This window comes from Globicephala melas, chromosome 7, assembly GCF_963455315.2.
Source record: "Globicephala melas chromosome 7, mGloMel1.2, whole genome shotgun sequence".
Classification (NCBI taxonomy): domain Eukaryota; kingdom Metazoa; phylum Chordata; class Mammalia; order Artiodactyla; family Delphinidae; genus Globicephala; species Globicephala melas.
Window position 1 is genome coordinate 18403199 of NC_083320.1, and position 120991 is coordinate 18524189.

The 120991-nt window shown below is 51.6% G+C and overlaps 11 protein-coding genes across 37 annotated transcripts; 6 read left to right on the forward strand and 5 right to left on the reverse strand.

Annotated features, from left to right (window-relative positions):
- The first annotated feature begins 608 nt into the window (after positions 1-608).
- On the forward strand, positions 609-5997 carry RESP18 (regulated endocrine specific protein 18). Its single transcript, XM_060301809.2, has 6 exons — positions 609-866; positions 2537-2641; positions 3684-3816; positions 4047-4086; positions 4207-4296; positions 5859-5997. Exons 1-6 carry the CDS (start codon positions 761-763, stop codon positions 5907-5909), a joined length of 525 nt encoding a protein of 174 aa, XP_060157792.1. The 5' UTR covers positions 609-760; the 3' UTR covers positions 5910-5997.
- Positions 5998-6760: 763 nt separating this feature from the next.
- PTPRN (protein tyrosine phosphatase receptor type N) lies at positions 6761-34151 on the forward strand. 7 transcript variants are annotated; one of them, XM_060301807.1, is made up of 25 exons: positions 6761-6897; positions 14160-14275; positions 16134-16184; positions 16431-16544; positions 19649-19745; positions 19961-20131; positions 21448-21709; positions 21794-22148; positions 22580-22711; positions 23543-23577; positions 24266-24540; positions 24734-24820; positions 25150-25229; positions 25399-25463; positions 26126-26344; positions 26772-26972; positions 27073-27220; positions 27382-27455; positions 27663-27740; positions 27853-27972; positions 29048-29214; positions 32251-32304; positions 32937-33001; positions 33221-33294; positions 33506-34151. In XM_060301807.1, the coding sequence occupies exons 4-25, from the start codon at positions 16535-16537 to the stop codon at positions 33575-33577; spliced, it is 2841 nt and encodes a 946-aa protein (XP_060157790.1). In that variant the 5' UTR covers positions 6761-6897; positions 14160-14275; positions 16134-16184; positions 16431-16534; the 3' UTR covers positions 33578-34151. The 7 variants fall into 7 exon arrangements, with proteins under 7 accessions (XP_060157790.1, XP_060157787.1, XP_060157786.1 ...); XM_060301803.1 differs by lacking the exons at positions 6761-6897; positions 14160-14275 and adding an exon at positions 14426-14687; XM_060301806.1 differs by lacking the exons at positions 6761-6897; positions 14160-14275 and adding an exon at positions 14551-14687 and having other exon boundaries at positions 16067-16184.
- A 1703-nt stretch (positions 34152-35854) lies between these two features.
- Positions 35855-43140, reverse strand: DNAJB2 (DnaJ heat shock protein family (Hsp40) member B2). 4 transcript variants are annotated; one of them, XR_004036154.2, is made up of 10 exons: positions 42953-43140; positions 42553-42653; positions 41798-41907; positions 40687-40740; positions 40366-40488; positions 39527-39598; positions 39193-39295; positions 38933-39003; positions 36977-38087; positions 35855-36767 (listed from the first exon to the last, which is right to left on the reverse strand). XR_004036154.2 is itself a non-coding variant. In XM_030841829.2 (10 exons), the coding sequence occupies exons 2-10, from the start codon at positions 42615-42617 to the stop codon at positions 36757-36759; spliced, it is 837 nt and encodes a 278-aa protein (XP_030697689.1). In that variant the 5' UTR covers positions 42618-42653; positions 42953-43134; the 3' UTR covers positions 35855-36756. The 4 variants fall into 4 exon arrangements, 1 of the variants encoding a protein (XP_030697689.1); XR_004036132.2 differs by having other exon boundaries at positions 39527-39619; positions 42953-43139; XR_009564547.1 differs by having other exon boundaries at positions 39527-39619; positions 43023-43130.
- Positions 43141-48560: 5420 nt separating this feature from the next.
- On the reverse strand, positions 48561-64686 carry LOC115852878 (tubulin alpha-1D chain-like). The gene is made up of 6 exons (XM_060302639.1): positions 64671-64686; positions 64126-64191; positions 63929-63996; positions 50791-51013; positions 50311-50459; positions 48561-49568 (listed from the first exon to the last, which is right to left on the reverse strand). The coding sequence occupies exons 1-6, from the start codon at positions 64684-64686 to the stop codon at positions 48561-48563; spliced, it is 1530 nt and encodes a 509-aa protein (XP_060158622.1).
- LOC115845647 (tubulin alpha-4A chain) lies at positions 64563-69281 on the forward strand. The gene is made up of 4 exons (XM_030843788.3): positions 64563-64687; positions 66469-66691; positions 67003-67151; positions 67621-69281. Exons 1-4 carry the CDS (start codon positions 64685-64687, stop codon positions 68590-68592), a joined length of 1347 nt encoding a protein of 448 aa, XP_030699648.1. The 5' UTR covers positions 64563-64684; the 3' UTR covers positions 68593-69281.
- An 836-nt stretch (positions 69282-70117) lies between these two features.
- STK16 (serine/threonine kinase 16) lies at positions 70118-74092 on the reverse strand. 3 transcript variants are annotated; one of them, XM_070045894.1, is made up of 8 exons: positions 73787-74092; positions 73234-73423; positions 72206-72425; positions 71822-71955; positions 71485-71605; positions 71264-71359; positions 70736-70857; positions 70118-70620 (listed from the first exon to the last, which is right to left on the reverse strand). In XM_070045894.1, the coding sequence occupies exons 2-8, from the start codon at positions 73317-73319 to the stop codon at positions 70482-70484; spliced, it is 918 nt and encodes a 305-aa protein (XP_069901995.1). In that variant the 5' UTR covers positions 73320-73423; positions 73787-74092; the 3' UTR covers positions 70118-70481. The 3 variants fall into 3 exon arrangements, with proteins under 3 accessions (XP_069901995.1, XP_060157794.1, XP_030699903.1); XM_060301811.2 differs by lacking the exon at positions 73787-74092 and adding an exon at positions 73718-73777; XM_030844043.3 differs by lacking the exon at positions 71264-71359 and having other exon boundaries at positions 70119-70620; positions 73787-74089.
- Positions 73673-90518, forward strand: GLB1L (galactosidase beta 1 like). 3 transcript variants are annotated; one of them, XM_030843331.2, is made up of 18 exons: positions 73673-74081; positions 75438-75576; positions 75753-75919; positions 76175-76325; positions 76814-76874; positions 80650-80744; positions 80843-81017; positions 81106-81164; positions 81268-81389; positions 81499-81539; positions 81737-81855; positions 82175-82249; positions 82369-82458; positions 82584-82697; positions 82986-83117; positions 83810-84025; positions 84190-85502; positions 85603-90518. In XM_030843331.2, exons 2-17 carry the CDS (start codon positions 75508-75510, stop codon positions 84451-84453), a joined length of 1950 nt encoding a protein of 649 aa, XP_030699191.2. In that variant the 5' UTR covers positions 73673-74081; positions 75438-75507; the 3' UTR covers positions 84454-85502; positions 85603-90518. The 3 variants fall into 3 exon arrangements, with proteins under 3 accessions (XP_030699191.2, XP_060157793.1, XP_030699115.2); XM_060301810.2 differs by having other exon boundaries at positions 73674-74081; positions 75411-75576; XM_030843255.3 differs by having other exon boundaries at positions 73674-74081; positions 75450-75576.
- Positions 81872-91317, reverse strand: ANKZF1 (ankyrin repeat and zinc finger peptidyl tRNA hydrolase 1). Its single transcript, XM_030844673.2, is given in 16 exon segments — positions 81872-84890; positions 85118-85203; positions 85333-85476; positions 85608-85658; positions 85660-85757; positions 85863-85994; positions 85997-86293; positions 86972-87118; positions 87311-87400; positions 87403-87538; positions 88150-88297; positions 88391-88503; positions 89105-89298; positions 89422-89524; positions 89747-89859; positions 90767-91317. Coding segments are annotated over 16 exon segments (2124 nt in total). The 5' UTR covers positions 90915-91317; the 3' UTR covers positions 81872-84766.
- A 194-nt stretch (positions 91318-91511) lies between these two features.
- On the forward strand, positions 91512-101083 carry ATG9A (autophagy related 9A). 8 transcript variants are annotated; one of them, XM_060301812.1, is made up of 16 exons: positions 91512-91677; positions 92662-92719; positions 93137-93268; positions 93390-93433; positions 94281-94345; positions 95131-95292; positions 95484-95625; positions 95859-96607; positions 96688-96841; positions 96947-97126; positions 97534-97782; positions 97984-98162; positions 98264-98381; positions 99163-99385; positions 99583-99728; positions 100686-101083. In XM_060301812.1, the coding sequence occupies exons 3-16, from the start codon at positions 93166-93168 to the stop codon at positions 100746-100748; spliced, it is 2577 nt and encodes an 858-aa protein (XP_060157795.1). In that variant the 5' UTR covers positions 91512-91677; positions 92662-92719; positions 93137-93165; the 3' UTR covers positions 100749-101083. The 8 variants fall into 8 exon arrangements, with proteins under 8 accessions (XP_060157795.1, XP_060157797.1, XP_060157800.1 ...); XM_060301814.1 differs by having other exon boundaries at positions 92665-92719; XM_030842308.2 differs by having other exon boundaries at positions 91513-91677; positions 100015-101083.
- Positions 101084-101430: 347 nt separating this feature from the next.
- On the forward strand, positions 101431-108768 carry ABCB6 (ATP binding cassette subfamily B member 6 (LAN blood group)). The gene is made up of 19 exons (XM_030841991.3): positions 101431-102316; positions 102640-102777; positions 103033-103219; positions 103415-103516; positions 103684-103867; positions 104475-104596; positions 105120-105229; positions 105412-105477; positions 105650-105775; positions 105947-106023; positions 106112-106175; positions 106287-106372; positions 106585-106642; positions 106857-106961; positions 107391-107565; positions 107709-107821; positions 108062-108156; positions 108228-108296; positions 108486-108768. Exons 1-19 carry the CDS (start codon positions 101768-101770, stop codon positions 108592-108594), a joined length of 2535 nt encoding a protein of 844 aa, XP_030697851.1. The 5' UTR covers positions 101431-101767; the 3' UTR covers positions 108595-108768.
- A 113-nt stretch (positions 108769-108881) lies between these two features.
- ZFAND2B (zinc finger AN1-type containing 2B) lies at positions 108882-111816 on the reverse strand. Of its 7 annotated transcripts, none has more exons than XM_030844506.2 (10): positions 111738-111816; positions 111541-111613; positions 111173-111267; positions 110813-110944; positions 110533-110684; positions 110186-110281; positions 110050-110110; positions 109896-109963; positions 109492-109564; positions 108882-109174 (listed from the first exon to the last, which is right to left on the reverse strand). In XM_030844506.2, exons 2-10 carry the CDS (start codon positions 111593-111595, stop codon positions 109136-109138), a joined length of 771 nt encoding a protein of 256 aa, XP_030700366.1. In that variant the 5' UTR covers positions 111596-111613; positions 111738-111816; the 3' UTR covers positions 108882-109135. The 7 variants fall into 7 exon arrangements, with proteins under 7 accessions (XP_030700366.1, XP_030700293.1, XP_030700216.1 ...); XM_030844433.2 differs by having other exon boundaries at positions 108882-109278; positions 111738-111815; XM_030844356.2 differs by having other exon boundaries at positions 108882-109278; positions 111541-111616; positions 111738-111811.
- Positions 111817-120991: the final 9175 nt, after the last annotated feature.

The following is a 120991-nucleotide window of genomic DNA, read 5'->3' on the forward strand; positions in this document are numbered from 1 at the left end:
AGGCCTTGGTAGGGCTTCCCTGGTGGTGCAGTGGTTAAGAGTCTGCCTGTCGATGAAGGGGACACGGGAGGACACGGTCCGGGAGGATTCCACATGCCGCGGAGCGGCTGGACCCGTGAGCCATGGCCGCTGAGCCTGCGCGTCCGGAGCCTGTGCTCCGCAACGGGAGAGGCCACACAGTGAGAGGCCCGCGTACCGCCAAAAAAAAAAAAAAAAGAATACAGTGATTTGAACCTGGGCGATGGCAGTGGATGTGGAGGAGTCATGGACGTGCATCTACTCAGCAGGTCAAACCCGTGACTGCTGAAGGTTTTAAGGCGGGTAAGGGTGAAGTAAGCAGCAGGATAATAAAAACAGACTAGATTCATTGAGTGCCAACTATCCAGTCGCTGTTCATATTTAATCCTCGCAACAAACCTATGAGGCAGGTACAATTCGCACCCACATTTTACATGCAATCCGTTTTTCCAGCCTTGGGATTGGGAGTAGAGGCGGTAGTCCTCGGGACCTGGTTTATGTAAAAAAGGAGTGGGCTCCTGGGAGTAAGGTGGGGTGGCCTGTGGGGAGGTAGGGAAGTAAGGGTTGGGTAGGCGTCCGCAGGGGGCAGGGCCCGCCGGCCATTGGTCCCGCTGCCAAGGGAGCTTTGTGCAGATCCAGTCTCGCCAGCGGGTGGGAAGCGACAGCCCCGCTCAGTCCCTCCAGCAGCTGTCTCTACCTCATCTGCGATTTGGTGGGGAGCCAGCGCACCAAGCCCGGGAGGATGCGGCGCCCGCTGTGGCCTGGGGGCCTCCGGGGGCTCTGGCGGCTCCTCTGCTTCCTGCTGCTGAAGAGCCGCCCAGGGAGCGGCCGCGACGTTAGTGATCACGGTCAGGACCTGGGGAGTGCGGGCAGGGCCAGAGAGCGATTCTGAGAGAAGTGGGTCCGCGGGCCTCAAGGTTAGGAACTTAGGAGGAAAGGAATCTGTTTGGGGGGTGAGAAGAGAAAAATGCGCAGAAAGAGGCGCAGGCCTGGCGTGGGGCTCGGTGTATGGGGTGCGGACTTAAGAGAAGCGGACTCGGGAAGATTGGGGATTCGGGAGAAGGACTGAAACACACGGGGCCAGCGGGAAGTAGAACCGGCCTGGGCGGCCGCAAGAGAACCAAAACGCGCTGAGGGGCCAGGGAAGAGATGCCCATGGCTGAGGGATAGTCAGGGGACCAGGATCTCTGCACAGTAGGAGCAGGGGCCGCGGGTATCGGGCTCCGGAGAGAAGGCTGGGCCGAGGGATGACCCAAGGCTTCTTTATAAGCCCCTAGAGCCTGGTGTTTGCGATCCAATTTCCGGTAAGAACGGGAAGGCTAGGATGGGGTAAAAAAGGATGGAGGGGGAAAGGATCCATCCTCTTCCTTCCCCTTCACTCTGCGCCAACCGGGTAGACCATCGCTGACACGTGTGAGCAGCCAGAGACCGACTGCGCAGACTCGAGGATTCCAGCGCCCTGCGCTTGGGGCAGACGGCGCAGACTCCTAGCCTGATGCCAACTCTCCTCGCCCGATTCTTGGGTTTAGAGGCCAATGCAGAGGACTCGCGAAAAACTGTAGGAGGAGACCTGGGGGCGGGGGGCGGGACGCGTGGGGTGGGAGAGGACCGGCAAGACTTGTGGGGACGACTCGCTCTCTTTACTGCCCAGAGCCGCCTCCATGCCAGGCTTTGGCCACCGCTCAGCACCACGGACAGCGCCAGGTGCCCTGTGGGTCTGGCTGAGGGTGTCTGGGTCACCACTTTTCTATCAGTGCTGGAAGCGCTGCCTCAGAGAAGCTCTCTCCTTCCAGAAGCTATCTTCCTTCTCAATATTAGGTTCTGCTCCTTCCTAAAGCCAGGAAAATGATATTAGGATCCATTTGACTGGGGAAGAGAATTCCCTTTTCATGATGACTCATGGTAGTTCCACTATAGGAAAACAAACAAACAAACAAACAAACAAAAATCCCAGACTCCAACCCTACCCCATTTACCTGGAATGAGGCAAGTGTGTATAGCATTAGGAATTATCTCCATCCCCGTCCTTCCCTTTTGCACAGTCGGGCAAACTGTGGCTTTCAGGACAAGGATCCAGACACTCAAACCCTATACATACCAATATTTTCTTCCTCGAAGGATTCCAGGCGTCCTCTCCAATCCCCTCCAGGCTTCAAAGCCTTCCCTGAATGCAGTTCACCTGCTCCCCATGCCCTACCTGTTCACCTGATTATCCATTCTATGTGTGTAGCTTTCTGAGTCTCTTCTTACCTCACCCTCCACAGGCTGCCTGTGGAGCTTGGCTCTTACCTGGAAGTTGGTACCAAAGGTGAATGAGGTGCAGGGGCTGAGGAACAGGGCAGGTGGTGACGGGGGAAGGAAAAATGAAAAGGAGGACTTGAAAGGAGGTGGGGGTCTGGTGAGGGGGACAGAGACCACTGAACCCAGGGGTGATAGTGGAAGGAAGCTGCTTTCCTTCAGCTGGGATTTGGAAGGCTTCTGGTCAAGCTCCTTTCTCACACCACTATTTTGCCCTTAGATGGTCAGGGCCAAGTGGGAGTGGGGCACGTCTGGACCCTCCAAGGATTTACCACCCCAGTCTTCCAGCAGTTGCAAGTTGTACTCCAGCAGATTATGCCCCAAGGTGAGTAAGAGCTGGAGAAGAGAGGCTGAGGCTTGGTCAGATACAGGGGTATAGTGAGGGGCTTTTTGACCTGAGAACAGGCTTTCAGCCCCAAATGTCTCTACTTGACACTTTCCTGTCATGCTTACCTCATGGAGAGTTGGGAGAGACCAAAATGGGGATGGAGGTAGAAGGGCAGGCTGTTTGCCCTTGAACACCCTGGAAGGGCCCAGCAGAGGCTTCTAGAAGAAGCCCCTGGAAGAGGTCAGCATCTAACTCCTTGGGACTAGCCCCAACTCCAGGCACGATCTGAGTTTTTCCAGAGCCAGGAATCCTTAAGTTCTCAGCCAGGAGAATACACACACACACACACACACACCCCTAAGCCTCTGAATAGGAAGCAGAGCAAATTGTATGACAAATAGAAGAGAGGAAGGAAAGCGAGTGGGGACTCCCATGAAGACAGATGGCTGACCCTTCCTTAGAGCAGAGTTTCATGAATGGGAGAAGAGTCAGATAGGAAATCTGGCTTGAGTTCATGTTACTACTACCACTACTGATGTCTAATATGTGTAAAATGCCTTAGAGTAGTGGTTCTCAAAGTGTATCCCCAGACCAGTAGCATCAGCATCACCAGGAGACTTGCTGGAAATGCTAATTCATGACCTTCACCCCAGACCTCCTGAATCAGAAGCTCTAGGAGGGAGGAACAGCCATCTGTGTTTTAGCAAGCCTTGCAGGAGATTCTGATGTACTCTAAAGTTTGGGAATCACTGCCTTAGAGTTTTCTCAGCACTCTGTACATCCCTAATCTCATTTAATTTTCACAATAGCATCAAATGAGTCAGCAAAAAGAGTACAGTCCTAATCCTAACTGAATGTTTATTATATGCCAGGCACTGTACTAAGCAAATTTTATATGCCATCTCATTTCATTCTCTCCACAAACTGTGATCCTTTGGCTACTTGAGGGAGAAGGGGAGTGTTGACCTCACTCTGGTCTCTGGAGTGGGCCAGTCAGAGCATCCCAGGTATTAATTCACCACCTCCTTTCAACCTGCAGGTTTGTTCTGGAAGGATGACATGACCCAGGATGTGATGACACAGAAGATGGGGCACATTGGCAAACTCCACCCCCAGGATCCATGTGTGAGGATGGGGCAAGAAGCCTTTCCCACCAAAACCACCGGGGTGAGGTGTGTGAAGCCTATGGTCAGTCCATGATGTCTGGTGCACAGAGAGAACAGGGAGGGAACGGGTATTAAAACTGCAGGTAAGAGCCGCCAGGAGCACTCTGAGAATGACTCAGAAGTCCTGTCTGGGATCTGCAGGAAACAGTTCCATGAACCACTAGTGACACCTGCAAAGGGAGACGAGGGAGGTGCTAGCAAGCCTAGGTCCCATTTCTCATCCCCATCTCTTGTAGGAGCAAGCAAGGGGAGAAACTTCGACTCCTATTCCCCAAGGTGAGACTCGTGTCTTCTCAAGACTTTTAAAAGCCCTGACTTTGGGTCCCATCTCTTTCCCTCTGGGGCCCTGTCACCCTTTTCTGCCTCCTTCTTGACTCCTGGCTTCCCTCCTCACAGGCCCCAGTGGTCAAGGTGAACAGGGATCAGTGCTTTACCTCCAAAGTGGTTTCGAAGGCCCTGAAACGAGAGGTGACCAACCCTGTCAAGGTGAGGGGCTCACTTTTTCTAGGGAAGTTGGAATCACCAAGGACATGTTTAAATGAGGGAGGCAGGTGTGAAGGAGGGAAATGGGTATTGGTGTGTGAACACAGAAGCTGCATTTTCCTGTCTCTCTCAGACTACTTGTGGGCATCCGTATGAAAGGTTGGGGGGCGTGATGCAGGTGCTGGGAGTCTCTAAGGGTGAAATGATCTATAGGATCATTCACAGGCACTGAATTTCCAAAGGCATAGAAAACTGCAGAGTTTTCAATGTTAAGTAAAAAGTTCTCCTTTTCTCCATGTACTCCCTTGTATATAGCAAGTGATAGCAAAGCTCCTTTGGATGAATGGGAGACGTAGCCCAGAGGCCCTCACATGCACCTCTTCCCCGCCTTGCTCTACTCTGTGGCCTGGGCAAGTCAACTGGGCAAGGCTCGGAGTTATCTACCTAGGATGCTTGAACTCTTCGGAATCCAGATTGAAAACACCCATTTAGCACTCCCATCTATCTACAGATGAGACATTGGGGCCCAGGCTGGTCAAGCAACTTACTCAAGGCTGCATAGCAAGTTCATGGCAGAGCTAAGACTGGACCCAGGTCTCCTGATTCCCAGCCCTTTCCCCATACACAGTCCCTGCCCTTCCTCTCAGGGACTGCGGTGTGGGTTGTGCTGCCCCAAACATCAGACTCCTCCATATTGACAAAAGTCCTTTTCTGAACTAAGACCTAAATTACAAGAAGGCGGCAGCCAGTGGAAGATATGAAGGAAGGGCCTCCCAGGAAGAGAGCACCGCAATGACAAATGCCCTGACAGAAGGATACCATAGCAAGACTGAGGGAAAGTCAGTGGTAGAAGATTAGGTTGGAGATGTAGGCTCGGGGTCGACCACACAGGGGCTCACAGGTCATGGTGAAAGTTTGGATTTTATTCCAAGGGTAGTGGCAAGTTAACTAGGAAATTTTAAGGATGGGGATGTAATAATGTGATATGATTTTAAAAGCTCACTCTAACGGTATCAGGGATGGATTGTGAGAAAAGCGACAGTGAAAACAGAGAGTCCTGTGAAGAGCCGATCATCCTGGTCCAGGGGAGACTGAAGTGGCTTGGACTGGGGTGGTGGCAGCGGAGCCGGCACCTCCAGCTAGCCATGTGCTCCATCCAGGGGCAGCCTGCACCTCTGGGGGCTTCTAGCCTCTCACGCTCTCCTAGGAAACCAGTTCCTACTCCCATAAGATGGCAGCTGAGCTTCCTAAGCTTAGGTTGGTCGCTGGGTCCACACACTCAGAGCTAAGTGACAGACCCACCTGTGAGAGACCGGCTGCTGCCATGCCTTCATGAAAGCAAACAAGGTGCTGCCGTTCTTCTCCAGCCTGAGCCCAAGGGAAAATCAGCAGATGAGAACTCTATGAATTCTGTGTGGGAGCAAAGGGGACAGGCACTCAGTCGATGGGTTGAGTCACTGTGAGCTGACTCAAATCAGGGTGTTATTGAAGCATTTGCGGGAGAGTAGGTGAGGGAAGGGCCACCTCTCCACATACCGGTTCCAATCCTTTATTTCTGGTTTTAGGGCTTCTTTGAGTTGCCCCCCACTGTGGGCCACAACCTTGTCGCTGATTGAGACCTAATGCAAAGCTGCTTTGCCCCATTGCCCTCTGGAGGGGAAGTTCCAGGATGACCGAAATCTGGATCATTAAAGTGACTTTGATGCAAACTCTCTGTGACTTGCCCTGAGGCAGGATGGATCGGGTTTGGACCTGGCCACAGCCTTCAAAGTGAGAGAGGTGGGACCAGAACAAGGGTTGCGGTGAGGAGAGCACAGCCCCTCACTGCTGCCGGAGGCTGCTTCTGTCTTGTTTTCTTTCCAGTGACCATTCCTGAAGTGAGGAAAGCGAGGATGGGACCACAGCTGGAATGGCAGCCTTCTTTACACACATCCAGTTATGCTGTGTGGTCTAGTTGCCCATCCTTCCATGTCAGACAGGCCTGGACCCTGCTGTTTTACGAGGGTCTCCCACCTCCACTATTACAGCCCCTGCCAGGGCTCTCTCACTCTGTGCGCTCAAGAATCAACATAGAAGTGCTGTAGTCAAAGTGTACACACATTAAATGTTTTGCTGACTCTTGCCAGTTTGCTCCTGGTAGCGTAAAACCTTACAAGGGAGGGAGTAATCTGATCACTCGTGCTCAGCTCAGCCAGATACCAGAATGTCCTATTTGCAAAGCTTTCTACTTCCCACGGTACTCTCATACTCACACTCTCATACATCAGAGGTGTAAGCATGTGGGCAGATATCAAAATTTAGTTTCTCTAAAGAACTGGGACTTGGCCACACATCTCATCCATTTAAGCAACCCAGGGAAATTAAGTGACTAGTTCTTGATGACCCCGATTCTTGGTCATGCTGCTGTTTTTGCCCTCTCCCCCTCTATTCGTTGTGTTCAGGAATGGACCCAAACCCAACACTAGACCAGTCATATTCATTTGTACCTAGTTCTCATTAAATTGGGCAACCCCTGCTACTCACCCACATTTCCCCCTCATTCATTCCCTCTTTCTTTCCAAGACAGAAAATAGAGAGAAGATGATGAGCATTTTTAAAAGGAAGGTAAGTTTAGTTCTTATCATAGAGGGGCAGGGTATATGATTTGGATCGTATTATTTGATAGAAAATGGGAAGCCATTGAAGGTCTGTTGAGCGAGGGAGTGACACAATGAAAGCTGAGCTTAGGAAGAACAATCTCACATTCCTGTAGAAGGATGCGTTAGGGAGTAGGAGAAAAGTGGCAACATTCTAGAAAGACTGTCGAAATAGTGCAGTGTGCCACACGAGGACCTGAACTTGAGTGAAAGAGGACATATAAGAGGGGTATCTTGAAGGATGAATTAATAGGCCTTGGCAAGTGTTAGGGGTTGAATCCTGTCCCCCCCAAAATTCATAAGTCGAAGTCCTAATCTCCTGGACCTCAGAACATGACCTTATTTGGAAATAGGAGTGTTAACAGATATAATTAGTCAATTTAAGATGAGGTCATTCGGGTGGGCCCTAATCCAGTATGACTAGTATCCTTATAAAAAGGGGAAATTTGGAGACAGACATGCATAGAGGGGAGATGACGTGAAGAGATACAGGGAGAAGACGGCCACCAACAAGCCAAAGAGAGAGGCCTGGAACAGCTCCTTCTAGCCCAAGAAGGAACAAACGCTTATAACACACTGATTTTAGACTTCTAGCCTCCAGAACCGTGAGACAACACATTTCTATTGTTTAAGTTCCCCAGTTTGTGGTACTTTGTTACAGCAGCCCTAGGGAACTAATACAGGTGAGTTTTGTTAGAGATGCTTTGCCTTAGTGAATCATGATGCTGCGCATGGAGCAGGGACATCTGGAGCGTTGGTTGGGGAAGGAAAACGGATGTACTCTTTTTTTTTTTTTTTTTTTGGCTGCATTGGTACTTCGTTGCTGTGTGCGGGCTTTCTCTAGTTGCGGTGACCGGGGGCTACTCTTCATTGTGGTGTGCAGGCTTCTCATTGCAGTGGCTTCTCTTGTTGTGGAGCATGGGCTCTAGGCATGCAGGCTTCTGTAGTTGTGGCATGTGGGCTCAGTGGTTGTGGCTCGTGGGCTCTAGAGCACAGGCTCAGTAGTTGTGGCACACGGGCTTAGTTGCTCCGTTACATGTGGGATCTTCCCGGACCATGGATCGAACCCGTGTCCCCTGAATTGGCAGGTGGATTCTTAACCACTGTGCCACCAGGGAAGTCCCTGGATGTACTCTTAAAGGTTAAAGTCAAAAGCCTATTCAAGGACAACACAACAGCAATTCTCTCCTACATCATTTCTTTTCCCCTGCATGCCTGATTATTTTCATCAATATATTAAGTATGCTGCAATATCTCCTAGATCTAATTTTTTTTCCCTCAACTTCTGTTTCTGGTAATTGTGCACTACGTAATTCATACTATCTCTGACTGCTGAAGACAGCTTGTCTTAGTCTGATTCCTCCCAAAATCAAAGCCTGAAGTAAGGGCTTGCATGGGGGTCATGTAGATTGGGATTAAATTTCAAGATGAGGAGTGAGAGAATGGGAAGGGTGAAACAGAGGGCTTGGAAAGCTATTGAAGGGTGCATTAAGGAGTTATATGCAACTGAGGTAAGTTCTTGTGGGGACTCTCTTAGGCATCATGTACAATGCACCTCAGAACTGTCCTCTGAGACAGAGAAAAGGAAAGTATTTATCCTATGGGCCCATCCCCCACTGGATAAAGGGTTGCACTACAAGATGTTAATTTCCTCATATATCCAGGTTTTTCATGCATGAGAATGTCTGAGCAGAGTCCCAAGGATATCTAATGCTGTGGTAGCAGAGAGGACCCAGGCCAAAAACAAAAGATCTGCAGTGCAGGTAAGGCAGGTGGTATCAGATTACACCTGCATCTAGCTGGTGGCTGTAGTAATGGCTAGAATTAAAAGGTTAACCCAAGAGGATGCAAAATGGGACAATAAATGGTGTCTAATATACCTTAAAAGCTGGATGGAAAAGTATCCAAAATCTTCTTAAAAGCATCAAGGAGGGCTTCCCTGGTGGCGCAGTGGTTGAGAGTCCGCCTGCCGATGCAGGGGACACGGGTTCGTGCCCCGGTCCGGGAAGATCCCACATGCCGCGGAGCGGCTGGGCCCTTGAGCCATGGCCGCTGAGCCTGCGCGTCCGGAGCCTGTGCTCCACAACGGGAGAGGCCACAACAGTGAGAGGCCCGCGTACCGCAAAAAAAAAAAAAGCGTCAAAGAGCTAGCGAAAGAGTGAGGAGTAACTGACTCAGGTCAAGATCCAGGAAAGGAGCAGAATCCAGAGGTGGTAAACCCAATGCTCACAGTTGCTTTGGACTGGGGAAATTCTCCATTTTAAGAAGCAGACAAAAAGCTGATTTAGACAGCCTATGCAGCTAGAGTAGTAGATGTCAGGTCCAGGCCTGTGAAAGGAAGAATTAGAGTAAACTGCTTTCTGTTTTGGTCTGGGACCAAGAAGCTAACTCTAGAAATAAGGGGAAAATGGAAGTCAATCTACCCTTGCTCAGATCGCAGCATGTCCTTGTAATTGTATTAAGGTTATATCAGATTGCTAGTGCTTTTAGGCACCTGCAGAAGTAAATGAAAATCCTCTAAGACCTTAAATTATTTCTACAAAAAATTTCTCAAATACTATAGTCTGCACAATAGATAACAGAAACAGACCCATAGTGATCCAATGATTGCAAAGTAAAACAACTGTGCTTTACTATGTTCAAGCATATCAAAGCCAAAGTGTAACTTTTGACAAGGATCTAGAAACCACAGAAAGTAATATGGAAGATTTTTTAAAAGAATCAAACAAGTCAAAATACATGAGGCAAAAACTGATAGAACTGAAAGGAAAAACAGAAAAATTCACTTGTATAATTGGAGACTTCAACACTCCTCTGTCAGAAATTGATAAATCAAGCAAGCAGAAGTTCAGTAAAGATACAGATGACCTGAGCAGAACAATCATTCTATTTGATCTAATTGACATTTAGAATATACCACCCAACAACAGCACAGTGCACATTCTTCTCAAGCTCACATGGAACATTCATCAAGATAGACCACCATAAAACACACCTTAACAAATTTAAAAGACTAGAAATCATACAGAATACATTCTTAGACCACAATGGAATTAAACTAGAAATCAATAACAAAAAGATAGCTGGAAAATCTCCACATATCTAGAAAACAACACCTTTCTAAACAATCCATGGGCCAAAGAAGAAATCTCAAGAGAAATTTTAAAGTATTTTGAAATAAACAAAAATAAAATATAATTTATCACAATTTGTGGCATGAAGTGAAAACAGTGCTTAGAAGGAAATTTATACAATGAATGCATGCATTAGAAAATAAGAATGATCTAAAATCAATAAACTAAGTTCACACTTTAGGAAACTAGAGAAAGAAGAGCAATTTAAGTTTGAACCAAGCAGAAGAAAACAAATAATTAAAATTAGAGAGAAATCAATAAAATTGAAAACAGGAAAATAATACAGAAATCAATAAAACTCAAAACTGGTTCTTTGAAAAGAAAAAGAATCAAACAGAAATTCTAAAACTTAAAAATGTAAGAACCAAAATTTTAAACTAATTGAATAGGTTTAATAACAGATTAGAGACAGCTGAAAGAGAACTGGTGTACCAGAAGATATGTCACAAGAAACTTAGCCCTTCCCTCCAAAAAATACAAAGAGGCAAATGGTGGAAAATGCAGAAAAAAGGGTAAGAAATCAAGAGGATTCAGTGAGGAGGTCCACTATTCATTTTAATTGAAATCCCAGAAAGAGAAGAGAGAGAATAGGACATAAGCAATATTTTAAAAGATTGTGGCTGAAAATTTTCCAAAACTGTTGAAAGATATCGATCCACTGATTTAAGATTACCAACAAATCTTAAGCAAAATATTATAAAAGTGAGACAGAAAATATGACAAAACTGCAGGAAAACAAAGACAAAGGAAAAATTCTTAAAAGCAGCTGTGAATGTGGTGGAGGAAGGGATTATTTTCAAAGGAGCACCATTTAGTCTAATAATTAAGTCCAAGACAGCAACAACAGAAGCCAGAAGAAAGAGAAATGACTTCTTAAATGTACTGAAGGAAAATAACTGTCATCCTAGAATTCTATAACTAGCAAAATTATCCTTCAAACAGAAGGAGTTCCACTTCTGTCTGGGTTGTAGGAAACTCAAAAGATAAACACTCTCATTCTAACAACCAGAAAATAGCTGGTTTAACTACAGAATCATGTTTTCTTGAGCACATCAGAGGAAATGGTTGGGGGACACAATGAGTCTTCTAGGGTGCTGGAAATGTTCAATTCCTTGACCTGGGTTACATGGGTGTTCATTTTGTGATAATTTATTGAGCTGTTCATTTTTGTCCTATGCATTTTTCTGTTTTTTATATTTCAAAATTTACAAGTTTTTTAAAAAGGAAATAAATGGGGTGAAGTGAGAAAGATGGCAGGGGGAATTGTGGAGGTGAGGAGAAGACTTTCCTGAGTATATCTTATTATATAAGTTTGATTTTTAAACAGCGTAAATATTTTACATATTCTAAAATAAAAGTATATAAAAATAAAAGCAAATTCTAATATTGAAAATGAACAATCTAACCAAATTATATATCAGATTAGTAAAAATGACTACACAAACAAAAGAATTATTTCAAATGACTTTAGAACACCATATTTTGATGGTATATCCCTAGGGATTATAAGGACAAAATAAACTACCCAAAGTCTTAAGTGTATTCACTGTTTTATTAGTAGAGTAATATATATATTATCATTTGTAAATTATTGTATGCCTATGGTAGGATTAAACCGATAAATGATTATGTTAATGTTATGGGAAACCAAATTTTTCAGTATAATAAAGAGATACAAGTATAAAATTAAGAGTTCAGTAAAAATCACAGCTAAATTTTAATTGGAAATATCAGTGTGTGTGTGTATTTGTGACGGTATCTTAATATCCTAGCTCTGTGCACTGAAAGGACCTAGAAGCAACATCAATCACCTCAGTAGCCATTATCACCCCTAGAACCCAGACTGTGGTCTCTAAAGTCAGTTCTTACTAAAAGCTACCAAGTCTCTTTGGAGGAATGACTGCTTCCATGTCTACGGCAAGGAATAAAAAAAATTAACCTGGTACATGTTGGAATGATAGAAAGCAAGGGAGCTTTCAGTGATTAATGGGACGTTTCAAAAGGAAAAAAGAATGAGTTTAAAGGAGCTTTCACTTAATTACTTTAGGACAATTTGAATATTACTGTGATTGACTGATACATATTGAATATATAAAAATCCATACTTCCATAGTAATGCTCAAAGATAAAAAGTCATAACAAATATTTTTTAAAACTTAGGGACTTCCCTGATGGCGCAGTTGTTAAGAATCCACCTGCCAGTGAAGGGGACATGGGTTCGAGCCCTGGTCTGGGAAGATCCCACATGCCGCGGAGCAACTAAGCCCGTGTGCCACAACTACTGAGCCTGCACTCTAGAGCCCACAAGCCACAACTACTGAAGCCCGCTGCCTAGAGTCCACACTCCACAACAAGAGAAGCCACCTCAGTGAGAAGTCCGCGCACCACAACAAAGAGTAGCCCCCCCCCCCCGCTCGCCGCAACTAGAGAAAGCCCGCGCACAGCAACGAAGACCCAGTGCAGCCAAAATAAATAAATAAATAAATGTATTTAAAAAAACACAAAACTTACTTGCCACTCTTGGCGGTAACTATTACACCAACTCATTACTCTGCAAATTAATAGTTAAAGAGAAGAAACTAAGAATGTATGCTACCTTTCCAGTTGGAATTGTATATCAGGATATAACTAAGTGCAGTTGATGAGAGAATGCTCTTCTTTATGAAATAATACCAGCTAACAAATGTTAAAGGAGTGACAGAACTAGAAAATCACATTTTAGTCAAAGATTATCAATGAATGGCAACACCACTAGGTGAAAAGTTGCTGGGGAACTACTTCATGACAGAGATCTCGCTGTCTCTACCTTAAACCAGTGATCAATTATAGCATCACTAACAGTGGGACAACCAGACATTATACACTTCCTGAAATGATGCAATTGGAGTCATACAGCATCACCTGTAAATTTTTTGTTTTTAAAATATTTTTACCTGATCCAGTCAAGACTTAAGTTCTATTTTTCAGGAAATACAGGGGATATGCAGGATATATACAGGGAAAATACAGGGAAACATATCACGAGGAAACAGTCACAAATCCTGAAGGTAGGGAGTTGTAAAGAAAACCTGACCTGGTATCTTCCACAAGAAAATGTCAAAAAATGGGGGGGGGGACGCACTGTTTATGTTAATTTAAAGAGAATTAAGAAACATAACCAAATGCAATGGTGGTCTTTGATTGACTGCTACTTTGAACAAAACAGCTGAAAAAAGGCATTTTTTGGAAACAATTTGAGACATTTGAATATGAACTGAGCATTAAATGATATTCGGGAATTATCGTAAATTTCATTAGGTGTCATAATGGCATTTAGGTTATATGGGAAAATACCTTTATTTCTTGGAAATGCACACTGAAACTTTTGGAAGGGAACTATAATGTCTATTGTTTACTTTTAAGTACTAAAAAGAAGCAAAGATGGCAAAATAATCAATAACTGTTCAGCCTAGGTGATGAGTGTATGAGTACCATGCACCACCATCTTTTTTAATTTTTTTATTTTGGAAAATTTTTATGAACAGCAAGAGAGTAAAGTGATCAATGTTGACCTTTAGAAAGCTCACTCCCAAGCTTATTGGGTGACAAGAATGGAAGCAAAAGACTCGTTAGATGATTACTGCAGTAGTCATCATGAAAGAGAGAGGTCATATGGACTCCATCATATAGAGAGAAGTGGGCTGATGGGAGACATTTTGCAGGCAGAAACCATAGGATTTTGATAGGCTCGAGGTGGAAGAGGGCGAAAGAAAGGCGAGCCAAGGCTAATAACAAAAGCCAATATATATCCAGTGCTTAGTATGTGCCAGTGCAGTGGTTGTTCTAAGTGAGCCATGTGAGTTTAATTCCTGTAAATCTTCACAACCACCTTGTGAGGGAGGCACTGTTGGCACCTCCATTTTACAGATCGAGAAAGTTGGGCACAGAGAGGTCAAGCAACTTGCCCAAAGTTATACCCCTAAGTAGGTGGCATTGCTAGAAGTGGAATCCGAGCACACACGCAAAACCATTCCTGCTCTTAAGGATAACATCTGTACCATTAATTGAGATGCGAAAGAGCACATATTGTATTCACCTGTATGCTCCTCTTCTTAAGGTTTATATGACCCGGCTCACGTATCTTTCTTGGCCCCCACACAACTGGAACCCTTCTCGCCAACCCTGCGACTGGGTGATAGAGGTGGTGGTCCTTGGGGAGAAGCATACGTCAAGGTGAGGCCAAGTGCGAATTCTAGAGAAGCGCCTACTATTTGGGGTAGGAGGGACGGGGTGGGTAGGACCCCCAGTAACACAGTGCTTTTACGCCACGAATGACGCAAATCAACGCAAGAGCCGGGGGTGGAAATGTCGTCACCATCCGCCTGGGGTTGGCGGAGTTGCCGCAAGAGGGGCGTGTAGACCCCGCCTCGGTGGGTGGGGAGTGGCAGGCCCCGCCTCGGCCCCTTTGGCAGGCTCCGGCCGGAGTCGCTGCGGCTCTCACAGCCGAGCGGGAGCGCGGAGCCCGGAAGGATGCGGCGCCCGCGGCGGCCTGGGGGTCCCGGGGGATCTGGGGGTCTCCGGGTGCTCCTCTGCCTGATGCTGCTGGGCAGCCGTCCGGGAGGCTGCAACGCCATTAGCGCCCACGGTCAGGAGGAAATGGGGGGATTGGGGGAGGATGGTGCCGGGAGCAAAACTCGGTGGGGGGCGTGGGGGAAGTGTCACGCAGGTCGCGAGCTCAGGTAGAATGTGTGTGTGGAGTGGGGTAGGGGGAGGCACTGTGAGATGAGGAAGATGAGAGGGCGTCTGCGAGGAAAGGGGCGTAGGCCTGGAGGTGGGGCTGGGAGCTCGGGGGCGGGACCTAAGAGAAGCGGGCTCAGGGGAAGATTGCGGTTTGGGGAGAAGGAATGGGGGTGCATATGGACAGAGGGACCTAGAGACGGGATACAGGACCACAGGAGAAGCAAGTCCCTCCGAGGCGCCAAAAAGTGGCGACAGGAGCTGAGGGATGGAGGAGGGGAGGGAAGAAGAGGGAGCCCTGATCTGCCGGGAGAAGTCGGGGCCGAGAGCTCTGGGGTCCCAGCTTTCCGTACAGTATCAGGCCGAGGGAGGGGCCAGCGTTTCTCTTCAAGCCCAGAGAGGCCGATGGCTGTAATCTGATCTCCGATAAGAGAGGGACAGCTGGGGGAGGGGGCCGAAGAAGGTGAAGAGGGAAGGGTCGTCTCACGTCCCCCTCCCCACGGCCAGGCCTGGTGCTGACTCACGTCTGTGCGGACAGAGACAGTCAGCGCTGACTCACGGGTAGGGGGAGGGTGGGGGCGGGGCGCACGTGGGGGAAGGGGGCAAGCTCGCCGTCTGGCGTTCTTCTTCCCCGCCGGGCTTGGAGGCCAATGCAAGATACTTCCTGTGGCGCCGCGGGTGAGGAGGGTGGAAGATGAAGGCTGGAATGGCGGAGAGGTCACGTCCCTTGGAGACTCCTCACCCTGTTACCCTTCCCTCCCCCATCACTGCTTCCAGGCAAGCCCTCAGCGGCGCCAGGCTCAGAGCTTCAGCACCACGAACCGCCCCAGCAGTACAGGGGCCGCGGACTGCAGGGACAGCGTGGGGAGCATTGCCTTAGAGACACCCCGCCGCTACCCCTTTCCCACACGAAGGGGAAGTGTGCTGGGGTTCCCATCTCTTTTGAGCCCCAGGCCATCATAAGATGCTTGTGGAGATTGGGAAAGGAAAGTCCCCTTTTCCTCAGAATTTGGACAAAAACTACCCCATAGTAATTCTATGAGGGTAGAAGTATCAATATGATTATCCACCATCACGATTCCCATGCACCTGGAGGGCTTCTTCTCCCCATTACTCACTTAAGCTAACAGAGGCTTTTAGGGAAAGAATCCAGACTTGCAGATCTTTAAAATCCAAAGCCAGATCCTGTGCTTTCTTCTCAAGAGGAGGACTCTTCCTCCTCTCCTCCCAGCTTAAAGCCTTCCTTAGAATGAAAGAGTGGATCCCATCTGCTTCCCCCTTTTCTAGCCTGTTCATCCATCTGACCATTCTATGTGTGTGGGTGTCTGAGCCTCTGCTCACCTGTCCTCTACAGGCTGTCTGTTTGACCGCAGACTCTGCTCTCACCTCGAAGTCTGTATTCAGGGTGAGTGAGGCCCAAACATAGGATTTACAAAACAGGGTTGGTGGGGGTGATATATAATAAGAAAGAAGTGGGGTGGGCTGGAAGGGAGAGGGGGAACTGGGCTTGGAGAGAAGCGGGACTGGACTGGAGGAGCAGAGCTCTCTGAAGCCAAGAGAGGAGATTGAGGGAGTGCTGTCTATTTGCAGCCTGGACTTTGGAAGGCCTGTTGTCCAAGCCCCCCCACTGACACCACTTTTGTGCTCTTAGATGGCTTGTTTGGACAATGCCAGGTGGGAGTGGGGCAAGCCCGGCCCCTTTTGCAAGTCACCTCCCCAGTTCTTCAACGCTTACAAGGTGTCCTCCGACAGCTCATGTCCCAAGGTGAGGTCTAGATGCGCTGGAGGAGGGAGACTGTAACTTGGTTAGATAAGGGTGGGGAAGGGAGGGGCCACCTGACTCCAGGATTTCTCTCATGGAACATTCCTATCACACCCACTCTGGAACCTCACCTTCCCAGACCTTACTGGAGAAGGAAGCAAGACAGGAGTGGGGGTGGAACCCTAGAGATAGGCTGTTCACACTTAGACTCTCTGGAGGAATCCAGAGGAGGCTTCTGGAAGACACCACTGGAAGAGGCCAGCATTTATATCTTTAGGACCAACCCACTCTCTGGAACTGACTGAGTACTCCAGGGCCATGAATCCTGGAGTCTTCAGCCAGGAGAATACCCCACTCATCCAATTCACTCATTCAACCAATATTTATTGGGTACTTCTACGTGGCAAACGTAGTTTTAGGTGCTTGGGATATATCAGGGAGTGAAACAAAGATCTCTGCCTACTGGGGTTTACATTCAGGGGTGAAGGGAGGGAATACACTAGAAATTAGAAAACACTAGTATGTTAGAAGGTGATAAGTGCCATGGAGAAAACAATTACAGCAGGATAAAGGGATCAGAAATGGTGAGGTAGGATGCTGTGGTATTAAATTGAGTGGTCAAGATAGACCTTATTGAGACTGAAATTCAAATAAAGACATCAAGGAGGTGGGGATGCTTTCCCAGAAGGTTATCTCAGGGAAGAGTGTTTCGGGTGGCCAGGGAGCTAGATAGAATAAAAGCCCTAAGATAGGAGCGTGAGTTTGAGGAACACCATGGAGAACCCCTCTACAGAGTGGCTCTAAAGGAGTGATGGAGAGGCAGAGTAGAAGATGCAGTCAGGTAGGTAATGAGGGAAGGGATGCTCTGGGATTTTATATGAGAATGTATGGACATTGGCTTTACTCTGAGTAAAAGAGGAAACCATCACAAGGTTTGAGCATAGGGGTGCATGATCTCACTTCTACTTTAAAAAGATCACTCTTGCTGCTGTGTTGAGAATAGAATGTAGGGAGTCAATGGTAGAAACAGAAACACGAAACATTAAAAGCTATCACAGTAACTCATGTAAGAGATGAATAAGCATGGACCAGGGTGGTTGCAGGGAGGTAATGAGAAATGACAGAATTCTGCCTGTATTTTTAAGGTAGTGAGCATGATTTCATGAAATATTGGATAGGGCCATGAAAGAAAGGGAGTAGTCAAGGATGACACCTAGGTTTTATTGCCTGAACAGCTAGGTTGATGTACATGTCATTAATTATGCAGAAGGATCAACTTGGGGAAAGGGGTGTTCAGTTTTGAATACACTGAGTTTAAGATATCCATTCAATAACGTGGGAAGTTGAGTATATAAGATTGGGTTTTAAAAAGGAGAGGTCCGGAGTGGAGATATGAATTTGGGATTCTTTGGCATATAGATGGTAATTAAACCCATGAGGTGAATGAAATAACCAAAAGATTGTGTGTTTATGAAGAAAAGCCCTAAAGAATTCTATTATTAAGAGGACCAGAAGAAGGAGCAGAACCAACAAGCGAGTCTGAGAAGGGAGAGCCAGCAAGGTAGGAGGAAAAACAAGAGTGTATGGTGTCCTAGAAACTAAGTGAAAGTGTATCAAGGAGGAAGGAGTGATCAACAGTGTCAAATGATGGTGGTAGGTTAAGTAAGATGAGATCTGAGAATTGACCCTGGATTTAGATATGCAGAAGCCACTGGTGATCTTGATGAAAGCAGTTTTGGTAGAATAGTTGGGAATAGAATCCTGAATAGAGTGGATAAGAGGGAATGGGAGGAAAAGAACTGGATACAACCAGTATAGATAACACTTTCAAAGAGTCTTGCTACAAAGAAAAGCAAAGAAATGGGGTGATAGCTGGAGGGGACTGTGGGATCAAACAGTATTTTTATAAGATGGGAGAAACTGCATCATGTTTGTATGTGAATGGGAATAATTCAGTAGAGAACAGGAGAAAATGATGATGTAGGAAATAGGGGAGAATTGTGGGGAAGATGTTCTTGAGTAGGTAGTAGGGGATGAAATCTAGTGCTCAAGTAGAGGAATTGGCCTTATACAGGAACACAGATAGTTCATCTAATGTTAATAGGCAAAAAAGCAGGTATAGATCCCAGGATATGAGTTAAGAGCAGTACAGATTATTAATCCAGAAACAAGGAAAAAGGAATGGGGGTGGAGAGTGGGAGATTATCCCTTTAAAAGAGATGACTGACCTTTCCTGAGAGCAGAGTTTCATGGAGGAAAACGGTCAAACAGGAGATCTGCCTCATGATAAGATGATGTTGATGAATGTTTAAAACAGGTGTATAGTGCTTTGGAGTTTTCCAAGCACTTTTATTTTCCTGATTGTACTTAATCTTACTACAGACCCATAAAGTATATATTATTCTCACTTTACAAATAAAGAAAACTAAGGTTCAGGATCAATAAAAAGAAGCTGAGGGCTTCCCTGGTGGTGCAGTGGTTGAGAGACCGCCTGCCGATGCAGGGGACACGGGTTCGTGCCCCGGTCCGGGAAGATCCCACATGCCGCGGAGCGGCTGGGCCCGTGAGCCATGGCCGCTGAGCCTGCGCGTCCGGAGCCTGTGCTCCGCAATGGGAGAGGCCACAGCAGTGAGAGGCTCGCGTACCACAAAAAAAAAAAAAAAAAAAAGCTGAATAATAATATTGATGATGATTATAATAATAGCACTTATTGAAAGCTCCCTATGTGTCAGGTACTATTCTAACCATTTTGTATTGTGTATTTTAATTATCGCAACAATTTTAGGAGGTAAAAACCCTCATTTTTCAGATGAGAGAACTAAGGCTCAGATAGGTTCAGCTAAGGTTACACAATTAGTAAGTGGCAGAGGACTTAAACCCAGTCCCACTGGAAGCAGTCTCACTCCCAAATCTATACCTGAGCGTGGGAAAAGGACAGCTCAAATCACCCACCACATCTCTAGACCCCCTCCACTGTTCCTCTGCCCTGCCAAATTCAATACACTGCTGGGTGGAGGGTGCAGTTTTGATCTACACTGGTCCCTGTTACTGGGCCCTCAGACTTTCCCAAGCCAATCTCAATCTCACCCTATTCTGTTCCCTGGCAGGACTGTCCTGGCACGATGACCTCACCCAGTATGTGATCTCCCAGGAAATGGAGCGCATCCCCAGGCTTCACCCTGCAGAGCCCCATCCAAGGGACAGGTAGGCATCATTTCTCATCAACTCTGTCATAGCAAGGCTGGTGGATCTGTGATCATCCTGATGGACAGAGGGAAATGGGTACAAAGATCAGCAGGCTGGGGCTTGGGTAAAAGAGGTTCTGGAGTAGTCAGTCATCTGACGTGCTCACATGCCCAACGCGAGCTGAGCTCATCCCTGGGGATCCAGCAGAAGGGGGCCATTAAAAACTGTTTTAGGGCTTCCCTGGTGGCGCAGTGGTTGAGAGTCCGCCTGCCGATGCAGGGGACACGGGTTCGTGCCCCGGTCTGCGAGGATCCCACATGCCGCGGAGCGGCTGGGCCCATGAGCCATGGCCTCTGGGCCTGCACATCCGGAGCCCGTGCTCCGCAGCGGAAGAGGCCACAGCGGTGAGAGACCCGCGTACCACAAAACAAAAAAAAAAAAACTGTTTTGTTTTGTGGTTTTTTTGCCTAACAAAGTCTTTTTTTAATTTTTATTGAAGCATAATTGATTTACGGTGTTAAAAACTGTTCTGAAACATTTGGACTTTTGGTATTTTGTTTTTGGTCTGGTTTGTCTTTTAATGAATTCATTTACTCAGCAAAAAATACAGGGTTATACTATGTGCCAATCACTGTGCTACTCTTTACGGATACAAGGTAGGAGAACAAGACAAATTACTTTTTCTCTAGTACTGACATAGGAAAGATATGTTAGCAAAGTTTCACCCACATCAGACTCAGATATGAATCAGATAATGGTAGTACTTGAACTGATTTCTGGGATGCATCAGGAGGTAGAGAGAGTGGAGAAGCTATAATAATTAGTACTACATGGTATTGGCACAGACACATATATAAGTACTTATAAGTACGTGTAAAATTATGTTCCTTTTTACAGTTTCTTAAAAATATACGTGTATCTATGCTTTTTCAAATTCTTTTCCCATTTAGATTGTTTCATAATATTGAGCGGAGTTCCCTGTGCTATACAGTAGGTCCTTGTTGGTTATCTGTTTTAAATATAGCCGTGTGTACAGGACATTTGGTATCTTAAAAGAAGCATCAAAGTAGTCATCATGGAACAAATTAGAATTTTGTCGGACTGAAGTTGTTTAATGTTCAGTTTTGTTACTATGTGGAATTGTATATGGTAGGAGGTACCATCATCTTTTTGTGGTTAGGGGCTCTGAAGGCATCATTCAGACCCTGTAAAGCAGAGGAAAGTAAATGACGGCTTGGGGCTCAGATGATGACACCAGGTGAAGAAGGCAGAGTGGGGCAGGGGGAACAGAGTGAGAGCGCACAGTACTGAGTGTTTGAATGCGTACCTGGGGACATGCCCACAGGGACAGTGTGGCAAGCTGCAGACACAGTTCATCTAGAGCGGTTCCCAGCTGCCTTCCCCTTCTCCTGTTCTCCCCTCTCCATCCCTAGCCTCACGCTTCCAGCTCTGCGGCTGTGTTTCAGGGATCCAGGCATGCTTACCAGGGAGGCAATGACCTCTGCCCCAGGCTTGGCCCTCTGGCCCTTCCCCATGCTACTGTCTCCTCGCCTGAGGCTGCCTCATCTCTTAAGAGAGCAGGCTCATTCTATGCTAAGCCTGGACCCACCATCTCTGCCTCGTAGGCTCTATACACCCTCCCCCACACGACCAACACACACACACACACACACACACACACACGCATAAACACACACACACACTTTGCTTTCCTCCCCAGATCTGGCTTGGCGCCCAGGAGACCGGGTCCCGCTGGGGAGCTGCTTTTACAGGGCATCCCCACTGGCTCCGCCCTTGCTCCCCAGCATCGGCTTCCTCGACCTCCAGTAGGTAGGGGTGGAGCTGGGGCAGGCTCCCCCCTCTCCCCTTTGCAGGCTGAGCTGCTGCCCCCTCTCCTGGAGCATCTGCTGCTGCCCCCGCAGCCTCCCCACCCTGCCCTGAGTTATGAACCTGCCCTGCTGCAGCCCTACTTGTTCCATCAGGTGAGCCCTGGACCTCCGCCCCACTGCAACCCCAGTCCCCCAGCCCTGATGTCTGCTCTCATCCGAATCTCTGGTTTCCCACAGTTTGGCTCCCGCGATGGCCCCCGGAGCTCAGAGAGCTCCCCAGGAATGGTCAGTGTTGGCCCCCTGCCCAGAGCTGAACCCCCAGCCCTCTTCAGCAGAACTGCCTCCAAGGGCACGTTCGGGGCTCACCCTGGCCGTTCCTATGGGGACCCTCCAGGGCCTCCGCCTGCTCAGCTTCTCCAGGAGTCAGGGCTGCTCTACCTGGCCCAGGAGCCACAAGTGCCCAGCAGGGCCAGGGCACCAAGGCTGCCAGAGCAAGGGGGCAGCAGCCAGGCAGATGACTCCTCAGAAGGCTATGAGGAGGAAGGACTAGAGGGTCGCAGGGAGAAGCCTCCTTCCCCAGAAGAGCAGCCAGGTAACAGAGTCCGCAGCATCCGCTCCCTGCCTGTGGGGCTGCTTTCTGGGAGGTGGGGCGGGGAGGGTCCTTCCTGACTACCCACGCATTTGTTAATTTGTCCTTAAAGTCACCTGCACACTCAGCTCATGTCTACCGACCACCTGCTCTATGCCAGGCACTAGGTAGGCAGTGGGGATACAGTGGGGGCAGTAGAGTTGACATGACTCTTCTTCAGCTGGGGGATCAAGGAGTCCCTGCTGGGCCTGAAGTTTGGTCTTGACACAGGAAGCTCTTTCCCCCAAAGTGTGGACAAGGGTGGGAAGGGGAGGGCATCAGTGTCCTGGTGTTTGAAAAGTTCTTAAATGTACCACCGGTCCCCCCCACCCCCAAATGCATCCCACAAGTTCATCTTGGCACCAGCCCTAAGCTCCGTGTCTGGCTCCCTGCAGATGTGACTCTGCAGAGGCTGGCAGCTGTGCTGGCGGGCTACGGGATGGAGCTCCGTCAGCTGACTCCTGAGCAGCTCTCCACCCTCTCCACCCTGCTGCGGCTGCTGCCCAAGGCTGCAGGCCGAAACCTGGGTGAGTGTCCAGGCAGAGAGACTACCAGCCCCGTGGAGGCCCCATGCCCCACTTCTCAAGACCACAGCAAGCAACCTAGAGGGAAAGGGCCAAGGTCAGGGGAGGGAGTTCTTTTGAGACATGGAGTCATTGCCAGCCAAGGGCAGGGAGCAAGGGGTGGGGTGATGAGCCGAGGAGTTAGAGCAGGAAAGGACTGGAGGATGGAAGCAATGGGAAAAGAAGCCAACAGGGGGTGTGAGCCGGGACCAGGAGGCACGGAGAAAGCTGGGCGGAAGATAATGAGGACCTAAGGAGGGGCATGGCCACTAAAAAGGAGAAGCCAATGATTGATGGGCAGAGGGAGGACTGAGCAGAGAATAGCTTTGAGAGGTGTGGCCAATAACAGAGGGAGGAGTTGATAAAACAATGAATTAGGGCTTCCCTGGTGGCGCAGTGGTTGAGAGTCCGCCTGCCGATGCAGGGGACACGGGTTCGTGCCCCGGTCCGGGAAGATCCCACATGCCGTGGAGCGGCTGGGCCCGTGAGCCATGGCCGCTGAGCCTGCGCGTCTGGAGCCTGTGCTCCGCAACAGGAGAGGCCACAACAGTGAGAGGCCCGCGTACCGCAAAAAAAAAAAAAAAAAAAAAAAAACAATGAATTATAAGGCAGATGCACAGAGGCATGAGGCCATGCTTAGGACGACACCAGCGATAGGGTCTTGGTTACTGACGCGGGGAAAGAGGCCACAGCAAATGTAACAGGCTCAGGGCCTCTGGCCTTTTCTCCCACCTGCGTTGTGTGGACCTTGGCCTTGGCCCTTTGCCCAGAGTCTTGTTTTTCCTGTCTCTGCAGGAGGGGTTGTAAACATTGGAGCTGACATCAAGAAAGTGAGTTTGTGACACCTGCCTGACCCATAAGTGCCCAACGGCAGCAAACCCCTTGACTGAAATCTAAATCAGGACCAGGACCCAGAATCTGTATCCTCCAAGCCCTCATTTTGGTGGAACTGAGGCCCAGAGGCTGCAAGTCATTGTTTAAGGTCTCACCTCAAGTTGAAGGCAGAGCTGGGACCAGAAGCTAGAATTCTTGATTCACTGCTTTTTTACACTACAGTCATCTCAGACCACACTCTGAGGGTCCCTAGGGGAAGCGGGGGGACGCGAGCAGGCGGGCTCCTGACTGCCCTGCGGCTTGAGGCACTCTATCCGTTTCACATGTTGGATTTCTAAGATTGTGTGGCTAAACAAAAGTCGAAAAACCACGGCCTGCCTGTTTGTCTTCTCCCCTAACCCCAACTTTCCTCACTCCGGAGCTTCTCCCCACTCCAGCCCCATCCTGTGGATTATTACTGATCATGAATAATCACTCATTCAGTCCTTTTTTCATTCATTCATTCATCCACTTGGCTCACTTTCCTGGATGCCCTCTCTGTGCCCAGTGCTGACCTGGGCCTGGGGATAGAAAGAGAAACATGTCCTAAGCACCCCTGTGGGAGCTCAGCGTCCACAGTGTGGACCCCCTCCCCCCGACCCCTCCACCGTTAGAGACCATACCTCCGTCCTCTCTTCTAAACAGACAATGGAGGAGCAGGTGCAGGGCGCAGACGCAGCGGAGCCTCCACCGCCCACGCCGTCCCTGCCCGGATCCCCCACTGCTGGTCCCACCTCCAGTAAAGCCCAGCAGGAGCTGAGCTCTGGATCCTCTGAGCCCCCCAAAGCTGCCGGCCCCCCTGCCACGCCCATCCTGCGAGAGGAGAAAAGTCCACCGGGCCAGAGCCAGCCCACGGCGGCAGGGCAGCCCTCGGCTAGGCCATCAGCAGAGGAATATGGCTACATTGTCACTGACCAGAAGTAAGGGCTCCAGCCTGGGGCAGCCTCCTGGTCCCTTGGGTGTTGGGCTGGCCCACCTGGCAGGAAGCAGAGAGCAGAAGTTCAGATGTGGAGTAGACACGGGGCTGGGCTGCTCTGCACCCCTGGAGGTTGTTTCAAGGAAGTGGCCTAGAGGGTCCCCACTTTCCTTCCTCTGCCGGCTCCCCACCTCCAGGCCCCTGAGTCTGGCTGCAGGAGTGAAGCTTCTGGAGATCCTGGCTGAGCATGTGCACATGTCCTCGGGCAGCTTCATCAACATCAGGTGGGGCTGTATCTGGCTGGGGCAGCAGGGATCTAGCAGGTAGCTTGAAGCGGGAGGTGGCTGGAGGGGCTCAGGGTAGGAGGGGAAGACAAACTGTGAGTAAGGGGCCAAGGTCGGGTCAAAGATGTTTCCAGCTGCACTGAAGGTACAGCCACACCCAGCCCTGCTGCTGGCCCCATGCAGTATCTTCCCAGCCTCAAACACCCCTGTATGGCATCTCTGATTGGTTTTAGCCCCATTCTCTAACAGGGAGAGGGCCAGAGAGGACCTCTCATTTTGAATCTGGCGTCTGTGGTGGGTGAGGCAGTAACATACCTCCTATTCGGCAGTGTCGTGGGACCAGCCCTTACCTTCCGCATCCGGCACAATGAACAGAACCTGTCTTTGGCTGACGTGACCAAGCAAGCTGGTAAGTACTCCTTGACCCCAGCCTGAGTTGTATATATCCAGGCCTGTGGCTGGTGCTCCCCTTGAAATATTCCCAGCCCACATGGACCCTGCCTGCCACCTGGCATAGCATGACATGGGGTGGAGACCACATGGGGCTGGACAGAATCTGACCTACATCCTCCCTGCAGGGATGGTGAAGTCTGAACTGGAAGCACAGACAGGGCTCCAGATCTTGCAGACAGGCGTGGGACAGGTATGAGATAACTGAAGGATCAATCAAAGCCCCAGAGGGCTCATGTTGCCCACAAGAAATGCAGGCAAACAACAGGAGAATAGGAGCTGAGATCTGTCTGGCTGGTCCCCCAGCTTTGCCAAAGCAGCCCTCCCCCGTGCAGTTTTCTTTCTGACCAGCAGATGGCCCCAGCAGCTCCTCCCTGCAGGTCCAGTCTTCTCTCCGAAGTCAGCTTACTTGGAAGAATCACCTGAGATGACCATAGCTGTCCATAGATGTTCTAGAGCAAAGTCTCAAATTCCAAGGGAAAACATGACACAGAAAGGACACTGAACTCAAAATATGCTTCTATTCTGCATCCAACACTGATGCCTCACATTCTACTCTTTGATCCCTTGGGTCTCTCTATACTTCTCTGTATCCATTTTTAAATGCAAAAACTCCTAGGGAGGGTCACCCACTAAGTCTCTGGCAGTGCAACGTGGTTGAGTTGCCTCAATGGGGATTGAGAAGGAAGATCTTCGGCCTCCCCAAGTCCTTCTGCCTGTACCGCCATGCCCCTGCCTCCCAGCTTTGCCCCAGGAGATATCCTAGCAGGGAGTGGGCCATGGGACGGGGGTGGGGAGCAGCTCCTAAGTCTCCCCACACCACTGCCCCCCTTGATTCTAGCCTTGTTCCCACAGAGGGAGGAGGCAGCCGCCGTCCTTCCCCGACCGGCCCACGGCACCTCTCCCATGCGCTCCATGCTGCTTACTCTGGTGGCCCTGGTGGGTGTGGCCGGGTTGCTCGTGGCTCTGGCAGTGGCCCTGTGTGCACGGCAGCGTGTGCGGCAGCGGGACAAGGAGCGCCTGGCCGCGCTGGGACCCGAGGGCGCCCACGGTGACACTACCTTTGAGTACCAGGTGTGCAGCCCCAGACGCTTGTTGATGAGAGGGAGTGGAAGGGGCTCGGGAGTCGGGGTCTCGCCTGGGATGAGGGTGGGGAGCTGGATGTCCAGGCAGGGGCTGGAGAAGCCGCAGTGGGAGTGCTGCAGGGCCATTTTGAATGGATGGGAACTGAGAGCAGATGGTTGCTGAAGTTCTCCCCAGTGCTGTGATTTGGGGGGGCTCTAGGCTTCTGCTCTGTGACACCCGAGGTTGTCATAGGCACCAGCCAAGCAGAACAGCCCCGAAAAGGATGAGAGCCATGGCAGAAGACCCTCCCCCAGAGGAAATGGGTTTCATTCAAAAGCAGTCAAGGACAAGCCTAGGGACTCTACTGAACTGAGCCCAGGACCCTGTGGGGAAGGATTCAGGAGACCTTGGACCCTGCCCCATCCTTCTTCCGCAGGACCTGTGCCGCCAGCACATGGCCACAAAGTCCCTGTTCAGCCGGGCAGAGGGTCCACCGGAGCCCTCTCGGGTGAGCAGCGTGTCCTCGCAGTTTAGTGATGCGGCTCAGGCCAGCCCCAGCTCCCACAGCAGCACACCGTCCTGGTGCGAGGAGCCCGCCCAGGCCAACATGGACATCTCCACGGGACACATGATTCTGGTCAGGACAGGGCATCGGCCCAGAGTGGGTGAGGGGACCGGACGGTGGGAGGGGCAGGGCTGGCAGTGGGGGCCAGCGCCAGGCTGTGGTGTCCCTGCAGGCGTACATGGAGGACCACCTGCGGAACCGGGACCGCTTGGCCAAGGAGTGGAGGGCCCTGTGTGCCTACCAGGCGGAGCCCAACACCTGTGCCACCGCCCAGGGGGAGGGCAACATCAAAAAGAACCGCAACCCTGACTTCCTGCCCTGTGAGTGAGTCCTGCTGACCCGCCGGCCCCAGCCCTCTGTCTGCTGGGAGCTCTGGAGGGCTTGGGGGCGGGGCCGGGCTCCTGGCTCAAGCTGAGTGGCAGAGGTGCCAGGACCCCAATGACTGGAGGGGCTTCTGGGGTGGGATGCGGGGTCTGTGCAGATGACCACGCACGCATCAAGCTGAAGGTGGAGAGCAGCCCTTCTCGGAGCGATTACATCAACGCCAGCCCCATTGTGAGTGGCCCCTACCCCCTCCCCGTTTTCATCCTGCCCCCATAGACTCCATTTCCCCACCCAAGGCCCCAGAATTGTGAGCCTGATATCCTAGCATGGAAATGGGGCTTCTCAGCCTCCCCCAGAACCTGGCCCGCTCCCTTTGACCGAGCCTCTCCATGGTGGCATTTCCCATTCTGGCTCACGATGTATCTTTCCCGTCCCCAGATTGAGCACGACCCTCGGATGCCAGCCTACATAGCCACACAGGGCCCACTGTCACATACCATCTCAGACTTCTGGCAGGTGGGCTTTTGGAGGGAGGGCTTTTCCAGGGAGTAGGCGCCCTTGTGGCCAGCCAGGGCCAGCCAGGTCCCAGGGAGGTTAGAATGGAGCTTACCTGGGTCTCTGTTCCTAGATGGTGTGGGAGAGTGGCTGCACCGTCATTGTCATGCTGACCCCGCTGGTGGAGGATGGTGTCAAGCAGTGTGACCGCTACTGGCCAGATGAGGGCTCCTCCCTCTACCATGTATATGAGGTCAGCTGGACCCCGCGGCCAGGAGACGATGGGGGTGGAGAAAATGGATGGTGCAACACTCATGCATGTGTGAACATATGTGTATATAAACATGTGCATACACATATTCACATACATGCATATACATGTGTGTATGTGTGTGTCCAGTCTAGGGCCAAAAAGCACTTGTAAGGACCTATGATGAAAGGTACAGATAGATATAAAGCTATAAAACCACTGAAACTAAGGTAAGAAGCTAAGAGTCAGGAGTACAGTTTTGAGACAGGGAAGATAAGTATACTCAAAGGCCAAGATTGAGACCTACTTTTATTGAGCCTAACTTAGATCTGAGTTTCCTGGAGGCCAAAGCAAAGAAAGAAATGCCACCAGTCACATATATTGCTTATTTAAAACAGAAACAAACTTTTTCATTAGGAGAAAAGTTAGGTAGGGGGGAACTGGGCAGCGGCAAAGCAAGGGAAGGAGCAACATTCCTGACAAATGGGAGGTGACACCCCCCCCCCAATAAAACAAGAGACATTAATTGCACACGTCCAGTTTCTCATGAGCACTGGATAGCAGTTTTGCATCATCAGGTAAGCACGCAACAGTCTTTTTAAGTTTTAAAAATTGGTCTTGCTTGTGGTTAAAGAAAAAAATCAAATGAAAATATAGAATTTTATCAAAGTTTACGGTGTGTGTAGCACAGACACTTTGCTAGTCTCTGTGCAGAACAGGAAGGAGAAACTTTGAATTCAAGAGGCTCACAATATTGGGAATTCCCTCGCGGTCCAGTGGTGCTTTCACTGCCCTGGGCCTGGGTTTGATCCCTGGGGGATCTAAGATCCCTCAAGCCACGGGGCTCAGCCAAAACAAACAAATGAAAACTCACAATAGTTGTGTCTAGATGAAAAAGCCACCAGTTGTCCTGAGCAGTCCATAAGTGACACAAACAGCTAGAGTTCTTGGGGACAGCTGGAACAGTTGGGGTGGGCGGTTGGGTGAGCTTCCTGGAGGATTTAGAATCTGGCCTGGGAGGCCGGGAGGATTTGGAGATGCCCTGCCGCGCTCAGGCCTGCACCCCCCTCCTCCGCAGGTGAACCTCGTGTCGGAGCACATCTGGTGCGAGGACTTCCTGGTGCGGAGCTTCTACCTGAAGAACGTGCAGACCCAGGAGACGCGCACGCTCACGCAGTTCCACTTCCTCAGCTGGCCGGCAGAGGGCACCCCGGCCTCCACCCGGCCCCTGCTGGACTTCCGCAGGTGAGCGCCCCAGCGCCTGGGCGGTGGGGCGGCCCGGGGGAGGCTCCGAGGAGCCGGGGAGAGAGCTGCACAGGAGCAAGGGCCCGGGAGCTAGGCTCCCTTACCTTCCGCCAATCCATCAGGTCCTCCTAGGGCCCCAGGTCAGGTGAGGCAGATCCTCTAGCCTGACCTGGAGCCTCGGCCTCAGGTCCACTGGTGCCCCCTGCTAGACACCCCAAACCAGGACTGACTCTGACCTCCTGGACCCCGTTCCAGACACCACCCCCCAAACCAGAACTGACGCTCTGTCTCGCTGTGCCCATTCCTCCACTGCTGTAGTCCAGCCCCTGTCTGCTCTCTCTCTGCTGGCCAGCTGTCTCCTCCCTCTCTCTTGCACTCTTTTTCTCCCTGCCTCTCCATGTCCGGTGCTTTCTCCGTAACCCCATTCCCCCCAAGAAGGGCTCACTTTGTTTCTAGCTCTCTCCCTCTCCTCGGTCCCTGCTGCCTGTTTCCTCCTGTCCTGTGCTTCCAGGTGGCCAGCACTAGTCTGTGTGTCTGCTGTCCCCTCCCTGTCTCTCACTCCCTCCTGCCATCCCCCTTCTTTATCCCTCTGTGTCTCTTTGCCTCTATTTTTCTTTCCCTTTGTCTTTCCCTCTCTTTCCCTCCCTTCCTTCCCTCTTTTCTCTCCCCCCCTCCCTCCCCCGCCCACCTCTTTCTCCATCACTGTGTCTCGAAGTCTGACTCACTCTTCCCCTCCATCCACGTTTCCCCCTCTCTCCACCTCTCCCTGTTCCTTCTCCCTGCTCTGTTTCCTCCACCTCCCTCCCATGTCTGCCTATTTACTCTGCCTCTCTTTGTCTCTGTCTCCCCCCACCATCTCTCATTCTCTACATGGCTCTATCTCTCCCTGGCTCTATCTCCCCTCACTGTCCCCTCCCTCCTCCCTCTCTCTCTCTCTCTCTCTCTCTCACGGCTGCCAGTGTCATTTTTGTGATCTGCAGCTAGTATTCTCACTCCAGTTGCATAGTCACAAAAGTGATCATTGGCAGGTGTGGCCGCTGCATGGACAGGACATGAGGACGTGTGGGCCCAGGGACCACCCTGAAGGCTGCTGGGAGAGCCGGGGGCTGGGGAGACTCAGGCAAGGGGCAAATACTATCAAAGGGAGTGCGGGAGGATCTCTGGATTCTTGGGGACTCAGTGGAACCAGGTAGGGGCTGGGACAGGAGGCTAACAGGGTGACCTGCCCTGTTCTGATGCTGAAACCGTGACCAGGCCAGGCCTCCAGCATCCCCTGCCTGTCCCCTCCCTAGACAGGTGGCTGAGAAGTCTGCTGCCAAGGCTGGGGCCTCACCCACACTGTGGCGGCTTCCTGCTTCTCTGCCCCTTGCCAGGCTGGCCTGAGGTCTCTAGGCGCTAGGCAGAGAGCAGAGGAGCAGAGCCCGCGGGGGCGGGGGGCAGTTGAGGGAGGAACCTGGGGATAGTTTCTGAGCCTCAGGACAATGGTTTCTAACTGGGGTCCCCGGGGCCTGAGGCACAGGCTTCTCAAAAGCAACGCTAGGGGCATCAGAGCTATTTTTTTTGTTTTCCACATTTTAAAAATCTTTATAGAACTAGTGCATGGACCTGTTTTAAGGCTGCACAGGTTAGCCAAAAGGTTATATTTCTTTGCTTTAGGCTGGGATTATGTAAACTCGTTGGCATTAGACACCCAGAACAAATTAATTGCTGCTTAATAAATATAGTTTGGTGAAGGTCCACCAGAGGCAAGGCAAAATAATTCTTTAAGTCCTAGAAAGTGACTCTGAGCAAGTTCCTTGACTTCTGTCCGTTTTCTTACCTGTGAAATGAGAATGATGACCCATACTTTAGGGGTTGTTACAAAAGTCAGTAGCATAAAGTCTGTAAAATCTGCTTTAAGTGCTTGGCACGTAGTAAGGGCTCTATTAATTCTAAGTACTGTTTCTTATCATTATTATTAAATGATTGGGAACCACTGTGGCAACTTCTGTTCAACCCCAGCCCTGATATACCAGCCAATATGCTAGAAAACCATGTGGACTCCTGGAAAACCTTTCAAAGTCACCTGGCCCCTGCAAGCCTTGAGGAACCAGATGGAGGACCACTAAGTTCCAAGCTTCCCCTGAAGTACTCTAATAACCCCTCAGAAGGTCCTCCCTTGCCCTGGCCCATTGGAGGTATCAGAAATCTGCAAGTGACTCTCAAAGCAGGAATGTCATAAGGGACAAGGGCAGGTTAGACTGGGCCACTGAGAGGGGAAGAAACCCCCTGCTCATTGCTGAGCTGCTGTGATCAGGGCAGAAGAGTCGGAGGTCCAGGTGGACCAAGTCTGAATATGACCCAACTACGGAGCACCAGTGTGGAGGCAAGACTTATCCAGGGAGACAGGCGCAGCATCATATTCAGAGCGGAGGTGCTGTCCTCCCCTCGCCAGAGGAACTCTGTGCCCAGGGCTACTACCCGACCTCACTGCTGGTGAGGACCACAGGAAGCCTGGGTGGCGAGCGGAATACCTTGGGCAGTTGTAGGGGCAGAGCAAGGATGTGGCAAGATTGACACCCTTGAAGTCACCAGAAAGCCCATCCTCCCTGAACTTCTGGCGGAGGTGGCTGTTAATATCATGTCTTATTATTAATCATACTATCATTTAATGAGCACCTACTGTGTGCCAGGTACTGCACTTAGTTCTTTACATGGATTATTTCACATAATCATAGTAAGAACCCTAAGAAGGAGGTTACTACTCTTATCATCCCCACTTTACAGGTAATAAAACTGAGGCTCAAAGAGGTTAAATCCGTTGTTCCAGGTACACAGCTTGGGAACATAGCTCATAAGTGATGAGGCAAGCCCAGTGCCACCTACACTATCTCTGGTTCTTTGCCTCCAGCCCTGACTCCTGTCTCCAGCCCTCTTCCCTCCTCTGCCATTGGCATGTGGGGAGAAAAGGAAGAAAGAGAGGCCCTCAGGTGTGTGTTTCGGTTCCCCTTTCCCTCTGCTGGTGCCCCCTGACCTCACGCCCATTTCTTATTGCAGGAAGGTGAACAAGTGCTACCGGGGCCGCTCCTGCCCCATCATTGTGCACTGCAGGTGCGTTCAGGGGGGCTGGGGTGGGGATGGAAGGGGACAGGACAGCCAGGCCAGAGGGCCCTGAGGTGGGGCATTCCTGGTTCCCACCCCCTCTCTGGTCCTGCTCCCTCAGCCCACCTCCCAAGCACACCGCCTGCCTGTCCCCTGGATGCCAGCAAACCACAGCCCATGGGCCAAATTCAGCATACCATCTGTTTTCTTAATGGCCCGTGAGCTAAGAATGATGTTCCTATTTTTAAACAGTTGAAGGAAAAAAAAAAACGTTTGACAGAGACTATACGTGGCCCACAAAGTTGAAAATATTTACCATCTTATCATTTACATAAGAAGTTTGCTGAATGAAAGCCTGGCCAGAGGCTGGAGAAAGCTATTCCCTCTTGCTGCCTCTGCCTCAGGGCAGAGCCAGGGCTATCCTTTTCGGTTAGCTCACTGCCCAAGAGACACCCCATGGGTCACAGGCTCCCCACTCGAGGCCCAATTCCCAGGACCCAGGGGCTATGACCGTTCCCTCATCCTCCACTCACTCATCCCACCCCCAGCCCCAGCTAACCCTAACAGCTCCACCAGTCTCCCCCTCTCCTCCCGGTTCCTGCTGGGTCCCAGACTCAGCCTGTCACCATCTCCTCTTTCAGTGACGGTGCAGGAAGGACTGGCACCTACATCCTCATCGACATGGTACTGAACCGCATGGCAAAAGGTGACGACCCCCTCCTCCCCGGCCACAGCTCGCCCACAGCCCAGCCTCTGATTAGCGTCTCCCCAGCCCCTGGGATCACAGGAGTTCGTAGAGGGCAGGTTGCCACACCCCCAGGCTTTCTCCAGTCCTGCAAGCCTCCCACCCCAGGATGCCCTAGGCTTTTGGGGTCCTACCCTCCTCTGGACACCCCCTGAGCAGCCCCGTGCTCCCCCTACCCAGGAGTGAAGGAGATTGACATCGCTGCCACCCTGGAGCATGTCCGTGACCAGCGGCCTGGTCTCGTCCGCTCCAAGGTAACCGTTCCTCCCTCCACCCACCTTAGCCACCACCCTTCCCCAACCAAAGTGGCAGCAGCCGGCCTCTCCTGCCTGCCTCCATACCCCTCCCCCGGGAGGGCTCCCTCCCCCCCACCCCACAAGTGACCTCCCCAAAGCATCCTCCACCCCCAGGGCAGGAGCAGAGGCCAGGACCCCCCATGACCCTCCTCCCCCTGCCCTTCCCCAGGACCAGTTTGAATTTGCCCTGACAGCTGTGGCGGAGGAGGTGAATGCCATCCTTAAGGCCCTGCCCCAGTGAGACCCTTGGGGCCCCTCCGTGGGCAGCCCAGCCTCTGCTCCCTCTTTGCTATGTGAGCATCTGTGTACTCACTCCTCACTTCCCCACCTGCCACCTTGGCCCCTCTTGGGCATGTCTAGCCCTTCCAAGAGGAGCATGTAAAGAAGGGGAAGTGGGAAGGGGCACACCGGGAGCCCTGGCATCAGTCCCGTGGGGGAGCTGGCAGCTGGCCAGGAGGAGAGGAAATCAACCATTCCACCCCAGAGCCTCCTCCTGCCTGAGTTCCCTGGCCCCCATTTCCCACCACTCTGGATGCTCCCAATATGTCTGTGTGGACGCCCTCCACCCTCCGGTGTGGCTAGAATGGGGCGGAGGGGCCACCATGTCCAGCTCTTCCTGTTCTCCCAGCCCCTGCTGCCCGCTGACCTGCCTCCACGACCCACACTCTGGCCCTTGCCCTTCCTACGCCCTCCCCCGGCCCTCCCGCCGCCACATGCCACTCAACTCTCTCCCCCTGGCACAAGAGAACATTTCTAGAAAAATCTACTTTTGTATCAATGTGAATAAAGTTAGTGTGTCGTGTGTGCAGCTGCAACCCGGACTCCTACGCGTTTCTGTCTGCTCTGCTTCCAGACTCCAGCCCCGGCCTCAGCCTGGAGCCGGGCCCTGCTGCCTTTCTCAGGAGATGCAGAGAGGGTGATGGGAGGGCCAGGCTGCCAAGTCACGCTCTCCAAGGCTCGAATGGTAGCTAATAACAATTAGGCAGTGGTTTTTTTATGCTGTGCTCCCTATGTGGCTGGCAGTCTCCAAGGTGCTTTACACCCATTAACTTGTTTAATCTTCAGGACACGCTACCAATTATTAGCCCCATCTTACAGACGAAGAGACTGCGGCACAGAACTTGCCCGAGGTACCACAGCTAGTTAAGTGGTGGAGTTAGGATTCGAACGCAGGCACGCTTGACCTCTTTGCCGCCGGTCCTCTCAGTTCTTGGGCGGCTGCTTCATGTCCTTCGGCCTCAGGAATAATGTACGTCGAGCAGGATTGAGGTTAGGACTAAACGAGGTGATGCAGGCAAAGTGCTCGCCACACCTTAAGCAAAAGTAGCTAAACTCTGATAGGACTCGCAGACCAGGCCTATGAGATGTGACAACAGCCATTCACCTGGGGGCAAGGGGCACTTTCTCCCCCCTCCCCCATAGCGTTCCACGCTGTATGGCCCCAGGGGAGCCCTCATCTGCATGTCATGAGATGTCCTTGTCAAAGATGGTAGACGTAGAAATGAGGCAAGAGAGCCTTGGGCATGGAGGTACTCAGGAGTTAGGGCCACCTAACCTTGCCAGGGTTCAGACCCGTCACATGAAAAATGGGCGAGTACCACCCGTGCTGCGCAGGGAGCGAAGGGACCAGTGAGTGGACCACGGGCCCTTCACCCTTCACCTGTGCTCTGCTGAGGTTCAGCACCACTGGTGTTTCATCTCAAAGGCCGGAAGTGGGCAGAACAGCCATTTTACCAGCAGATTCTCTCTCTCTCAAGATAGAGGCTTGAAAGTCCTCTTTCAGGGCAGGCTGCTTCCTTGCTTTGAGAAAAATACAATATAGACCCTTTGGCCACTGAAGATGAAGCCAAGTGCTCATCCCGGAATGGAAGAGAGCATTGGTGGGGAGCCACACCTCCCTGCTTGACAATAGAAAGGTGCTTGTCAAAGGTGCCTGGGAGGGCATCTCTGCAGGTATCTGGAGAGAGAAGCGGGAGAGGTACCTGGCTTTCTCCTCCCTGGGGCCCTGATGAGTTTGGGGCCTGGACCCTGGGTGGGGTGGACGTGTGCCACTCCACATGGAGAGAGGCAGGCCTCTGACACTGCCCACTGGCCTTAAGCTAAGGAGACCTGTGGAGGGGCCTCAGTCTCTGGGCCTTGGGAGGTTTTTACAGGTTTTTCACCACGTGTTCCCGGCTTTCTGTTGGCCCCATGCTTTCAGTCAAGTCATTACTCAGTCTGGTCCTAGCTGTGCCGCAGAGTATTGGGTGGTGGGACCCTGCGTAAGGGGAACAGCAGCTACCTGGGGAGAGCCAGCTGTGGGGCCCCAAGAAGTGAGGGCAGAAGAATGTGCATTTCATGGACTTCTACAGCATACTTAGCGAGGGCCACCTGGTCAAAGAGGGGACTTCTGCTGTCAGCTGGGAAAGCTTGCAACCTCTGGATGCCTGGGCAATAAAGGGAGGTGTGTCACCCACTGGTCCCCCAGGGTTCCCCACCCCGAGAAGGGAAGCACAGGGAACACGGCACACCACCAAACTCTCGAAACTCAGCTTTATTGAGTTCCAGTGGCTCCCTCTTGGTCTGAGCTCAGCCCCGCTGGCTTTGATAGGTCTCTGAGACTCAACGGTCCAGGGTCTGGCAACACCCCGGCTCCACCACTCCCCTCCCCAGCCACCAGGCTCCCCAGGGAGGGAGGAGGAGAGGCAGCTTCTGTGGTGTTGGAGAGAAAGAATGGGCAGCGGGGTCAGAGGCCGAAGAAGCCATACAAGCAGCAACATGCCCAGAGCACCCATCACACACCAATTCCAGCCGTACACCCGCCCCCCCCCCCACCACCACTGAGAGGGCTAGCTTCCAAGCTCCCACGCCTGTCAGCCTTCTGAGACCACGCCCTGCTTAGCCGATCAGCCGTGGCTCATTCTCAGACCCCGGGACTGCCCGCAGGAAAAGAGCCTCTCCGAGATGCCACAGGGCCTTGATGGGTACACTCTAACCCTGGCGCTAGCAAGAGGTGTCAGGGGAAACAAAGCTCAGACCATTACCCCATCATCCACATTCTTGCCACCCCTGCCAGGGACAAATCAAAGGACACGATCGCCCCATCTCACAGTGAGTTAACAAGCCGACCAGGGCTGGAACTACATGTCCCAAGATGCACAGCTCTGTAACTGTGCACCACTTCTCCCAAGCATGATCTAACAGAAAGGAGGCATTGTGCGTTGCATTCTGGGACTTGTAGTCCCCAAGAGACAGCACCAAACACCCAGGGAAGCGTTTACAGGCTAAGACTACTTCCCACCCAGCCCCCACCCACCACCCAGGCCCGGCTCTACGCTCAGCATGGGCGAGGGAGAGGAATGGAGGGTCCCCTCCCAGTGCACAGGGTTGGGCGCTGTCCTGTTGGAACTGTGCTGCCATTCTGGGTCCCGGACATCCAGCTCAGAACACATCTGGGGAGAGAGCAGGGGCGGGGTGACAGGAGAGAGGGTCAGCAGCAAGCCGTGGAGGACGGAGCTGAGCATGCAGCCCTGGGCTAGCCCTGTGGCCTCTCCCTGAGCCCTGATGCATGGTGCAGGAGGATGGGATATGGTCCCCTCCTAAGCCTCCCTCCTGGGGCAACCTGGCCTTAACCCCCCTCTCCAGGATTAGCCGGCCTCACCTCTGGCTAGTCCCAAGGCCTGGGGCAGGCTGAGGCAGCAAGAGGAAGGGAGGAGGAGTAGGCTCCGGTTCCGAATCTGGACGGCCGAGAGGCTCCCGCCCCACCCAGCTAGCCTCCCCGGAAGACCTTATGGCCCTACTGGCCACAGAATCTTCCTCGCCACAAAGAGGCCTTCTGGGGGAAGCAAGAAGGGAGTCCCAGCCAGACGGCAGTGAAAGCAAGCGTTGCGGCCCACGGGGAATTGCAGAGAGAAGAGTGCGAGGGAGAAGCAGCACCAGGAGGGAAGCAACAGAGACGTCAGAGCTCAACACTGCGCAGAAACCAGGGTGGGGTTGTCTGCAGCCGGATAAGGAGAGCCGTGTCTGCCGACTCTGGCTCAGAGAACCTCAGGCCAAGTCCTCCTTCCTTAACATCATCGGCAACACAGGTGGCAGAAGACCTGGGCACGAAAGGCCTGACCCAAGCCACTAATGCCCCTTTAAACTCCCTGTCTAATAAGAATAAGTGAATCCTGGCTCCTCAGGCCCTCCCACTGCCCTGACACCCCCCACCCTGGGCTTTGCCAGGGACCTATCAGCCGTGGGCTGAGCACAGCAAATCCTGACTCCACGCTGGAGGGTGTAGGGGGGTGGACCTGGGAGGGAGCATGGAGGTGGAGAGGGGCTCCTGCAACTCAGGCCACGCCCCTCTCTGCTCTCCTGACAGTGAACAGGACCCCTGGCCCCCTGAATCGGGTGGGTTGGGCCTAGTGATCAGAGGATGAGGCAGCGAGAGGCCTTCTCCTCCGGAGATGGGCTGGGTTTGGCTGTGTCACCCCTTGCACCCTCATGGGTCTCCCCCATGCCTGGGTCGTGGTTCTGGGCCTTGGGCTGCCCCTGCCGTCGACGCTGTGCCCCCCGCCCACCTGCTGGTTTCTTCCCAGCTGCCTCCATCTCTGACAGGCTGTAGGCCATGGCAAGCTGCAGGTCCTCGTCATCCTCAGAGAGGTCACTGTCAGGGGGTCGCGACACAGGGGTCTGCCGGACCTGTGTGGCCCCTGATCTGGAGGTGACAGACTGTTGCTGCTCGCGACGGCTCAGCTCCAAGCCCAGTGCCAGGTCATCCGGGATACCTGTGGGAGTAACAGCCACCATGAGCCAGGCTCTGATCCAGGCTGCAGGAATCCGGCCTCACGCAGCAGCCACTCTGACCACTTACAGCCCCTCCTCTGGAACTGGTGTGTGCATTTTGGCACCTAGCGTAGTGGTTATGAGCATGGCCAGGCATTCGGCTCCAGCAGGTATGAGCTGTCTCCTTTGGCAAGTTACTCAACCTCCCTAAGCCTCCCTTTCCTCATCTATAAGATGGGAATGACGTGAGTGCCTGCATCGTCAAATTGTTCCAATGATTAAATAAGAGAGCCCATGAAGAGCCTTTAGCACACAGAGCTCCCAGAGTCGGCGGGCATAAAAGGGTAGTCATGGTGACCATCCTGTACTGCGTGGCAGCGTCGTGGGAAGAAGAGTTCAGCTCCAGGAGCCCTGTGTCCTGAGTTTCATTCCTGGCTTTACCCTTTGCTAAGTAGGTCAAAGCCTTGGGCCTGGGGCTACTTGGGAGTTAGGGCCATTTAGCTGTGCTGAGGCTCAGTCTCCTCAAACGAAAAGTAGGGCGAATGCAAACTGCCCTGCTTTCCCCCGGGTGTTTTAAGAATACAAGGGATGTGGTATGTGCGCAAGTGCTTTAAAAATAGTCAAGTGCTCTGCAAACTCCAGGCACCCCACACATGATGACGGCGATTAGCTGGCCCTCTGAGGCTCCACAATTCTCTGTCCCAGCCCCCTTCCCCGGGATCACCATCTCCGACTCTGCCAGTCTGGCTTCCCTGCCCCAGGGGAGTTCAGAGAGGAGCAGTTAGGGGAAGGGGCTTTGGGGCCTGGGGCTTCCTGATCGGGATTGGGTGGCAGAGCCGCTCCTCACCATTGATTGTGACAGACTTCAGCTGCCCGTCCTCCTCTACTTCCACCCGCTCCTGCCCGTTCTCCATGATCCTGGGGGAGACAGCACGGTTCATTCGGTGGGCGTGCCCGAGTCCTGCGGGCGCCTGTCCAGGCTCCGGGACGTCGCAGTGGACAAGGCAGTCTGCGCTCTGCCCTCAGGGAGCTGCTCTCCAGTCGTCTGCGGCTCCGCTCCACCCCCACCCACCCCACACCCCGTATGGTCCCAGAAGGAGCCCTCACCTGCGCGTCGTGATGCGGCGTCCTTGGACAAAGGTGGTAGATGTAGAGACAGAGCGAAAAGCACCAGCCCCAGGACTGAAGGAGAAAGATGAGGAGGAGAAATCTGGCATTGGGACAAAGGAGGAGGAGGAGAAGGAGAAGAGGATGTTAGACAGAGGCTGTACCAGGCAGGCTGCACGCACAATGGACCAGGAACCTCTGTGGGGTCTCCCCGCAGAGCTGCCCAGAGGCAGGGTTCCAGAGACACAGAGAGAAGGCGTGGGAAGGTGACAAGCTGAGGCGAGGGGCTCCAGGACTCCAAACGCTTGCAAGCATGGGAAGGGACGGCACTTACCAGAGTGTCCAGGGAAGGAGGAAGAGAAGGTAAAGAAAGGGCCCGAGTGTCGGGCACTCCGGTTCTGAAGCTCTGAGAACGGGCCCAGGTCATCTGCAACAAGTAAGCAGATGAACCATCATCTGGTGAAAAGATCCCCCCACCCCTAGAATGTGTGAACCCTGCTCTGAAGTCTCGAAATATAAGCTGCTAAGCAACTGGGTACATTTCTGATTTTTTTTCTTTTTTGCTTGGACTGATTTATAAATTAAATTCCTTTTTAGTATTATTATATGAAAAAGTTCCCTGGTCAATTCTGGCCACTATGAAGAATAAAGGAAGGGGGGTGGGGAATAGCTCCTTCAGTTTTATGCAGATAAGCCTGGTGTGATGTCAGGCAGACACAGCTACAAGCCCCGGCTCCGCCATCTGCTGTGTGACTGTAAGCAAGTTATCTGAATGTGCCTCAGTTTTCTCATCTGTAAATGTGGATAAAATTATCTACCTCACAGGGTTCATTTAACCATTCAAAAAAGTGGTATCTGTTGTTGTTTGTAATGCCATTATTACTGTCCCATGATGCTCTGAGTCTTGCTTTCATGGCTGTCACTGTGGAGGTTTAACAATGAATTATTGTTATCATTTAATAAGGCGAGTCTGTGAAGTGTCACTATAGGGTCACGTGGGTTCTGGAATGTGTAAGGTTCTGTCCCAGAGCTCACTGGATCCACCCACACAAAATCTTCTGTCCGTGGAATTCTGCTTCCCTCTCAGCCTCCTGCCTAAGGGCCTCCCAGCTGATGGAGAGCAGGCCTGGAGGGAGAAGTCGAGCTTATCAGAGGCCGCCCGAGTCCACTCACCAAAGAGCTCTGCAAAAGGGTCACCACTCCCGAAGAACTCCCGGAAGACCTCCTCCGGGCTGCGGAAGGTGAAGGTGAAGCCAGGGCCGCCACTGCCAGCTTCTGCCCGACACGGGCCAGTACCTGAAGGAGAGGCAGGATGAGGAGGGGGCTTAGGGCGTGCACCCTGCCCTGAGCCAGGGGCCCCCTTAAGGCACAGAGACTCCAGGGAGACTCCAGGAGCCTCGAGAGCAGAGTGAGAGCAAGCCTCCACTGCAGGAATCTGCCCTCCCCCTTCCTCCCTGACCCACTTCCATCCCTGGGCGCCCCTGCTCCACCTACCTGCCCCAGTCAGCCCTTCCCGGCCATAGTGGTCGTAGATCTCACGCTTATGCTCTGGAAAGAGAGAACAGATCATTTCTCCCTCCCTCTGGGATGACGGCCTCCCCTTCCAGGCTAGGCCCCTCAGAGGACTGGCCAGAGACTGACAATTGGGGGGCAGCAGGTTGCAGAGGGGACCTGCGCTACAGGTTTTAGCAGCAGCTCAGCCCTTCACATAGGGGCCCCTTCTCATCTGTAAAATGGACACAATAACAGCACCGACCTCAGAGTTGCAAGGATTAAATAAGATAATCCACCTTGCACAGTGCCTGATACATAGTGCTTCATAAATGTTAGCTAATCATTGCTATGTTATTATTAATCAGGGCCTAGCCTAAATGTCACAGAGAGACCTTTCTTGACTACCTAAAACTGCTGCCTATTATTCCCTATTCCCTATCACATCACCCTGCTACGTTCCTTTGGAATAATCTCATCTATGCATTCACTTGCTTAATGTTGGCCTTCCCTGAACAGACTGTGATAAACCCATCAGGACTTGTAGGGCCTGCTCGTCCTCCATCGTTCCTCAGTACCCAACAAGGGCTGGGCACCATAAGCACTCAGTGAATATTTTTTGAATTAATGAATGAAAGGCCTGGACTCATATTCCTCGAGCAAGTTAATTCACCTCTCTCAGCCTCAGTTTCCTTGCCTGAAAAATGGGGGTGATAAATCCTGTCTCACAGGATGGCTGTGAGGACTCATGGAGATTACAACTACCAATGCCTGGCACAGAGGAGGCTCGGCACACCTTGGTTACCTGCCCTGCTTCCTTCCCCTTGTCAGGATCCATGCTGCAACTAGCAGACCCTGAGGAGCAGACACTGAGACAGGGGATCAGGGGAAGAATAAAAGGGTGCTTGACACACAGTAGGTGCTCCTCTGAATTGAAACAAACGAACAAAAAAATCCCAGAGTCCCTGTGGGAGGGGGGCACTTGAATGCCAGGTTGGAAAAGGCATGGAGGAGACTGGGGTGGTGGCAGCATGGCTTTGGGAAAGAGTGTGAGGGGGCATGAAGTGGCAGTGACAGGTGCTGCCCTGCCCTGACCCCTGACCCTGGTCCTTACTGTCCGACAGCACTTCATACGCCTCGGCCACCTCCTTGAACTTCTTCTCAGCAAACTCTTTATTATCTGGGTTCTTGTCTGGGTGCCACTGTAAAGCCTTCTTCCGATATCTGCAGGAAGTGGGTTCAGAGGGGAGGGTCAGGAGACAAACGCAGGCACTTCTCACTAGGGAACAGAACGACCCACTTCCTGTTAGCCCACCATAGCCCTTCCACCACTCAGATCCCGGTCCATGCCAGCTGCCAGGGCTGCCCCTGCAGCAATGTTTTAACGGAGTCCCCATCTCGCCCCTCTGCAGCCAGTGCTGGGACTATACACTTGTATTAGACATAAGGATGAGAAAGCCCCAGGCCTAACGCCTCCCTGGGGCTCGCTGGGGCTGGGGTTGCCAAGGACGTGGGTACATGTGGCCATGGGGGGGGAGGGGCACAGTGCTTGAGCATCTTTGCACTGCATCCCGAGACAGCCCACACCTAGAGGCGGGGGGTTGGCGTAGGAATAAAGGGAAAGGGAGGGGATGGCGGGGCTGTACTGGAAAAGAGCTCACACTGCACCTTCCAGCGGAGCTTCACGCTGTAGACTCTCTCCTACTCATCCAGGGGTCTCCTTCCTTCCTACAGGGGTCCCTCTCTGAGGGAGGCCCGCAATCCTCTCTAAGGACCTGGCTCTCTCAGCCCAGCCTCTGAAGGGCCCCAGGGTGGTGGAGCGGGGGGAGGGGGGTGAGTGGCTTTCTGGTGCACAGCGGAGGCACTTACGCCTTTTTGATGTCATCAGCGGACGCACTTCGCGGCACGTCTAGGATCTCGTAGTAGGATGCCATGGCAACTCGTCAGTCGTCAGGCGGGCCTCCTTGGGGCTACGGTAGAGAAGGTACAGTCAGGCGGAAAGAACCGAGAGCCCCTCCCCGGGGCTGGAGACCCCGGGGGCGGCGAGAGGCGCTCCCAGGGGGCCGCGGAGCCCGCTGGCTCTCCTCGCGGCGCCCGCTGGCTCTCCTCGCGGCCGGTGACTCGGCTCCCTCGGGCAGCCTTATCGGCCCTCGCAGGCCGGTGCCACGGGCTATCTCAGGGCCCAGGGCCGGGGCGCCCTATCGCGGCCCCCAAACGCCAGCAGTCCGGCCCAGGGCCCCCCAGCCTGACCGGGGCCCCCCGCCCGCACCTCCTCCGCCGGGAGTCCCTGGCCTCTTGGAGCGCCCCGCCCCTGCCCCCCGCCGGGAACCGTCTGGCACCGGCTGCCCGGCTCGCGGCTGCTGCGTAGGACGCGCCAGGCCCAGCTGTGTGCGCAAGCTTGCGTCAGCGGCACGGAAACTACTAGAGACCCAGAGGAGGCCGGCTCGGCCTGTCACCTTGGGGGGTGGAGGGGGGTGTGTGCTGCTGCAGGGGCTGCCGGGAGATGGAGGCGGAGCCGGCTATTTTGGGCTTGCACCAGGACAACGTCATCCCCAGATGGGACCTGGGAGACAGCGGCAGCCTCCATCGAAGAGTGACGCACTTGCCAACAAACAAGCCACCCAGCCCCTGGCCCCTCTGTGGCTTTCCTAGAGACAGGCTCGATGACCGAGGATTACTCATCCAGAGGAGATCACCACTTCAAGGGCTCACAGACTCCTCCTCTCTGGGCCTAAATCCTCCCCCTTCTTGAGATCCCTGCTCTAAGCCCCAGCCCTCAGAGGAGGCTGTCCGCCTTCCCTGAGTAGGTCACACCTGCCTCTCATAGCATCTCTTGGCAACCTTCCTCACACTGGTCAGGGCATTTATTTGTTTGATTATCTGATTGACAGTCACCTCCCCCACTAGGATGCAAACTCCACAGGGCAGAGATTATGTCTTTTTTCTCACTAGAGTATTCAGGACAGTAGTGCGGTTCAAAAATATCCATTGGATGATTAAATAATGCACAGATGGGAACATGTTCTTAACAATTTTGACACATTTGGGAGATTAATGGGATTAATGGGTGGTTAATGGGGAAATGGGGGGAAAAAAAGGAGAGGAAGTTCCCCAGATTCGAGGTTTTTCTTTCCAAACTGATCCTGAGTAGACCTCTTCCACCTTAGAGTGTTTTCTGGCTTCAGGCCTCATGGGAAAGTTAGAGAACCTTCTAGAACTGGCTCCCACTTGCTATCCAGGCCAATCCACAAGCATTAATTGAGCATCTTCTATGTTGTAAATGCTGCCAGGATGTAAAAAGAAGACTGCGGCCCAATCCCTACCTTCACAGAGCTCCAACTACCAGCCCATCAGTATAGACCACTGGGAAACCCCAAGGCTTTGGAAACAGACCTGGGTTTGCAACCTGGTACTACTGTGTGACAAGAAAACCTCTAAGGACTCAGTTTTTCCTCCCTAAATACAGGTAACGCCTAGGGCTGTTTGAAAGTCAAATGAGGTATGGTACATAGTAGGTCTTGGTACAAAGGTTCTCTGGCATCATGACTGGCCCAAGCAATACTGGTTATGTGTATCCAGAAGAATATTTTAGGCTGGGTGACCCAGAAGTGCTTCATCAAAGAGAAGGGCTTGAGCCAGACGTGAGAGAAGAGCCTGGTGTGCGTTTGTCCAGTTTTCCTGGCTGCTCACAGCCTGAGCCTCCTACCTACCTGCATCTGGCAAATGCCCATTGCGTAGGCTTTGATGGGAGCCAGGCCACTACCTGCCACAAAACCCGACACTTGCTCTCCCAGACTTCCTGGCTCCAAGGTGTAGGCAAAAGCTGGATGTTTTGCCAGTTGGAAGCTCCAACTGGGACTTGGAATCTGGAGCAAGTCACAGAGAAGCAGGGGCAGTTGAGAATTCATTTCTGCAGTGGTGGCAAGCAGAGCCAGCAGTGGCCTCTAGTGTCTGGAGGAGGAAATGTCAGCCTCGATGCCAGGGTGAGAGGAGGCCTCACTGCAGTGGGTGGAGGGGCCAGGGGCTTTTTAAGCAGGATGTCATGTGCCCTGACCTTGACTGTGGTGCTGGCTGCCCAACTTCCCTTGATGCCTACCTGTTTGCGGAAACTTGTTTGGCAGCCCTTGTATTGATTCTGTGTGCTACCCAGTGTCTCTCTAATTGTGTGTGTGTGTGTGTGTGTGTGTGTGTGTTGTATGTATATGCGTGTGTGTCGGGGGGTCCTTTTCTTTTTTTATTTTGCCAGAGTTAGTTCCTGCTGTTTCCTGACTGACCTTGGTATAAGAGGAAGGGATAGATTAGGTTAGGTCACTCCAAAATCTTCCAGATCTCTTTCTTTTTACTTCTCTTATCTCAACAGACATTTGTCTAGCACCCTACCATGTATGTGGTTTCATATTAAGAGTAGGAATACAGAGAGCTTTAAGTTTCAGTCCCTGTACTCAGGGAGATGAAAACCTCGTTGGGACACAGACAAATGACAGCCAAGGGAAATTATGTGGAACACATCTAGCAAGCAAAGGGTTAATTTCCTTTGTTCACAGGGAATTCCGACAAATGTATGAGAAAAGACAAACAATGCAGTTCTTTAAATGGGTGGAGGGCACAGACAAGACAGTTCACAGAAGAGAAAGTACTGGCTTTTAAATATGAAAAGATGCTCAGTATCATTCATAGCAAGAGAATCATAAAGGAAAGCTGCAGCGGAATACTTTCACTTCCTGGATGATTGACGAAGGTCAAAAAGTGTAATGTGTTGTATGGACACAGGCGGGCTCATACATTGGTAGTAGGAGGGGTGTTTGGATATAACTTCTAAAGAGAGCAGTATGAAGTATATATCAAAAATCAAGGTATATAGGGGCTTCCCTGGTGGTGCAGTGGTTGAGAGTCCGCCTGCCGATGCAGGGGACACGGGTTCGTGCCCCGGTCCGGGAAGATCCCACATGCCGCGGAGCGGCTAGGCCCTTGAGCCATGGCCGCTGAGCCTGCGCGTCCGGAGCCTGTGCTCCGCCACGGGAGAGGCCACAACAGTGATAGGCCCGTGTACCGCAAAAAAAAAAAAAAAATTAAAGGTTAAATTAAATTAAAAAAAAAATTAAAGGCCTTTGACCCAGTAATGCCAATTCTAATAATTTGTGGTTGTACATGTGTGCAAAGAAGCATGTACGAGGGTTGCAGCATTCTTTTCATAGCAAACGATTAAAAACAACCTAAATACTATATCATTAATAGCAGACTGGTTAAATAAGCAATGGTACAAGGTACTGTGGAATACTATATTGTCACCAAAAAGAACAAGGTATATCTATATATACTGATGTGCACCATCTTCTAGATTTATTGTTAAGTAAAAAAAACAAGATGCAGAGCAAAGCGTATTTAAATGCGTGTGTGCACACGTTAGTATATGCGTAGACGTCTGGAAGGGAGTACTAACCAAGAGTGAACAGTGGCGGCTGCCAAGAGGGGAACAAAGGAAGGGGACTTATTTTTGCTGTTTGTAAATCTCTTTGGTACCTGACAAGTACTGAAGCATGTGCACATAGTAACTGGTCAAATGTAATATTTTTACATCTAGCTGGGGAAATAGGATATCAGCAACAAGCTAAGTGCTATGGTACAAGGCAGTCCATGCCAAGTACTGAATGAGTGATAGAGACAGCCAGTAAGAGGGAGAATCTAGATGAGGCAGAGGTCTCCAGTGCTAGATGGGTTCTGGGTGACTGTGATCTAACCTGGAAAAAATGGCAACACTGAGGCCAGCAGGGGGAGGTGGCGTTCCGGAAGGAGGGAATGCAGCTTCGGAGGCAGGCATGCTCCTGACACATTAGAGGCGAGGGAGTAAATGTGCTGGGTGGAATCCAAGGTTGGGGCTCTGTCTCTTGTGTCTGCCTGCAAGAGGTAATTGTACCCTGGCTTTAGAAGCCGCAGGGATGACAGCATTCCCCTGCACTGAGGGAGTCCCCAGGAGCCAGGCTGGGTGGCGCTCCCAGCTGTCCCATGGAGATCTGGGTTGCCACCTCCCCACATCCACACCCAGTCCAACCTAGGCCTGCCAGGGCTTGCCTGCAGAGTTAGTAGCTGGGAGGCCTCACGGGGTCAGAGAAGAGGTGGCCATCCAGCTGCCCAGGGTGGGTTGGCTGGTACAGCCATCAGGAGGGGAGCCTGGCCACCTCTGTGGATACCCAGCCGTGTTGGGTGGTAAAGACCTTCCTCAGGGCCCTCCCTCCTGGCCTCTTCCAAACCCTTACCTCACCTATTGGATGTCAGTGGCAGAGGGCTTTTAGAGGACACTGACAACCCCAAGACGTGGCCCCAGAGACACCTCTGCCCTTGTTCAGCCCTGGAAGCTGGGTCCCTCCTCCGCCCCACATGCCCTCTACCACAGTGCCTGGGCACGGAAGTGTCAAGCATCACCCCCTCCCTGCCTTCAAGGCACCTGAGTCACTGTCTGGGCACTGCAGAGCTGGCAGGCCCTGAAGAGGTGGCGTCTGGAGAGGTGCCTGTGTCTGCTGAGGGCAGGAGGGGAGGACACCCTAGGAAGGGGAGGGCAGCAGCATAAGCTTTGGCCCAGGCTGACCTGGGTTTCAATCCCAACTCCTCCACTTACTAGCTGGGTAACCTTGTGCAAGTCACATGACTTCTCCAAGCCTCAGTCACCACATCTATAAAATGGGCATTCATCCAACAAGTCTATTTAACAAATTTGAGAATCTATGTGTCAGACAGCATTCTGGGTCCTGAGTGTAGAACAGGCCTTGTTCCCATGGAGCTTCCAGTCCAGTGGGTGGGTACAATAACTGTATTTACCTCAGGATTAAAGAAGATAGTGTGGATGCAGGACCTAGTATACTAGGAGCTGAATAAAGGACAGTGATTTTTTTCTGGTGTTTGAAAGGCTCCCCAAATAACCTCTCTTTCTTCCCCAAATTTGAAACCAGTTAATAGAAAGACACAGGACAGAGATTTGAAATTCAATCCTTTCAGAGAGAGAGAAAAAAAATGGGTTGGAGGATATAGCTGAGCTATTCAGGCAAAATGGGTTCCTAAATAATTAAGCTATCCTCCTAACCCAGAAGGCGTGGCAGAAAATCCACATACAAGGATTTTAGGGCAGCCACCTGGTTGGAAGTGGGGGCTTAAAGCTGTGCGTGTGGCATAGTTTGAAGAAAGGTGATTTGTCTTTATCAAAAAGTGATGAATGTGATGGAGATTACAGGGAGGCAAGCTCCCCCTTGACCCCCATTCCCCCGTTGTTGCTTCCACTGTACCACTTCTGCCTAATGCCAGCTTCCGGACTCTCTACACTCCACACTGAAGAAGACAGGAGGGTGGGCTAGTGAGGACCAGCTGTATCAGACTACCCTGAGGCACTACTTCACATCCCCTGGCCTCACCAGGCTCTTTTTGCAGCCCTGTGCAGCTCGGACCAGCTTCACACACAGACAGCGCCTCACCTCCTGCCCAGGGATTCCCTGTTGACCCTGCAGCCCAAGTGTGTGCAACCTGAAGTACAGGCAAGTTAATGTTTGATGAGGCGAAGGTTTAACCAAGGGAAGAATGGAGCCAGTGCAGAAATTCCCCACCCTCACCTCCTCTCCTGCCCACTCTCCCAGGGAATGGTCTGAGATGCCATTTATCCAGCTACATCTCTAGGGTGAGTTCTCCCTCCTTCTCTGCTTGACCCACCTCGGCCCCCATTCTGCTCCGTGGAATTGCACTCATTAATGAAATCTGAAGTCAGATCTGCTTCATGGGGAACCCAGGCTAAGATACCAGTCTTCCTATCTCTTATGAAGGAAAAGCCCCCCACCCCCATGGTTTTTCCCAAGAGGAAAAGACATTTGTGAGACACTAAGGCCATAGCACTTTATTCAGGACAGACGTGAAGGATTCCCCCAGTATTCATCCCCCTCCTCCTCTTCTCCCTCCCCCTCCACACTATCCATGCCCACCTCCTCGTAATCCTTCTCCAGGGCAGCCATATCCTCCCGGGCCTCGGAGAACTCACCCTCCTCCATGCCCTCGCCCACATACCAGTGCACAAACGCCCTCTTGGCATACATCAGGTCGAACTTGTGGTCCAGGCGGGCCCAGGCCTCAGCGATGGCGGTCGTGTTGCTCAGCATGCACACGGTACGCTGCACCTTGGCCAGATCACCCCCGGGCACCACAGTGGGGGGCTGGTAGTTGATGCCAACCTTGAAGCCCGTGGGGCACCAGTCCACGAACTGAATACTGCGCTTGGTCTTGATGGCAGCGATGGCGGCGTTGACATCCTTGGGCACCACGTCTCCACGGTACAGCAGGCAGCAGGCCATGTACTTGCCGTGACGGGGATCACACTTCACCATCTGGTTGGCAGGCTCGAAGCAGGCATTGGTGATCTCTGCCACCGACAGCTGCTCGTGGTAGGCTTTCTCTGCAGAGATGACTGGCGCATAGGTGGCCAGGGGGAAGTGGATGCGAGGGTAGGGCACCAGGTTGGTCTGGAACTCCGTCAGGTCCACGTTGAGGGCGCCGTCGAAGCGCAGGGAGGCCGTGATGGAGGAGACGATTTGGCTGATGAGGCGGTTGAGGTTGGTGTAAGTCGGGCGCTCGATGTCTAGGTTGCGGCGGCAGATGTCGTAGATGGCTTCGTTGTCCACCATGAAGGCACAGTCTGAGTGCTCCAGGGTGGTGTGGGTGGTCAGGATGGAGTTATAGGGCTCCACCACGGCTGTGGACACCTGCGGGGCTGGGTAGATGGAGAACTCCAGCTTGGATTTCTTGCCATAGTCAACAGAGAGCCGCTCCATCAGGAGTGAGGTGAAGCCAGAGCCAGTGCCCCCTCCAAAGCTGTGGAACACCAGGAAGCCCTGAAGTCCTGTGCACTGGTCAGCCTAGAACGTGAAGGCGAAGAGAAACATGGGATGTGAAGCACAGCTGACCAAGAGCAAAGAACCAGCTCGTGCTGTTTGAGATTTCCCCAAAAGTTTCATAAAATCCTTGGAAGACTTTTCCAAGGGCACAAAATAGACCCTGATAAGGAGGTCCCACTCTCTCCTCCTTGTCTCTCTTCCTCTCTCAAACCTCCTGAAGCCTTCCACAGACAGCTCTCTTGACTCTTGTGCCATGGTCATTTTTGTCATCATAACTTGCCAACTCCACCCGGCTTCCTACCCGTGCCCCCTGATCTAACCAGATGTTTCTGGAGGGCTTCCTTACTGAGATGAACAGCCCAGGAACCTGATCCCTGTCCTTGCTGGAGGCTGAAGTTGATCAGAGGGCCTTGAGCTGGTATTGTTTGGATCCCTGTTTTTCACAGGGCCTTCTGCCCACATACCTACAATACAAGGTGGCATTCTGGGACTGCTTATGGGTGCTCATATCTTGGCCAGGCAGCCTATCAACTGGCAGCCACTCTGCCCAGCATCGGGCCACTTACTATAGAAGATAGAAGGGACACCCAGCTCCAGGCTGGAGCCCATACTCTGCCTCCCCTCCTCACTAGTCCTGATCCTGTGTGTTTAATGCTTGTCCAGGAGACTCTCCCAAGGATGGAAGGTGCCCTTCCCCTGTCTGGTCTCCAGACCACTTCAAAACAGGAATCCAGATTCCCCCAGCCCTCAGCTCTTCTCTCACCAGCTTCCGAATCCGGTCCAGCACCGGGTCGATGAGCTCCTTTCCGATGGTGTAGTGGCCACGGGCATAGTTATTGGCAGCATCTTCCTTGCCGGTGATGAGCTGCTCTGGACAGAAGAGTTGGCGATACGTGCCCGTCCGAACCTCATCTGCAGTGGGCAGAATTTTAGGTCCCCCTCCCCTTGCAGCCTGGCTCCTGGAGCCCCAGGGTACCCAGAAGGGGTGGGGTCACCAGGCCCGAAGTTCTACCCTAGAGGAGCCCCATTCAGCCTGCTGTTATTGCCCTTGATCGTAAGTGTACTTCAACGAAAAGAAAAGAGATGTGGAGTGACCTTGAGACTCTGGAGCTGAGTGAAAGCAGAGCTGGAGTTCTGATTCGCTGCAGCAACTGGGGACGACAAACCAGTGCTCTCCAATTATGGAGAAGGACTTGCTGTGGTACCTGGGACAAGGCCGTGGCAGGGGCTGGTCATCACTCACCAATCACAGTGGGCTCCAGATCCACAAACACCACCCGGGGCACGTGTTTGCCAGCCCCAGTTTCACTAAAGAAGGTGTTGAAGGAGTCATCCCCTCCCCTGATTGTCTTGTCGCTGGGCATCTGCCCATCTGGTTGGATCCCATGTTCCAAGCAGCAGAGCTCCCAGCAGGCATTGCCGGTCTGCACTCCAGCCTGCCCCACGTGGACTGAGATGCACCCACGCTGAGTGGACAAAGGGCAGAGAGAAGCGTATCATGCCTGGACACGATTCCTGCCTTCCTTCCTTGCGTGGTTCCCTGGCTGAGAGCAAGAGTTCCTAGACTTTGCTCTCGGCGCCCCACGTCCCGGGGGTGGGGGGCAGTGGCGGCGGGCAAAACCCTCAGGGGAAGCAGAAGATGTGACCAGTTCTAAGATTATAGAGTCTTTGCTCAGTGACTAAGCATCTTGAGGAACATCGAGGGGCTCAGATGAGTCTGACAGAGCATGATAGGCAACACACCCATGTCCAGAAAGAAAGAAGGGGCCATTAGTAAGGAACACAAGATCCAAGTGAGGTTTCAGGGGTCAGGGACAAGGATGAGGTTTAGAAAAGCAGAAGGAACTCTGGATTCATGTTAAAGCTAGGAATGCCAGCAAGGAAGGGGAGAGTGGGCCTGGGATGGATGTGTGTGTGCTGTTCTTTCCTCTTGGGTGTGTGTGGTTCTGGAGTGATGAGGGGCTGGGAAGAGAGTTCTTCCTCACATGACTCAAGGCTGGTCAAAGAGTTCTTGGCCCCCGGAGCAGGACTGGGGTAACCTGCTTGGTCCTAGAAAAAGAGAAAGATCATTGCCCTTCCTGGGGAGCCCCATGAGCATCAAAAAGACTTGACCCTCCTGCTTCATCATGTACTGAGCCTCCATTATCTGCCTGACACCGGGCGGAGACTGGGGATACATAACACCTAATACCCAGTCCCTGCGCTTAAGAAACTCACTGTCTGGGGAAGGGAGCGTTTCATACGATAACAGATACGTGACAGTGTGGTAAGTAGGATCCCAGAAAGTTTCTTCCTGCTTGAGAAGTATTTACGGCAGACTTTAACAACAAAACGAGCACCCACATCCATCAGATTTCCCCAAGCTTTAAGGCTTAATCATGTGGAGGGTGTAGAGAAATGAGAATTCTCAGGCTGCTGCTGGAAGCCCAAAGTGACGCATCTTTTTTGGAGAGTGATCTGGCAATATCTAGGAAAGCTGAAGATGCTCTAGAGAAATTCTCACATAGGTGCACAAGAAAACAGGTGCAAGAACAGTCACAGTACCATAGCAACGGAAGCCGATTAAACGTCCTTCAACAGGAGAAAATAAAGGATGATTCAGAAGTGGACGTGGATGAATACAGGAAAGAATCTTGGGCCTCCCTGGTGGCGCAGTGGTTAAGAATCTGCCTGCCAATGCAAGGGACACGGGTTCGAGCCCTGGCCCAGGAAGATCCCACATGCTGCGGAGCAACTAAGCCCGTGCGCCACAACTACTGAGCCTGAGCTCTAGAGCCCGCAAGCCACAACTACTGAGCCCACGTGCCACAACTACTGAAGCCCGCGCGCCTAGAGCCCGTGCTCCGCAACAAGAGAGGCCACCGCAATGAGAAGCCCACGCACCACAACGAAGAGCAGCCCCCGCTCACTGCAACTAGAGAAAGCCCGTGCACAGCAACAAAGACCCAACACGGCCAAAAATAAAATTAATTAATTAATTAAAAAAAAAGAGTCTTGCCCCCCAAAATTCTTTTTTTTTTTTTTTTTGCGGTACGCGGGCCTCTCACTGCTGTGGACTCTCCCGTTGCAGAGCACAGGCTCCGGACGCGCAGGCTCAGTGGCCATGGCTCACGGGCCCAGCCGCTCCGCGGCACATGGGATCTTCCCGGACCGGGGCACGAACCCGCGTCCCCTGCATCGGCAGGTGGACTCTCAACCACTGCGCCAGCAGGGAAGCCCCTTGCCCCCAAAAATTCTTCATAGAAAAAAAGCAAGTTAAGAAGAATCATAATACAGTACTATTTATATAAATCTTTAACTTGTATGCATCGTTTACAGATAAATTTTTATATTTGCTATATATTCTTGGAATGTATTACAGAAGTAAAGAAAGCAAGGGAAAATATTAGCACCCAATTTGGAATAATGTTAGAGGAGGGAGGTGAATGCATTCAGAGAAGGATTCTGTTTCTTAAGCTGGGTAGCAGGTGTTCATTATATTATTCTTTATACCTTTTCTCATGTCTGAAATATTTCATAATGAGGATGCTTTATCCATAAATTTTACACTTCTCTGACTTTGTAAATATGACACAAGGGCCTTGACTTTTTATGATTTTTAGATGACTGGGATTAATACATAGACCACCTGTATCCCAGCCCCGTTACTCCCCCACTTGCCTCTCTGTGGGCATCTTCCCCTGGTGAAGTGGGGCGGTAACAAGAGCCCCTCCTAGAATCACTCTGCAGATGAAAGAATGCGTGTAAGTTGCCTGGCTCATTGGACGACACAAAGTAGGGTGTGCCATACCTGTCGGACCCCCTTACCAATTCCCCATCCCCCAACCCCGGGGGTCATAGTAAGAGAAAGTAATGAATTAAGCTGGGAGGGATTTCGGGACAAAGGACTCCAGAAATCCCCAGGTCCAGGAGGGAGGGCTGACTCAGCTCACCAATCACCTGGCTGGCAGGGCCAGCACCCGCTGCTGCACCTCAGAGCCTGCCCAGGCTCTGTGCACAAAGCCAGACCCTGTCCTGGCTCCCACAGCTGCTGGCCCACGCAAGGTGTGTCTGACCTGGGGTATGCCGGGGTCGCTGGAAACGATGCCCCTCACTCTGGGTTTGGGCAAAGAATTCAGCCCCTGGAATCACACAGACTTGACCTCAAACCGCACCTCAGCTTCTCCCATTCCCTTTTCTTGCCGGTGAAAATAGTATAATCTCACGCTCAGCAGGCTTTGTCATTAGGTTGTTTAGTTCTGTATAGTGAGCATTAATTAGGTGCGAGGCACTGTGCTCAGCGCTTCACATACACTATCTGCTTTGATCTTTACAACAACCCCCTTAGGTAGGTGTCTTTATTACCCTATTTTACTGACTCTCAGAGAGGTCAAACAACTTGCTCAAAGTCACGAGCAAAACCAGGAATATTCAGAGAGGGGACAGTCTGGGTCCAACCACACTCCTAACTGCCCTTCTATCCTGCCTGTCGGGGATCCGGGTAAAAGATATCAAATGAGCCCCATACACAGCACCCTCCCTCTCCCCACTGATATGTAGCTGAAATGAGGGGTCAGACCAAGGCACAGCAGAAGAACAGGACTATGAAGATATGTCCTTACAGCCGGGAGGTGGGACCAGAGGCCAGCAGGGGCCCAAGGTTTGCAGGAAAGTGCCTGCACTTGCTGCCGCTGTCCTGCTTACCCCACTCTCCCTACCCCTAAATTCAGAGCCCTTCAGCAGCCCCTCAGACTCAGACCATGTCCTAGTTACCATGGCCTGTCCCTCTCTATCCCCTGAACATACCAGCACATTTAGGGGGCTGCACTCACATCTGGAAGTTTCTCTCCCTCTCCCCCACCTGACCTGCCCACACGCTGTAACCCCATGAACACCTGGACCATGGGACCCTCGTTTGCACGCTCAGCCCCACCTCTGCTTACCATGCTGCCTGGCTGGGGGCTGGCTGGGGTCGTCTGTCTGTCTGTCTGCTGCAAGTTGGAAGGCAGGGACAGGCCTGTGACGGACCCACAACTGCCGGCCTCCTTATCCTCTCTGGTCTGCTCTCAGGGAGGTGGGGGGTGGGAACTCCATTTCCTGATGGTTCTGCCTGGCCCTCACAGGTGAGAGGGGATTTAGAAATCAAGCCCCCTGAGCTCCAGCACTGCCCTCACCCCCAAGGTTGGTGAGGATTGGAAGAGGAGTAGGCGGGGCTAAGAAAAGTCTGCAGTGGACCAGAAATGATGAGTCCTAGGGCAAGAGGTCAACTCAGGGCCTTCTGGGTGGAAACTCAGAATATCACAGAACAGAGGGAACTAGAGCTCAGGTTAGCCCCGTCTCAAGCACTTAACTTCCTTTGCCTCAGTTTTCTCATCTGCAGAATGGGGAGAGGTAGTATTGTGAGATTAAGCAAGATAAACTTCCTTACATGTTTAGTCCAGAATTGCTGTTGTTCTCCACAGGCAAAGCAAGATGCTGAGCATCTTCAGGGCTATTCCTAAGTGTCTCTCCCTGTTCCAATCCAAGTCTTTGCTGTCCCAGCCTGGCCTTATTTCCCCACAGAAGGAGTCACCATATGGCCTTGGGCAAAATTATGAGATAAAAATGTTACTCTCGGGCTTCCCTGGTGGCGCAGTGGTTGAGAGTCCGCCTGCCGATGCAGGGGACACGGGTTCATGCCCCGGTCTGGGAAGATCCCACATGCCGCCTGTGCTCCGCAATGGGAGAGGCCACAACAGTGAGAGGCCCACGTACCGCAAAAAAAAAAAAAAAAAAAAAGTTACTCTCTCACATTTGTATCCTGCTCTGTAGTTCTAAAGGCAGCTTCACCCCTTATCTCCTTTGAGTCCCTCAACAACTTTGTGAGGTAGACAAGGTGAGGCCTCCACTCCCAGAGGAAGAAAAGGAAATTGCAGCCCCTTATGTTTTGCCCAAGGTCACGTGGGAGTTAATTAGTGGTGGAATTAAGATTCTCTGGAACTCAGGCTCAGTGACTCTCCCCTTTCCACATGGCAGAGTTGTCAATGTCCCTCATCCCCTTGCTGTGGTTTTTTTTTTTTAAATAAATTTATTTATTTTTATTTATTTTATTTTTGGCTGCGTTGGGTCTTCTTTGCTGCGCGTGGGCTTTCTCTACTTGCGGCGAGTGGGAGCTACTCTTCGTTGCGGCACGCGGGCTTCTCATTGCGGTGGCTTCTCTTGTTGCGGAGCACGGGCTCTAGGTGCGCCGGCTTCAGTAGCTGTGGCTCGCGGGCTCTAGAGCGCAGGCTCAGTAGTTGTGGTGCACGGGCTTAGCTGCTCTGCGGCATGTGGGAAGCCCCCCTGCTGCGTTTTTATTTTCTTTCTTCCCATCCTAAATTCTATGGGGCTTCCCTGGTGGCGCAGTGGTTAAGAATCCACCTGCCAATGAAGGGGACACGGGTTCGAGCCCTGGTCCAGGAAGATCCCACATGCTGCGGAGCAACTAAGGCCGTGCGCCACAACTACTGAGCCTGCACTCTAGAGCCCGCAAGCCACAACTGCTGAGCCCGTGTGCCACAACTACTGAAGCCCGCATGCCTAGAGCCTGTGCTCTGCAACAAGAGAAGCCACCACAATGAGAAGCCCTCGCACCCCAAACGAAGAGCAGCCCCCGCTCACCGCAACTAGAGAAAAGCCCGTGCGCAGCAACGAAGACCCAATGCAGCCAAAAAAAAAAAAAAAAAATTCTATGGTCAGTGGTCAACACTCCCTTGCACGTCCCTCAACTCCCTCTCCTCCGTCTAGCTTCAGTTTCCTCGTTTGACTAAACCACAACCCTGGTTAAATCCATTTCTTCACCAATTCTGTGCCTGCACTGACCCAGCTAAACAGTGGCTGTAGAAAAACCCAGAACCATACTGACTGATCTGACTTCAAATGCATGACCACTAACCTCAAATGGACCCTAAAGCTGCCTGGAAACCACATTACCAGTCTCCAGTCACACTTGCAGCCAGCACCGTGACCAGGAATAGGAATGCTAGATTTAGCAAACAGCAGCCCTACCCAGGAAGAAGATGCTAATGTGAATTTTCAGCCAATGTGGCAAATGGTGAGAGAGTTATCCTGAGGTTGGGTCTTTTTTCAGAGCCCTTCTCACCACAGCATACAAGGGTGCGACCCAGAATATTAAGATGGTTAACTCTGATTTTGGCTATGGACTGAAGTCTTCTCTCTCCTACCTGGAACTAAGAGGCCAAGATCCCTGGAGAGAAGACACAGCCAACCAACACTTCAAAGGTAAGGAAGCCCAGTCTACCCTGGGTTGATCCATGAAGCCATAGACCTCAGAAATTATTATCCAGATGAATGGACTTGGGACCCACTGGGCCCAGAAGTCTCCTGCTAGCACTCCAACTTCTCCCAACTGGTCTTTGAAGTTGGGCATCTCAGATTCAACCTAGACAACACTAATTCTGGAAAGAAAATTATCCCAAAGGCAGGCAGGGGGAGGGGTCTTATGTAAAACAGAGTAAAGAGACTGAGATTTTTTGATAGCATGTTAATGTGTCTGAGTTATAAAATGAGAGGTAATCTATACTCTTCGTTCCTTCAACAAATATTTATTGAGTGTCTGCTATGTGCCAAGCACTGTTCCAGATACCAGAGATACAGTGGTAAGCAAAAAGAGTCTGTGCTTTTTTATTTTATTTATTTATTTATTTATTTATTATTTTTGGCTGCGTTGGGTCTTCGTTGCTGCGCGCGGCTTTCTCTAGTTGCGGCGAGCATAGGCTACTCTTCATTGTGGTGCTTGGGCTTCTCATTGCGGTGGCTTCTCTTGTTGAGGAGCACGGGCTCTAGGTGCGTGGGCTTCAGTAGTTGCAGCACGCGGGCTCAGTAGTTGTGGCTCACAGGCTTAGTTGCTCCGCGGCATATGGGATCCTCCCGGATCAGGGCTCAGACCTGCGTCCCCTGCATTGGCAGGCGGATTCTTAACCACTGTGCCACCAGGGAGCCCCAAGAGTCTGTGCTTTTAAGGAGTTTATATTTTTGTGGGAAGACATAATAACTAAACAAACAAGAGAATTTCAGATAGCAATGAACACGTGAAGAAAACAAAACAGGATAATGGCCCAGAAAGAGATGGAGGGCTACTATTGACAAGAAGCCACTCTCTAAGAAGGTGATATTTGAACTGAGCGATAAGGAGATGGCCACACCAAGATCTGGATTGTAGTGGTCCAGGCAGAGAGAATAGCAAGTGCAAAGGAGCAAGCCTGGTGTATATAAGGAAACTGAGGGAGGGAGGGAGGGGGCTACGCAAAATGAGGTCACAGAGGTAAAGGGGCCTGGCAAGGAGAATGGCTTTTATTACAAGTGCAATGGGAGTGTTTTAAGCAAGCCTCATTACCTACTTTGTGTTTTGTCTTAGTGAGATTATTTCAGCTGCTATGTGAAGAATGCATTATAGGGATTCAAGAGTAGGAGAAGGAAGCTGGTTAGGAGGCTACGGAAGACATCCAGAAATGAGGGGCTGGTGGCTTGGACTAGAGTGGGGATGGGGGAAGTAGCTGGGTTTGAAGTAAAGTGATAGGACATGCTAATCTGGGGTGTGCAGACCTCACCAACAGCCTCCCCTGACCCCTGCCTCCACTTCTTCTTTGCTGGCATGGTCCTGATTTTGTATAATTATTCACCCTTCTACTTGGTCATGCCCAACTTGGTAACTTCCACTTGGCCTTTCCCTAGACCTAGGGCTAAGTAAAGGTTAGTCCAAACCATTCCTAGTAGTTCCATTCCCTCCTTCCAGTGACTAGTTTAGGCCTGGGGCCAGTGAGATATAAGGGAAAGTCTGCTCGGGTGCTTTAAGGAAAGGTTTTTCTCCCTGATAAAAAGAGATGTGGGAGGAAACCAAACCCCTTTCCCGCCCTAGGATGGTGTCATATGAGGGCATAATACTTGGAGCTGCTGCGGCCATCCTGTGATTAGGAGAGAAGATGCCGCCAGCCCACTGAGGATGCCAGAGCAGAAAGCTGGAAATACCGGACTTTTTGGTGACATCACTGAATCCACCCTGGACCCACCCTACACTCAAGGCTTCTTGTAGGATAATAATTGTACCCATTGTTTAAGCTGATGGTAGTTAGGCTTTCCATTACTTGAAGCTAAAACATTCTTACTAATAAAAGAGGGGAAGGAGAGAGGGAAAGAGGAATGCAGGATGATCCTAGGTTTTTACCTAAGCACTTGGGTGGAAGGTGATGTTGTTGACTCAGACTCGGAAGCCTAGGATAGAAGCAGGTTTGGCAGGGAGTGGGATGAGGGTAGTATACTGAGAGTTCTACTTTGAATGTGTTATGTTGAGCTGTCTAATGTGCTTTCAAGGTATGATGTCAAGAAGGCAAAGAGTCATGTGAATCTGAAGTTTAGAGGAGAGGTCCAAAGTGGAGGTATACATTTGAGAGCCATCAACGTATAGGTGATATGTCTTTCTTTTTGTTCAGTTCTTGCACTTCCGTTTGGCAATGTATATACTCTAGGTATTTTTTTTTGAGTAACCCTAAATATGTTACAATCACTTTTATTAAGGACACTTAAAAATATACCCCAAAGTAGAGATCACATAATAAAACCCCATATACTCATCACCCACCTTCAACGATTGCTCCTTCAGGGAGAAAAGCACATGGAGAGCCTGGGACTGAGCTACGGGGAATGCCCTTTAGAGGTAAACCATCAAAGACCACCAAAAAGGAGTGGCCAGAACAGAAACCAGGAGGGGAGGTGTCATCGAAGGCAAGAAGGAAGTGCGTCAACTACAAAACACTATAAGGGAAGGATAAGCTATGTCAAATACTGCTGAGAGGCTGAGAACGATGAAGAGAGAGACGTGACCTTTGGCTTTGGCAAGATGGAGGACACTAGAGACCTTGGCAAGAACATCTAAGTGGAGCATATGAACCAGGTCTGCGTGGACAGCAAGAAGGAGAGAAGACATGGAGATATTCCTTTGGAAAGATGGGTCTGTGAGGAGGAGGACAGCTGGTAGATGCTCCATCTGAAAAAGTGTAAGGATGTGCACCAAGGCTCAGCTCCACCTCTCCCAGATGGAATCAATGGAGACATTTTAAACTTTGATGACCTTGCTGCACTGCTCCAAGGTTGTGGTGAGACTCTGAGAAGGAGTTAGAAAAGACAGAGATAACAATGGGCATGGTGAAGAGGGAGAGCGATCCAAAGAGAGAATGGACATCCATGTAGGGTAAATGGACTAAGCAATGCGTCATGAGGAAGAGTGAAGAAGTGCCTGGCATCGTCTTCTAGATTCTGTACATGTGAATGTCTAAGAGTTTTCCATCTGGTAATATGGACTGTTACCTGCACACCTACCCGGAGTTTATGCCCTAATTCAGGGGATCTGTATATACCCTGAGAAGATACATACACTCTCACAGCCATGCACATACACACATGAGGGTGCACAAACACACATGCACAATCAGAAGCAGAATCTATGTTCCACTAACACGCCTTGGGCATGTCTCCCTGAAACTTTGTCTTCTCCATTTTTCCTGCCAGGAGGCCTGCTCAGTGGTTGTGAACTCCTTGCTACAGGGGCCAGCGTAATGTAAATGTGTGATGTGGGTTGAGCATATGATGCTAAATGGCAACAGGCACTGGTCTTCTGTGTCAGGGAGACACAGAGTGATGAGGGCTGCCTGAAGTGGAGCAGCTTGTTGCCCATCCTAAGAGAGTAGCCGCCACCCAGCTGCATTTGTTGCCTATTGGTTTCCTATGGAGGCTATAAGAAATTGCTACAAACTTAATAGCTTAAAACAACGCAAATTTATTATCTCACAGTTCTGGAGGTCAGAAGTCCAAAATTGGTCTTATAGAGATTGCAGTATTATGATTTAAAAGAAAACAATATATATGGTTACTCAGATGACCAAAATATATTTCTTATATATTATTTGGTGTTTGTCCACTCCTCCCTGGCTCACAGTTCCCCAAACCCTGAGAATTCCCTAAGTGTTGAGAGTGATCAAGGTGTCTTTTGTTATGTTAATGAGGTGACTTTTGGACCCACCTAAGGAGGGGGGATGCTTGCCAGTGGAGTCAACTGAGTGATTAGAGGGTTAGAAATTTCAGTCCCACCACCCGCTTCTGACCTCCTGGGAGGGGCGGGCAGCTGGAGATTGAGTTCAATTACCAATAGTCAATGATTTAATCAGTCGTGCTTATGTAATGAAGCCTCCATCCAAACTCAGAAGGATGGGGTTTGGAGACCTTCCAGGATAGTGGACACATGGAGGTGCTGGGAGAGTGGCGCTCCTGGCGCTATGGAAGCTCATGCCCTTTCCCCGTACCTTGCCCTGTGCATCTCTTCCATCTGGCTGCTCCTGGCTTATATCCTTTTATAATAAACCAGTGATCTAGTAGGTAGAATGTTTCTCTGAACTCTGTGAGCCTCTCTAGCAAATTAATTGAACCCAAGGAAGAAGTAATGGTAACCTCTAATTTACAGCCGGTCAGTCAGAAAGACAGGTAACAACCTGGACTTGTGATTGGTATCCTGAATTGGAGAGGGCTGTTGGAACTTCCAATTTGTAGCTGGTGGGTCAGAAGCATAGGCAACAACCTGGCCTAGCGACTGGCATCTTAAGTGGGGAGTGGGTGACAGTCTTGTAGGACCAAACCCTTAATCGGGGAATCTGATGCTATCTCCAGGCAGAAAGTGGCAGAATAGAGTTGTTTTTTGTTTTTTGCAGTACGCGTTCCTCTCACTGTTCTGGCCTCTCCCATTGCGGAGCACAGGCTCCAGACGCGCAGGCTCAGCGGCCATGGCTCATGGGCCCAGCCGCTCCGTGGAATGTGGGATCTTCCCGGACCGGGGCACGAACCCATGTCCCCTGCATCGGCAGGCGGACTCTCAACCACTGCGCCACCAGGGAAGCCCTGAGTTGTATTCTTGAACACCCTGCTGGTGTCTGAGAATTGCTTGGTGGTGTGTGGGGAAGCCCCCTGCCCCACACACTGGAATTGGAAGCCTGCTTAGGGATAAACTCAAGGTGTTGGTATGGCTGTCTTCCTTCTAAAGACTCTAGAGGAGAATATGTTCCTTGCCTTTGCCATCTTCTGGAGGCTGCCCACATTCCTTACCATGGCTTCCTTTCATCTTGAAAGCCATCACTCTGACCTCTCCTTCCCTGACTCTGACTCTCCTGCCTCCCTCTTCCATTTATAAGGACACTTGTGATTACTTTGGGCCCACCCAGAAAATCCAGAATAATCTCCCATCTCAAGACCTTTACCCTAATCACATCCAAAAAGACATGTAAAGTAACGTAGTCACAGATTCCAGGGGTTAGGATGTGGACATCTTGGTGGGGAGCTATTCTGCCTATCACAATTGCTAAATGGGAATGCAGGCCTAGAATAGTCATATCTTCCAATTCTTTTCAAGATAAGCTGGAAATCTGGATTTTTACATGATCGTGCAGAAAAGAGTTAACATAGCAGAACTGAGACTTAGAAAGGCCTGCTCGCAAGGTTGGCCCTTGGCTGGCATCTGGGAACTTGGCTCTTAGAGTACGCCCAGTCAACAGCTAACTGATAAGGATGGTTCATTGTGCCTAGATGGTGTGTGTAAACGATATGATTTATGCTGAACACCTGCTTTTCTTCTAAAGAGTCTGGAATTTTGGTAAGTGCAAGGCAGAGGTGCCTATGCAACCAGACCCCACTAAAAACCTTGGGTGCTGAGTCTCTAACGGGCTTTCTTGGGCAGAAACGCTGCAGGGAAACATTGTCCCATTTTCATTTTGGAGGAAGAGTACACTGTGTGAGCCCTTATGGGAGGGAGAGGGCATAGATTCCTTCAGACTCTGCTTGTGTCTCTTCCCCTTATCATCCAGTTGTGTATTGTTCCTACATCACTGTAATAAACCTTAGCTGTGAGTACAAGTTTATGCTGAGTCCTGTGAGTCTGTTTGGCAAGTCTCCTAACATAGGGGTGGTCTTTGGGGATGCCCCAAAGACAATTCCTGATTTTTTTCATATTCTAAATGCTATGGGGGTTAACACTGTGGGCGAATTTGGCCTCCAGGCTGCTAATTTGAAACTTCTGACTTCTTAGAGTTTCACCTTAATTTTAGTCCCATCTCTGTAGTGAAAAAATTCACCTGACACACACTTAGCAAATCTTTACCACATGCTAAGCGCCATACTAGGAGCTACGGACACAAAAGTGAATAAGACACAATCCTTACCTTCAACAAGGTCGCTATCTAATAAGATGGACGTGTACAAGAATAACTGCAGCATGATGTGCTACACACGCTAAAATAAATGAATAAAATGCTCTAAGAGTCCAGACAACTGCATACACGGTGCTTTGCTGTGTATGTACACATCCCTCACTTCATCTGGTCCTCACAATCCGAAGTTATTATCCCAGTTTTACAAAGAAAGAAGCTGAACCTGAAGGGCAAATAGGTTTTGGATTTTGCCTAAGATAGCGCAATCTTCTTAAAATATTCATTCTGCTGGGGTTGGGGTGCACAAGGAAAAAAGAGGGCCAGGGAAGGTCTGCAAGAGGCCGTGTGTTCTGTAATCACCAAGGCTCCTTGCTCTGTAGAGACCATGACCCCATTTCCCAAAGCAGCCTCATTGTATGCCCTTGCCAGTTTTCTTTTTAATGAATGAGTCTTGTTCTCCCAACCATATGGTTAGTCTACTGGGAAAAGAGACCTTGTCATATTTCACTGTATTCCTTTCCATGCCTTGCCTAAGTAAGGTGTCGATTAGCTATTTTGTTGGTAGAAAGTTGCCATTGCTAGTTATTTTATCCTGATGTGTTGTTCTGTCAGGCAGCTCTGGCCCTAGGAAACACTCTGATAGGAGAGGCAGGTGAATCCTTTCTAAGTGACTAGCCTGGGAGACAGGTTTCTTAATGTGACCAATAGGCACATAGGGCACTTCTGATGATTTCCCCAGTGAAGGGAGACAGCTAGAAAATGTAAGGCATGCAAGGGAAAGCAGAAGTAGATTGAAAAGCCCATTCTTGCAAGAAATGGAAATGAAACGTAAAAAGAAGGAATAGCTTCAGCTGAGACCTCCACCTGAGCTCTGAGGGCGTTGAGATGCATGTCGCAGATCCTGCCTATGGCTTAGGGACAGAAGAGGGTGGGGAAGTCAAAATCAGCCATGATATCTGAATCTCCATTTCCTTTTTTCCTCTTTGGAGTCAACAAACGTTAGGATACCTCACAACAATGCTTTCTGGGGGTGGAATCATTGTCTCACCGGTGAAAATGCCAAGGACTCAATGAGGTTAAGTCACTTGCCCAAGGTCACATAGGGCAGTCAAGATGCGAATCCAGGTACTGAGGGCTTCGGTCCAGAGCTCAGGCAGTTCTGGCAGCAGGAAAACGGGCAGGTGACGATGGCGAGGGCCGGCTAATAGTGACGGCGCTGATGACGGGGCCACTGACCGGCGTGTAGCCTGCGAGCCGCAGGAGATTCCGGGGGTCGGCCCTCTTAGACACACTGTGGGGCTCGGCTCCGCGGAGCAGCCTAAGGGATCGGCAACCTGGGGCTCAGGCTGTGCAGCTCCTGGTCCTCGGCCGCCCACGGGCGTTGGCGAAGGCCAGCCATCCCGGCCGGGGACCAGCAGGCCGCTTGCAGCTGCAAGGGGTTCCTGGGGGACAGGCCAGAGCCAGGCAGTTGGCCGGAGCCTCCAGGGAGGCGGGTCGGGGAGGGCACCGGCGAAGGCTGGCTACAGCCACTTCGGATAAACAGTCTCTACAGCACCCGCCCTAAGTCAGAACACCTGAGCCACAGGCGCCCCCATGACGCAGGTGGCGAGACTCGTCCTGGCACTGCGCCCTGCGTCCCAACAGCGGAGCTCAGGAGGTCTGAGTGTCGGCTCAAAACCCGGTCGCTACCCCTAACCCACGCGGGACAGGTGAGGGACGGGGGCACGCCAGGGGGAGGGGACTCGCCCTGGCCCCACCCCTCCGGGCCGCCTATCTTTTGGGGGCGTGGCCTATGGGCTGCCCAGCTCCTAGTGGGAGGTCGGAGCGCGTGGGCCCGCCCCCCACGTATAAGAGCGGTGCGGCACTGCAGCTAGCGCAGTTCTCACTGAGACCCGTCACCCGGACTCTACGTGAGACCCACCGCCTGGACTCACCATGGTGAGTGCGGCCCTGCCGGCATCTCGCCCGTCCCTTAATTGCCCCTCTTCTTCGGGGAACCTCCCTCCCGGGATGCTCGGAGCCCTCCATCCGAAGTTCCTGGTCTCGAGGAGTTGGGGGAGTGGGGTGGGGGGGTGGGGGGGTGCATTTCCCCCACCCCACCCCCTCCCGGTGACTTTGGCTGAGCCACGTTGTCCACTTTCGGAGGCTGGGGAAGGGAGTGGAGTGGGGTGGGATTCTTCACGAGCAGAGAGGAGTCCTCCTGGAATCCCCTCCTGCTCCACCAAGCATTTTGTGCCCTAATTCTCCTGAGGGGAGTCACGCGGTCCCGTGCCCAGTCCTTTCCGCCGGCGAGGAGACCCGCTCGGCTGCCCTCCGCCCCTAACCTCCCCCTCACTTCCCGGTCCCCGGAACTGACCAAACACGTGCTTGGCGCAAGAAGGTGGAGGGGGTCAGATTACTTGGTGCAGCATCCCCCTTTCCTCCGACTGTGTGTGTATCCCTCCTACCCACAGTCCCCTGTGACTCAGCACCCCTCTTCTGATCCTGGAGGGGTGGCGAGAATGGGGTTCAGCCTAGTCAGGCGAGCCGGATTCTCTCCAGCCGGAATCAGGGTGCACGGACGGGCAGAGACAGCTGGCGCTGAGCGAGAGTGCGGCCGGGGCCAGGTTGGGGGGAGGGGAATGAGGTGTGTGTAGGGGGGTGGTATTTATAGCCTAGGGACCGGGACCGAAATCCAATCCTCGCTTTCCGCCGGGATGTAACTGGAAAGAATCTAGAAGGGGGGGGGGGTGGCGAATGCAGGGCCAAGGTTCAGGATGGCGCTCACCCTGCCCAGGGCAAGGCGGTTACCTCTGGGGCCTCACCGCAGGTTCCGCTTGCTTTTCTCGGTATTTGGAAACCGTCACCCCGCCATTTCGGTCTCGAAAAGGGAGGCTGCGCCGGCCCTGCGTGGCACCACTTTGGCTCTTCAGAGGTTAATTTCACACTGGCAGGGATGAGCCTAGGGCAGCGAGTGCCCCAGTACCCACAACCCGTATTGCCTGCGCCTGCCGTCTTTTGCTCTCTGCAGTCTCGGTGAGGGCTCCGCAGTGGACGAAGGTGGTGAAGACACCCAGGGTGTGGGGGTGGAGGTGACGAGCGCAGCCAGACGGGCTTGAAAGGCGGTGGGGGGAGGGCATCCTGCTGGCCAGCGTGGTCAGTTGACGCCTGGCTGGAAGGCTGAGACACCTCTGCAGCCCGAAAGAATGAAAGGGGGAGAAGGTTATACGAAATACTAGTTGTTCCATCCTCAGAGCAAAGAACTAATCAAGCTGGGAACCTCTAGCTATAAATTCATAGCTCCGGAAAACCTTCTGTCCCTCCTCAGGCTCTTGAGAAGCTGATTTGTGGGAGTAGGGATTGGGAACAGCTGAAAAATCGCTTGTCCTTGTCTCAGTTACTGCAGTGTCTGCCTGTCTCATACACACTTGCCCTCTGCGTCCTCCCTGAGTGTCCTGTGAATGTAGCAGGGTCATGTGGAGCCACAGCTCTTACTTGACAAGGTCCCAACGGAGTAGGCTGAGGGACTGGCCTGCCCTACTGGGTGCCTCCAGTTGGAAAGTCCTATGCAGGGGAGCCTGGGCAGGCTGCCAGCCTCTTTGACCTCTGCCCAGCCCCAAGCCTCCACTTTTGCCAACTGAGTGATCCTAACTGGTAGGTGATAGGGTGGGAGAGAGGCTCATGAGGTAAGGACTTATGTATGTGGAGCTTATGCCATGTCCCCTCTCTTTATCCTTCAGCGTGAATGCATCTCTGTCCATGTGGGGCAGGCAGGTGTTCAGATGGGCAATGCCTGCTGGGAGCTCTACTGTCTGGAACATGGGATTCAGCCAGATGGGCAGATGCCCAGTGACAAGACCATTGGTGGAGGGGACGACTCCTTCACCACCTTCTTCTGTGAAACCGGCGCTGGAAAGCATGTGCCCCGGGCAGTTTTTGTGGATTTGGAGCCCACCGTAATCGGTGAGAGGAAGAGAGGGTGGAATTGAGGGGATGGAAAGTGACTCTAAGCTTCTCTCTGGAGAGAGGGTGTGTAGACCTGGCTTTCCTGGCCCTAAAAACCCCTTGCCCTGCTGGAAGCTAAAGAAGGCAAGCTGATTGCAGGCTGGCCTGGGCAGCAGGTCTGGGTTTCCCACACACACTGGTATCTCAGGCTGGCAGAAGGATGAGCTCTTCCATACATCTGACCACAGTTACCAGGCTGGGGGAGGGAGGTACGTGCTGAGCACAGCCTTGTGGTTTCTGCCCTAATGATGTGGTTTATGCCCTTCCAGATGAGATCCGAAATGGCCCATACCGACAGCTCTTCCACCCCGAGCAGCTCATCACTGGGAAAGAGGATGCTGCTAACAACTACGCTCGTGGTCACTACACCATTGGCAAGGAAATCATTGACCCTGTACTGGACCGAATCCGCAAGCTGGTGAGAACTTGGGATGGAAGGAAGGGAGCGTTTGAGAGGATGCTAATGGTCAGAAACATTTTTTCCCAGATCCATTTCTTTTTTTTTTTTTTTTGCGGTATGCGGGCCTCTCACCTCTGTGGCCTCTCCCGTTGTGAAGCACAGGCTCTGGACCCGCAGGCTCAGCGGCCATGGCTCACGGGCCCAGCCGCTCCACGGCATGTGGGATCTTCCCAGACCGGGGCACGAACCCGTGTCCCCCGCATCGGCAGGCGGACTCTCAACCACTGCGCCACCAGGGAAGCCCTCCCAGATCCATTTCGTGGGGTCATCTCTAATTGTACATGTCCCAGAGCATGCTGCAGCTATGGGATACTCATTAGTCTTTGCCTTGACTCCTGAGAAATTTTAGGCGTTTGTGAAGCCAGAAGATAAGAGTTCCTCAGGCCCCTTCCCTGCCCACATTGCTCTTTACTTTCTTGCCTTTCAGTCTGATCAGTGCACAGGACTTCAGGGCTTCCTGGTGTTCCACAGCTTTGGAGGGGGCACTGGCTCTGGCTTCACCTCACTCCTGATGGAGCGGCTCTCTGTTGACTATGGCAAGAAATCCAAGCTGGAGTTCTCCATCTACCCAGCCCCGCAGGTGTCCACAGCCGTGGTGGAGCCCTATAACTCCATCCTGACCACCCACACCACCCTGGAGCACTCAGACTGTGCCTTCATGGTGGACAACGAAGCCATCTACGACATCTGCCGCCGCAACCTAGACATCGAGCGCCCGACTTACACCAACCTCAACCGCCTCATCAGCCAAATCGTCTCCTCCATCACGGCCTCCCTGCGCTTCGACGGCGCCCTCAACGTGGACCTGACGGAGTTCCAGACCAACCTGGTGCCCTACCCTCGCATCCACTTCCCCCTGGCCACCTATGCGCCAGTCATCTCTGCAGAGAAAGCCTACCACGAGCAGCTGTCGGTGGCAGAGATCACCAATGCCTGCTTCGAGCCTGCCAACCAGATGGTGAAGTGTGATCCCCGTCACGGCAAGTACATGGCCTGCTGCCTGCTGTACCGTGGAGACGTGGTGCCCAAGGATGTCAACGCCGCCATCGCTGCCATCAAGACCAAGCGCAGTATTCAGTTCGTGGACTGGTGCCCCACGGGCTTCAAGGTTGGCATCAACTACCAGCCCCCCACTGTGGTGCCCGGGGGTGATCTGGCCAAGGTGCAGCGTGCCGTGTGCATGCTGAGCAACACGACCGCCATCGCTGAGGCCTGGGCCCGCCTGGACCACAAGTTCGACCTGATGTATGCCAAGAGGGCGTTTGTGCACTGGTACGTGGGCGAGGGCATGGAGGAGGGTGAGTTCTCCGAGGCCCGGGAGGATATGGCTGCCCTGGAGAAGGATTACGAGGAAGTAGGCATCGACTCCTATGAGGACGAGGATGAGGGAGAAGAATAGAACAGCTGCCTGGAGTCCACTCACTATGTTTATTGCAAAATCCTTTCGAAATAAACAGTCTCCTTGCACGGTTTCTTGTCCCCTCTGTGAGTGATTAAGCTTCTGCTGCCTCTTCCCCTTTTGTGCTGCTGCTGCTTCTGCTGCTGCCCTCACTATGTGCTGCTCATGACTTTTTCCCTTCCGTGGCTGAAAGTGAGACCTTCAGGCCAGGAAAGAAAGACCTTCCTTGCCAGGCCCAGGAAACATGACCCCGTGTATGATCCTAGAGGAGCCCAGGATAGGGGGGAGATGAGGACCAAGTCTTGGACCTGTCTGTCCAGCCATGAGCTGTTAAAGGATCTGAGGCTTCACTTCTGTTCCAAGTAGGAGTTTAAGCCCAGCAGTTTCTGTATTTGAGAGTTAGACGGCTACCCTATTCTTCCCGCTGCTCTGCATTCACTGACTCTGGAAGCAAGGCTTGGCCCAGGTAACTTTGTGCATTATAAGGGCTTGGGAGTGGGGCTGAGCTGGCCCAGAGTTCCTGGGCATGGAGCCTAGTCATAAGCTTGGGGGATGGGAGGGAACAAGGGCGATCTCCTAGAGTTGTTTGTGTCACTGCACCTCCTAGCAGCTTTGCAAAGCTTACTGTTGGTCTTGCTGCTTTGCTGGGGCCTAGGGTTGTGCCATTAAAAGTCAGGTCATTTCCCCTCTGTTTGTGCTTTCTTTCTGGCCTCAGCCTCTGTGTTAGCTGGTGGGAGCCTCCTGCCAGGGCCCTGGGGAAAACTTCAACTTTGCTAATAGGCACCCTGGGACCCACACTGACGTCAGCAGTTGGGGGTGGGCACAGTGCGGGGAAGAAGCTTCAATCTCAGGAGCAGGAGATGCGAACCCTGCCCTTGCCTCCCCTCCCTGGTGATTCAGGAACACAGTGCCCTTCCCAGGGGAACAGCTTTCAAGCCCAGCAAGGGCAGGGCCCCTGTTTACTCAGCAGAGTAAGCAGGAAGTGGCAGCTGGATACTGCCACACCACACTGGCCTCATTAATCATTAACCATGTGTGAACTAGAACCATCTGGGAGAGATTCTGGGCCAAAATGGCTGCCACCTCCACTCCCCTTGCTCCCAGGCAGAGGCTAGAGACCAGTTACGTAGCTGTCCCAAAGACTCCTCAGGTGTCTCCACCCAGAAGCCGTTGCCTGGAAAACCAGCCGGGCTGCTCTGACTAAGCTACCCAGCCCTGGGAATGAAGAAATGAAAGTACGAATTGAGGGTGCTTAAGGCGGCCCTGGTCACAGTTCTTGGCATAGAAGCCAGCTCAAACCAGAGCATCTTGAAGTTTCTGAATAAGACAAGCTAGGAGAAGTATTGCCCACCACCAACCAGCCAGATCTAAGGTAGGCACACCTGCCTACGTACGTGGAATGATGAACTCACGCCATTCTTGATGCTACGCCAGTTCCTCTTCTCTCCAGGCTCTCCCTTGGAAATGGCAACCAGACTTTCGGCCCCCTGCACCTCTTCTCTCACTCCAGGCACAATGAAACTAAGATCACACCAAGCTACTTTCACTTTATTCTTCTATTCATACATTTTCCTGCTCCCAGATTTGGAGGCAGATCATGATGTAAGCTCAGCAGTCCTGCTCAGAGCCTTTACCAGAGTCTATCAGTTCCCCTTTCCCCATTCCCCACCCTCACCCACCACTACCCAGTCAGGCCCCCAGTCCAGTTGTTGCTCTTGGGCGTAAGGGAGCAGAATCAGAGACAGAAGACTGAGCTGACTGTCCCCACCCGCCAGCTGCCCCCAACTACAAGAAAGCTGTCCTGGTTAGAAGGGATGGAGATTCTACTAAGGGGTGGGAGCTTCTTCCCAAGGCACAGGGCCACCTTCTCAACATGGCCACTGGTTTGTTCAGATTTGGGTAGTGTGCTGGCTCTGAGCTGGGGGCTGCAGTGCCTCCAACTGACTCAGGAGGAAAGGAACATGAGGGCGCTGCTGCGGGTCCACAGTCATCATTAAGGTTAGCAGTTGCCGCAAGGCTGAAGAATGCCTGTAGAAGGAGGAGGGCAGGGTGATGAGGGCAGCCATCCCCTGTGCTACAGCTCCAGCCCCGCAAACGGCTGGGAGGAGTCTGAACTGCTTTTGCTGCCCCCTTCATTGCTCACCTGGGGCTCTGCGGGATGCTTAGTTGGTTCTGCACAGCAAGGGCCACACTGTCACCCTTCTGGAACACCATGTCATAAGGGCCTTCCCCAAACATCATGGCATATAGCACACAGCCTAGGGACTAAGCATAACTTGGTTATTCCTTGGAAGGGGACCAGTGTAGATGATATCGCTCCCCTTAATTCTGTAGTGAAAGGAAACTACAATATGCGGACTTCAGTCACATGACACCACCAGGGCCCAGAGAAACTGCGAGTTAGCTGGAGGCCTCTGCACCCTGTGCTTGGACACTGCCTTCAGCCCTGACAGTTAGCTGTACTCACCCTGTTCAAAGGGCAGGATTATACCACTTCCTGAGCAACTGAGTACAGTGTCAGTGACAGTTTCCAGGAAGAGAGTCGAGGGCGGATGAGGACATATGTGGTTCCTGGGGCCCCATGCGCTAGAAACCAAAGACCTGTTCTACTCCACAGTAGGTACAGAGCAGCACTCCTCCCCACCCAGATTCCCACCCACATCCTCCTCACCCAGACATCAGTCCGCTCATCGATGACACAGTGGCTCTGCACGGAAAAGAGCTCCGGGGCCCGGTAGGAGATGGTGCACCGCTGGGCTGCCCAGTCCTGGAACAGTGGCCCCAGAGCTCAAAAGTGGGGCACAGGTCATGGTCATGTGACCAAATTGGGGCACGCACCAGAAGGGGTTGAGGATGGGGAACAGGTAGGCAAAGGAACCTAGAGACTCTTACCTGGAGGGTCAGAGCCTGGCGGGAGCCCTCCACGTGGATGCATGCTTGACTCATGGAACCCAAGTCCATTAAAACTGGCTGCCCCTCATCTCCAAGCAAGATATTGGTGGGTTTCAGGTCCCTGCAGGAAAGTGGAAATGAACCATGAGCGTCCTTGGACAGGAAGGCTGGAATCCTGAGCGCGGGGGGGTGGGGTGGGGGGGTGGGGGTGGGGGGTGGGGGTGGGGCGCAAAAGAATCATGGGGGCTGTTCTTTGGGAGGAGAGCAGAGACCTCTCATTTCTCTTGATGAGGCTCTTCCCTTCTGCCCAGCAGGTACACAGGAGCCTCCCACTGACCTGTGGGCATAACCCTTGGCATGAATAGCCTCCAGTCCTCTGCAGATACTCAGCAGCAGCTGAAGGATTTGCTCTTCAGTCAAGAAGTTGCCTTTGTCCTTCAGCTGTTCTATCTCGTCCCATAGCGTACCTCTCTGCAAAACAAGTTTCCCCACAGTTGATGTTTTTTTAGCCTCTGCTCCTTGAGCCTGAGTCCTTCCCCATGACAAAGCCTATCAACCATCTCACCACACACCCCACAGCCCCATCTGGGTTCCTTAAACCCCAAATCTGAAGTAGTCAAACCAGAACATGTTCTCTGCTTCCCAACGTGCTTGACCGCTCACACAGCCCTTGGCAGGTGGCTCTGTTGCAACCCCCTCCACAGCCAGGAGACTTTCTGACCTTGAAGAAGGGTAGCAGCAGCCAGGCCTCATGTTTAGTGCCTCGCTCCCTCAGACAATAAGCCACAAGGCGAAGGATGTTGGGGTGATGGAAGAGGCGATGCATGTCTGCTTCTCGTTGTGCCTCCTCCCGGTCCTGCTGCTCATGACACAGGATTCGCTTCAGGGCGTAGAACTGTCCATCATGTAACCCCTCCACTAGGTCCACATAGCTGAACCCACTGTGGGCCAAAGGGGTCAGTGAAGGACCACGGTCATTTCCCACACTGCTTGGACCCAGAGGAATTCCCTGGGGAGAAGGGTGGGGCGGGGTGGTGTCTTTCCCATTTAGCAGCAACCCTCCCAAGGTGTGACTCTAAAAAGAAGTCTGAAGATTATTATACTTTGAGCTCAAGACCAGGGACAGAGTCACCTTTTAGGTGCTATGATCTTTTTTTTTTTTTTTTTTTTTGCGGTACGCAGGCCTCTCACTGTTGTGGCCTCTCTGTTGAGGAGCACAGGCTCCGGATGCACAGGCTCAGCGGCCATGGCTCACGGGCCTAGCCGCTCCATGGCATGTGGGATCTTCCCGGACCGGGGCACAAACCCGTGTCCCCTGCATCGGCAGGCGGACTCTCAACCACTGCGCCACCAGGGAAGCCCCTAGGTGCTATGATCTTAATGCAGGGCTCTGCACATGACAGATGCTCCATAAATATTAAATAAATAACAGTCACCATTTATCAAGTGCTATGAACCAGGCCATAGGGGAGACATTTGATATGCAGTGTCTGGTTTAGTCCTCACAGCCCTACAAGTAAAGCATAATTAGCTCCAAAAGGCAGATGAAACTATGGCTTATCAAGGCCATACATGGTGAATCTAGGAAGCCTGGCTCCACAATCCACTTTCTTGACCACCACAGTAGCTGGGCTCTGTCAGGTGAATCAGAGGCTAGGCATAAAACTTTTGTGCCCCTATCATGTGCAGACTGCTGTCCTTCAAACACCATAACCCTAGGGACTAGTCAAATGATTTCCAAACACTCACCCCTCCCCCAGTTTCTGGATGAAGAGGTAGCGCTTATTGTCAATGATGACAGTTCCCCGAGAGCAGACACAAAGCGCGTGGCCCATAGTGTCTCAGTCATCCTCCTCAAGGACGGTCTGGGGCTGCCAAAGGGTTCGTCCAGGTTGAGGGGTCTCTTTCAGGCAAGTCGCTGGGGGTCCAGCGGATCATGCTGGAAGGAAAAGAACGGCAGGGTCGCTGGCCGGGCACAATCCAGAAAACCCCTAAAGTGGCAACATGGAGCGCTCAGGGCCACATCTCGGAACCTAGAAAAAACGGGCCCTGGCAACGCCGGCTCCAAGAAGGCTGGGGTCAGGTGCCTAAAAGCCTCAGGTCCCGCGGCGACTCCCAGGCCACTTTCTCCAACCCCCGCCCACCTTTAGGCGGCTCCCACTCCCACGCCCGTTGGGCTGCAAAGGCAGGTCATGGGGGGGTTCCGGGGGGGAGGTGCGAGGCCCGGACCCACCACTTGCAGAGCCCACCCCAGTCTCGGCGCGCTGAGCCCAGGGCGGGCCAGCCTGGACTCCCAACTCACCTGGCTTCGGCTGGAGGGAAGCGCCAGACACCGGAAACAGCGGTGACGTCATCAGCCCGCGCCTGTGTAACGGCCCGTAGTATGCTAGCAACCTCTGGGCACCCAGACGATGTGGGGGCGTGGAGTTGAGAGGCCCGGTGCTGGCTAGGCCTGCGGGAGGACGGGTCCCAGGACCCGAGTGAGGGTTCCACACCTGGCCTTCAGTACGGGTCAAGACGCAGGCACCTACGCCAAAGGGGAGCAAAGCCGGCCTCGGCCTGAGGGCCCCCAGGACCTCCATCTCCCAATGCCAGAGGTAGGAGGCGTCATATCTCCCGCGCACTGGGCAGCCAGCTACGGTCCAGCCCGAGGTGGATGCTGAGAGGGGCGGGTGCTGGCGGCCTGGACCCCTGGAGCTCTGATCAGTACAACCTTGAGGGCTCTGGCCTGTATCCCATTACCGTAGTCTCAGTGGTTAAGAGCTCAGGCTCTTGAACCAGTCTAGGGTCTGAATCCTGTCTTAATAGCCTATTAGCTGTGTGACCTGAACAAGTTACTTAACCTCTGGGAGGCTCACTTTCCTTCACTGTAAAATAGGTATAATAGTACCTAAGGTTAAGTGCATGAACTGTGAGGCCAGACTGCCTTGTTTAAATCCCAGCTCTACTAAACTAGTTGTGTGGCATTGAACAGGCTACTTAATATTTGTATCCTTCAATCTCCTCATCAGTAAAATGGAAATAATAATCATCTGCCTCATAGAGTTGTTTGGAGGTTAAATGAGAGGTAAAGTGCTTAGCACAGTATTTGACACATAGCTCTCAGCAGTGTCAATAAGCAGAAATTAATAATAATAATAATATTATCCTGGTCCTCACATCCCAGGCTTGGGACTGTGAAGGCAGGTGTAATGGAAATTCACAAATTCCCAAGCCTTGGAACCAGGCAGTTGTCCTCGACCTCTCTTGCCTAAGCAGGCAGGGATAAATTGGAAAGAGGTGCACATCCAAAGAAAATAGGATGGCCTAGATGTTCTCTTTTGTTGAAGCAGCAAAGGACTCTCCAGGAAAAAGATCCCTCTTGTAATCTGGTCCCCCCCCCACCCCCTTTCCTCTGGTTTCCCTTGGTTCTGAACCTGTTTCTGACATTCATCTAGATTTAACCTGCTATGTGCCAGGCCCTGTGATAGAAGCAGAGGATTCAGGTTGGATGAGATTCTCCCCACCCTCAGGGGGCTCAGTGTAGTAGAGCACTGCTTCTCAATCTTTATTTGGCTGCGCTGGTCTTAGTTGCGGCATGTGGGCTCCTAGTTGTGGCATCTGGGCTCTTAGTTGTGGCATGTGGGATCTAGTGCATTGGGAGTACAGAGTCTTACCCACTGGACCACCAGGGAAATCCCTGCTTCTCAATCTTGAGTTTGCTTAGGAGCACCTGGAAAACTTGTCAAAATACAAAATCTGATTCTATAGGTTTGAGGTAGGATCTGAGACTCTGCATTTCTAACAAGCTCCCAGGTGATGCTGGTGAAGCTGGCTCATGAACTGCACTTTGAGTAGCAAGATGTAGAGGATTTTACAAACTAGTAGAGTCGTGGGTAGCTGCAGGCTGTAGACAAAGTCCAGACTAATTCGCCTGGCAACTTCAGGTGGTCTCCGCCCACTTGCTCGCTGAGGTTCCCTCCCAGGAATCCGCCACGTGACGGTCGGACCACCGTCTCTGACTAGAAGAGCCCCGAAAGCGCCATGGCTCCCCAGAAGCTGCTCTGCCTTCCCTCCCTGCTGCTGCTACTCCTGACGCGGCTGCTGCCCCAGGTAGGATGAGTATCAAACCACCCGGCTGGGTGCGGGGAGACGGGATCAGATATGGCGGAGGAGAGAACGAAAGTGAAAACAACAGAATACTGGGAAGGGCTAGTTCCATCTCTGCTCTTGGCAGACGCTGACCCCCGACTCCAGACCACTGCTGAGCACCGTCTCTCCCCTTGCAGGCAGACACTCGGTCGTTTGTAGTGGATCGGGATCATGACAGATTCCTCCTGAACGGGGCCCCGTTCCGCTACGTGTCTGGCAGCCTGCACTACTTTCGGGTACCACGGGTGCTTTGGGCAGACCGGCTTTTCAAGATGCGAATGAGTGGCCTCAACGCCGTACAGTTGTAAGAAGTGCTCCCGAGAGTCATGGAAGGGTGGGATTTACTCTTCCTACCACCCCCTTAAGAAGGGGATCAGGACAGGAAGACTGGCTGTGTATGAGAGAGGTTCTAGCTCCAGGGCCTCCCAGCCAAGGGTGGGAAAGGGTGGGCCAGGACCTCCTTCCAACAGCTTCCTGGAGATTCCCTGCAAGGCCTGAGCCCATAGGCCTCCGCGGCATCTCCCTGCCTTGGGCCCTTGTTAACCTCTTCCTTTCTCAGTTATGTGCCCTGGAACTACCACGAGCCAGAGCCTGGGGTCTATAACTTTAATGCCAGCCGTGACCTCTTTGCATTTCTGAAAGAGGCAACTTTAGCAAACCTGTTGGTCATACTGAGACCAGGACCTTACATCTGTGCAGAGTGGGAGATGGTGAGTTAGTGGGAGAATGAATAGAAGCAAAGCCTCCCAAGTGCAGTTCCCAGACTACTCGCATCTGCCCCCACTCTAGGGTCACTTCCATCACTATACTCAACTTCCTCCCTTCTTACCTCCCTTACTCCACTCCCAGACAACAAAGCCCAGTCACTTTTTTTTTTTTGGCTGCCTTGGGGCTTTGTTGCTGCACGGGCTTTCTCTAGTTGCAGTGAGCGGGGCTACTTTTCTTTGTGGTGTGTGGGCTTCTCATTGCAATGGCTTCTCTTGTTGTGGAGCACGGGCTCTAGGCGCGCAGGCTTCAGTGGTTGTGGCATGCGGGCTCAGTAGTTGTGGTGCTCGGGCTTAGTTGCTCTGCAGCATGTGGGATCTTCACGGACCAGGGCTCAAACCCATGTCACCTGCATTGGCAGGCAGATTCTTAACCACTGCGCCACCAGGGAAGTCCCCCACTCACTTCTCTGTTGTCTTTATGTTTGTCTCAGGGGGGTCTCCCAGCCTGGTTGCTTCGAAAACCTAAAATTCGTCTGAGAACTTCAGATCCAGGTGAGTTGAGAAAAAAAGACTTGACACAGAAAAAAAGCGAAGGACAACAACAAAATGGGTCATTTGAGTGCCCAAAACGGAGATCATTCATTCAAATATTTAGTGTTTTCATCATGCCCAGCAGAATGCTAGGAACTGGGGGACCAGACAGACCCAGTCTGGAAGAAACATTAATTTAAAAAAACCCCAAACTTATAAGATTATTTAAAAATACTACACAAGAAAATAGACAAGGAGTTGAGATAGTGAATAACAGGGCCTCTTTTAGGTAGGAAGGCCAGAAAAGGCTTTCCTGAGAAGATGACATTTCAGTTACTCTAGGAAAGGGAAAACACCGGTCATATGAAGAGTGAGGTGAGAACGACCAGGTAGAAGGAATGATGTATTTTTTTTAATTAATTAATTCATTTATTTTTGGCCGCGCCTCAGGGCTTGTAGGATCTTAGTTCCCAGACCAGGGATTGAATGGCCCTCGGCAGTGAAAGTGCGAAGTCCTAACCACTGGACCGCCAGGGAGTTCCCGGATATGGTATCTTTTAAGGCCCAGAGATAGAAAAGATCATGGCATGGTTGAGGCCAGCATGGCTGGAGCACAGTGGGTGAGGGAGAGTAGTATGACAAGAAGTTGTAGATAGATAGGGACTGTTAATGCAGGATCTTACAGGCCACTGTAAGGAGTTTGCATTTTATTATAAGCACAGTAGAAAGTCATTGAAAGAGTTTAACCAGAATTATCTGATTTGTTTTTAGATTACGTTAGCCTGGATGTGGAAAATGGATTGAGGGGAGCAAGGGTCGAGGTGGAGAAACTTAACTGGGGGACTATGATTGTAGCTGAGGAGAGAGATGATGACTCCTGGACTGTGATAGTGGTGGAAATAGAAAGAAGAGAGCAGGACTGAGCTATAGGTTGGAGATAAAAGTCACCAGGACTCTATTGACAGATTTTGATGAGAGGGGGAGGGGTGGGGCCAGTGTGGGTAGGATGAGGAAAGAAAGGAATCAAGTTTCTGGCCAGTCAAGATGGTGGTGCCATTTACTGACTTAGGGACGACAGAGAAGACAAGGGGTGGCAAAAGAGCAACTTTAGGGGAAGAAACAATGGTTCTGTTCTGGTCATGTTAAATTTTTATCACTCAAGGGAGGATATTAAGTAAGCAATAGGATGTGTGAATGTGGAGCTTAGGAGTAGGTCTGAGCTAGAGGTATAAATTTGGGAGTCATCGGTGTAAGGATGGCATTTAAATCCATGCGTACTGAGACATCACCTAGGGAAAGAGCATGAAAAAGAAAAGATGAGATGCCCAATATTTCAAGGCGTTCGGATTTCATTTCAGGTGCAAGTAGGAAGTCATTAGAGCAGGGAATAATTCTATCTGCTTTACACCTTTTAAAAAGTTTACTGTTTTAAAAAGGTCAAAATTCCTTATATCTGCTGGGGACTCTCCAGGTGCTGTTTCACTTCTTAGGGTGCTGGAGAGCTTTATGCCACTTATAGCATTTCTGAAACTCAACTGACTATGAAATACATTTAAAATGATAAAGTATTGATGGAAAAGCAACATGCAGTCTGTTTTTCTCAAGAAAACCAGTGACCTCTTCATTGCTGAATCCATGGTGATGTCTCAGATCTTATCCCCCTGGACCAGTCAGCAGCATTCAGCCCAGTTGATCACTTTGTCCTGTGAAATACTCTTCTCACCGTTTCCATGATACCACACTTATTTGGTCCCTGCCCCTCCCCCTACAATCGTTCCGACCACTCCTTCTCAGTCTCTTACTGATCCTTCTCCATTTCCCTTTCCACTAAATGCTGGGGTGTGTCAGGGCTCAGTCCTTGGACACTTCTCTTTTCCATATATATTTACTTCCTTTATGATCTCATTCATTTGCGTGGCTTTAAATTCCATCTGATAGCTAATGATTCTGAAATATATATCTCCAGTCAGGACCTTCCCTTGGCTTCCAAAACCATATATCCAACTGCCTACTTGACTTCTGCATTTGGAGGTCTAAAAGGCACACTGATACAACTAAGTTCCCTCCAAACCAGCTATTCATACACTCTCCCTGTCTCAGTTAATGGCAAGTCCATTTTCCAATTCATGGGGCTAAACACTGTGGTGGAATTTTTCACACCTGTCTTTCTCTCAGGCCCCTCATTCAGTCCGTCAGAAAATCCTGTCAGCTTCACCCTCAAAATATATTGAATTCAATTACTTTTCATTGCCACCACCCTGGTCCAAACCACCTCTCTCAGCTGGATTACTTTAATACCTTCCTAACTGGTTTCCCTTCTTTGCCCCTCCCCCATGTAGTCTATTCTTAATTCAGCAGTCAGTGTGATCCTCTTAAAATATAAGTTTAAATATATATTTTAGATCATGTCATTTCTCTGTCTAAACCTCTCCAACAGGTTCTCAACTCATTCAGAATACGAACCATGGATTCCTTAAAATGGCCTATTAGGTCCTACCTAATTGGCCCAGTCACCTCCCTGACATCCACTCTTCTCCCCATTGTTCATGCTGGCTTCTCTGCTGTTCCTGTCTTGAGGCCTTTGCACGTGGTACTGCCTCTATCTTCCTGCAGAATGACCTCGCTGACGCCTTCCCTGGGCCACCCTCTAAAATTTAAACTCCCTTCACCCCACCATTTTATATCCTCCTTCCCTGCTTAATTTTTTCTCCTTGACATTAACACACTACATATTTTACCTGATTATTTAATTCACTGCCTCCCTCACTGGAAAGGAAATTCCACAAGGACAGAGATCTTTGTCCATTTTGTTCCCTTCTGTATCCCTAACACCTAGAACACTGCTTAGTGCATAGTGAGCACCCATAAATACCTGTTGAGTGAGAGTTAATGTATGCTTGGATTAAAGGAGGCAAAACCACCTGGGCCTCCTTTATACAGAACACAAAATGTAAAGGAATTAAATGTTTTAAGAATATAAAAATACCCTCTAAAATATCTTTCGTTGACTCCACCTTTGAGAGTCCGCTATCTGCTAAGCATTGTCCTCAATGACAGGGATGCAGCAAATGAACCTGACAGACAAGGTTCCTGCTCACTAGTGGGGGAGACCAACGGGAAACAATTACAGAAATAAATGCTTAATTATAATTTGTTAAGCACTCGAAAGGGAAGTATGAGGTGATGTGAGAGTGTGTAACAGGGGGATCTACCCTCATCTAGGATACCAGAGGTTTCCTTGGGGAAGTGAAATTTAAGACCTGAAGCCTGAGTTGGAGTTGCTTAGGTAAGGAGGCAGAGGTCATGCATGAGTCTTCTGAGGGTGAGTCAACAGAAATCACCAATAGGAGTTGAGAATTTAAGGCATGATACCTAATATCATCTTTCATTTGATGACTTAAATCTCCTGGACTGTCAGTTACATCAGGGTGCAGGTCAGACATTCTACACTTTTGTAAACTCCCATGCTACTTCACAGCAATCTCAAGTATATATGATTACATAATAACAGCTCCATTTGATGTTTTAACATTTTTCTTACATTTAAAAAATGAATTTACAAGAAATACTGCTTTGTTTCCTATGCTCAAATTTCATTGCCATGCAACTATACAAGTGCTTAGGGTTCAGAGGTTCTCCTGACAAGTCACTGCTTCCCAGACACAGCTGTGGACAAGTGGGATGCAAAGTGCAGCCCAGAGTTCAGGTAGCACTGAAGTTGCTAGCACTGAGGCTAGGGGTGGGGGCTGCAGAGGTGGTGGTGCCCTGATGAACAGAGCACTGCCCCTTCCTTTAGACTTCCTTGCCGCAGTGGACTCCTGGTTCAAGGTCTTGCTGCCCAAGATACATCCATGGCTCTACCACAATGGGGGCAACATCATTAGCATTCAGGTACAAGTGGAAAGTTGACTGGGCTAGGGGAAGGAGGTGCCGGTGTCCTTAATTTCTCCACCTCATAGCTGACCTCCACTTTTCCTTTCCCCTGGCAGGTGGAGAATGAATACGGTAGCTACGGGGCCTGCGACATGAGCTACATGAGACACCTGGCTGGGCTCTTCCGTGCACTGCTTGGAGACAAGATCTTGCTCTTCACCACAGATGGCCCTGAAGGCCTCAAATGTGGCTCCCTCCAGGGACTCTATACCACTATAGATTTTGGCCCAGGTCTCCTGGGCAAGGGTTCGGAGTGAAGTCTGGGGAAGGGGCACCTGTTCCATGTTGCTCATCTTTCACCTTTGCCTCCTTTCTGCAGCTGACAACATGACCAAAATCTTTGCCCTACTTCGGAAGTATGAACCCCGTGGGCCATTGGTGAGGAGCCAGAGGGGAGGGCAATCAAAGCAGGTGTCAGCGTGGGAAATGGGTTGGGCTCGGTTCCCATCTGGCTCACAGCTCCTTTCACTTCATGCTGTAGGTGAACTCTGAGTACTACACAGGCTGGCTGGATTACTGGGGCCAGAATCACTCCACACGCTCCGTACCAGCTGTAACCAAAGGACTAGAGAACATGCTGAAGTTGGGAGCCAGTGTGAACATGTAACTGGAGACGCCGGGGCCAGCATGACTCTGTAACTGGGTGCTGGGGATGAAGGTTAAGATTCAGTGGGTCAGCTTTTACCTTTCCCCCTGCTCTCCCCCACTTTAGGTACATGTTCCATGGAGGTACCAACTTTGGATACTGGAATGGTGAGTCCAGATGGTCCCTGGGGTGGCAGCAGGGAGGCAGCAAGGAATTAGAATCTGCGGGCTGCACGGATTAGGATGCTAGAAGCTGGATATGGCCACTGCTGCCCCTGCTGATAGCAAAATTCTCTGCATGCATTTCTTTGCTTAGTGCCTATCACCTGAAAGATATATTGAATTAATTAAATTGGTTTGACCAGGTGCTGATGAGAAGGGACGCTTTCTTCCAATTACTACCAGCTACGACTACGATGCACCCATATCTGAAGCAGGGGACCCCACACCTAAGCTTTTTGCTATTCGAAATGTCATCAGCAAGGTGCCCCACCACTTCATTAAGCACCGAAAGCTTTTATTAATTTGGGGGGAGGGAGTACCCAAATTGTTTGTAAAGGGATCCCATAAATCAGTGGTTGTTGTCTGGGCCAGAGAGCCCTCTGAGCACCCTATGGCAGCATTTCTCACCCACCCAAATGGGATTCCCTGGGGAGATACACACAAATATATGTGAAATTACAGAACCTTCATGACCCCTGAAGCCCTTCCCTGGACCCCCAGTTAAGAACCCTGCACTAGGGTCTTGGAATAGGGGTTCTTTGTGTGGTTTTCCTATGGTTCCTGAGAGAATTTGGTCTCAGTTCCAGGAAGTTCCCTTGGGACCTTTACCTCCCCCCAGCCCCAAGATGAAGCTTGGACCTTTGAGCCTACACCTGGTAAGCTTCTCTCCATTACTCTCTAATTCTACCCCTTTATTCTCTAAATAGCCCAGCCTGTCCTACCCTCTATTCTGAAAGTTCCCTCATATTCTGATACTTTCCCCTTATTCTAACAGGATGGGAATTTGCTGGCTTTCCTAGACTTCCTATGTCCCCAAGGGCCCATCCATTCAATCCTGCCAATGACCTTTGAGGCTGTCAACCAGGTAAAGCATAATCCCCCATCTGGTGGTTATGGCAACAGCTATACCGGGTGTTCCCTCAGCTATGCATCTTCCCCACAGTATCCTTTCTTATCTCTCAGCTTATAAACTTATTCTTACACACCCAGGACCATGGGTATATGTTGTACCGGACCTATCTGATCCATACTGTTTCTGAGCCAGCACAATTCTGGGTGCCAAACAATGGAGTCCATGACCGTGCCTACGTGATGGTGGATGGGGTGAGAACCTAATACCAGGCTATCTCTGAGCCCATTTCCTCTCCTCCCCAGCACACTTTAGTCTTAAATTTCCCATATCTACCTTTTCCCACTGCCTGCTCACATTTGAGGGGATAAGCTGGGATGAGGAAGAGTTTGACTAAGGATAAGGTTCCATTATGAATGGATAAGTGACAGAAGGGCTACATTCTCTTTGCCCTCTAAATCAGTGTCCTTATGTGGCTTCCTGTGTGGTGGCCACAGGCTAGATGCTGAGCTCCTCCCTTTCACAGATACTCTTATCCACAGGTGTTTCAGGGTGTTTTGGAACGAAACATGAAACACAACCTATTTTTGACGGGCAAAAAGGGGGCCAAACTGGATGTCTTGCTGGAGAACATGGGGAGGCTCAGTTTCGGGTCTAACAGCAGTGACTTCAAGGTGAGCTAGCTATGCCCACTCCCTTGCCCCCATACTCTTTCTTTTTTAATTTCATTTTTTAAATTATTTATTTACTTATTTGGCTGCGCCAGGCCTTACGTGCTGCACGTGGGATCTTTGTTGCAGCACATGGCATCTTTTTTAGTTGCAGCATGCAGAATCTTTAGTTGTGGCATGCAGGATCCAGTTCCCTGACCAGGGATTGAACCCAGGCCCCCTGCATTGGGAGCGCAGTGTCTTAACCACTGGACCACCAGGGAATTCCCACCCCCCAATATTCTTATTGACCGAACACCCTTGGAAAGATAGGGGCCTAATAGAAGATAAACAAGAGCTATGTCCTGGGCTTCCCTGGTGGCGCAGTGGTTGAGAGTCTGCCTGCCAATGCAGGGGACGTGGGTTTGTGCCCTGGTCCGGAAAGATCCCACATGCAGTGGAGCAGCTGGGCCCGTGAGCCATGGCCGCTGAGCCTGCGCGTCCGGAGCCTGTGCTCTGCAACGGGAGAGGCCACAACAGTGAGAGGCCCGTGTACCATAAAAAAAAAAAAAAAGTTATGTCCTTAGGGCTTAGGCAGCAAAGTAGCAGCTTGTGGGGATCTGGACATGGCCACTAGTTGCATCCCAGGGCTTGAGTAGGGATAGTTTGGCCTTAGAACTTAGAGAATGATGAATTTTCATTTGCCTTCTTCACAGGGCCTATTGGAGCCACCAATTCTGGGGCAAACGGTCCTTACCCAGTGGCTGATGTTCCCTCTGAAAGTTGATAATCTTGTAAAGTGGCGGTTTCCCAACGAGTTGCTGAAAAGCTCACATCCTCAAACTCCCTCTGGCCCCACCTTCTACTCTACAACCTTCCCAATTTTAGACTCAGGCGGGGACACATTTCTCTTTCTACCTGGATGGACCAAGGTATTGCTGACAGTGAGGGTGGGGCTGGGGAGTAGGGTGGTAAGAGAGGAAAATCTTGGAAGGAGGGAGAGCAGAAATTATTTCTCTGATTAGAAACCCCAAAGGGGACAATTCTACCCCTTTGAGAGCTGATCCTTTATATTCCTCTCCTTCCTCCTCCCCAGGGCCAAGTCTGGATCAATGGGTTTAACCTGGGCCGCTACTGGACAAAGAGGGGGCCACAACAGACCCTCTACGTGCCAAGACCCCTGCTGTTTCCTAGGGGAGCCCTCAACAAAATCACGTTGCTGGAGCTAGAAAATGTGCCTCTTCGGCCCCAAATCCAATTCCTGGATAGGCCTATCCTCAATGCCACTGTGCATAAGACACACATCTGTTCCCTCTCAGCTGAAAGTGCCTCTGAACCAATGGAGTTAAGTGGGCACTGAAAGAAAGGTAACCCTTGGACCTGGGACATGTAGTGGGCAGGATCCCTTGGTGCTAGTCATGGTGACCGTAAGGAAACAAAGGCCACAGGTCTGAATGTAAGTACAAGTGCAGTTTCCTTGCCAAACTTCATTGTGATTAAAATTCAAGAGCCAGTACCAGCTCCACACACCTCTATGGCCCTGGTTCCTGAATGTCCCTCACCTCAATCTTCCAAATACTCTCTGGTTTCGTGGGGAAGAAGAAACCAGAGGGGGCCAGTGTGTATGTGCCCTCTCAGAGCCTAGAGTTGGCCCCAGGTGGAGCTGTAAGAGATCAGGAAGAGGGCTTCCCAGCCCGACAGCGATGATCCTGGAGGCAGCGTGTGGAGAGGAAAGAAGTCAAAGTAGTGAAAGGGAATATGAGGCCTTGGAGGGATGTCCCACAGCTCCAGTGGCGTCTGAACAAGAGGAAGAAAAATGGCTGGAGAGGTGTCCCAGAAACTTTCTAATCCAAGCCTTCTCTGTCCCTCCTCCTGCCACTTCTGTTTTTATTCCAAAGGTTCCCAGAGCATCTCAAATCCCCTCAACGGCCTTTCTGAACACTGAGCGGGCACGCATTCTACTTGTCCAGAGTGGCCTCTAACTCATCACAACCTACCCACTCACGCCCACCCCCTCTACGTACCGAACACTGATGATGGCAGGGTCAGGGACCTGAGGGGTAGGGGCTCCCAAACGGGCAGCTAGTCGGTGCTCTGCAGCCAGAGCTCCCTGAGGGGAAGAGAAGTTGTGTTAAGGACAAGGCCCCAGTGGTGGAGAGGGTACCCAAGAAGTGACACTGCACACCGGATCAGACCTCTAAGGAAGTGTTGCTGGGGAGGAAAGAACCTCCAGCCTCGCCTTCTCTCAGTCGCTGAGGGCAGCAAATCTCCGCTGCTCTCCTTGCTCCCACTGCTGCTCCTGCCGGTGCCGCCGGGCTGCCTTCCGCTCCCTTTTCCGAATGGCCTGCCGCGCCTCCATTTCTGCTGTCAGTGGCCCTGGCACCTGGAGGATTTCCAGGAAGGTATAAGGTAAGACCTATACAAACTATCCTTGGTAAAACTGCAAGAAAATAGAAAAGACCTAGCCAGGATCTCTGATGCCTTCCCACTCTGCTGCTTCCTCTTCCAGCTGACCTGAGCTTTGCTGTAATCATAAGCATCTGGATTCTTCTCCATGAAGCTCCGGGAACTCATCACGTGTTGATTTGTCAGCTGCAACCGTGTACGGTGGCCGGGTCCGGGAGTCCCTAGGTGCGAAAACCCAAAAAATGAGTTCAACATCACCTGCCTCCGGCTCCTCCCAACATCACCCAAGCAGACCAGGGGAAACACTGCCAAGTAGCTGGTGCCAAGATCATCGTCAGGAGGGGCCGGCACGAGGGCCCTTACCTACTGAGCCTCTCCCAGCTATGGCGGCTGCGTGCAGGAGGGTGAAGCCACCAGAGCCCAAGGGGGCACTGAGCAGAGACAGAACTCCAGGGTCTAGGGGGCTGGCAGCTAGCCGGAGCTTCAGCATCCCCCATCTCCAGCTTGGCAAGCAGCCAAGAGCACATCCCAGAGCTCCGGCTGACCAGGGGACTTGGCCTCATCTGGGGAAGGCCCCAAAGGGGCTGACTCTGAAAAGGCCTCATCTCCTTGAGGTTGCTGGGAAAGAGTCATTTGCGCCCCAGCCTCCAGGTCTTGGTTTCTCTCCCTCTTATTCCTTTTTCTCCTCCTCTGCTTGGGCAATACCTCAAATTCACAAAGATCCAGCAACCCCAGTGTCACCTCTACTAGCTCCAACTCTACCTGGGAGCCATCCTCTCCCTCTGACTCTGAACCTAGGGAAAAATTTGCTATGTTAGATCCATCTCAGGAATAAGCAGAGGGTAGAAGGTTGTGGGCTGCCCCAGATGCATAAGAATGTACAGAGAGAAAATCCAGATCACTTGAAATAAAAGTGTTTGTATTTTGTCACCCAAGATAAAGTAGCCCATCAAGAGCTGAAGCCATTAGTATCACATGCAGAGATGCGGCTCGCAGCCCAGACAAGCACAGGCCCAGAAGAAGCTATGCAGGGACAAGAGTCCTTGGACATTCCCATGACAGCCTTAGGGTGGTGCACAACAGAGGAAAGCACGAGCAGTGACAGCCGTGCAGGCCAACAGTCTGCAGCGAGGCAAGCAGCCCTTAGCCCAAAACCAGAGCATCCAAGAAGACATAAATTATGTAAGATCCACACAACACACATTCAAGCATCGACTTCATGCTAAGACTTTTCAAAGTACTAGAGAGAACGTCAGTGAACAAAAGAGACGATAGATTTGGAAAAGTCACAAAACGTGTAATTGCTACCACATACCCCACACTATAAACAGACCTGTGTGTGTGTGTGTGTAGTATGTAAGGGTTTACCTATAAATAGGGAAGTGAATAAGTTATGACAGTAGGGGATTTGCCACTGCAGTTCTAGGACAGACCCCGAGAGAGATTTGACAATTGCCAGATGGTGCTCAAACCCTGTTTGGGAGCTTCCGCATTCCGCCCGAGTGCCTCATTTTCATCACTGCGGACCTTTCTTTCTTCCTCAATGGCCTTCCTTCCTCTCATTGTCTTCCAGTTTGTCTGAGGTAAATCCAACCTGACTGTCTCCCGGGGGTGTTCTTCTGCCATAAAACAAAAGATGGTTCTCAAATTTAGCTGAGGAGAAGCCAGCCCAGGTTTCTCTCAATGAAGATGCCATCGGACTGCAGTACGAGGGCTAGAAAATCATCTGGGTGCACAAATGAGAAGCCGAGGCTTGGGCCGGGAGGTTCGGGAAGGTCTAGGGAGTCTGGGGATCTGGACAGAAGGCTCACCGTGGACATGCGAGGTGGTCAGCTTATGGAGCACACGCTGTAGCTCTTGGAAGGTGGGTCTGCGGGTAGCAAGGGGGATATCCCAAAGTCAGGGATCCCACGTTGCAGGGGAGCCTCATGGCCTCCAAAGAACAAGGACCGGCCAGAGCGGGGTGCACGCATCAGTATCGTCCCAGCCTTCTCCAGCACCTTAGCCTAGTCTGGCCCTGCCAGCAGGTCACGAACATCCTAGAGAAGAAAGTAACTCAGCCCTGCATCTCTTCACTTGCGACTTTTAAATCTCCAACCAAAATATGACCCACAGATCATGTGTAGGGAGTGGGAGGCAGAAGATAATGGAGGGGGCTTTCCTGGTGGCACAGTGGTTAAGAATCCACTTGCCAATGCAGGGGACACGGGTTTGAGCCCTGGTCTGGGAAGATCCCACATGCCGCGGAGCAACTAAGCCCGTGCACCACAACTACTGAGGCTGCACTCTAGAGCCCTCGTGCCACAACTACTGAAGCCCATATGCCTAGAGCCCATGTTCTGAAACGAGAAGCCACTGCAATGAGAAGCCCGCGTACCGCAGCGAAGAGTAGTCCCCACTCGCTGCAACTAGAGAAAGCCCGTGTGCAGCAATGAAGACCCAATGCAGCCAAAAAGAAAGAAAGAAAGAAGATAATGGAGGGAGAATGACAGGACTAAGAATCCTGGGCATTCACCCCATTCTACCTTCATCTACCCAAAAATAACCAAGACGGAGGATACAGGAGCCAGCCTCCCTACTGTGACATTTAATCAGTTGAGAGGGAAAAAGTGTAGATTAGAGGAGCACCAGATCTGGACACTTAACTCACCTTATATAGCATGTCTTCACTGTAGCGCCTCAGGTTGGCTCCAGCAGAGCGGGAAGCTGCACCCCAGGCATCCCAAAGCCCCTGGGCCGTGCCCCACTTGGCCCGCACTGTGTAACAGTAAAAGGTTTTGTGTGTCAACGCTTCTTGTCTGTAGACAGCACAGACTCAGTACTGGAAACCAGCTGGTACTCCCAGGCTACCAGGATCCATTCCATCCTTACCCCATGCAGCACCCTCTCACCCTTGGAAAACAGCACCAGCAAAGTGCCCAGCGGCAGCCATGAGCACCACGCAGTCCCTGGGACCTCCGCTTTTCAGGTTTTGTAGCAGCACTTCTGCTGCTTCTGGGGGCACCTGGATGACGGAGGAGCAGCACGAACATATCTGTGGCACTTACTGACAGCAAGAAATAAGTGCCAATGCTAAGTGCTTCACATGCATCATCTCTTTTAATACAACTTATTTGTCTCCATTTTACAAATAAGAAAATTTGAGGGCTTCCCTGGTGGTTGAGAGTCCGCCTGCCGATGCGGGGGACACGGGTTTGTGCCCCGGTCCGGGAAGATCCCACGTGCCGTGGAGCGGCTGGGCCCGTGAGCCATGGCCGCTGAGCCTGCGCGTCCGGAGCCTGTGCTCCGCAACTGGAGAGGCCACAACAGTGAGAGACCCACGTACCGCAAAAAAAAAAAAGAAAATTTGAGGCTTGTGGAGGTAGTCAAGGTCAAGTGGTAGAACCATAATTCAAACCTAGATTGGTCTATTTCCAAACTTAATTCCATTACACTTGACCCTTCTAAGAGTCAAGCCAGTTCAATCCAAGACTGTGCTGTCAAGTGTGATACCCACCCCCAACAGGAAAGAAGGAAAGAATTGAGACACGGACTGTGCTGAGGGAAAGTCTAGGCTGAGTATACAGAAGGCTGGAGTTGACCACACGACCTGTGCAGGCACTTGCCTGGCGAGGGCCTAGGACACAGCAATAGGCATCAAGAAACTGGCCCTGGGCATTCTGGAAAAGAACCCGATGCGGGTGGAAGCCTCGGGGTCAGTCAGGCTTCTCAAACTCAGCCCTCTCCTCATCCAGTATCTGCAAGTCCTCCTCACTGGCTGAGTCCGAGTCTTCTGATCCTGAGATGCTGGAAAGATCTCCTGAGAACAACATGAGATACGCAAGTTTGGTGCCCCATCTTTGACCTTTCCTCAAGCTCCTAAACTAGGGTCTTTCTCCATCCCCATGACCTATCCGCACACAGGTCTCCCAACAGTCATCACCTGTGGAGCTCTGCTTTTCAAAGTCCAGGGCAGACCGGAGAGGCTTGTCCTTGAGATGCTGCTTTAGGTTAAACCGATGCCAGTCAAGCTTATAATGTTCCCTCTAGCAGGAGGCAAAGAAGGAAGCACAGTGTGGAAGCATGGCCCAGCCTGGCCTTTTATGGTATCCAAGACCTCTAACAGAACTCCAGGAAGTATGACCAGGTAACACTAACTTTCTTAGTTAAAACATGGAACTTTATTCATTAAAGACAAAATGTCTACCTCTCCCCACCCACCATTACACCTTTGCTTCCACCATTTAGCTCTGTACCTGGTCTTTTACCTGTTCCTGGTGGTTCTGGAAGGTCTGGTCACAGGTTGAACGAAACAACTTCTCTGAAATATCCAGAGGACCCTGGAGTGGTTTTCTTTCTGGGCTTATTCTCTCCCCTGAACCTAAATAAGGGGAGGGTAAACAGAGGTAGAAAAGGAGCCCAAATCCACAGTATCTAGGATTACATTCAGTGTCTGATATACAAAGCAGAGGAGGATACAAAAAGAGATGGCACGTCCTTGCCTGCAAGGAATTTACAATCTAGTAATAATGAAGCGAATAGCACAACAATCACCTTATACAATAAATATGCTTCTGAAAAGATGTACGTAAAATAAATATAAATCAAACATTGTATGTAAATTAACCAAAGGGATTGTTTAGAGAAATCCTAGAAAATGATTTCTGGTAAAGTTAAAATTCTTTTTAACTGTGCAAAAGTCACTTCCCAAATGCCACTTTTTTAGCTTATATTTCCAATTACAGTGTGCAGTTTGTTTTTTAAAAAGGTACAAGAGAAACAGCCAAACTAAAGCTGTATGAAACCAAGAGTAAGTTGTTTTATATTCAGCAAGAAGGAATGACTTGATTGGAATAGTTAAATTTGGACTATGTCAAGGAATTTTGAAGTGTTTTTGTAGGCAGTGGTGGTAACGTGATGAGGCATAAACAATGGCAAGAGACTTGTTTGGAGACAATTCAGGAGCCTGTTCTGGAAATCCAGAGATCGAGTGAATTCTTTTTTTTTTTTTGACCAAAATATAGATTTTAATTTTACACGTACAAATGTTGCCTTAAATTCATAACAGTTAAGAAACATATACACAAACTTCAGCTTAAAAGGAAAAGTAAAAAACAAACACTCTGCAGTTGGGGTTTGATAAATTTTATCCAGTAGAAGGAAATGTCAACAAGGGCTCCTAAGCTGGGAAACACCAATAAAAAATGTGTTCCCTGAAGGAGCAATAAGCTCCCTTTAAAAAGTCCTGTCACGTCCCTCACGGGTCCACCCCAAACCTTCCCAGATACCTGGACAGGAAACCTGCAGAGCCTGGGCCAGAGCCTCCCCGGGAGCGTGGCTCACCAGGCGCAGGCCCTGAAGGACCGGAGTATCCGCCTTGAGGTCAAACAGGGAGACCGACACAGAAGCCTGGGCTGCAGCTGGAGTCGGCGACATGGCTGAGCAGAAAGGCGGTTAAGAAACAGAGCTCCCCAAAGCAAGATCCTATGCCGCGTCTCCCGCCAGCATGACTTGGTCTCCCCCACACCGCAAGGCACCACGGCCCTCGCCCTGGTGACAGGGGTTAATACGTGACCCCAGCCCGCTTTCTCACACCACCCAGTCTCGGACCACACAAGAGTGAAATGGGGCGCATTCAGCAACCAAATCCAGTCCAACAGAATTAAAATCACTGAGGTTCATTAACCAACCGCTCCTCATTACCCGTGCGACGACCTCCAGCAGTGACTAAACCGCGTGAACTCGTCCCCGCCCTCAGAAGCTGCCCCAAAGGTCCCGGGGAGCCGAGTGACACGGCCGCCTACAGTTCAAAGCACGGATTTCTGCAAAAAGCACAACAATCTCGTCACTACGGGGCAGCAAAGAGGACAAAAGGCGTCGCCCGCACCTGAACCCCTCCCCACGTAGAGCGCACAATTGGTCCCCTGACTTCCAAGACCCGCCTCTAGCCTTTAGTCCTGCCCCAGACGCCGAGATTGGCCGTCGTGTCTCCACCCATCATGTTCATTGGTCAGGCTAACTGCGGGTGACAGTGAGTGGCAGACGCCGGGCCTACTGCTCCGGGTCGGGCTGAGCCCAGTGGAGCCGACGGAGCCCCTGGAATCACCCGGGTCACCGTCCCTGAGGTGAAACGCGAGACCGGATACCGAAATCTCACGGCCCGGGTCGGGCCTGGCCAGGGGTGCCCTCGGAGCCCTAAGTGAGCTCGTGGCGAGTAACGGGGGAAGGGGCGCCGTGGGCGGGGCGGGGGCGCGCAGCCGGAATGTTTTGATAGCGGGGGCGCGCGGACGGGGGCGCGCGCGAGCGACGGGGCCGCGCGCAGGGCTGTCCGCTGTTGAGAGCCGAGCCTTTGGCCGGGGGCCGGGCGATCTGGGGGCGTGCTGGGCTCGGGTCGTGGCTGCTGGGTGTAGGGAGGCAACCCAGCCCACCTGCGGTATCGGCTGTCGGACTGGATTGATTCCTCCAACGTTCGCAGGAACCCCTGAACCCAGGCCCGGCTGGCAGGGGCTCTATGGGCCCTGGGTCTACACTGACCCAGTAAGTGGTGAGCTCCCTGAGGGCTTGGTCAGCTTAGGACCCAGGGTTCTCACTAACCCAGGGAATCCCACCGGGGCCTGGTTGGGCAGGGCTCCACAGCCACGGGGTCTGCACTGACTGGTTGAGTGCCACCTAGATCATGCCTGGCTCCAGGACCAAGGTAACCCACAGTTCACCCAGAATCTAGGTCTACACTGACCCAATCAGTATATCCCATCCAGGAACTCTGCCTGCCTGCTGGGCCTTTGGGGCTAGGGAAGCAAGGGAAGGAGTTGACCAGAAAGGTCCTCTTTAGAAAAGACTCTCTTCTTGGCTTTTGGGTTTGGGGCTTCGTGGACCTTGAACGGTCCATCTAATTTCTGAGGCTGAAGTGGGGCAATGGAGAAACAGTCCAGCCCTGTACAGACTCAGTCTCCACAGGTTCATTTAGACACTTCTTGGGACCCTAGAGTTGAATGAGTGGCCGTGTATAATACAACCAGAGGAAGTATGCATAGCCCTAGGCTGGAAAGGTGGCTCTTTCCCACTGCAGCCTCCCTGCCCCTTGCTTGGCCGCCCCTGAGTATGGGGCGTCGGGGGGTGGTAGGGTTGGGTTTATTTCTGTTCCCACTCCCCACTCTCCGGGGCCTGACACCTTCTCCTTCAGCAGCTGCAGAGCCAGGGCATCGAGGGCTGGAGTGGAGCAGACACTGCCCATGGAGCTGGTAGGGCCATGTGCTTATCTCAAATCTCTGTTTACAAAGTGCTTCCAAACTGCTAGTCTCTTGGGAGACCAAGGTTTCTCTAGGAGGGGAGGGGGAGGACCCCTTCTCTCCAGTGAATAGAAGATGAAGCAGACCCCCCACAGGGCCAGAATCTGCCTTCAGGCCAGCAAGGCCTTGGTAGACATTCGATAAAGGCTCTGGGAATGACTGACCTCATTGGTCAGTGAGGGCCTCCCAAGCCCTGAGCTTGCTGCTCTCCTTGGGTTACTGCTCTTTCTCTGCCTTTGATCCAAGAAGACTGGTAGTGGAGACCAAGCCCAGGATTCCTTCTCACTCATTTCTGGTCTGGTAGGCAGGGGAGAAGACGAACAGCACCAGGTGTCTGAACCTGGGTCTCTCCTTCCTCATTACCCACAGGTGGACAAGGTGGACAGGGGGCGGTGGTGATGGCGCAGTTTGACACTGAATACCAGCGCCTAGAGGCCTCCTACAGCGATTCACCCCCCGGGGAGGAGGACCTGTTGGTGCATGTCCCTGAGGGGAGCAAGTGTGAGTTCCTGGACATGACGGCCAGAGCTGGGGCTTGGGGGGAGAATTGGTGGAGGAACACTGAGGGAGCAGGGGCTTCCACTTCTTCAGGGCTCTGACGTCTCTGCTCCTGTACCCACAGCACCTTGGCACCACATCGAAAACCTTGATCTCTTCTTCTCTCGAATATCCTTTGTGTCTCTGTGTTGGAGCTCTGGGACCTATAGCCTCTCTCTAAGCCAGGCCCCTGATGAGAAGTCGGTGTGGGTATGGTTCTAATCCTTTTCAGACACCTTGAGCCTGAAAGAGGCTAAAGAAATAATGATCATTATAAACAATGATACCTCACATTTATCAAGAGCTACGTGCCTTGCATTTTGTAGTGTTAGTTTATAAGGAACCTCTCTGAGTGTGATTCTTTTTGATGGTATGCTAATAACCATAATAATTAATGTCATTTGACTTATTCTGTGTCAGTTCTGTGTTAAATACTTTATATGCACTATCTCAGACCTAATAATCCTATGAGGCAGGTGCTATTATTCCCAACACACCACTACAGACAAAAGCTTAGAGAGGTTAAGTAACTTGGCCAAAGTCACACAGCTTGAAAGTCATAGAGCCAGGACTTCAGCTCAGGTATGTGACACCAAAGTCTGTACTTTTTTAAAAATTTAAAAATTTTTTTTATGCCGTGTTGGGTCTTCATTTCTGCACGGGCTTTCTCTAGTTGTGGCAACCAGGGGCTACTCTTTGTTGCGGTGCACGTACTTCTCATCGTGGTGGCTTCTTTTGTTGCGGAGCACGGGCTCTAGGAGCGTGGGCTTCAGTAGTTGTGGCTCACGGGCTCTAGAGCACAGGCTCAGTAGCTGTGGCGCACGGGGGGCTTTGTTCCATGTGGGATCTTCCCGGACCAGGGATCGAACTCATGTCCCCTGCATTGGCAGGCGGATTCTTAACCACTGCACCACCAGGGAAGTCCCTGTGCTCTTAATTGCTGTCTATACAGACCACTTTCTCTTAACAATTACACGTTTATAATCTACACCAGAAGAATGGCTTCACTTGTATGCTCATCGGGGAGATCTTTGAGCTCATGTAAGTATAAGAAGGGATGGACGATGTGGTGAAGGAATACATTTCAGTGTTTCCTCTCTTTGAGCTCAACGCCTGGCCCAAACCGCCAATGCAAGTCAGTCCTAGGCTCAAAACTCTGCAGACATTTATAGTTTAAGGACTGGGTGTGACACCGTTTTACAGCCTTATCTTTTTTAATCTCGCTTATAAGGAGAGCTTTCCAAGTCCTGTCTCTTCCAGAAAGAGAAGTCAGACTTGATCATTTCATCAGAGCTCCAGTGGAATGGGCATGGTTCAGGCAGGAGGTATCAGAGATGCCAGCCACTCACTTGAGAAAAATGTCTCTGTTCTGCCTTGGTTGCACCTTAGGCCTGCTGCTGAGTAGAGAGCCTGCTAGGAGGAAGGAGCCATATGGCTTTGCCAAATGTCAAGGGGTTGGGAAACCTTCCCTCCATAAGAAAAGAGTTCAAATCCGCAAAGGGCTTCTAACTACCAAAAAGAAATCAGGTACTGGGGACCACAGACCACAATTTAAGACCTTTGAAGGAGTCCAGCGAGTGGCGGCAGAGATTACTATGAGGTGGAAAAGCAGGCTGATTCTGTGGTGCCTGAAGCTAAGAGCAAAAAATAGGAGCTGGCTTGGGTCCCCTGGGGCCAAGCAGTAGAGAGAGCCCACACGGAATTCTCCAGCCCATTTCCCCAGAGGCTGCTCCCTAATTTTGGTCTGGGGCTTCCAGACTCTTCCTTTTTCCCATGTTATTTCACTGGTATCTCTCGGACTGCGCCCTCTCTTCCCAACTCCCCAGGCAGTTCCTCTTTGTGGTTGCGTTCACCACCTTCCTGGTCAGCTGTGTGGACTACGACATCCTATTTGCCAACAAGATGGTGAACCACAGTCTTCACCCTACCGAGCCTGTCAAGGTTACTCTGCCAGATGCCTTTTTGCCTGCCCCAGTCTGTAGTGCCAGGTAAGTGCTGCAGTTCAGAGGGCACCAGCGCCTGTTGTTCAGCTAGCAGGTGGGGAATGGAGTGGAGTGTGAGGCAGTAACATTCCCCAGAACACAGGCTCAGGCTCAGCCTCTCCAAATCCTTCAGGACAGCAGCGTGTCTGCCAAGGCTCCTCAAGGGCCACTCCTCCTCCCCTTCTTTTCCTCACCAGGATTCAGGAAAATGGCTCCCTTATCACCATCCTTGTCATTGCTGGTGTCTTCTGGGTTCACCGGCTCATCAAGTTCATCTATAACATTTGCTGCTACTGGGAGATCCACTCCTTCTACCTGCATGCTCTGCGTATCCCCATGGTGAGACTGGGAAATTGGGCAGTTACAGCCACAGGCCAGGACGTCTTCTGCAGCTTGGGAAGTGGGGGGGTTGTATTCCCGGGCATCGGGCAGCCTCAGCCGTCCTTTGCAGATCAAGGAGCATCCGGTTAAAGGCTCCACTCAGAGGACCCCTGAGCCTCACAGCTCATGCAGGGCAAGGGGCCGAGGCAACAACCCCACCTTCCATCCCTCGTCTCTTCCCCACCCCATAGTCTGCGCTTCCATACTGCACGTGGCAAGAAGTACAGGCCCGGATTGTGCAGACCCAGAAAGAGCACCAGATCTGCATCCACAAGCGTGAGCTAACAGAGCTGGACATCTACCACCGCATCCTCCGTTTCCAGAACTACATGGTGGCACTGGTTAACAAATCCCTCCTGCCTCTGCGCTTCCGCCTGCCTGGTCTCGGGGAGGTTGTCTTCTTCACTCGGGGCCTCAAGTACAACTTCGAGCTGATCCTCTTTTGGGGACCTGGCTCTCTGTTTCTCAATGAATGGAGCCTCAAGGCTGAGTACAAACGTGGGGGACAACGGCTCGAGCTGGCCCAGCGTCTCAGCAACCGCATCCTGTGGATTGGCATCGCCAACTTCCTGCTGTGCCCCCTCATCCTCATCTGGCAGATCCTCTATGCCTTTTTCAGTTACGCCGAGGTGCTGAAGCGGGAGCCGGGGGCCCTGGGAGCACGTTGCTGGTCGCTCTACGGCCGCTGCTACCTCCGCCACTTCAACGAGCTGGAACACGAGCTACAGTCCCGCCTCAACCGAGGCTACAAGCCCGCATCCAAGTACATGAATTGCTTCTTGTCACCTCTGCTGACACTGCTGGCCAAGAACTGCGCCTTCTTTGCTGGCTCCATCCTGGCCGTGCTTATTGCCCTCACCATCTACGACGAGGATGTGTTGGCTGTGGAACATGTCCTCACCACTGTCACGCTCCTGGGGGTCACCGTGACCGTGTGCAGGTGGGCCAGGGGAGCAGGTGGGAGCAAGCCAACTAGCGTTCCCGGGGGCTTATGTCTCACCATGACCCTGATCCCACTAGGTCCTTTATTCCGGACCAGCACATGGTGTTCTGCCCTGAGCAGCTGCTCCGCGTGATCCTCGCTCACATCCACTACATGCCTGACCACTGGCAGGGTAATGCCCACCGCTCGCAGACCCGGGACGAGTTTGCCCAGCTCTTCCAGTACAAGGCAGTGAGTGGAGTTGGAGTTAGGGCCTGCTAGAGACTGGCTGATAGCCTGGTGGCGAGGGCTGGGCTCCCTCCTGCTCTCTTGTGACCCTGATCCCTTCCCTTTTAGGTGTTCATCTTGGAGGAGTTACTGAGCCCCATTGTCACACCCCTCATCCTCATCTTCTGCCTGCGCCCACGGGCCCTGGAGATTATAGACTTCTTCCGCAATTTCACCGTGGAGGTCGTTGGTGTTGGAGATACCTGCTCCTTCGCTCAGATGGATGTTCGCCAGCATGGGCACCCCCAGGTATTAGGAAAGGAGGGAGGGGGGCAGTTGGCCAGAGGTGATGCTGGCATATACAGTGTCTTTGGGCAAACTGCAAAAAGGCACCCTTCTGAGCCAACAAATCACAAAAAGGCAGCCCTGCCTTGGGGCAACCCTGTACCAGGGCACACACTGCTTTGTAAACAGGAGCCTGGGCTCGATTATAACCTTAAACTTGCACCCTTGGCCAAGCTCCCTGAAAGGCACAAACCAAGCAGCTAGCCTGGCATGTGGCTACTCGTGGGGTGGGCACCAGGGCCCCTGGACAAGATACAGCAGTGCATTGTGGTCTCTGCCCTCCAGGGGCAAGGCCTCCCCACTAGCAGGAAAGGTACAAAAAGGGTTCCTGTAAGGGGACAGTCCTGCTCACTGCAGCCTCCCTTGTACAGTGGCTGTCCGGTGGGCAGACGGAGGCCTCAGTGTACCAGCAAGCCGAGGATGGGAAGACAGAGTTGTCACTCATGCACTTTGCCATCACCAACCCTGGCTGGCAGCCACCACGTGAGAGCACGGCCTTCCTTGGTTTCCTCAAGGAGCAAGTTCAGCGGGACGGAGCAGCTGCAGGCCTTGCCCAAGGGGGTCTGCTCCCGGAAAATGCCCTCTTTACGTCCATCCAATCCTTACAATCTGAGTCTGAGGTGCGTTCCTAGGGACTGGGAGATGACAGGAAGAGTGGACTCCAGGAGCTGGGACGTGGGACATGCGCATGGGGCGGAAGGGCCTACCGGGTCAGTTTCCTTCTGTCCAGTCTGTGCCACTGGGTCCTAATGTGCAGAATACTGGGGGACTCAGAGGCCTCCCTATGCCCTGAGAATTCTACCCACTCTTTTCTTTCATAGCCACTGAGCCTTATTGCAAATGTGGTAGCCGGCTCATCCTGCCGGGGCCCCCCACTGCCCAGAGACTTGCAGGGCTCCAGGCACAGGGCTGAGGTTGCCTCTGCCCTGCGCTCCTTCTCCCCTCTGCAGCCTGGTCAGGCTCCCACAGGCCGGGCTCCCAGCACCATGACAGGCTCTGGGTGAGTAGAGGTGGGCCATGAGAGGAGGGCATGGCAGTAGCCCCCAGCAATTTGTGTGGGTCTCAGAAATGTTGATGACTGCTGTCTGTGCTGGGGGGCAGGGTGGATGCCAGGACAGCCAGCTCCGGGAGCAGTGTGTGGGAAGGACAGCTGCAGAGCCTGGTGCTGTCGGAATATGCGTCCACTGAGATGAGCCTGCATGCCCTCTATATGCACCAGGTGAGTGGGCTGGAAGGGCAGGGTCGTAGAACCAAGGTGGCGGCTGAAAACAGAGGGTTTTAGATGTGAAGCAAGACCTGGGTTCAAATCTCTTCTCTGCCATTTACCTGCTCTGCAATCTCCATTCCCACATACATCCTCTTCCTATCCTTTTTAGCCTAGCTTACTTTTACCCAGGCCTTTTCCGCACTTGTGGTTTCCCCTGCCAAGAACCTACTTCCCTGAGATATCCACAGGGCTCCCTCCTTCTCATTCAAGTATGCTCCTTCTTTCCCCATGAGACCACCTCTGGCCACCCTGAGTAAAAGCCTCCCTTGCCTACCCTCCTGAACCTTCCTGTTCTGTTTTTCTCTCCATAGCATTTAGCACCATGGGACATTGTATTTTTCCCTTATTTATTTGTTTATTATCTATCCCCACTTCCCCCAAGTATATAAGCCCCACAGGAGTTGGAATTTTTGTCTATTTTGTTCACTGCTGTATCCCTAGCACCTAAAAGAGTTCCTGGCACTTAGATTCACAACCAATTTGTTCCAGAATCAAATGACTGGGGAAAATGAGAGCTATTACAATTTATGCACAGGCTTGTTCCAGGGATCTGCTGAGAATTTAACCTGTAAGATATCATGTGTATGTTACACATTATTAACGCATCAGATACTCTGGGTCAGTGATTCTAGGTGAGGCAGTATAAATGGGAACTGGCTGATACCATGGTGGAGGGTAGCTATTTCAGACAGATATTCTTTTGTCCCCAACTAATGAATCCCCCACTTCTCAGCTCCACAAGCAGCAGGCCCAGGCTGAACCTGAGCGGCATGTGTGGCACCGCCGGGAGAGTGATGAGAGTGGGGAGAGTGCCCCCGAAGAGGGGGGAGAGGGTGCCCGGGGCCCCCAGCCTATCCCCCGCTCCGCCAGCTATCCCTGTGCTGCATCCCGGCCTGGAGCTCCTGAGACCACTGCCCTGCATGGGGGCTTCCAGAGGCGCTACGGAGGCATCACAGGTATCCACTGGGAAGGACACAGAGTCTTCAGGGAAGGGTGGTCCTTCTGGGGCCTCTAGGGGACGAAAGAAGTCAGAGGGACCAGACCCAAGGAGACTAATCCCTCCCCCGCACTTCCCCCTACCCCCAAAAGCCCCAGCACCCTTCTCCTCGTTCCTGTTTGAGTTCATTCTAAGAGTATTTACTTGTATCTTTAGATCCTGGAACAGTGCCCCGGGCTCCCTCTCACTTCTCTCGGCTGCCCCTTGGAGGATGGGCTGAAGATGGGCAGTCAGCATCAAGGCACCCAGAGCCCGTGCCCGAAGAGGGCTCAGAGGATGAGCTTCCCCCTCAGGTGCACAAGGTAAGGGCTTCAAGACCCCAAAACAAATGCCAGAAGCAGTAACTTGCAGGCTGAGGTCAAAACTTCTCATGTGAAGGGAGGTGGGCTTCTCAGGCAGAGATACTGCAACTTCCCCACCAAAGTACACTTCCTTTTCTTCCCTCACCTGCTGTGAAATCCAGGACTTGATTTTTCCTTTGCTTACCTCCTCAAGAATCAAGTTTTCCGTTTCCTTTATCTCCAGGCTTCTGTTGTGTAAGCAGATAGCTGAAGACTATCTCCATTACCAACCCTTTTCTCTCCACAGGTATAGACGAGGCTGAGGAGGGTCCCTATGCCCCAGGATGGAGGCCACCGTTGCCCTGCCATCCCATCCGCCTGCCATGGAGGGCTCCTCTGAGTGTTGCCTGGCTCCACGCGTGTGGTGTTTGTGTGTCTGTGCCTGGCCAAGGAAGGTGCCAATGCTGGGCTCGCCACAGCCCCAGGAGAGAGATTGGGGGCCTAGGAACCAGGGCACACAGGACTCTAGCCTCATCCCCAGGACACCCCTTGGCTCAGAGTGTGGTGCTAGAAACTGGTCCCCAGTCCAGCCCCAGTACTGCCACCTTTGCACCCAACCCTGCAAGTCTCCAGAGGACTGCCCACCACAGAAGCTGCCAAGCAGGGAGAACCTGTGCCAACTGTGGAGTGGGGAGGTGGGCCTGGACCCTCAACCTCTGCAGCCGCCCTCCCCGCACCCTGAACAGATGAGCAGCTCAGGCTGTGGCCCTTACCTCACCCCCAGTTCTCTCCCAGTGCTGCAGCCTGCTCACCTCTCCCCTGCTTCCTGCACATCACTGGCATGTGTGCCACTTGCTCCTGTTCCGTTCGCTTGTTCCCCTTCTGTTCAGCTTTTGCTTTGTCTTGGTGTGGAGGCTTTAGCTCCTAGCTCCCCTCATGCTATCTTTTGACACTAAGAAGGAAGTTTCTAAATTGCAGGAGCAGGATGGAAACTCTTTGCTGCCCTCTCCAACTTTTAAGATGGGTCCCCCGGGAGACTGAGGCCTTCCTGGCCCCTATTGCTGCTTATTGTACCCCGCCCCACCACCTGCACATGGGATGGACAGGGCTGGAAGTGTGCCCTCGACTGGCTGCCTATCAGCAAGAGAGCTCTGGCCTGCATCCCACTGTCCCTTGAGGGGGATGGAGGGGCGACAGGACGTCTTCGCCTTGGGCTGCCGCATTGCATGCTGGGACCCAGCTCCTTCCCTTCGCCCCACCCCTCACCCAGCTGCGGTCCGCTGCGGGTGAGCGGTGAACTACGCTGCCCGAACTTACAGCGGAGTGGGGTGGGGACCGTGTACAGCTTGACAACCCTTAATAAAGAAGGGATTTTGACCAGGTCGCGGCTTGTTGTCTCGAGTGGCCAAGGTTCTGGGGGCAAGCGGGGTGTGGGGTGTGTGTGAACCACCCAGGTGGCTGGGGACCGGGTCGGCCATGTGGGAAAGCTGGCCAATGCGATCGCTTGGATATACCGACCTACTGGGCGAGCAGAGGGCAGCTTCCGATCCCTGGTTCCGTGGAGGTCAAGGACTCCGGCAGGACGTGCGGTCAGATTTCCCGCCCTGAGCACGTGACCATGCCGACTCCGCTGTTCTATTTTGCCTTCCCTAGCGTGCACCATTCCCCCGCCCCTTCGGAGACACTCGGCCAATGGGGCCCTGGGTAGGAGCTGGGAGCGGCCCTGGTGGGCGGGGCTGCTGCGGAAGAGAGCGGCTGGAGGCAGAGGCTGAACATTCCTGTGGGCCCCGACTTGGCCAGAGGGTCCCCGGCCGCGAGCTAGGGGCGGACGGCAGAGACGGCGTACGTGCCCGGCGTGAGTGCGTGGCGGCGGCGCGTGCGCGAAGCGAGGGGGTGGTGTGGCCGGGTCCACGTTCGTCCCTGCCGCGCGACCCCCGCGGCTTAGCGCCCCGAGGCTCCATGACCCGAGATACCCGGGATTCCGCGCCCCGCCCCGAGCGGCCGGTCCAGTTCTCCTGTCCCTCAGTCCCCTCAGCCTCGGCCGGCGGCCACGCATTGCCATGGTGACTGTGGGCAACTACTGTGAGGCCGAAGGACCCGCGGGTCCGGTCTGGGCGAAGGGTGGCCTCAGCCCCTGCTTCTTCTTCACGCTTGTACCCTCGACGCTGATGGGCCTGGGGGCTCTGGCCTTGGTGCCGGTTCTTCCCTGCAAACGTCCGGAGCGGCCAGGTGGCGCTGACGCGGTGTCTTGGGCGGCCGGCCCTCGCGTAGCTCCTTACGTGCTGCAGCTGCTTCTGGCCACACTTCAGGTGGCGCTGCCCCTAGCCGGTCTGGTTGGCCGGGTGGGCGCTGCCCAGGGTGCCCCACTGCCAGGCTACCTATTGCTGGCGTCTTTATTGGGGACTGTGGCCAGCGCCTGTGGCCTGGGGCTGCTCGTGGTGGAACGGAGCCAGGCACGGCAGAAGCTAGCAATGGGTGTCTGGATCAAGTTCACGCACAGCCCGGGTCTCCTGCTCCTCTGGACTGTGGCTTTTGCAGCCGAGAACTTGGCCCTAGTGTCTTGGAACAGCCCACAATGGTGGTGGGCAAGGGCGAACTTGAGCCAGCAGGTGAGTGACCTCGTGGGGGGAGGGGAAGCATGGGTAGCGGGTGCTGGGAAGAAAGATGGCATGTCTGGTCACACTGGCTCCATGCTTTCGAATGCCTCTAAAAAAGGGCAGAAAGGAGGGGCCAGCGCTGCTGGGAGCTGATAGCCAGCTGGTGGGGAGTGGCTGTGCTGAGTCACTGTGGATTTTTTTAAAAGCCTATTAGATGCTGGGCCCCTGAGGAGGACCTGGGTGTGTGCCCTACCCCAGTCCCCAGATGTGTTATAAGTAGTAACAATGGGATTCTGGCCCTCGTTGATAGTCTCCCCACATATGTTTAATTCTAGGTTCAGTTTAGCCTGTGGGTGCTGCGGTATGTGGTCTCTGGAGGGCTTTTTGTCCTGGGGCTCTGGGCCCCTGGACTTCGTCCCCAGTCATACACCTTGCAGGTCAATGAAGAGGATCAAGATGTAGACAGGAACCAGGTACACCTCAGTTTCTGAAACTTCGGATCTATCTTAATTCCATTCTCTGTCATCATTTCTTCCCACCATAAAAACCCATTTCTTTCCTAAATCTCAGTTTGTGCCCTGTTAGCTTTACCCCATCAGGGATCGCTTGTTGGTCCGTTACCGTTACCTGGGAGCTGTAATCCCATACATTTTCCCTAGAGGCTTTCTGGCTAGTGCGCTTCATTTTGATTTCTGAGCTTCCCTCCCTTATGCGTTTCACCATCCTAGGTTCAGTCAACAGAGGGGCCACCACGGTCTACCTGGCAAGACCTTGGCAGGAAACTCCGCCTACTGAGTGGCTACCTGTGGCCTCGAGGGAGTCCAGCTCTGCAGTTTGTTGTGCTCATCTGCCTGGGGCTCATGGGGCTGGACCGGGGACTGAACGTGTTGGTCCCCATCTTCTACAGGGACATAGGTGAGGGGGAGAAGGGTTGTCAGCTCAGCACTCTGGTCTTTCATTGGCCTGGTTGGTGCAGGGGACTAGCCTAGGGAAGTGGGACAGAGTTGGGAGCTGGGTGGTCAGAAAGAGGCTGTGGCTGATTCCTGGGGCGGTTTCTCCTGAAGAGAGTTCTAGGGTCCATAAGTAGGCTCGGACTCGTTTTCTCCATAGTGAACTTGCTGACCCAGAAGGCACCTTGGAGCTCCTTGGTCTGGACTGTCATCACCTATGTCTTCCTCAAGTTCCTCCAGGGGGGTGGCACCGGCAGTACAGGTATGAGGGACTCTGCTCTCACCTCGGTTGGTACTGGCCCCTCTCCCTTCTCCCACAGGCGTCCTTCCCCCAGGCCCCTTGGTGCTCTCAGACCTTTCACATGTTGCTGCTGGGATGACGTCCTTAGGCTTCTCAGCCCTACCAAGGCCTCCCCTGGCTTCCCCCAGGCTTCGTGAGCAACCTGCGCACGTTCCTATGGATCCGGGTGCAGCAGTTCACCTCGCGGCAGGTGGAGCTGCGCCTCTTCTCCCACCTGCACGAGCTCTCGCTGCGCTGGCACCTGGGGCGCCGCACGGGGGAGGTGCTGCGGATCGTGGACCGGGGCACATCCAGTGTCACGGGGCTGCTCAGGTGCCAAGCCAATGGAAAGGAAGTGTGGGAGGGCGGGTCTGGAGACGCAGGGGTGGAGGGGCTGTCAGGAGAACAGACCCAGCTTGAGGAGCTGCTCCTCTGTCCTCTTTTTTTTTTAATCGTAAAATTAATGTACACGTGCTCTCGTAATAATTCAAATAAAGAAGACAGAGCAAATCTCTTTTGAATTCCGCTCACTTCTCCAGAGGTTCTCACTCCATTCAGTATGTTGAGTTCTGCTTTTTTTTGCATTTTTTTACATATATACATGCAGACTCACAGAACTAATGTGGTATCGTGGAGGTTTTTCCTAAAATGAATGGTGTCATGACGTAGATGTCATTCTCAGAATGGCCTTATTATCAAAATGTTAGGGAGATGTATTCTAACCCACACATGAAGATCTTCCTCATTCACTATAATTGATCCAGAGCATTCTATAATTTGGGCATCCTATGGTTTATTTCACCATTTACCTCTTAAGGGGCATTTAGCTTGATTCCAGTCTGTTGCTGTTGAAAACAAAACACTACGCTGAAACCCCCTAGGGAGAGTTGCTGGCTCCGAGCCCTTAAACCTTTCTTCGTTGCTTGACTTTACCTCCTAGCTACCTGGTGTTCAACATCGTCCCCACGCTGGCCGACATCATCATTGGCATCATCTACTTCAGCATGTTCTTCAATGCCTGGTTTGGCCTCATTGTGTTCCTGTGCATGAGTCTTTACCTCGGTGAGTGCTGCTTGGTGAAACCACCTCCCTGAACTAGCCACGGACTCCCTTGGGCATGAGCCCTGCCCCCACTCAGGTGACCCAGCTTTGGGAGACTGTAGATCAGTGGACCCGCATAGCCTCCTGCTGCTCTCCAATATGACGGGTGAGCGTCCTCTGCTGAGGGAAGCTCAGCTCACCCTGGGTGGAGGGAGGGCTGGGGAAGGGCATCCTGGTCACATTAGGTGCCCACTGTGGATGCGAGTCAAGGACGAACCTCATTTTTGTAACAGCATGCAGCTTGCGTTCATTTGTTCACCACAACCGTTTTCACACAGGCTTTATGCAGCCTGCAGTGAGGTCTTGGACACAGCCCCTTCCCTCAGGGAGCTTAAGACTCCCTCTGCTTTGGAATCTGGATCCCTGGGCTGTAGCACAGGGTTAGCGCGCATGTGACCACCAGCAGGCATGCACGTGGTCTCCGCTGCTGGGAGTGATGTCTTGCTCTCTTCTTCTCCCTCTCCCTCCTCCTGTCACTCTCTAGCCCTGACCATTGTGGTCACTGAGTGGAGAACGAAGTTTCGACGTGCTATGAACACACAGGAGAATGCTACCCGGGCACGGGCTGTGGACTCTTTGCTAAACTTTGAGACGGTAACAGAGGCCTTGGTGGCAGTGTTGTGAGGCTCGGAGATGTGGAAGAGTGTGCCTGGGACCATTGGGGCTGATAAGCAGCTGGGGGGTGCGAGGTGTGCTGTTTACAATTAGGGAGGAGGGATGGGGAGTTGAGCTGAAAGCTGTGGCCGTGTGGAACAGCGGTGGTTTGAATTCATCAGGTGAAGTATTACAATGCGGAGAGTTATGAAGTGGAATGCTATCGCGAGGCCATCATCAAATATCAGGTGAGGATGCTAGTTTGAGGCCTACTGAGAGCAACAGCCTGGCCTTGTGGAATTGCCAGGACAGAGAGGAGTAAAATTTGGGCTGTGAGGTTGAAGGTGCCCAGGGCCAGGTTGGGATTTGGTGACTGTCAGCATGTATGTGATATTCCTTCCTCTCATGTCATGGCCCCAGGGTTTGGAGTGGAAGTCAAGTGCTTCACTGGTTTTGCTAAATCAGACCCAGAACCTGGTGATTGGACTTGGGCTCCTCTCTGGCTCCCTGCTTTGTGCATATTTTGTCAGTGAGCAGAAGCTACAGGTAAGGGAATTGTGCTGGGCCTGGGGATGAGGCGACCGGGGTCTTTGTTTAGGCCACCAGGTTCCTGGGTGGGAAGCAGGGAGGGTGATAGCCACTGGGCAGGGTGAGAGCCACTGGGCAGGGTGAGAGCCCGCAGGCCTCCTGTGACTCCTCTTCCCTTGATGTCCACAGGTTGGGGACTTTGTGCTGTTTGGCACTTATATCATCCAGCTGTACATGCCCCTCAACTGGTTTGGCACCTACTACAGGTAACCTGACCCTGGCCCTCACCTGTTCAGGGTGCACTGTTATTTCTCCAGCTCCTCAGAGGAGCTCCAGCCAGCATTCTTCTTGCAGGATGATCCAGACCAACTTCATTGACATGGAGAACATGTTTGACCTGCTAAAAGAGGAGACAGAAGTGAGTGAGGAGACAGGAGCCGGGTTTGTGGGGAGCGGGAGCCTGCGTGGCGTTCTTTGTGTCTGGAGAATACCAGGCCTGTAATGGCACACATTGGTGGCACTCTCCCAGGTGAAGGACCTTCCTGGAGCAGGGCCCCTTCACTTTCAGAGGGGCCAGATTGAGTTTGAGAATGTGCACTTCAGCTATACCAATGGGTGAGCCCCTCCCCTTTCACTGTCCCCCAGCCCCCTTTTCCGGTGTCAATTTACACACTGCCTTCCTGCCCCTCCTTCCTGCTTCTCAGCCCACCACTACCTGGAAAGAGAGCCTGAACAAGAGAGGGGCAGGGCCCAGTAGTGGCTCTAGTGTCGGAGGGGGCCCCTGGCAGTGCAGCAGGCCTGCTGAGCATGCCCATCCTTCTTTGCAGGCGGGAGACCCTGCAGGATGTGTCCTTCACCGTGATGCCTGGACAGACACTGGCCCTGGTAAGAGGAGACCCAGCCAGTTGGCCCAGACTCCTTGAGCTTCCCTTATTCTAGTGCCCGTGGTAGCTTGGGACCAAGGCTGTGGAGTTAGCCCTGTCATGCCAGGTTACTGGAGTGACTGTAGCAGCTTCCATGGACATTGTGGCCTCTTGGAGAGAAAGATTTAAAAGCCAATGGGCCTTAGAAGGTTTTCCCTTTGTTTCTTATGCAACAGGTGGGCCCATCAGGAGCAGGGAAGAGCACAATTTTGCGCCTGCTCTTTCGCTTCTATGACATCAGCTCTGGCTGCATCCGAATAGATGGGCAGAACATTTCACAGGTAAGGATGCTTGGGAGAAGCCTGTAATTTAGAGGCCTGTGTGTGAAAGAATGGCAGGTGCTGGGCATCCAGGGAGTGGTGGAGGAGCTGTCACCCCTGCAGAAAGTTGGGCCAGGAGACCTCAGCCTTTCTAGCAGTAGACGACCTACATAAGAAAAGTAGTCATGAGAATGAGTGGTATGGTGCTGTATGAGGCACAAAGATCTGCAGCAACCCAGGGAAGCAGGGAGAGAAAGTGTATTTTCTCTTTATCGATGGGGAAACAGACTCAGAGAGGTTAAGTGATTTGCCTGCACAGCTAGGGTTTAGGAAGGTGGAGGCAGGATTCTCACGCAGGGCCTCTCATCCCATATGCTTCCCACCATCCCATCCTACCTTCCAGGCCTGGGTGGGTCTCAGAGGCCAGAGCATATGGTCTTTTGGCCCCAGGTGACCCAGGTCTCTCTCCGGTCTCACATTGGAGTCGTGCCCCAGGACACTGTCCTCTTCAATGACACCATTGCCAACAATATCCGCTACGGCCGCATCACGGCTGGGAACGATGAGGTGAAGGCTGCGGCTCAGGCTGCAGGCATCCACGACACCATTATGGCTTTCCCTGAAGGTGAGCCTCCCCTGCAGAGTCCCCCTCCTGCCCAGTTCAGTCCCGTTACTCCCTCTGACCTCGGTTCCACCTCTTCCTTGCCCATCTGGTCACAGAAAACAAGTTTATTACTGTGACTTGAGGGAAGTGGGCAATTTCCACAGGGTACGATACGCAGGTGGGTGAGCGGGGACTGAAGCTAAGCGGTGGGGAGAAGCAGCGTGTCGCCATCGCTCGCACCATTCTCAAGGCTCCAGACATCATTCTGCTGGACGAGGTGAGGGCCCTGAGTGCCTTCTCCCCTCCTTCGTCCCCGACCCGTGCCCCAGCCATTCTTGCTGGGCACCGTCTCCATCTAGGAGAGCTAGCACAAATCCATGTTTCACAGAAACACCTTGCAGTTTTCAAGCACAAAACAGGTTCTTTTTGATTCCTGAGGCTTTGGCCAGCAGCTCACATCCTCCTCCCACTGGGGACTTGGGTGGCCGGGGCAGTTTTACCCAGTCCCTCTCTGTAGGCAACATCTGCGCTGGATACATCTAATGAGAGGGCCATCCAGGCTTCTCTGGCCAAAGTCTGCACCAACCGCACCACCATCGTGGTGGCACACAGGTACGGGACGGGCAGCGGGCAGCGGGGCCCACACTGGTGGTGTGGTAGGTGACTGATCTCTGACCTCTCAGGCTCTCCACTGTGGTTAGTGCTGACCAGATCCTCGTCGTCAAGGATGGCTGCATTGTGGAGAGAGGACGGTAAGGGACACAGTAGGATGAATAGGGAAGGGCCTCTGAATTGAGGACCCCAGGAAAAGGTTGTGGAATCCCAGGGCTTTCTGGAAGGATCTCCCTCGCCAGTTCCCTGTCATCTCATAGACTAGTGGCGAGGACTCTTGGGGTAAAACTGATAGTTGGTTGGGACTTATGTTTTTCTCCTTGGCCCAGGCACGAGGCTCTGTTGTCCCGAGGCGGGGTGTATGCTGACATGTGGCAGCTGCAGCAGCAGGGACAGGAAGTCTCTGAAGACACCAAGCCCCAGACTAAGGCCTGGTGACAAAAGTATGCTTCCCTCCCAAAGCATAGCCGAGGGAAATAACACTGTACCCCTCTTCCCTGCCATATTTCATCCTGGTCTTGGTGCTAGCTATAGTGAAGGAAAGGGGCCTTTCAAAAAAGCACTTTTGGGGGAAATAAAAGTGTGGACTGAGCTGGGATCACTGTGACTTTCTGGTGTGGGGGATTGCAATGGGCCTCCACCCTTAGATCAGCTGAGCATTCTTGACAGGACTCTTCTGTTTTTGGTTGGAGAGGAGAAAGAAACACACCACTTTGGTGTCTTACTGACTGCCAAGATTCTTTATTCTTTCTAGCTCCCCCTCCCAGCCCCCTACATGTGGGGGGAGCCCCAGTATACGGGGGATGTCAAGATGCAGGGGGCCATGTGGGGTCTGGCCAGGGCCCAGCCAGGGAACAGTTCAGAGCTGTTCTCTCCCATGCAGCTGGAGAGGCCAGCAGAGCCATCTGTAGGCTCAGCTCCACAAGCTGTTTCTCCTGATGCTCCCTGCAGGTGGCCTCCACGTCACTCCTCCTCATCTTCACTCTAGGCTGCTCCGGGCCTCCTCTCCCTGTGGACCCTAGAGATGCGAGGGCCACAGTCCTCCTCAGCTGAGCCTCCCTCCCCAAGCCCAAGGCCCTAGCACAGGTTGCAGTTGGACGGCTTCAAGCTGCGGCTCTGAGCCTGGAGCAAGGGGAGGGGAAGGAGAGGAAGACAGGGTTCGACGTCAAGGAAATGAGGGGGACAGTCCTCACTGCAGAGCTCAGCATGGGCTGGAGTCATATTGAAAACACAAGGATAACCACCATTCCCAAACTCTAGAAGAGCACCCCCCAACCCCCCGTAAACTCCTTACTTCCTCCCAGCGCAGGGCCTGTCTCTACCCCGTCCTCATACCTGCCGCTGTCGGTATTCTGCCTCGCTGGCTGATAGTGCTTGTGCTAAAGCTAAGTCTTCTTCCTCCTGAGAACTGGGAGGGAGGAACAGCTTAAGCTGGATGACAGTATCTAAAATGTGAGCATCTCATCTGTTAGGCATCACTGTGCTGAGCACTTGTGAGTATTATCTCAATTTTCATAGGTAGGGTTCTATAAGGTGTTAGTACTGTCCCCATTTTATAGAGTGCGTTAAGACTAATGGGTTAAAGAACTTGTCAAAGGTCACATACTGTAGTTCAAAAGCTTAATTGTGAGCCCAAGTTCCTAACAGTTATCCTGCATTGGATGAGAGTGGTCCCACCTACCTCCCTCCAAACTGAGCCCTTGCCCACGTCCCACCCTCTTTCACCAGAGAGAAGGTACCTTGGGACCTGGGGTTTGGTCTCTGCCAGGGACAGTTCCAGGGCTCGTTGCAGAGCCTCATCCTCACTCTGCAAAAGGAAAAATAAGACCAGCTGCCTTGGACTTTACTCTCTGTTGGGTTTGCTTCTGTCCATCTGACCCCTGCCCAACTCACCAAGCCATTTTGCAAAGCAATCACTGGAGAGGCTGTCCGGGATGGAGACTGAGCTGTGGCTCTATGGCAGACATTCAAGAGGCTGAGGTCAGAGATGTGAAGGGAAAAAAGGAAGAGGAGAAACAGGCAGGCCTACCTGCTGGCAGAGGTAGATGAAGGCAAGGTCTGGTTTGGGCTGGGGATGGTCTTTGTAGAAGAAGCTAGGCCTTGTGCTCTGGAGATGGCAGCCAGTCTGTAGGGAAGAGACACTCTTGGCATGCCTGCAGGCACGGTCAGCTTGCATGTTCCTCCCTGGCCTGACCAAGGAAGTCTGGAGGGGAACTCCTCCACAAGGTCTGGAAAACATGCACTTCAAAGGAAATAAAAAGACTCCCTAGCCAAAGGGGACAGGTTGATGCTTCCCCACTATAATGACAAAGGTTGAGTCAGTTTCAGAAGGATGGGATGGTCCCAAAGGCAAGTAGAGGACTTGGTTGCAATTACCCTGCCCTACTTGTGGGGTGCCCCTCCCCAGAGCAATCATGGTCCAGTGGGTGACGGTGCTTGATGCAGAAGTTTCGGCCACAGTGGTCGCAGGTCAGTTTCATCATTTCCCGCTGCCGGCAGCCAGAGCGTTCACACTTATTGGTGAAGATCTGAGGTGGAGTAGGGAGGATTGTCTCTGCTGAGACTCTGATCCCCCTTCAACCCCATCCTAACAGTTGTACAGACTTCCAGGCAACTGTAGTCCCAGGTGACCATGGTGAACCCCTCCAACGCTTACCTTACGCTTTTGCTGAGCTGGATCAGAGCGGCAGTCTCTGTCAATGTGTTCCCCAACAGCACGGTCAGGGGGCTCCCCTCTGGCCACAGGAACAGGCACATTACAGAGTGGGCATACAGGTACCTGGATATCCTACAGTCAGGGAGCAGGGGTCGGTCTGTGGCCTACTCCCAAACCAGCCAAATCTCTGGTCCTGAAAGAACCTGGACATGACCCCCCATAAACGCAAAAGGAAACAATGTTCCCAGCACTGAGCCTCAGAAAGACAGTAAAAGAGAGGAAATGGGAGGCAGAGGGGTTCCAGAGATTCTGCATGCCATCCTCCATCCGCCCCCTTTCACCCGCAGACCGCCCCCTCACCTTTTGGTAAGCAGATCCACAGTGATGCTGGGCGTAGGCCACGTGGTCTGCGCAAAAGATGCCCGAGCAGGCGTCGCACTTGAGCGGCAGAAAATCTGCAGGAAGTGGGTTGGACTGCAGGTCCAGGGGGACCTCGACCTTCTTCCCGCTCACTCAAGCCTTCCGCTCAGGGGAACGAAAACGCCGCAGTACTGGCAGTGAACTGCACCCCTGACCTAGTCCACTATCTCCTAAGCCACGCCCCAACCTCGAGCCCCGCCCCGCTCGGGCACTTCCAGCCCGGCAGCCCACCCTTCCCGCCACTTGCAGTTCCAAGCCCGTCTCCGCCCGGCCCCGCCTCCCGCCTGCTCCGCCCCTCATCCCCTCACCCAACCGCTGACAGCTCGGCTCCGAACAGTGAGCCCCAAGGTCCGGAAACTCCATCGCCGGGCCGGACGGGGCCTGCTGGTAGAGGAAGCGATGCTGAGCTCCTCTAGGGTTCCCGCTCCGGGTCCAAACCGCGACCCCCCACTGTGGGGGGACTCGCTGTCCCGCCCCTTCCTCCCCACTGCCCAGCCCGGGTTACCGGAGCGTCAGCGCCTCCAGGCCCGCAGCTCCCACTCCTCCCCTGGCGCGCGCGGGCGCGCTGACGTCGTCGCGCAGGGCGGGTACGTCCAGCGCAGTCCCCGGGGGGCGGGGGAGCGTCCCGGAAGAGCCGATCACACCACCCCTCTTGTTGCGTTAGGCTGGAAGCTGGATGGTTTCTCTTGGGCGCGGGCCTACCTCCACGAAGGGCGAAACGGCAGGCGAAGGCAAGGACCGATGACATCTTGGAGGGATGGGGTGGTTTGGGGTCTTTCACAATTGGGTCCTTCGTCCGCTTTTCACTCTACACTCCCCGACTAGCCGTTTCGTTCGCAGCCACTGCTGTACTTACTCTCCAGGAGCTGACAACTCCCTTGTTTCTGTGAAATACACATTTCTCTTCAGGGCTGTAGCTCCTCCAAGTTTAGCTTCGGTGTTCTTTTGTGAGACTTCTCTGACCCTCCTCAGTTTGAGCTAAGCGCCTCTCTTGTGGTCTCCCTGGTTCTGTTTTATCACTGTATCACCTTATTGTAATCAGCTGTTCCCTCACTCCCCTGCCTACCCCTGCCCCACATAAATATTACTGGTAAGTCAGGGACCACGTCTGCCTTGCTTTGTGTTAGGTAGGCCCCAGCACCCAGCTCAGTGCATGTGGTTTTCAGACTTCAGTGTGAATCCAAATCACCTACAAGAGCTGCTGTAAAATGCAGATTCCTGAGCCCCCAGGGCTTCTGATTTAGTAGGAAGTGTAGGAGAGAATTCTGACAGATTATCCATGTACTACACTTTGAAAAACACATGCCTAGAATATGCTGAATGCTTATTAAATATTTCTTGAATGAAGCTAGAGTCATTGGATTGACGTCCTGCTTTACCTTAGGGAGCCCCAGGTTGAGACCTTCTGTTTCAGCACATTTTGTTTCTCACATACCTCTCTGGCCCCTCATGCGTGGGCTTGGCTGCACTCTTATTTTCCCAAAAGTTTGGGCATGGGGACAAGTAAACAGGTGAAATAAACTTAGAGTTGAACAGTGTCCTCCACAATGGAGACAGAACCAGGCTACAGCTGGAAATGAGGAGCCAGCCTTCTTCTTTTCTCCCTCTCCCTCTCCAACTTTTGGCTCTGTTTCCCTGTGTCTGCTTCTTACATTCTTACAGCTCTAAGGCTGGTGAAAATTAAAACCATTTTTTCCTGGTTCCTCAAGCAGAAGGCCTGATTTCATCTCTGACTGGGCCTGATTGCCTTGACTTGGATTATCTGCCAAGTCCTGACCTGTGGCCCAGGGCAGGGTATGTGTTGTTCTGATGGGCCAGGCCTGAGTCTCATGTTTGGGGGAAGTGAGTCAGTTTCACCTAGAGTGAAAATCACCAAGCTGGCTTGGACAGTCCTTCCAGAAAACCCAAGAGAGTCCATTCAATTCCTTCCTTCCTTCATTCAACATACTGAGTGTCCTCCCATGTGCCTGTCACGGGATGATACATGCATAGACTAGGATCTACCAGGTAATACGGCAGTGCATTTCAGGTACACCCATTCTGGAGTTGACAAGTGTTATTCAAGCCAAAACCTGAAGGGTGAGTAGATGTTGGCTAGGTGAAGGCCAAGGGAGAAAGGAGTGGGATGGAAGGAGATGGTATTCCAGACAGAGGAAACAGCAAGGACAAAAACCTGGAGATAAGAGGGAACAAGATCCTTTAGATGAGCTTTTTAAAAGCTTATAGCATCGGGATCTTAGAGTGTAAGAGACAGCTTAGCAGAAGATAAAGCTGAAGAGTTAGCTGGGGTCAAATCTCAGGTCATGGAGGCCACGTTAGTGTTGAGAATTTTAACATGAACATAATAGGAAACTGTAGATAGCTTTAAGCAGAAGAGTAACATGATCCAATTTATATTTTGGGAAAGTCACTCTGGCTTCAGAGTGGGGAACAGATTGGAAGAAGGAAGACTAGGTAGAAGCCTGTTGCTATAGTAGAGACGAGATGATGGCATGAACTAGGGATGATGCTTAGAATTAAAGCTCAGTATAGAGGTTAGATATGAGATAGAAATTTTAAAATAAGTAACTTTCCAATATATCACTGAAAGAATAAAATGGTAAAAAGAAAGAAAGAAATTCTGTTCCCAGAGCAACCATAAAGTACACAGAACAAATTTTTTTTTTTTTGCACATGCCATGTGGCTTGTGGGATCTTAATTCCCCAACCAGGGATTGAACCTGGGCCCTCAGCAGTGAGAGCACTGAGTCCTAACCACTGGACCACCAGGAAATTCCCTCAGAGAAAAAATTATGACTTTGTCTGTGGGAAACACCTTGACCTCTATGCAGAAGTTCAGCCCAACATTCAGTGAGTGTATGGAACACCTTTGGCCAATCTTGCAGGGAAATTTTGTCAGCTCCTTCCTTCAACCCATCCTCACACCCTGGGGTAGGCCCTGGGCAGCCATGTTTCTGCCAAAGATGATTGGTCTGGGAGTGGTCATCTAACCGACATTGGGTAACTAAGTTTGTGTTTCCCAAAAGCATAACCTGAGACAAGGATTTCGGTGCAGATAATTCATGTAGGAGGTAGTCCTAGCCAGAGTAAGAGAGCAGGAAGGAGGGAGACACGGAAGGAAGGAAAACAAAGTGTATTATTGAACTGGTTACTACTATGGTTCCCAATTCCACTGGGAGCCCTAGAAGGAAGCATGTAAAATACACCTCAGAATCGTCCTTCTGAAGGACAGGAGGCTGGGCTGACTCCTGTCTTCTGTAAGTTGGGGGTTTCTCCTGGGAGTGATAAGTCCCCCATGTCCACCTTGCACAGCCAACCTGTACCTGTGTGCAAGCTGATTGAGCTACGCGGGGCTTTGGGAAAAGCCCTGAGGCAGAAATACTGAAGCTGGCTCAGCTTGGAGGTGGGAAGGCATCTGGGCTCATAGGAGCTGTCCACAGCGACAGCTGAAGTCCAAGGTGTGCCAAGCAGACGAGGCACAGGGCACCAGGAGCATCTGCTATATTTGGCCAATCAGATTCTTTCCTGGGAATTTGGAATCGAGGCCAAAAAAATCAGTGTTCATTGGATCTGTAACATACAAGCTATGGGCTTGCCATCTGCCATACTACCATGCTGTCATACTGACTGAGGGACAGGAAGAGATTGTTATCTGCAATACTATGACTGATGGGACACAGCGCCATAAAAAGAGATTGATTTTGTAGCTTACACACATGGGTTTAAATCATATCATTACCTCTTTTGCCTCCTCCCAAAGTCTACACCCCCCAACAAAACCGTGGCTAACTGCCTTCATTTCATTAGTTTCACTTTGTCCCTTTTAAGATAGTTATAAGTTATCCCATTAGATTCACTGTATTTCCCAAGGCTTTGTCAGACTCTCTTATCACACCCGAGGTCAGGCTATTGACATGCAGGAGACTCTTCATCCGGGTATGCACCTAAGCGTCCTCTGCCATGGGGATTCAGCTTTTGACCCAAGCCCTTCAGAAAGGAGAGCTGTTGAAGAGCTTGCTATTTGTCAATTCCAAGACTCCATATCTGTGGAATCCAGCATCAGTTCTGTTAGATTTAAACATATGAAATTGTTAATAGTTGACTTTTTTTTTTTAATTTACAAAAACAGCAATTTCATATGGTTTAATCTAAGCAGCACATGTCATAGGCAAGAACTGTTTTTCCTCTGACCTTCAATCTAATCCTCACCCTGCTGGGTTTTGGAGCCCAGATATGAAGACAAACAGGCACTGTCTGGGAGTATGGTTTAAAGTCCACACACCTTAAAATCAGATGTGTCAAATGTCTATGTACCTTAGCACTTCAACCTTGCACCATTTTCTACTAACAATGTATAAGGAGAGGGTATTGGGTAGGATATAGGTTAAACTGCCATAACAGTGACTCAGAAACAGTGGCATTAACAAGAAAGAAGTTTAATTTCTTGCTTATGTAATTATTCAGGGCTGGCTGGTATGATAGCACTTGTCGGGGACTTGGACACCTCCTATTTTGTTGCTTCACCATCATTAAGGTGTTGCCTTTGTCTACGTGGTACCAAATGAGTCCTTGTTCTAGGCAGCAGAATGAGGGAGCAGAAGGCATCCCCTCCACCCTCCACCTGCCCCACCCCCGCCATTCAATGACCTTGAATTTGCATACATCACTTCTGTGAACATTGTATAGACCAGATATAATTGTATAAATCATTAACTTAGTCACACGATCACACCCAACTCCAGGGAAGCTGGGAAATGTAGTCTTTAGCTGGGTGGCTATGTGTCCAGATAAAATTTCAATTATTATGTCAGTGAAGGAGAACAGATATTTGGGGGACAACTAGTGTCACAAAAGGAAATAAAGGATGACTTTTATGGTATTTGGGCTGTCCTGAGCTTGAAGTAATGAAGCAGGTGGTGGGTCACTTAAAGGCACACAGCAGCCAGAATGGTGTAAGGCATATCTCTTAGCTCGGGAGGTTGGAGGATGAGAAAAACAGGACCAAGCACCACCTGGTCAGTCTTCGATTGTAGCCCACTCTACCCAATAGCCATTCCCCAGCTCCCTCCTTGAGGACAAAACTCTGATTTTAATCATCTTTTTCCAAGTAGTTGTTTTTTGCATAGGTCCCTTTGCAGCTCCTAGGATGAGTCTTAAATGGTCTAAGTCAATGTTTTTCAAACTTTTTAACCATTACTCACAATAGGAAATACATTTTATAACCCAACACAAACACACACACACACATACACACGCAAACACACACATACATGCCTGACACTTGACTTTTTTTTTTTTCTTTTTTGCGGTACGCGAGCCTCTCACTGTTGTGGCCTCTCCCGTTGCGGAGCACAGGCTCCGGACGCGCAGGCTCAGCGACCATGGCTCACGGGCCCAGCCGCTCCGCGGCATGTGGGATCTTCCCAGACCGGGGCACGAACCCGTGTCCCCTGCATCGGCAGGCGGACTCTCAACCACTGCGCCACCAGGGAAGCCCTATTTTTTTTAAATTAATTTATCTATTATTATTTTTTGGCTGTGTTGGGTCTTTGTTGCTGGGCTCAGGCTTTCTTTAGTTGTGGCAAGCAGGGCTACCCTTCCTTGCGGTGCGTGGGCTTCTCATTGATGTGGCTTCTCTTGTTGCGGAGCACGGGCTCTAGGCGCAAGGGCTTCAGTAGTTGTGGCTCGTGGGCTCTAGAGCACAGGCTCAGTAGTTGTGGTGCACAGGCTTAGTTGCTCCGCAGCATGTGGGATCTTCATGGACCAGGGCTTGAACCTGTGTACCCTGCATTGGCAGGCGGATTCTTAACCTCTGCGCCACTAGGGAATTGACCTTATTATTTTTTTTAAATAAATTTATTGTTTATTTATTTATGGCTGCATTGGGTCTTCGTTGCTGCACGCAGGCTTTCTCTAGTTGCGGTGAGCAGGGGCTACTCTTTGTCGTGGTGCGCAGCTTCTCATTGCGGTGGCTTCTCTTGTTGCAGACCACGGGCTCTAGGCACACAGGCTTCAGTAGTTGTAGCACGCAGGCTCAGTAGTTGTGGCTCGTGTGCTCTAGAGCGCAGGCTCAGTAGTTGTGGCGCAAGGGCTTAGTTGCTCCGCGGCATGCGGGATCTTCCCGGACCAGGGCTTGAACCCGTGTCCCCTGCATTGGCAGGCGGGTTCTTAACCACTGCGCCACCAGGGAAGCCCAACCTTATTATTTTTGATACACTTTGATATTCTATTATATTTCATTTTTTTAAAATGCTGGTTGCCATACACTACATTGATTTCCATCCACCATCCCATTAAGGGGATACAACCTTCAGTTTGGGAAAAAACCCAAATTCTCTAAGCCAACAAAACTTCCCCTTTGTTGAGGCATGTAAAACAATTTGTATCTGAAAGAAAAATTTATCCCAAACTTTAAAGAAGACAAAAATGGGGAATTCTCTGGCGGTCCAGTGGTCAGGACTCTGGGCTTTCACTGCCGAGGGCCCAAACTAAGATCCCACAAGCCACGTGGCCAAATAAATAAGTTAGAACTAAAAAGATAAAGACTTTTAAAAAATAAAAAAGACAAAAAATGATGATCATTCTTTTTTTAATATAATACTAGAGTTTTCCTCAGAATCCAACTTGACCTTCATCTGATACTCCTGGGAATATAACTGTTGTCACAGTATATTTGATTGACAATCCACTACTGATAAAAGCACAGAGGTTACAGTTCTGTAACATTAACCTGTAGAAATTGATAAGGTGTTGTTCTTGTATACCCTTGAAGAAACATTAACCTAAAAGTTATTTTTAATTTATTTTTATTTATTTATTTTTGCGGTATGCGGGCCTCTCACTGTTGTGGCCTCTCCCGTTGCGGAGCACAGGCTCCAGACATGCAGGCTCAGCGGTCATGGCTCACGAGTCCAGCTGCTCCACGGCATGTGGGATCTTCCCGGACCGGGGCACGAACCCGTGTCCCCTGCATCGGCAGGCGAACTCTCAACCACTGTGCCACCAGGGAAGCCCTAAAAGTTGTTATTTTTTAGCCCTGTGGAATGTTAATCAGTTTAGTATCTAACCTAGTAATTATTTTCATTCTGATATGTATACATTTTTTTCCTGAAAACACTCAGAGAACCATTTTTTTGTATTCTTTATCAGTTCCCTCATGAATGATTTATATGTTCATATAGTCTATTTGGATGAAAATTTATAATATTTCTGCTCTGGACATTACCTATGACATCTAGCACTCAGGCAGCTATTTTGTGACCATGAGTGGAGCCAAGCAGAGCCAACATGCTGAAGATGGCAGAGAAGAAAGATGGAAAAGATCCAGGGTCACTGATAAATTAACCAACCCGGGGATACCACATCTGGCTTCTTGTTATGTAAGAGAGGAAATGTCCTTGTTAGCAATGTTTTCTACATTTTGCAACCCAAAGCTTCCTTTGTGATACACCTGTTGTGGCAGCTCACCTTAATAAAAGTGAACATTTGATTCACCCAGATGGAACTTTTTGCTGGTGTATCATCAACATATGATGGTGGCTCTGGTGGTAGCAGTGGAATGATCACTGAGTTTCCCAATCAACTTTAGAGATCCTCCCCTCACAGCTCTGCAAAGACTCCTGATACAGTGATACTATATTCTGCACATTAATGTTCTGTAAACTTGTTTTATCTTTATTTTTGTTTACTTGCTTTTAATTTTAAATTACTTCCAGGGCTTTATAAATCCTTTTGTTTTAATATATAGCTGTCTGATTTTAAATATTTTTTCTTGTTAAACTATAATCATTTCATTTTAAGAATTTTATTTATTCATTTTTTTCCCTCTCTACATTCATGGCTTTAGAGAGGTAGGCTTCCAATTTTTTGGAACCTTGTGTGGAGCAGACTAAACAAAGAGAAACACTGCCTCTTTCCCCGCTCCCACTCCACAAATGCTCAGATAACCAAAAGCTTAGAGAACCCTAAAAATAAAATCTTGGAAGTTCTCTCTTGAGCATAAGCCAGAATGTTTTAACTGTCAGAGACCCCAAAGGCCACAAGAGAGAATGAAGCCCTCACAGTTTCCCTTGTCTCAGGCAAAACTTTTCCTGATTGGTAGGTTATAGTCCAGATTAAGCTATAACCTACCTGACTGGTAGGTTATAGTTCTGACTGGTAGGTTATAGTCCAGATTAACCTACCTATAGGTAGGTTAAGTCCATGCTGATCAGCAGCCTAGGAGCTTCCCAAGATTTAAAAGGATGATGAACAGACGAAAGCCACTACCTCCTGCTACATAGTGTGGACGTAGGTTCCTTGCTTCCGAATAAGGGAATAAAGGAGAACATTGAGAGAAATCCAGTAACACTTTCCACGTTGAACAAGCTGTGTCAGAAGATATCAACTAGCAATTGAGCATTGCTTAAGTCTCTTTGATTGTAGACCAACAAAGCACACGCAGACCTGCTAAGCAGCTTTCTGCTTCAGCTGTGGGAAGCTGAGCTGCAGCCTCCCACAGGAAAAGGAGAAATGGGCTCCTCTACAAATCAGCAGGTGCAGTCACGGCCAGACACCTCTTATCTCAGCTTCAGCAGGTTTAAAGCAGACAAGGTCAACGTGAGGATGCCAGCAAGGATGTCTTGGGCCCAATTCTACTCAAATTTTAGTTTAATGGTATCTGTTTAGTTTCGTGGTTTTCCTCCTCCTCAAATGACTCTTAGAGAAACAGTGCATACTGAAAGGGAAAGGAAAACCGTTTTGCTAACTGTCCTGTCCTACTATTACTCATCTCTTAGTTTATTTAATCCCCCATGAAAACCTTTTGAAGTGGATATTATGTATTCCCCTTTTGAAGATAAGAAGACTGAGACTGAGAGAGATGAAGTTACTTGCCTTTGGAGATGGGATCTGGACCCAGGTTTGTGCATTGCCTTAAGTCCCGTGTTCTTTCACTATACAACATTGCCTCCCCCAAATCGACTCTATAACCTCCTCAGCAACTGAAAAGAAGAATCTTAAGTGGTGGTTTTCTCAGAGTGTGGAAAATCCCAAATCTCTCCATGGGTTATCAATAATCAAACACCCTTTCAGAGCAAGGTACTATTTAAATATCTAAATATGACTATTTAAATAACCAGGTGTGGAAGCTCTTTGATTGGAACTGACTTCAGACCCCAGGAGAGACCAGCATGGCTCTGCCTTCACTGAGGTCTGCCTTGCTTTCTCAGGTACGTGATACACAATCTTTGTGACAATATTCAGTCCCTTGTCCTGAAGTGCCCTAGCTCTCCTGTGGATTAATTATAGACCTAGTTTAGGCGCATAGTTCAAATTCATATGATTTTATAGGTCACACAGTGATTTCACATGTATCTGATTCAACCCACTAAATATTGACCAAGTCTTATCAGATGTTATACTAGGCCCTGGGCATAGAGGTGAATAACTTATGGCCTCTACCCCATAGTTGTTCAATGTCCAGAGGGGTAAGGGGATAGTGGGGGAGAGGGTGCTACTGGCATCTAATGGGTGGAGGCCAAGGATGATGCAGCTAAACATTCGACAATGAACAGGACAGCCCCTATCACCACCAAAAAATAATTATCTGGCTCAAGGGGCTTCCCTGGTGGCGCAGTGGCTAAGAATCCACCTGCCAACACGGGACACGGATGGGTTCGAGCCCTGGTCCGGGAAGATCCCACATGCCGCGGAGCAACTAAGCCCGTGGGCCAAAACTACTGAGTCTGTGCTCTAGAGCCCGTGAGCCACAACTACTGA

Excerpts from the sequence above, each read along its gene's own strand:
- RESP18 (XM_060301809.2), top strand. The coding sequence starts at position 761 with ATGCGGCGCCCGCTGTGGCCTGGGGGCCTCCGGGGGCTCTGGCGGCTC. Across the intron at positions 2,642-3,683 it reads CCAGCAGATTATGCCCCAAG|GTTTGTTCTGGAAGGATGAC; the intron begins GTGAGTAAGAGC and ends TTCAACCTGCAG. Across the intron at positions 3,817-4,046 it reads ACCAAAACCACCGGGGTGAG|GAGCAAGCAAGGGGAGAAAC; the intron begins GTGTGTGAAGCC and ends CATCTCTTGTAG.
- PTPRN (XM_060301803.1), top strand. The coding sequence starts at position 14,573 with ATGCGGCGCCCGCGGCGGCCTGGGGGTCCCGGGGGATCTGGGGGTCTC. Across the intron at positions 20,132-21,447 it reads CAGCGGAAGAGGCCACAGCG|ATCTGGCTTGGCGCCCAGGA; the intron begins GTGAGAGACCCG and ends TTTCCTCCCCAG. Across the intron at positions 29,215-32,250 it reads CCCCTGCTGGACTTCCGCAG|GAAGGTGAACAAGTGCTACC; the intron begins GTGAGCGCCCCA and ends TTCTTATTGCAG.
- DNAJB2 (XM_030841829.2), bottom strand. The coding sequence starts at position 42,617 with ATGGCATCCTACTACGAGATCCTAGACGTGCCGCGAAGTGCGTCCGCT. Across the intron at positions 41,908-42,552 it reads GCTGATGACATCAAAAAGGC|ATATCGGAAGAAGGCTTTAC; the intron begins GTAAGTGCCTCC and ends CACTTCCTGCAG. Across the intron at positions 39,296-39,526 it reads CTCCTTCCCTGGACACTCTG|ATTTCTCCTCCTCATCTTTC; the intron begins GTAAGTGCCGTC and ends TCCCAATGCCAG.
- LOC115845647 (XM_030843788.3), top strand. Across the intron at positions 66,692-67,002 it reads TTTGGAGCCCACCGTAATCG|ATGAGATCCGAAATGGCCCA; the intron begins GTGAGAGGAAGA and ends ATGCCCTTCCAG. Across the intron at positions 67,152-67,620 it reads TGGACCGAATCCGCAAGCTG|TCTGATCAGTGCACAGGACT; the intron begins GTGAGAACTTGG and ends CTTGCCTTTCAG.
- LOC115852878 (XM_060302639.1), bottom strand. Across the intron at positions 63,997-64,125 it reads GCTGGCCTTCGCCAACGCCC|GCTACACGCCGGTCAGTGGC; the intron begins GTGGGCGGCCGA and ends TGCGGCTCGCAG. Across the intron at positions 51,014-63,928 it reads GGCCCTCGCCATCGTCACCT|CGTGGGTGCATCTCAGTCCA; the intron begins GCCCGTTTTCCT and ends TTGTCCACTCAG.
- STK16 (XM_070045894.1), bottom strand. The coding sequence starts at position 73,319 with ATGGGCCACGCGCTTTGTGTCTGCTCTCGGGGAACTGTCATCATTGAC. Across the intron at positions 72,426-73,233 it reads ATCCAGAAACTGGGGGAGGG|TGGGTTCAGCTATGTGGACC; the intron begins GTGAGTGTTTGG and ends TTTGGCCCACAG. Across the intron at positions 70,621-70,735 it reads AGCATCCCGCAGAGCCCCAG|GCATTCTTCAGCCTTGCGGC; the intron begins GTGAGCAATGAA and ends CTCCTTCTACAG.
- GLB1L (XM_030843331.2), top strand. The coding sequence starts at position 75,508 with ATGGCTCCCCAGAAGCTGCTCTGCCTTCCCTCCCTGCTGCTGCTACTC. Across the intron at positions 81,856-82,174 it reads TTCGAAATGTCATCAGCAAG|TTCCAGGAAGTTCCCTTGGG; the intron begins GTGCCCCACCAC and ends ATTTGGTCTCAG. Across the intron at positions 82,459-82,583 it reads CCTTTGAGGCTGTCAACCAG|GACCATGGGTATATGTTGTA; the intron begins GTAAAGCATAAT and ends TTACACACCCAG.
- ATG9A (XM_060301817.1), top strand. The coding sequence starts at position 93,166 with ATGGCGCAGTTTGACACTGAATACCAGCGCCTAGAGGCCTCCTACAGC. Across the intron at positions 95,293-95,483 it reads GCCCCAGTCTGTAGTGCCAG|GATTCAGGAAAATGGCTCCC; the intron begins GTAAGTGCTGCA and ends TTTCCTCACCAG. Across the intron at positions 97,783-97,983 it reads CCTTACAATCTGAGTCTGAG|CCACTGAGCCTTATTGCAAA; the intron begins GTGCGTTCCTAG and ends TTTCTTTCATAG.
- ABCB6 (XM_030841991.3), top strand. The coding sequence starts at position 101,768 with ATGGTGACTGTGGGCAACTACTGTGAGGCCGAAGGACCCGCGGGTCCG. Across the intron at positions 103,868-104,474 it reads AGTGTCACGGGGCTGCTCAG|CTACCTGGTGTTCAACATCG; the intron begins GTGCCAAGCCAA and ends TTTACCTCCTAG. Across the intron at positions 106,962-107,390 it reads ATGGGCAGAACATTTCACAG|GTGACCCAGGTCTCTCTCCG; the intron begins GTAAGGATGCTT and ends TTTTGGCCCCAG.
- ZFAND2B (XM_030844433.2), bottom strand. The coding sequence starts at position 111,595 with ATGGAGTTTCCGGACCTTGGGGCTCACTGTTCGGAGCCGAGCTGTCAG. Across the intron at positions 110,945-111,172 it reads GTGGATCTGCTTACCAAAAG|GATATCCAGGTACCTGTATG; the intron begins GTGAGGGGGCGG and ends CCCTGACTGTAG. Across the intron at positions 110,111-110,185 it reads TCATCTACCTCTGCCAGCAG|AGCCACAGCTCAGTCTCCAT; the intron begins GTAGGCCTGCCT and ends TGTCTGCCATAG.